The 142006-nt window shown below is 44.8% G+C and overlaps 23 non-coding genes and 3 pseudogenes across 23 annotated transcripts; 25 read left to right on the top strand and 1 right to left on the bottom strand.

Annotated features, from left to right (window-relative positions):
• The first annotated feature begins 4076 nt into the window (after positions 1-4076).
• Positions 4077-4271, top strand: LOC142729695 (U2 spliceosomal RNA). Its single transcript, XR_012878443.1, has one exon. It is a non-coding gene; the product is annotated as a U2 spliceosomal RNA (small nuclear RNA).
• Positions 4272-10545: 6274 nt separating this feature from the next.
• Positions 10546-10747, top strand: LOC142729700 (U2 spliceosomal RNA; annotated as a pseudogene).
• A 6072-nt stretch (positions 10748-16819) lies between these two features.
• Positions 16820-17004, top strand: LOC142729687 (U2 spliceosomal RNA). Its single transcript, XR_012878437.1, has one exon. It is a non-coding gene; the product is annotated as a U2 spliceosomal RNA (small nuclear RNA).
• Positions 17005-23232: 6228 nt separating this feature from the next.
• Positions 23233-23427, top strand: LOC142729692 (U2 spliceosomal RNA). The gene has a single exon (XR_012878441.1). It is a non-coding gene; the product is annotated as a U2 spliceosomal RNA (small nuclear RNA).
• Positions 23428-29657: 6230 nt separating this feature from the next.
• Positions 29658-29872, top strand: LOC142729698 (U2 spliceosomal RNA; annotated as a pseudogene).
• Positions 29873-52085: 22213 nt separating this feature from the next.
• On the top strand, positions 52086-52260 carry LOC142729676 (U2 spliceosomal RNA; annotated as a pseudogene).
• A 1238-nt stretch (positions 52261-53498) lies between these two features.
• LOC142729671 (U2 spliceosomal RNA) lies at positions 53499-53689 on the top strand. The gene has a single exon (XR_012878425.1). It is a non-coding gene; the product is annotated as a U2 spliceosomal RNA (small nuclear RNA).
• A 6782-nt stretch (positions 53690-60471) lies between these two features.
• Positions 60472-60663, top strand: LOC142729699 (U2 spliceosomal RNA). Its single transcript, XR_012878445.1, has one exon. It is a non-coding gene; the product is annotated as a U2 spliceosomal RNA (small nuclear RNA).
• Positions 60664-67391: 6728 nt separating this feature from the next.
• LOC142729681 (U2 spliceosomal RNA) lies at positions 67392-67576 on the top strand. The gene has a single exon (XR_012878432.1). It is a non-coding gene; the product is annotated as a U2 spliceosomal RNA (small nuclear RNA).
• A 6784-nt stretch (positions 67577-74360) lies between these two features.
• On the top strand, positions 74361-74552 carry LOC142729678 (U2 spliceosomal RNA). Its single transcript, XR_012878430.1, has one exon. It is a non-coding gene; the product is annotated as a U2 spliceosomal RNA (small nuclear RNA).
• A 1230-nt stretch (positions 74553-75782) lies between these two features.
• On the top strand, positions 75783-75973 carry LOC142729667 (U2 spliceosomal RNA). Its single transcript, XR_012878421.1, has one exon. It is a non-coding gene; the product is annotated as a U2 spliceosomal RNA (small nuclear RNA).
• Positions 75974-82243: 6270 nt separating this feature from the next.
• Positions 82244-82438, top strand: LOC142729696 (U2 spliceosomal RNA). The gene has a single exon (XR_012878444.1). It is a non-coding gene; the product is annotated as a U2 spliceosomal RNA (small nuclear RNA).
• Positions 82439-83672: 1234 nt separating this feature from the next.
• Positions 83673-83863, top strand: LOC142729677 (U2 spliceosomal RNA). The gene has a single exon (XR_012878429.1). It is a non-coding gene; the product is annotated as a U2 spliceosomal RNA (small nuclear RNA).
• A 1229-nt stretch (positions 83864-85092) lies between these two features.
• On the top strand, positions 85093-85283 carry LOC142729689 (U2 spliceosomal RNA). The gene has a single exon (XR_012878439.1). It is a non-coding gene; the product is annotated as a U2 spliceosomal RNA (small nuclear RNA).
• Positions 85284-92066: 6783 nt separating this feature from the next.
• LOC142729693 (U2 spliceosomal RNA) lies at positions 92067-92258 on the top strand. The gene has a single exon (XR_012878442.1). It is a non-coding gene; the product is annotated as a U2 spliceosomal RNA (small nuclear RNA).
• A 1246-nt stretch (positions 92259-93504) lies between these two features.
• LOC142729668 (U2 spliceosomal RNA) lies at positions 93505-93695 on the top strand. Its single transcript, XR_012878422.1, has one exon. It is a non-coding gene; the product is annotated as a U2 spliceosomal RNA (small nuclear RNA).
• A 1234-nt stretch (positions 93696-94929) lies between these two features.
• On the top strand, positions 94930-95120 carry LOC142729663 (U2 spliceosomal RNA). The gene has a single exon (XR_012878417.1). It is a non-coding gene; the product is annotated as a U2 spliceosomal RNA (small nuclear RNA).
• Positions 95121-96358: 1238 nt separating this feature from the next.
• Positions 96359-96549, top strand: LOC142729669 (U2 spliceosomal RNA). Its single transcript, XR_012878423.1, has one exon. It is a non-coding gene; the product is annotated as a U2 spliceosomal RNA (small nuclear RNA).
• A 1242-nt stretch (positions 96550-97791) lies between these two features.
• On the top strand, positions 97792-97982 carry LOC142729701 (U2 spliceosomal RNA). The gene has a single exon (XR_012878446.1). It is a non-coding gene; the product is annotated as a U2 spliceosomal RNA (small nuclear RNA).
• Positions 97983-99213: 1231 nt separating this feature from the next.
• Positions 99214-99404, top strand: LOC142729653 (U2 spliceosomal RNA). Its single transcript, XR_012878408.1, has one exon. It is a non-coding gene; the product is annotated as a U2 spliceosomal RNA (small nuclear RNA).
• Positions 99405-100634: 1230 nt separating this feature from the next.
• LOC142729664 (U2 spliceosomal RNA) lies at positions 100635-100825 on the top strand. Its single transcript, XR_012878418.1, has one exon. It is a non-coding gene; the product is annotated as a U2 spliceosomal RNA (small nuclear RNA).
• A 1238-nt stretch (positions 100826-102063) lies between these two features.
• On the top strand, positions 102064-102254 carry LOC142729654 (U2 spliceosomal RNA). Its single transcript, XR_012878409.1, has one exon. It is a non-coding gene; the product is annotated as a U2 spliceosomal RNA (small nuclear RNA).
• A 4903-nt stretch (positions 102255-107157) lies between these two features.
• LOC142729685 (U2 spliceosomal RNA) lies at positions 107158-107349 on the bottom strand. Its single transcript, XR_012878435.1, has one exon. It is a non-coding gene; the product is annotated as a U2 spliceosomal RNA (small nuclear RNA).
• Positions 107350-138069: 30720 nt separating this feature from the next.
• LOC142729673 (U2 spliceosomal RNA) lies at positions 138070-138261 on the top strand. Its single transcript, XR_012878426.1, has one exon. It is a non-coding gene; the product is annotated as a U2 spliceosomal RNA (small nuclear RNA).
• A 1242-nt stretch (positions 138262-139503) lies between these two features.
• Positions 139504-139694, top strand: LOC142729655 (U2 spliceosomal RNA). The gene has a single exon (XR_012878410.1). It is a non-coding gene; the product is annotated as a U2 spliceosomal RNA (small nuclear RNA).
• Positions 139695-140928: 1234 nt separating this feature from the next.
• Positions 140929-141119, top strand: LOC142729656 (U2 spliceosomal RNA). The gene has a single exon (XR_012878411.1). It is a non-coding gene; the product is annotated as a U2 spliceosomal RNA (small nuclear RNA).
• The last annotated feature ends 887 nt before the right edge of the window (positions 141120-142006 follow it).

The following is a 142006-nucleotide window of genomic DNA, read 5'->3' on the forward strand; positions in this document are numbered from 1 at the left end:
CGGTGCCGGGCCTGCTCCTAATCCTGGGTCTCTAGAGACCGACTCGGAAGGAGAAAACTGGGTACAGGTGGGTCCCCGTAAAAAGGGGAAGCAAGAACGTGCCAGTAGGAGGGAGACAGGGGAGGAGCAGATGGATACGTCCGTGCGGAAAGATGTGGCTCCTCCTGGGACCCCCTCCTCGCCTGCACTGGTGAGGAGGACGGGCACTGCTCCCTCCGTATTATCGGACACCCCGCCATGCGCACAACCTCCCCCTCTAGACCGGCCTTCACGGGCCCAGGGGGGAGAGGCGGGGCCCTTGGGGGACCCACCAGACATGGACCCAGTCGGTCAACCGAGAGAGACCCAGGTGAGGCTGTGCGAGTCTGGGCTCCCCGTGTACGAGGTGAGTGTTGCTGGCTCAGCTCTCAGCGACAGTAGTTCTTCTCCTGCCTCGTCCCTCTTTTCAGTTGAGTCGGATGAGGGCGGGGCCATGAGTTCAAGTGAGGTTTCGGGTATTGCTGGTGGAGGAGCAATCTGATTTTAAGTACGCCTATTATTTATTATTTGAAAATCAGAATTTTGCTTTAACTCTCCACGATGTCTGAGCTCATGGGAATCTCCCTCAACGTGAGGGGCGCCAAGTCAAAAGTGAGAAGGGTTGCTCTCTTCAATTTTTTATCTTGCCTGGCAGCCTCTGTATTTTTCCTGCAGGAGTGCGGCATTCCCCATACAATGAGATATGAAAATTACAAAAAGGATTGGAAGTATGGTCCATCCGTCTGGTCTGGATCCAACGAGTCCAGATCAGCAGGGGTCGCCATTCTTTTTAAGGGAAACGTTTTAATTGATTTTATTCAAGAAATCTTACCAGGACGTATTTTAATGGTTAAAGCTTTTATTGATGGTGTAAAGTGGCAGTTTTTAAATTTTTACGGATCACCAGAAAAGAACGAAAGAGCGAGGATGCTGGAGATTTTACCGCTTTTTATCAACACATCTGAGCCTTTTATCCTCGCAGGTGATTTTAATTGTATCCTGAGAGGAGAACGCCGGCTTACCAACAGTACGAGTAGGAACTATGACAAGACCTCTGGACTGCTCAAGGATATCGTGACTGATTTTAAATTAAAAGACATATACAAAGAATGTAACAGGAGCAGTCCAGAGGAAGCCGGCGTTACCTGGAGCAACGCCACCTGTAGCTCCAGGATTGATTTTATCTTTTGTTCTGAAAATTTACTGCCTTTTAATTGTGAAGTTTTAACCAATGTGTTTTCAGATCACAGGCTTTTATCTTTTAAAGTAAAGCATGATCTTAATAATATTGTATGTAAAAAGTCCTGGAAGATGAATGTTTCCCTTTTAGACGATCCACAGGTTTTAGCAGATTTTATTGAATTTTACCAAGAAAGCAGGCGGGTAAGAGACACACGTACTCCCATCAGTGCATGGTGGGAGAAAATGAAAAAGAAAATAAAAGATTTTTTTATTAAGAAAAGCGTGGCGAAAGCCAAAGAGAAATACGCTTTTTTTAAAATTCTCAATACCCGTCTGCAGACCCTGTACAAAATGCAAGATCATGACATAGCCGTTAAAGATGACATCACCAATTTGAAAAAGGAGATAGCCCAGTGCCTGGAGCAGAAAGGTAAAGAGATTATATTCCGTTCAAAAATACAACATGTGGAGGAGAACGAGACCTGCTCCAGGTACTTTTTTAAGAAAATAAATAACAAAAAGGCAATTATCAAAAATATAGAAGGGGTGTCAGATGTACAGGGTCTTTTAAGTAAAGTTCATGAGTTTTACACTGACCTTTTTAATGTTAAGACTGTGGATCATAATTTTATGCGTGACTCACTGAAGGAGATTACTACTGTTTTAGACCCTGTCTCCCAGAATTTTTTATTACAGGAGCTGACGGAGCAGGAGGTTTTAGAAACTGTTAAGAGTTTTAAAACAGGGAAAGTTCCCGGACCGGACGGTATACCCAGTGAGTTTTATGTAAAATTTTATGACATTTTAAAAGAGGATCTTTTTAACCTTTTTTCTGATGTTTTTAATTCCAAGATGCTGCCTAAGTCCTGGCGGAAGGGTGAGGTCTCCCTGCTGTATAAGACGGGTGACATCGCAGTTTTAAAGAATTGGAGACCAATAACCCTTCTAAATAGCGACTATAAAATTATGGCTAAAATATGTGCAAATAGATTAAAAGCCATAATACCCCACATTATACACTCTGACCAGGTGTGTGGGGTGCCAGGCCGCAGCATCTGGGATAATTTAAACCTAATAAAAGACGTGATTGAGGACACGAGGTCTAGAAAAGGTAAATTAGCCATTTTATCTATAGACTTTGAGAAGGCGTTCGACCGTGTCTCTCATTTTTATCTTTTTAAGGTTTTAGAACGTATGGGTATACCTGAAGGATTTTTATTATCTATTAAAGCCTTTTACAGAGAATGCACCAGCAAAATTTTAGTGAATGGTTTTAAGACACAGGACGTATTTTTAAACTCTGGGGTGAAGCAGGGGTGTCCCTTGTCCCCACTGCTTTTTATATGTGCATTGGAGCCTCTGTTATGCGCAATTCGCCGCGATAAGTGTATCCGTGGAGTCCCCCTGCCCGGGGGAGGCGGCGTAGAGGCCAAAGCAGTGGGGTACATGGATGATGTGGCGGTTTTATGTAGGGACGCCCTGTCGCTTCAGAGAACCCTTAGGCAAATCGAGTTTTACTGCTGTGCTTCCGGTTTTAAAGTAAACTTCAGCAAGAGTCATATTTTAAACATAGGAAGCATGGCTCTTAGAGATATACCGGTTCCTGTGTCTGATAATATTAAAATTTTAGGTGTCTCCTTCAGTGAGTACGACAATGGTTTTATCAGTTGGGACATGGTGGCGCAGAAGGTAAATCAAAAAATATGCATGTGGAACATGAGGAAGCTTACCATGGAGGGAAAAATTGTAATAATTAAAATGATAATTTTACCTTTGCTTTTATACTTAAGCATGGTTTTCCCTCCTCCCACGGTTTTATTAAGAAAAATTACTAAAGCTTGTTTTACCTTCTTTTGGAGTTCCAGAATGGAGAAACTTAAACGTGAGACGGTAATGAAAATCAAACCAAAGGGTGGCAAAGACTTTCCAGATTTTAATAGGTTTCTTTTAATCAAGTACTTTTGTTTCTGTCTTAATTCTCTTTTTAAACAACATCATTGGTCTTATTTTCTACGTTTTAATACTGGGTTTTTTATGCGAAGGATGGGGTGGTTTGAAATTGTTTTAACCTCACCTTATGCTTTTAATCTACCAGCAAATTACGTGATTTTAGAGAAAATAGTGGCCTTGCTTAATGTTAAAGGGAAAAATTTTAATGACATGATAAACAGTAAGAAACTTATAAAAGACATAAGAGGAAATGAAGTCGTCACTAATATTGAAAATTTTAATAATGAACGCTGTGCTTTTATCTTCAAAATGGTTAATGTGTTTTATCTTTTTAATACACAGATGGACCTGGCCTGGAGCTGCGTTCATCAATGTCTTCCATGCCGGGCATTCCAATTCAGGAGAGGATTCACGAGGTCTGCTGTCTGTCCGAGGGAAGGCTGCCAGGCTGAGGAGACAGTGCGTCATATTTTTTGGACTTGTGATTTTACAAAACATATTTGGATAAAGATATTACCTCTAATGAAGAAGATGGCAGACCTAAAGGACTTGAGTTACGAAATGATTTTATATGGACTCTTTGGATGCCCAACCGCGAACCAAAAGACTATTGCATGGAAGACGATGAACTGCGTAAAAGAAGCTCTGTGGAAGGCCAGGAACATCCTGATTTTTAAGCACGATGTTTTATCTGTTGACGATGTTTTAGGTCTTTGTTTTAGCGAGATGTACATTTATTATTTATTAGATAAAAAAAGAAATGCCACCCTTTCAAATAAATGGTTTGTAAAAGAATGGAACTCCAATATATAAGAATTTGCCACCATGTCCCCTTTTATGTGTTTTTATGTAAATTGATTTTATTACTGTAATTCATTGTAAAAAGCTGTAATTTATTGTAAATGGTTTTGAATTTTAAGTAATAAATCATTGACACCCCCGCGAGGGGGTAGCCAACTGAAAAAAAATCTGTTCTTATCAGTTTAATATCTGATACGTCCCCTATCTGGGGACCATATATTAAATGGATTTTTAGAACAGGGAGATGGAAATAGAGCTTGCTCTGTCCACTCCACGCATTGACCTGGTATTGCAGTATTTCCAGGACCGGTGCACCCTTTCCTTATGTGTTGACTAAAATCAGATTCCAAAAGTGTTTTTTGTGTTTGCCATTGTTTCTGTCTTTCTGAAGGGATCTCCCCTTTTAATCCCATTATTTCAACACCTGTTGGACAATGCATGAGTGATAATGAGCTAATTGATTAAATGCAATTAATGAATACATTGCCACCTCTTGTTTTGTGTCGTCTGTGTGTCTGTGTTTCCGGCATTTCACATTGGATCAGCTCATTCACCTTCCTTGTCTTCTCTCCGCCCTCCCTTTTAGGTAAGTTAAAGAGCTGCACCTGAGCCAGCCACTGATTGATGCAGCACCACAGTCAAATAGTGGAGTGGAGTAGGGGAACAGCAAACAGCCATTAAAGCCGCCCGCCCGCCACAATGGACCTACCTGTGTACACTAGATGGATGTGATGGAATGTACTGTCGTCCCTACATTTCAAGAAGGAGTAAGAATTGCAGTTGCAACAAAGCCTTGCTTGCCTACAAAGAGAGCAGCAATTTGGATTTGTTACTATGTTACCTAGAAGAATAACAAACTGTGCAAGGATGGAGGTTGTAGGAGCAAGGAGAAGTTGTCTGTAAAGTTGGTGGATGCTTATTTTCCATTTTGCAGTCCCTTGTCTCCCTCTTGTGGCCTCCTGGAGGCAACTAGCTGTGCAAAAAAAGACAGCCTGGCGGCCGGCTGTTGCAGTGTTGCCCTCTCAGGCAACACTGAGTGACTGACTGAGCCGCACCGTCTTATATAAAGTTCAGACGGAACTTTGCACGTGTCATAGTGGAGCCCTGAGGAGCCAGAGCCAGCTTTCTGACATCATAATGGGGCCTCAGAGATAAAAGCCTGGGCCCAGGCAGTGTTGGTCAGTGCTGCTCAGCAGGCAGCACTGGACTGGACTGGATTACAGCTGATACAAGGTGTGAAGGAACAAGGGGTGGCTGTGGGCATGCACTTGCTGCCGCTGCCAGTGTTTATCTGCATGGCAGCAGGGCATATGGGCGTTGCCAGGAAGGCGTTTTTATGTAGATTCCTCCTCTTTCAGCACTGCATTGTGGTGCAAGCAAAAGAAGCAAATCCTGTCTGGCTTCCTCTCCGGCCTTTATTCACCTCCCGTGTAGCTGTGAGTGTGTGAGCCTGCAGGGCCCCATGGAATTGCCTAGAAGTAGGCTGAATCGCTGCAAGGGCTGAACAGCAGTATCGGGCAGGCCCGGGCAACGCGCGGCCCGTTCGGGTTATCGCTTCTCGGCCTTTTGGCACGATCTCGTGTCATTAGGTGATCAGCATGTCATGCCCTTGGCCTTTTGGCATCGCCACCTCGGTGGCTTAAGCCATCTGCTGCTATTAGGGGGTAGGCTGGGTGATCATTAGTAGAGCGATCATGGGAGCTAGGCTCCGCTACGCTGGGATCGGGGAAACCCGGATCAAGAACGCTTTCGGTATCGACGTACCCTTGGATAAAAGAGATCTGTTTTCGTTGAAGCATCTGGTGCAAGACATCCTCTTCAAGACCCTCAATGTCAGCAGGAGCGACATTCTATGCCTTCAGGACCCTAGAGGTAACCGTTTTACTCTTGTTCTCAACAGTCTCAATGCTTGTTACAATTTGTATGCGACAATCAAGGCAAACCTGCAAAATACTGAGCTGGATGGACTTGTCTTCACTGTGCTGTATAACAATGATGTGCCATTGGTTGTGCTTATGTACAATCCTCATGTGTTGGTGGAGGACATTCTTTCTTTTCTAAGGAAGTACTGCTCCTATGCAAGTTATTCCCACCAGGTTCTAAACACTGAGTCTATATGGACTGGAAAACATAAGTTTTTTGTGCGCTTTGAAGAGGACCCTGCAGGACCATTGGGGGTTAAATACCCTCCCAGAAATTTTGCAATTGGCCGTGATAAAGGTTATTTATTTTTTCCCCAGCCTCCTGTGTTTTGCAGGAAGTGTAAAACGTATGGGCATACTTATGAAGACTGCACACAGGAAGGGGTTACATGCAACAAATGCAACCAGGATGGTCATCTGGCTAAAGACTGTAAGAATCCTATTGTGTGCAATATGTGTAGTACAGTGGGACATGCATTTAAAAACTGCCCAATGCGTGCAAAAAATAAGAGGGTGAGGACTATGGCGGAGGTAGTAGCAGGTGAAGCCAGTGGCAGTACATCTAATGTGGTTCTAAGCTCTGTTGTCCAGGGAATTCAGGAGCCGACGCCTAAGGAGCATGCTGAGCCGACGCCTCCCAGAGGGCCTGCTGGGCCATCACCTCCTGGGGAGCCTGCTGAATCTCTCACTGAGCTAACTCATGCTAGCAAAACGGTGGCTGAAGAAATGGAAGTGGCTTTGTTGGAAGGAGACCTGCCTCACCCCTCTGATGACTTGACTGGTTTGAGGGGGGATGGTGAGATAGATGCTTCTCTCTCCAGGACTCCGGTCTTGTCCTGGGAAGGAATTTACATAGAACAAGATGGCGGAGGTGGCCAAGGAGACTTTCCATCTTCTCTTGTGAGATCTGCTGAGGAGGAGGGAGAAGGGTCGTCTTCCAAAAGACTACGTACTATGCTGTCACCCTTGAGTGAGGATGGAGCCAGCCCAGACAGGGGAATTTACCCTATCTCTCATTTCTCTGAGGATTTTCCTTTTTTAGGGGAGGACGCAGAAAAAGCTGTCTTTGTGTCCGGTTGCCAGCCTCCAGGAGGCGTAGGCTGATCAGACAGTGGGGTATCGGTGGTTACGTTCGTAAAAAGATCAAGATATGGGCTCCAAAACTACATTTAATGTCATATCCATAAATGTCAGACAAATAGCATCTAAGTCTAGACGTGCTTTAGTTTTGGATCATGTCAGGAATCTTGGAGCAGAAATTTCTTGCCTGCAGGAATGTGGCATATCTGAACCACCGGGGGAGGGGGATTGGCCCTATGGGCAATGTGTTTGGTCAGGGTCTTCGTTTAATAAAAATGATGGTGTGGGGATACTACTGGGGAATAAGGGTATAAACTTGGAGAGTTACACAGTGGTTGAAATAGGTCGATGTTTGTTTGCTGTAGTGTGTTGTAGGGGATTTAGGGTCAGGGTGATAAATACGTATTGCCCTACAGACAGGGCGAGTAGGCTGGCTTTGTTAGAAAAGCTGAGCCTTTTCCTACCTGGGAGGATACCTACAATTTTTGTAGGAGATTTCAATTGCTCCTTTGATGGAGAGGGCCTGGATGTGACCGGGAAAAAGTTAAATCAATTAATGTCTGACTTTTCTTTTCTAGATACGGCAGAAATGCATTTGGGTAAGCCACCACCACCAACGTATAAATCAGACAGAGGAGGGGTTGAGTCTAGGATTGACCGTATATGTGTATCCAAGAATCTAGTTTGTAAGACTTTTGTTCAAAGTGAGGTACCATTTTCGGATCATGTATGTTTGCAAGTATGGATGGAAGGTAATTGTAAATTTAGTTTTGGGAGGGGTGTATGGAAGTTGAATAGTAGATTATTAGAGGATGTGGAAGTGATGGATGAGTTTCAGTGTAAGTATGCTGTGTGGAAAAGGGAGAAAAATAGTTTTAAAGATGTGCTTAAGTGGTGGGATTGGGTGAAAGTGCAGATTAAAATTTTTTTTGTAAAATGGGGACATAAACAAGCTACTAGACTACGTAACCAGTATAAAGATCTGAATGTTAGGATAGAATGGTTACGTAAGATGGGTGAAAATGGGATTGATATGAGTGATTTGTTGGAAGAAGCCAGAAAGGAGTTAAAGCAGGTTTTGGAAAGAAAAGGTAAAGAAATCATTTTTAGATCAAAAGTGGAATATCTAGATAAAAATGAAAAATGTACAAGATTTTTTTTCAAAAAAATGTGTGGTAAGAAAGAAGATATGAATGAAGTTGTTAATGAAAAAGGTGAGTGTATGGAGGGTGTAGATGTGGTAAAAGTGGTGGAATCATACTATTCAGAGTTGTATGGGAAAAAATGGATTGATAATGGTTTGATGAATGAGGTTTTGGGTGGTTTGGAAAGTGTCCTTGGTGAGGATGACTGCGTGGGGTTGAATGAAGAGATAACTCTTGAAGAAGTGAAGAATGTGATAATGAGTGCGGGGAAAAATAAAACTCCTGGTAAAGATGGAATTCCGGTGGAATTCTACGTAAAGATGTGGGAGGTAATTGGGGTAGACTTGCTGGAAGTGTGTAAGAATATATGGGATAAGGGGGTTTTGTGTGAGTCTATGAAAGAAGGTGTGATTGTTTTGATCTACAAGAAAGGAGACAAGAAGTGTTTGGGTAATTGGAGGCCAATTTCATTATTGAATGCAGATTATAAATGTTTTAGTAAAATCTTGGCTAATCGTATGCGTGAGGTGGTAGGTAAAATTGTAGGGGAGGAGCAAGTGTGTGCTGTGCCAGGTAGAAGTATGACTGATAATTTGGTTTTGTTGAGAGATTTGATTGGTGACTGTATGAGTAGGAAACAGAAGTGTATGATGCTTGCATTGGATTTTGAAAAGGCTTTCGATAGGGTGTCGCACGGGTTTATGTTTGCTGTACTTGCTAGGATGGGTTTTTCCACTAGGTTTTTGGACGGTGTGAAGTGTTTGTACAGGGATGTGTCAAGTGAAGTTTTGGTGAATGGTAATTTAAGTTCAAAAGTAAGTGTAGAATCTGGGGTTAGACAGGGGTGCCCTATGTCCCCTGTTTTGTTTATTTGTGTAATTGAAGTTTTGATGTGTTTAGTAAGAAGAGATAAGGTAATGAGAGGTTTTCTGATTCCAGGGAGTGGGGGTAAATGTGTTAAAATTTTGGGTTATATGGATGATGTGGTGGTTGTGAGTGATTGTATGGCTGGGCTGAATAGAGTTAAATTATGGTTGGATTTCTTCTGTGGTGCATCTGCTTTTAAAGTGAATTGGGGTAAGTGTGTATTCAAGTGTTTTGGAGACAGGGGAGTAAGAATGGGAGGGGTGAGAATTGAAGTGGGTGCAGTGAAAGTGTTGGGGATTCAGTTTAATGATGATTTAAGAGGGAATGAGAGTTGGGATGAATGTGGCTTGAGAATTGAGAGGAAGTTAAATTTTTGGAGGCTTAGGGACCTGACTCTATCGGGGAAGGTATTGATAATAAAATCAGTTATTCTGCCAATTTTGGTCTTTGTGGCTTGTGTTTTTCCAACTGCTAGTAGGAAGATTAAGAAGTTAGAGAAAATGGTTTTTACCTTTTTTTGGGGAAGCCGAATGGAGAAACTGAAGCGTGAATTTGTGTATAAGTCTTGTGAGAATGGGGGTTTGGGTTTTCCACATGTTGAGGTTTTTCTTGGGCTTAATTATATTAAAATGGTGGTGGTTCTTTTGGGGAAAGGCAGTAAGAGCGCGTATATGGTTAGGTATATGGCTGGTTGGATGCTTTATGGGTTAGATTGGGTTAAGAGAGATGCCACTGTGCCTGTTGCTTATGTATGTCCTGTATGGTATATTCTGATTGAAAAATTTATTAGGAAGCATGATTTGATTGCAGTTCCAATGGGTGAGTTTAAGAATAAGAAGGCTGTGTTAAAAAGGTTGTGTGTGAATGAGGTTGTGTGTAATATTGTGGGTTTGAGAGGACAGGATGTTGTGAATGTTTGGAAGAAGTTAAGTGTGACAGGTATGTCAAATAGGCAAAAAGACATAGTGTGGATGGCGATGCATGATATTTTGCCTGTTAGAGATGTGCAGAGGAGGAGGATGTTAGTTAGATTTGAGGTTTGTCCGAGGGTTGGGTGTGGTTCTTGTGAGACTGTAAGACATCTCTTTTGGGACTGTGATTATGCTTATGAGGTTTGGAGAAGAATGGGTGGTTTGTGTAAAGAATTGGCTGGGGTAAGTTTTATGGATTGGAAGGTTGCAATGTTTGCTATAGGTGCATGTAATAGGGCAAGTGATAGGGTATTATGGTTGATTATGGTGTGTATAATGGAGAGCTTGTGGGATGTGCGCAATTTAGGTATTTTCAAGCACAAGTGGGTACCAATTAATGATTGTGTAAGGATGATATTGTCGAGATTATATGTGGTTTATCGCTGGGATAGTCAGTGTGGTGGTGGCATAGACGCAGAGGGAGTTTGGAAATTTAAGAAATGGAGAAGGTTAGTGAAATACAGTTAATTGTTGTTTTCTATCTCTGTTTCAAATGTTGTCCCTTGTATTATTATGTTCCTTTTTTGATCGGAATAAAGTATTACCATGATGATGTATGACTAAGGCAACTTATGCCTTAAAGATGCAAAATGGTTCTTGCGTTGTACTGTTGCTTTAAGTTGAACTGAATGGTATAAAAAAAAAAAAAAAAAAAAAATATGTTCTTATCAGTTTAATATCTGATACGTCCCCTATCTGGGGACCATATATTAAATGGATTTTTAGAACAGGGAGACGGAAATAGAGCTTGCTCTGTCCACTCCACGCATTGACCTGGTATTGCAGTATTTCCAGGACCGGTGCACCCTTTCCTTATGTGTTGACTAAAATCAGATTCCAAAAGTGTTTTTTGTGTTTGCCATTGTTTCTGTCTTTCTGAAGGGATCTCCCCTTTTAATCCCATTATTTCAACACCTGTTGGACAATGCATGAGTGATAATGAGCTAATTGATTAAATGCAATTAATGAATACATTGCCACCTCTTGTTTTGTGTCGTCTGTGTGTCTGTGTTTCCGGCATTTCACATTGGATCAGCTCATTCACCTTCCTTGTCTTCTCTCCGCCCTCCCTTTTAGGTAAGTTAAAGAGCTGCACCTGAGCCAGCCACTGATTGATGCAGCACCACAGTCAAATAGTGGAGTGGAGTAGGGGAACAGCAAACAGCCATTAAAGCCGCCCGCCCGCCCGCCACAATGGACCTACCTGTGTACACTAGATGGATGTGATGGAATGTACTGTCGTCCCTACATTTCAAGAAGGAGTAAGAATTGCAGTTGCAACAAAGCCTTGCTTGCCTACAAAGAGAGCAGCAATTTGGATTTGTTACTATGTTACCTAGAAGAATAACAAACTGTGCAAGGATGGAGGTTGTAGGAGCAAGGAGAAGTTGTCTGTAAAGTTGGTGGATGCTTATTTTCCATTTTGCAGTCCCTTGTCTCCCTCTTGTGGCCTCCTGGAGGCAACTAGCTGTGCAAAAAAAGACAGCCTGGCGGCCGGCTGTTGCAGTGTTGCCCTCTCAGGCAACACTGAGTGACTGACTGAGCCGCACCGTCTTATATAAAGTTCAGACGGAACTTTGCACGTGTCATAGTGGAGCCCTGAGGAGCCAGAGCCAGCTTTCTGACATCATAATGGGGCCTCAGAGATAAAAGCCTGGGCCCAGGCAGTGTTGGTCAGTGCTGCTCAGCAGGCAGCACTGGACTGGACTGGATTACAGCTGATACAAGGTGTGAAGGAACAAGGGGTGGCTGTGGGCATGCACTTGCTGCCGCTGCCAGTGTTTATCTGCATGGCAGCAGGGCATTTGGGCGTTGCCAGGAAGGCGTTTTTATGTAGATTCCTCCTCTTTCAGCACTGCATTGTGGTGCAAGCAAAAGAAGCAAATCCTGTCTGGCTTCCTCTCCGGCCTTTATTCACCTCCCGTGTAGCTGTGAGTGTGTGAGCCTGCAGGGCCCCATGGAATTGCCTAGAAGTAGGCTGAATCACTGCAAGGGCTGAACAGCAGTATCGGGCAGGCCCGGGCAACGCGCGGCCCGTTCGGGTTATCGCTTCTCGGCCTTTTGGCTAATCTCAAGGGGTTAGTCACTAGGTCCGTCTGTGTGCTCGCCCTTGGCCTTGTGGCATCGCTGGTTTACCAGCTTAAGCCACCTGCTGCTTTAGGGGGTGAGCCAGGGGACAAAGAAGGCGACCAACCTTGCCCGGGGAGGTTATGGCGAATACGACTACCATGGCGGCTTCGGTGCGCTTCGCAGGCCCAGCTGATCAGAGGATAAAGAACACCTTCAAGTTCGAGTTCGGAGAGCAGGAGAAGGAGAAATTTTCGCTGAGGTTTTTCGTGAGGACAGTCCTGATTGACGTTCTGAAGGTGAAGAGGGAGAATATTCTTGCGCTTCAGGATGCCCCTGGACGCTACACCCTTACCTTGGAGAACGAGCAAGCTTGCCAAGAGCTATATGGAAGCATCCGGAAGAACTTGAGTCATGAAGATCTTAAAGGACTCCTCATTGTGGCCTTGTACTCAGAAGGTGAAACATCTCTTGTTGTTCATATGAGCAATCCGCATGTGCCCCTGGAGCACATAGCCCAATTTCTGCAGAGACATTTTGCTTCTGTCCGAGAACCTCGTAAAATCCTCAACGAAGAACAGCTGTGGACAGGGAAGTACAGAATTTCCGTCAAATTTAAAGAGGACAGTTCTGAACATGGCATTGAGGGATTCCATCATCCTCCCTCAACATTTAACATAGGCAACAACAGAGGTCGTTTGTTTTACCGGAATATGCCAAGGTACTGTCGCAAATGCATGGGGTTCGGACATGTCGCTGACATGTGCCCTGAAGAAATAGCGACCTGCAGGAAGTGCTTCCAAAAAGGGCACGCTACTGCCAGCTGCTCTAATCAGGTCACATGCAACATCTGCCTGGTGCCGGGGCACACCTTTAGAGACTGTCCCTTGAAGAAGATCAGCTCGTATGCTGAAGCAGTGAGGAGGCAGCCGGCTTCTGACAAACCTCCCTCAACAGCTGAGCAGAGGCCTAAAGCTGATCCTCCGTCGGAGGGAAAATTGCCTGTTGCTGGTGCTTCAACTGACTGGTCAGAGTGTCCTGTTGGTCCGGATGAAGCGGAGTCCATGGAAACTGCTGGATCTGGGGTGAAAGCGGTGAAAAAACCTTCCGCAGTGGCCCAGGATCCAAAATTGGATGAAGATGTTATGCATCTGGAAGTACAGAGGAAAAGGAAACCAGTTGATGATGACCCAGGTGTCTGTGTCAAAAGATCAGATTTCCCTCGCTACAGGCATAAGCCGGTGGAGCCAAATGCTGAACCGCCTCCGGCGAAACCGCCACCTTCTGATTCTGACCCAGCTAACATCGAGTTCTCGGATTCAGATGTCGCCACAACTCCCAGCCCACTAGTGGGATTTATGTCGGATTCTGAGAGTAGTTCGGCCTAAAAATATCTAAGGTTGATGACAAATAATATCCAAATCTCTTCACTGAATGTGAGGAGCTTGAAGGGCCCATCCAGAAGGGCTGCTTTATTTTCATACCTGTCTACAGTAAATTCGGACATTTTTTTTCTACAGGAATGTGGTATAGATCATGACCCCAACTATTCTGTCCTAAGACACGATTGGTCTCTGGGCAGCTCCATCTGGTCTGGAGATAATGAGGTAAGATCTACAGGAGTAGGGATTTTGTTCAAATCTATGGACTTTAAAATCACTTCGTTCAGAGAAGTCATACCGGGAAGAGCTTTATTTGTCAACGTGAGCTATCATGGTGTAGACTTAAGACTTTTGAACATATATGCCTCGCCCATCAAAGAGGAAAGATCACAGTTATTAGAGACCATACAGTACTACTTGCCTGGTTCTTCTCCGCTGATAGTAAGTGGAGACTTCAATTGTATTATATCTGGAGAAAGTCGAGAGGGGAGCTCTGGAGAACCTAGAAGGGATAAGACAGAGAAACAATTAAAAGATCTGATGACAGACTTCAGGTTAAAAGATGTTTGGAGAGACATACATAGAGATGACCCCGGATACACCTGGGAAAATGCTAACGTCAAATCCAGAATTGACTTTCTCTTCACTTCAGGTCAAATTGCACCGCAGTCTGTGTCACTAAACGCAAATATTTTTTCAGACCATAAAATGATCCAAGCACAATTGCAGATATCCAAACTTGTCAAAGCTAGAGGAGTTTGGAGACTCAACGTCACATTGCTACAAAACCCTGAAATAAGAGCAGATTTTAAGATTCTTTTCAACCAACTCAAAAATTTACAGAAAGATTTTTCTTCCATGTTAGAATGGTGGGAGCACAGCAAAGCCAAGATCAAAGCGTTTTTCATCCAAAAAAGCATCATCAGAGCCAGGGAAAAAACGAAATGGTTCAAAACGCTTAACACCAAGCTGCAGACATATTATAAACTCAGGAGTGCTGGTGTTGAAATGGAAGATTTAATCACCAACCTAAAGGAACAAATTGCAAAAGAAATCGAGAGTAAAGGTAAAGAAATAATATTCAACTCAAAAATTGAGATACTAGAAAAAAATGAAAAATGTTCTAGATTCTTCTTTAAAAAAAACGTCGAAGCTAAAGAAATGATTATAGAACTAGATGGCGAAACTTCATCTGACGGTATGCTATCCAAAGCTCAGACATTTTATCAAGACCTGTTTAACGAAAAGCCCATTGATGCTTCTTTTACTGAAGATGTTTTAAATTCACTTGATTGCACTTTATCAAAAACTGACCAAATGCTGCTATGTAGGGAAACTACTGTTGATGAACTCAATGCTGCTGTTAAAAGTTTTCTGTGTGGGAAAACCCCAGGAACCGATGGTTTACCGATCGAATTTTATAGGGAATTTTGGGACATTTTAAGTGCTGATTTTTATTGTGTCATCAAAGAAGCCTTTAAGTGTAGTCAGCTACCTGTATCCTGGAGAAGTGGCCTGGTATCCTTATTATATAAAAAAGGAGAAAGATCCAATTTAGAGAACTGGAGACCGATCACGCTTCTTAATGCAGACTACAAGATAATGTCCAAAATTTTAGTAAATCGTTTTAAGGGGGTTTTAAGTCAAGTCATACAGCCGGAACAAGTATGTGCAGTTCCTGGAAGAAGTGTCTCAGAGTGTCTTAATACCATCAGAGATGCAATATGGTATCAGAAGGAAAGGAAACAAAACCTAGCCATACTTTCACTGGACTTTCAAAAGGCATTCGACCGAGTGTCGCATAAGTTCTTATGGTCAGTTTTAAAGAAGATGTGTTTTCCTGACGTTTTTATTCAACAAATTGCACTTTTATACAGGAATGCTTTTAGTAAAATTTTGGTTAATGGCTCTTTAACAAAAGAAGTCTATTTGCACTCAGGAGTCAAGCAAGGGTGCCCCTTGTCACCAATTTTATTTATTTGCTCAATTGAACCTCTTTTAGCTATGATGAGAAAGGAGAAAATAGTTAGAGGCGTTCCTATACCTGGCGGCCGAGGAAATGAAGTCAAGGTCATGGGTTATATGGACGATATTTCCATTCTCTGCACGTCACAGGTGGCTCTTCAGAGAGCAATTAGGACCACGGAATTCTTCTGCCATGCATCAGCATTTAAACTCAATCTGGACAAGTGCAGTTGCTTTACAATTGGGAATTGGCCTGGCCTCTCTGTACCTGACCTTAGAACCCAGTCTGACAAAATCAAAATATTAGGAGTGATTTTTGACGAGCAAAATAATGGTGCGCAAAGCTGGGAAATAGTCAAAGAAAAGCTACAAAAGAGAATTGACTTCTGGAAACTTAGGCAACTTACCTTGAGCGGAAAAGTTCTTATTATTAAAGCGTTGTTACTTCCTGTTATGTTATACCTAAATTGTGTTTTCCCTCCAAGTGATCTCACTGCAAAAAGAATACAAAGATTGTTATTCGAGTTTGTGTGGAGTTCCAAGTTTGAGAAACTGAGCAGACAAATCATGCACAAGACACTTAATGTAGGCGGTAAGGATGTGCCAAACATCAAATTGTTTTTATATTCTGCATTTTTTAGCCTCTGTTTTAAGAATGTGTCACTGTCAAATAATTGGTCCTACTTTTTAAGATACGCCGCCGGGCATATTTTTAGAAGGCGAAAATGGATAACAACATCACTTTCCAGTCCAGTGTTAATTGTCCCCCCCAAACAATATGTGATTGTGGAAAAAACAATAAGAATGTACCAATTAGAGTCTTATGGGGTAGAGACTTTGAAAAACTCTAGAAAGCTCAGGTTCGAAATAAAAAAGAAGGACACTATGACACAAATTTCTAATTATACCTTTGACAGATGTGCTATGATATGGGAAAAAGTGAATGCACCTTATCTTACCAATCAGCATAAAGACATCGCCTGGATGATAGTTCATGATTGTGTTCCATCTAGGAGCTTCCAGTACAGAAGGGGCTTGTGCAATACACAGACTTGCCCTAGGAGACAATGCTGCTACGATGAGTCAACTTTGCATATATTTTGGAACTGCCAATTTGCACAAACAGTATGGAAAGAATGCGGGGAGATTTTAAAATTTTTTACGGGTCTTAACCATTTGAATCACGAAGTTGTCTTGTATGGAATCCATCGAACCCTACCAAAAGAAAAAGAGAAAGTATTATGGTGTACTATGAACTGTATTAAAAATGCACTGTGGAAAACAAGGAACATTCTACTCTTCAAAAAAGACTTTATTAGTGAACGAGAATGTATCAAACTGGCATTAAGTGAACTTTATTTGTACTACCTGTTGGACAAAAAGCATCTCGGAAAGAAGAAAGCACTGAGCATGTGGCACTTTAAAATGTGGAAGATGTTATTCTAGACTTTATCCTTGAAATATTAGTTTTGACTGAATCATATTAATTTAAACGTAAAAATCTGTTCTTATCAGTTTAATATCTGATACATCCCCTATCTGGGGACCATATATTAAATGGATTTTTAGAACAGGGAGATGGAAATAGAGCTTGCTCTGTCCACTCCACGCATTGACCTGGTATTGCAGTATTTCCAGGACCGGTGCACCCTTTCCTTATGTGTTGACTAAAATCAGATTCCAAAAGTGTTTTTTGTGTTTGCCATTGTTTCTGTCTTTCTGAAGGGATCTCCCCTTTTAATCCCATTATTTCAACACCTGTTGGACAATGCATGAGTGATAATGAGCTAATTGATTAAATGCAATTAATGAATACATTGCCACCTCTTGTTTTGTGTCGTCTGTGTGTCTGTGTTTCCGGCATTTCACATTGGATCAGCTCATTCACCTTCCTTGTCTTCTCTCCGCCCTCCCTTTTAGGTAAGTTAAAGAGCTGCACCTGAGCCAGCCACTGATTGATGCAGCACCACAGTCAAATAGTGGAGTGGAGTAGGGGAACAGCAAACAGCCATTAAAGCCGCCCGCCCACCCGCCACAATGGACCTACCTGTGTACACTAGATGGATGTGATGGAATGTACTGTCATCCCTACATTTCAAGAAGGAGTAAGAATTGCAGTTGCAACAAAGCCTTGCTTGCCTACAAAGAGAGCAGCAATTTGGATTTGTTACTATGTTACCTAGAAGAATAACAAACTGTGCAAGGATGGAGGTTGTAGGAGCAAGGAGAAGTTGTCTGTAAATTTGGTGGATGCTTATTTTCCATTTTGCAGTCCCTTTTCTCCCTCTTGTGGCCTCCTGGAGGCAACTAGCTGTGCAAAAAAAGACAGCCTGGCGGCCGGCTGTTGCAGTGTTGCCCTCTCAGGCAACACTGAGTGACTGACTGAGCCGCACCGTCTTATATAAAGTTCAGACGGAACTTTGCACGTGTCATAGTGGAGCCCTGAGGAGCCAGAGCCAGCTTTCTGACATCATAATGGGGCCTCAGAGATAAAAGCCTGGGCCCAGGCAGTGTTGGTCAGTGCTGCTCAGCAGGCAGCACTGGACTGGACTGGATTACAGCTGATACAAGGTGTGAAGGAACAAGGGGTGGCTGTGGGCATGCACTTGCTGCCGCTGCCAGTGTTTATCTGCATGGCAGCAGGGCATTTGGGCGTTGCCAGCAAGGCGTTTTTATGTAGATTCCTCCTCTTTCAGCACTGCATTGTGGTGCAAGCAAAAGAAGCAAATCCTGTCTGGCTTCCTCTCCGGCCTTTATTCACCTCCCGTGTAGCTGTGAGTGTGTGAGCCTGCAGGGCCCCATGGAATTGCCTAGAAGTAGGCTGAATCGCTGCAAGGGCTGAACAGCAGTATCGGGCAGGCTCGGGCAACGCGCGGCCCGTTCGGGTTATCGCTTCTCGGCCTTTTGGCTACGATCTGGTAGGGGAAACCTTATTGGATCAGGTCAGAAGGCTTCTTTGGGGTCCTCCTTGTGGGCGCCCCGGGTAAACGAGTTGGGATCTTGGAGGTGCGAAGGACGACGACATGGCGGTTCGAGGGGCGGAGGACACGATCCGTTTTCAGGTAAAGCCTGCTTTTCTAAAGAAAATTTCGTTAAAAGAAATCGTGGAGGAGATCATTTATGGCGTGTTGAAGCTTCGTGCATCGGATGTGGAGAGCCTGCAGGATTTTCCTAATCAAGGTACTTTTGATATGACTTTAACAAATGAATACATGTGCATGGATGCAATGGAGAAAATCAGACTAAGTACTGCAGAGATTTTGAAAAAAGTGGATATTGAACCTTTATTCAAGCAAGCAAGAAGGGTCCTGATTGTGCATATGTACAACACAAGATTTTCTGAGGAACTTTTAAAAGCATACTTGTGGCGGTTTTGTGAGGAAATTTCTGCTGGAGAGAGACTAAAAAACTCATATGGTATACCTAATGGTAAAAGGAGGTACTTGGTGGTGTTTAAAAAAGACAAGAATGCTTTGGAGGGATATTTATGTCCACCTGCTTCATTTTCTATAACTGGGGAGAGAGGGTTTTGTTTCTTTAGAGGACAGCCAGAGTTTTGCAGGAATTGCAGTAGATATGGTCATACTAAGGACAGGTGTGTGAAGGGGGAGGTGTGCAGGATTTGTGGGAGTTCTTCACATAAGGCTGCTAATTGTGGTAGTGCAAGAGTTTGTGACTTGTGTGGGTTGGCTGGACACATGGCTAGGAAATGCCCTGAGCATGGGGAGGTTTTTACTTATGCTCAAGCTGCCAGGAGAAATGTAAGACGCAGGGTGCCAAATGTGGAGGTGTCTGGTGCCAAACTGCGGCAAACTGATGCAGGGATTGGGGCATCATCGGCTGATTTTGCTGAGGCTGGAGAACCCCAATCGCTCGGAAATGTGGGTTTTGTGGATACCGCAGGAGTGGGGCTCCCTCCCGACAGTGGGGAGTGTGAGCTAGTCCACATGGAGACTGTTCCTACAGTGGAGCAGGCATTAGACCTTCCGCAGGAGGCACAATGTGCAATTGGTGATTTGGAGGTAATGATGGAGGAGTTTTCTCAGGTGGCAGCTGAAAGTGATTTGGGTGTGGTGAGCCCCGTTAGTCTCCCTGACCTGGATGAGGTTGATTCAGATGACTTGCTAACGCCTGGACAAAGGAGTACTAGGAGAGCCTCTGGTGAGGATGAAAGACCTGTGAGGGCAGTATTGAAAAAGCCAAGGTTTGATCATGCCAATAGGTATGCATGCTTATCTGTAGAGGCAATGCCTTCCTTCTCAGGGGACGGTGGAGGTTTTGAATCTCCAGGTTCGCCTGTTATTGAATATCTGGAAAAAGATGATGTTGAGAAGTTAAAAAAGACTAGTCAGTTTAAAAAGTAGTATAGATTAAAATTATAATGGCTAAGTATTGTATAAAACTTGCTTTTATCCTTATAATGGCATTGATAGTAGCTTCCCTTAATGTTAGGAGTATAGGATCTGAATTTAGAAGGGCAGCAATTCTTGACCAATTAAAAAATGTTAATGCTGACATAATTTGCATACAGGAGTGTGCTATTCAGATCGCTCCAGCTGAAGCTGAGTGGAATTGTGGGAAATCCTTTTGGTCGGTCGGTGGTGAAAATCGGAATGAAGGAGTGGGTATTCTCCTTAAGAATAATAATGTTACAGTGAGTGATTTTAGAATTATTGTACCAGGTCGTTTTATAATTTTAGACTGTGTTTTTTTAGGTCATAAAATTAGGGTTTTTAGTATTTATGCTCCTGCTGAGAAGCAGGCTAGAATTTCCTTTTTTGAGACACTTAAATTATATATGCCTGGTCGTGCTTTTACAATTGTTGCAGGGGATTTTAATTGTATCAGAGTAGTAGGGGATAGAGAAAGTGTTGCAGAGGTAAAATTGGACTTTTCTTCTAAAATTTTAAATCAGCTTATTTTAGATTTGAGATATCAGGATGCTGGAGTATCGATTGACGGAGAGGATAAATATACTTACCTGGCGGAAAGTGGAAGGGCCAAATCCAGAATTGATTTTATTTTTGCCTCTGAAGGTATAAAAACTAGGAATTGCAGACATCAGAGAAATAGTTTTTCAGACCATAAAATGGTTTCTGTTGAATTTTGTTTTAATGAATCTCTCAGGTTTGGAAGGGGGTTGTGGAAACTAAATACAAGCTTGTTGCAGGAGGTTGACGTATTGCAGGAATTAAAAAAGGTATTTCAATTTTGTGTTGAGAAACAATCTGATTACGCAGATTTGTTGGTTTGGTGGGATTGGGCAAAAGAACAGATGGTTTCCCTCCTTAAAAGAATAGGTATCAGGAAGGCAAAAGAGAGGAGGGAAGAGGAAGCCCGTTTGACGAGGAAGTTGGAGACTCTCCAGAAGTTTAAAAATGCAGGTTGTGATGTGGAGGAGGACTTAAAAATCATAAAGGATGAGATAAAGAAAGGTTTGATGGATTGAGGGAGGCAGATTGTGTTCCAATCAAAGATAAGGCATTTGGAGGAAAACGAACAGTGTTCGAGGTATTTTTTTAAAAAAACTTTTAATGCAAAAGGGATCATTTCCTCAGTTTTAACACCTACAGGAGAAGTTTGTGGCAAGGGAATGACTACTGAGGTTTGTAGGTTTTATCAATCATTGTTTGGAGTGGATGAGGCGGCATGTGATAATGAGATTTATGACTACTGCAAAAACGTGGAGAATAATATCTTGCTTGAAGATATAGAAAATATGTCTAGCGATATTAGTGAGTCAGAAATTAAAAAAAGTATGGACACCATGGCTAAAGATAAGACCCCAGGGTGTGATGGGCTCCCGGTTGAATTTTACCAAGAATGCTGGTCTTTTATCAAGGAACAGGTGGTGAAAGTTCTGAGATATGCATTTGATAGTGGGGGGCTTTCAACCTCAATGAGGCAGGGAGTGGTGACTTTGATTCATAAGAAGGGAGATAGGAGGGAAATGAAGAACTGGCGTCCTATCACCCTCTTGAATACTGACTATAAGTTATTAGCAAAGATCATTGCAGGAAGGATGAGTCAGGTGGTAAAATACATGGTTGGTATGCATCAAACTTGCGCTGTCCCTGGGCGTAGGATATCGGACAATTTGCTGTTATTGCGTGATCTGATATTTTATGCAAACGAGGTGGATATATCTTTGATATTGGAGTCAATTGACCTGGAAAAGGCGTTTGACAAAGTTTCTCATCGATTTATGTTCGCAGTATTGAAGAGGATGGGAATACCTGCAAAACTAATGACGATGATCCAAGGGCTGTATAATGGGGTAGAGAGCCAGGTATTAATTAATGGGAATGTGAGTCCCTCCATTAAGGTTAAATCCGGTGTGAGGCAAGGGTGCCCGCTCTCACCCATTTTATTTGTGTGTGTTATGGAGCCTTTGTTTATTAGTTTACAAAATGATAAAAAAATATCTGGTTGTTTTATTCCGGGAGGCGATGGGCATCAGGTCAAGTCACTAGGATACATGGATGACGCAGTATTTGTGTGTACCTCGGTGGCCGATCTTAATCGAGCCAACTTACATCTTAGGATCTTTTGTGCAATATCAGGGATGAAAGTCAACTGGGACAAATGTCAGTTGTGTAACTTTGGCAAGCAGGTACATGTGAAGGTGGACAGAGTGATGCAGACAGATAAGATTGAAGTCTTGGGAGTTACCTTTGAGAGAGATCTCAAGGGTAAACACAGTTTCTCTCTATTAGAGGCTAAAGTAGACCAGAAGCTTGCCTTCTGGAAATTGAGAAGCCTGTCCCTGAAAGGGAAAGTATTGGTAATTAAGTCGGTAATCCTTCCTTTACTGTTGTATGTTGCTGTAATTTTCCCTCCCAATAAGTTGTGGGTAAGAAGAATTACTAGGAAATTATTCGTATTTTTCTGGAACTCCAAAATGGAGAAACTAAGACGGGAGGTGGTCATGAGGAAAACGATTTTGGGAGGGTATGATTTTCCTAATATTGATGTGCTTTTAAATCTGCACTATTTATTGTTGATTCTTAAAACTGTGAAAGGGGAAAACAGAGCGGCAGATATGATACGTTACCTGGCGGGATGGTTGATGGTGAAATGGAAATGGTGCGTAAGAGATTTAAAACGGCCGATATCCTGGAAACTGCCTGTATTTTATGTCATCTTAAAATCCTTTTATGTACGTTTTAATCTGGGTACCGCAGGTGACCTTGACAAGAAGAAAATTATTGATTTAGTTAGAAATAACGAGGTTTTATGTGAGGTTCCTTTTGCAAATAATACACAATCCGCTAGAGTTTGGAAGCTCTTTAAGACACCTGGAGTATCTAATAGACAACATGATGTGGTTTGGTTGACTTTACATAACTGTCTTCCAACAAGGTCTCTCCTCGAGAGAAGAGGTGTGGGAGTATCAGAGGTCTGTCCCAGGAGTGGCTGCGGAGGTATTGAAGATGTAAAACATTTATTTTGGAGTTGTAATTTTACGAAGCAGGTTTTATCACTTTTAAACCGGCTCTTAATATTCTTATTGAAATCTAATGCTTTTAGCTATGAAAATATTTTGATTGGATGTGATTTTACAAAATTTGAAAATGTACGTATTTATTGGATTGTCTTTGCTATTTTCAAAGAAACTGTCTGGGATGCAAGAAATCTAATTATTTTTAGGAAGACTGTTTTAACCCCAAACGATGCTGTCAAACTGTTTTTATCCAGGCTGCATACTGTGTACCTCTATGACAAGAAAAGGTGAGGTGAGGTTAAGGCTGAAGGTATGTGGAATGTTAAAACATGGAACCTGTATTGTTAATGTATGTAAAGAAATACATTTTTGATATGACTCATATGATGTAAGGTCTAACCGCAGTATGAAGTAGCTTTTATGTGAAATAAGATGCGGATAGTATATCAACTGATGAGTTTAAAAACAAAAAAAAAAAAATCTGTTCTTATCAGTTTAATATCTGATACGTCCCCTATCTGGGGACCATATATTAAATGGATTTTTAGAACAGGGAGATGGAAATAGAGCTTGCTCTGTCCACTCCACGCATTGACCTGGTATTGCAGTATTTCCAGTACCGGTGCACCCTTTCCTTATGTGTTGACTAAAATCAGATTCCAAAAGTGTTTTTTGTGTTTGCCATTGTTTCTGTCTTTCTGAAGGGATCTCCCCTTTTAATCCCATTATTTCAACACCTGTTGGACAATGCATGAGTGATAATGAGCTAATTGATTAAATGCAATTAATGAATACATTGCCACCTCTTGTTTTGTGTCGTCTGTGTGTCTGTGTTTCCGGCATTTCACATTGGAACAGCTCATTCACCTTCCTTGTCTTCTCTCCGCCCTCCCTTTTAGGTAAGTTAAAGAGCTGCACCTGAGCCAGCCACTGATTGATGCAGCACCACAGTCAAATAGTGGAGTGGAGTAGGGGAACAGCAAACAGCCATTAAAGCCGCCCGCCCGCCACAATGGACCTACCTGTGTACACTAGATGGATGTGATGGAATGTACTGTCATCCCTACATTTCAAGAAGGAGTAAGAATTGCAGTTGCAACAAAGCCTTGCTTGCCTACAAAGAGAGCAGCAATTTGGATTTGTTACTATGTTACCTAGAAGAATAACAAACTGTGCAAGGATGGAGGTTGTAGGAGCAAGGAGAAGTTGTCTGTAAAGTTGGTGGATGCTTATTTTCCATTTTGCAGTCCCTTGTCTCCCTCTTGTGGCCTCCTGGAGGCAACTAGCTGTGCAAAAAAAGACAGCCTGGCGGCCGGCTGTTGCAGTGTTGCCCTCTCAGGGCCATAGTGGAGCCGCACCGTCTTATATAAAGTTCAGACGGAACTTTGCACGTGTCATAGTGGAGCCCTGAGGAGCCAGAGACAGCTTTCTGACATCATAATGGGGCCTCAGAGATAAAAGCCTGGGCCCAGGCAGTGTTGGTCAGTGCTGCTCAGCAGGCAGCACTGGACTGGACTGGATTACAGCTGATACAAGGTGTGAAGGAACAAGGGGTGGCTGTGGGCATGCACTTGCTGCCGCTGCCAGTGTTTATCTGCATGGCAGCAGGGCATTTGGGCGTTGCCAGGAAGGCGTTTTTATGTAGATTCCTCCTCTTTCAGCACTGCATTGTGGTGCAAGCAAAAGAAGCAAATCCTGTCTGGCTTCCTCTCCGGCCTTTATTCACCTCCCGTGTAGCTGTGAGTGTGTGAGCCTGCAGGGCCCCATGGAATTGCCTAGAAGTAGGCTGAATCGCTGCAAGGGCTGAACAGCAGTATCGGGCAGGCTCGGGCAACGCGCGGCCCGTTCGGGTTATCGCTTCTCGGCCTTTTGGCTCAGATCAGGTTTATTGCCTGGTCTGGGCCGGGGGTTCGGTCTTTCGTGGAGTCCTCTCCGACGTTTTTGGGAGCGATCACCGTGCCGTTGGGCATTCCATATCAAAGATGGCAGCTGTGCGCAATACTATTCGTTTTGTGGTGAATGAGCAGAGGAGAGACGAAGTGGATACAGGGCACATCATTGAGAACATCCTTCTGGACCTGGCTGGAGTCACATTGGTAGAGGTATTCTGTATCCAGGCATTCAGTAATATTGCTACGTATGACGTATCCTTTTTTGAGGCCGCCTACTGTCTAAATGTTTTTCAGTTGCTCAAGGAGAAACACATGCATGAGGCTTTAACATCTATTGAAGTGCAACCTCTTTTTTCAGCTGTGGAGAAATGTATTACAATTCACATGTATAACCCATTTCTGGATAGAAGGTTGGTCAGGGCCTTTTTAGCTCATTACTGTACTCATGTTAGAGGAGGTGTGGAGCAGAAGAATCTATGGGGAGTCTTTAACGGTGATATCAAGTACTGGGTCAGGCTGAAACCTGACTCCAGCTGTATTGGAGGAGTGATGAATCCTCCTGCTAATTTTTCCATTGGTGGGAATAAGGGATATCTGTACTACCAAGATATGCCATCATTTTGCAGATCATGTTTTTCCTACGGGCATACCAAGGATGCATGCAAAGGCAAAGTTTGCAGAAATTGCAAGGAAACAGGACATGAGGCTAGCGCATGTATTTCCCCATCCAGGTGTGACATTTGTGGTTTGCCTGGTCATACTTGTAGAAAATGTCCAAAGGTGTTTCCCTTTTTAGGGCAAGAGAGAAGAACATGGGGCAGACAGGTGAGAACAACAAGTTCCCTTGCTGCCACTTCTGATGCAATTTCAGAGCCAGCTGGCAGTGTTTCTGTGCCTGCTTCTCAGGACCCTGGGAAAGCTGTGTTAGGAGAGGTTTTAACCTCACATACTAACAGCATGGAGTTGGGTGTGGTCCCTCCTGCAGAACCGACTGTTGATAAGACACCTGTGGTGATACCTATGGAAGGTGAAGACACAGCGCCACCTATTGGGTGTGCTTCCCCTGATGATGGTGCAAGTATGCAAATTTTGTCCTTTTCTAGCCCAGAGTCAAAAATGGACGATTCAGCAAAAGTGGAGTGGTCAATATCGGAGGAGGACGAGAAGGAGGCCAGGATGCCTAGTGCCACTAGTGCAGAAATCTTCCATAAAGTTGTCTCAAAAAGGGGGAAGTCTGGAAAGGCGGTGAAGAGACTCAAGATAGGCTTATTGGAAGATTCTGCTCATGCAAATCCTTTTTCTTTGCTGGATAGTGACTCCAGTTCTAGCCCTAAGTCATCCGAGGTGGCCTCAGAAGTACCCAGCTCTCCTGAGGAAGGTTTCCTCAGTGAAGTCAATGTGGCAAATCTGGAAAGAGCGATGTATTTACCTGGGACGTGATAGGTTCTGGTTATTTCATGGCTTTACATTGCACTAACCATACTATGCCCGCATGTCTTTGAGATTAAAAATTGTCTCACAAAATGTACGGGTGTTCTCCTCTGCTCACAAGCGTGCTGCAGTCCTGGACTTTTTGGCCTCTAAGGGCAGTGACATTGTTTGCGTACAAGAATGTGGTTTGTCAAAAATGCCTAGGAAAGAAGAATGGAAGTTTGGGGAAGCAATTTGGTCTTTTTCTTCCACAAATAGGAATGATGGAATTGGTATTCTCTTTAAAAATAATGAGTTTGTCATCAAACAGACTCAAATTATACAAGAAGGAAGATGTGTCAGCGTGTTACTAGCCTATAAGGGGTGGCAGTTTAGGCTAATTAATATCTATGGCCATGCTGTGAAAACTGATAGGTTGGCACTTTTTGATTCTTTAAAATTTTTTCTTCATGGTAAAGTTCCTGTAATTATTGTTGGTGACATTAACTGTATCCTGGAGAAGCAGGCCCGAGCTGGGTCCACAGAGTCTAATGTGGATGTCACTGGAGTTTTGTGGAATAAAATTTTGCAGGACTTTGCTTTGCAGGACGCTGTCACCAGGAAACCAGGTCCATTTACCTATCATGCCGATGACGGAAGAACAGATTCTCGTCTGGACTTTTTCTTTTTTTCTACTTCAGCAATGAAATGTGTAGATTATGTGCAGGAGAGAGTGTGGTTTTCAGATCACGAGTGTTTGTTGGGGGTTTTTGTTATAAATAACTTATTTTATGGTAGAGGGGTATGGAAGATGAATGTCAGTTTTCTGTGTGATGAAAGGGTGAAAACTAGGTTTGGGAAAAAGTATGGTTTTTGGGCTAGAAAGAAAAGTTCTTTCTCTAATGTGTGTGAATGGTGGGTATGGGTGAAAAAAAAGATTGGTGGGTTTTTTAGACAGATAGGGTATAGAAGAGCGAGAAGGAAAAGATTGCAATATTCACGCTTTAACATGCGGATGACGTTCCTTCATCAATGTAAAAATTTGGGTATGGATGTAAGACACGATTTGGAAAAAACAAAAAAAGATATTAAGGAGTGGTTCCGAGAGAAAGGGAAAGAAATAATATTTAGGTCTAAGGTGGAGGTTAGAGATAATCATGAGAAATGCACTAGATTTTTCTTTAAAAAAATGTGTGGTGGAAAAAGTGGAATGAATGTGTTATTGGATAAGGATGATAAAGAGGTGTTTGGTAAGGATGTGTTTAATGTGGTGTCTGATTTTTATAAACAACTGTATGATGTGAAGAAATGTGATTTGGGTGATGATGAGGAGTTTTTGGATATTGTGTGTAATTTTGTTCCTGAAAGTGAATGTGAGTTTTTGCTTGGTGAGATTATGGATGGTGAAGTAAAGGATGTGGTGGGAAGTATGGCCAAAAATAAGTCTCCAGGGATCGATGGGATACCAGCTGAGTTCTATGGGAAATATTGGGACATAATTGGGAAGGATGTTATAGATGTTATGAGAGTGTTGTTTTCTGGGATGAATATGTGTGATGTGATGAAGAAGGGTATGGTAGTTCTGTTGCATAAAAAAGGAGATAAGAGGCGTTTAGGAAACTGGCGACCAATTACTTTGCTGAATACGGATTATAAAATTTTTGCCAAGCTGATTGCGAATCGTATGAGGAATGTGATTGGGTGTGTGATTGATGAGGATCAGGTATGTGCGGTACCGAAAAGGAAATTGCATGAGAATGTGGCATTGGTGCGGGACATGCTTGAGGATTGTAAGAGTCGGAATAAGAAGGTGATTGTGTGTGCGTTAGATTTTGAGAAAGCGTTTGATCGTGTGGCGCATGTGTTTTTGTTTAAAGTGTTAGAGAGAATGGGTTTTCCGGTTCAGTTTGTGAGTTTGTTGAAGAATTTATACACGAATGCAAAGAGTTGTGTGCAGGTGAATGGGTTTTTTTCAGAATCATTTAGTATTATGTCTGGTGTGCGACAGGGTTGTCCGTTGTCTCCCATCCTATTTATTTGTGCGATTGAACCATTGTTGCAAATGATTAGAAATGATAAGGTTGTGAAAGGTTTGGTGGTGCCCGGGTGTGATGGAAAACGTGTGAAAGCTTTGGGATATATGGATGTTATTTGTGTATTGTGTGATTCAGTGTATGATATGTCCAGAGTGAAGTTGATTGTAAATATGTTTTGTATTGCGTCTGCTTTTAAAATAAATTGGGGTAAGAGCAAATTTAAAATTTTTTTCAGTAATGAGCGAGTGAGTGATTCTGATATGGAACAGGTGGATGGTGTGAAAATTTTGGGTATTGTGTTTGATGATGAGTTGAAAGGGAAAGAAAGTTGGGATGAGTTAGGTGGTAGGATTGTGAGAAAGTTGGAAATGTGGAGAATGAGGGATCTTTCTTTTTCGGGGAAGGTTTTAATAGTCAAAAGCATTATTCTACCTATGATTTTATATGTTGCTCTGGTTTTTCCTCCTGCTGTTGCTATGTTAAAAAAAGTGAATAGAGTTTTGTTCCTTTTTTTATGGGGGAGCGGGATTGAGAAGGCAAAGAGAGAAATTCTAATGAAAAGCAGACGTAATGGAGGCCTTGACTTCCCAAATTTGGAGATTTTCATTGGAATTAATTGTGTACGTTTTTTTGTAGAGCTTTTATTTAAGGAATCCAAGGCTTCTAGAATGTCTAAGTATCTAGCTGGAACGGTGATTCAGCGTCTAAGGTGGGAAAAACGAAATTTATGTAAACCAATTGCTTTTCAGTGCACAGGGTGGTATTTGTATGTAGAAAAATGTATCAAAAAGTTCCAGCTAGAGGATGTAAGAATGGAGAGATTTTTGAGTGAAAAGAATGTTGTGAGAAGTATGTGTATGAATAATGTGATGTGTTCTGTAAATGGTTTGAATTCGATGGAGTCTAAGTCTGTGTGGAAGAAGATTGTTACGTATGATGTGTCAAATAAGCAGAAAGATTTGTTATGGATGTCGGTACATGGAGTGTTGCCTGTAAGGAGTGTTCAGAAAAGAAGAGGTTTGGTTGCATCTGAAAGGTGTCCGAGAGAAGGTTGTGGGGATGATGAGGATGTGAGTCATGCGTTTTGGTCGTGTAAGCATGCAAAGGATGTTTGGAAAAAGTTGAGTGGGTTGTGTGAAGAATTGACTGGTTTGAAGAGTTTGACGTATGAAATTGTCTTGTTTGGTTTGTGTAGTTTGGGTAGTGAAAAGGATAGAGTGTTGTGGATTTTTCTGACTTGTGTGAAAGAAGTATTGTGGAATACACGGAATTTGAATGTGTATAAAAGAGAAGTATTTGAGATGGAGGATGTGGTTAGTATGGTATTGGCTAAATTGTATTTTTATTATAAATGGGATCGAGAAAGAGGTATGGATGCGGAAGGGATATGGCGAATGTTAAAATGGAGGTATTTAGTCTGAGGAATTTTGTTTGATTTATCTTGTATTTGATGGAAAAATAAAATAATGAACCAGAGTGATGAGATTTTTTGAAAAATAGAGAGGTGGTTTGAACAACTACAGTTCTCGGTTTTATTCAAAAAAACCTGAATGGTTTAATAAAAAAAAAAAAAAAAAAAAAAAAAAATCTGTTCTTATCAGTTTTATATCTGATACGTCCCCTATCTGGGGACCATATATTAAATGGATTTTTAGAACAGGGAGATGGAAATAGAGCTTGCTCTGTCCACTCCACGCATTGACCTGGTATTGCAGTATTTCCAGGACCGGTGCACCCTTTCCTTATGTGTTGACTAAAATCAGATTCCAAAAGTGTTTTTTGTGTTTGCCATTGTTTCTGTCTTTCTGAAGGGATCTCCCCTTTTAATCCCATTATTTCAACACCTGTTGGACAATGCATGAGTGATAATGAGCTAATTGATTAAATGCAATTAATGAATACATTGCCACCTCTTGTTTTGTGTCGTCTGTGTGTCTGTGTTTCCGGCATTTCACATTGGATCAGCTCATTCACCTTCCTTGTCTTCTCTCCGCCCTCCCCTTTAGGTAAGTTAAAGAGCTGCACCTGAGCCAGCCACTGATTGATGCAGCACCACAGTCAAATAGTGGAGTGGAGTAGGGGAACAGCAAACAGCCATTAAAGCCGCCCGCCCGCCCGCCCGCCACAATGGACCTACCTGTGTACACTAGATGGATGTGATGGAATGTACTGTCATCCCTACATTTCAAGAAGGAGTAAGAATTGCAGTTGCAACAAAGCCTTGCTTGCCTACAAAGAGAGCAGCAATTTGGATTTGTTACTATGTTACCTAGAAGAATAACAAACTGTGCAAGGATGGAGGTTGTAGGAGCAAGGAGAAGTTGTCTGTAAAGTTGGTGGATGCTTATTTTCCATTTTGCAGTCCCTTGTCTCCCTCTTGTGGCCTCCTGGAGGCAACTAGCTGTGCAAAAAAAGACAGCCTGGCGGCCGGCTGTTGCAGTGTTGCCCTCTCAGGCAACACTGAGTGACTGACTGAGCCGCACCGTCTTATATAAAGTTCAGACGGAACTTTGCACGTGTCATAGTGGAGCCCTGAGGAGCCAGAGCCAGCTTTCTGACATCATAATGGGGCCTCAGAGATAAAAGCCTGGGCCCAGGCAGTGTTGGTCAGTGCTGCTCAGCAGGCAGCACTGGACTGGACTGGATTACAGCTGATACAAGGTGTGAAGGAACAAGGGGTGGCTGTGGGCATGCACTTGCTGCCGCTGCCAGTGTTTATCTGCATGGCAGCAGGGCATTTGGGCGTTGCCAGGAAGGCGTTTTTATGTAGATTCCTCCTCTTTCAGCACTGCATTGTGGTGCAAGCAAAAGAAGCAAATCCTGTCTGGCTTCCTCTCCGGCCTTTATTCACCTCCCGTGTAGCTGTGAGTGTGTGAGCCTGCAGGGCCCCATGGAATTGCCTAGAAGTAGGCTGAATCGCTGCAAGGGCTGAACAGCAGTATCGGGCAGGCTCGGGCAACGCGCGGCCCGTTCGGGTTATCGCTTCTCGGCCTTTTGGCTAAGATCAAGTGTATTTATACAGGAGGTTTTGTCAGAAGGTGCCTGGGGTACCCGGCTACTTGGCCTGGGGGGATCGTCACAGGTTTATCGCCTTGACTTCACCCCCCTGCAGCTATTGGGTAGTCGGACTAGTCCTCAGGCAACGAGAAGGGATCACTAGGCGGACGGCTTGTGCCGGACGGCCTAGAAGGGCGATTCCTTGTTGCGACAAGCTGTGTTGGGACAAGCTGTGATGCCGTTCACATACGGATTCGTGACTGGGGAGACCCAGTTGCGACAATCTATCCGGATTGAGGTCGAGGAGAAACATCGCCAGCGGAGGAACCTGAAGTTCATAGTAGGGGAAATCTTGCTTGGCTTCTTCGGCCTCAGACGGGAGAATATCCTGTGTCTTAATGACCAGGAAGGCCGCGGACGATATACCATCTCCTTTTGTACCGCGGCCTGCTGCGACACCATCTGTGCAGCCCTGTCTGGTGTGGACCAGACAGATGAGCGCCTGGACGGGCTCAATTTCTCGTTCCTCTACGGCGAGGAATCCATTCCACTCGTCGTGGTGATGCATAGCCCGTTTGTCCCTGCCAGGGACATCGAGATTTTCCTAGGGCGATATTGTAAAGAGATACACTTCAGCCATGAAGTAAAAAATGCAGAGGGCTTCTGGAATGGCAAACGGAAGTACTTCGTGAAGTTCTTCCAAGACCCAAGTGGCATACGAGGCTTTGTACATCCGCCAGCCAACTTTGCCATTGGGAGGAACCGGGGTTATCTCTTTTACCCCCAGATGCCCCGGTTCTGCTGGAACTGCCAGTCGTATGGACATACAAAAGACGCATGCAGTGAAGGTCATGTCATACGCTGTAACAAATGTGGAGGCCTTGGGCACGTGGCCTCCAAGTGCAGTTCCAGCACCATGTGTAACCTGTGCGGGGAGACAGGACACATGTACAAAGATTGTCCAAAGAGAACGCAGTCATTGAGGGGTGAACCCAAACCTGGGCCACCCCGACCGGGGCCAGGGCAGCAGCCTGCAACAGGTGTGGGCACTGCTGGTAATGCCCCGGGACCTACCGAAGGGTCAGGGCCAATACCCTCCACTCCACGTGTGGAGGGTGGTCCTAGGGATTCCAAGGGGGCCGAGCAGGGCTGTTCTAGCTCTGTAATGAAGGCCCCAAGCTCCAACCCGGAACCGGTCGGAAAAAAGTCTCGCCGGTCCTCGATACCCACAAAAGGGGACTGGGCAGAGATGGTGGCTGGTGAAGAGCCAAATAAGGAGTCCAGACGCAGGGGCTCCTTGCGGGATACCCCAAGCACCAGCCGCCACCGATCGGCTGGGGAGCTAGAGTCCGTCCCTCTTGTTACGCCAATAGAGGGTCGGATGCAGACGGCTTTAGATGCAGTAGGCGGAATGATGAGAAAGAAGGAAGGGACCTCACAGGCTCCTGAGCAACCTGAGATGACCAGCGATCCGGAGAGACCTGTAGCCGCACCTGAGGTAGCAGAGGCCGGAGATCGTGACGGAGATGACATCAGCCAGGAGACCGAGGAGACATCGAGTGAGGAGGACGAGGACGGAGCGCGTATGGATTTATCCAGTACGGGGAAGAGGACGAGAGAAGAGGACGTGTCCACAATTAAGAGGAAAACACTATGCCGCAGCTCGGATGAAAGCGAATTCAGGGGAAGAGTCGGGTCTAAACATCTATCCGGCTCTGACCCTGTGAACATCTTGGAGTTCGCGTCCCCGGATGCGGGGCAGCCTGACTCCCAGAGTATATCGGGGTCGGGCTCCTCAGAAGTGGACACTGACTCTCCATAAGCGATGCCTTCTAGTACCCTAAAATTCTCCTCACTGAATGTGAGGTCCCTAAAGAGCCCTGTTCGCAGGGCTGCTTTATTTTCTTTTCTTGAGACAATGGACTTTGATTTTTGCCTACTGCAGGAGTGTGGAATCCCTAACAGCATGGACTATATGGATTTAAAACAAGACTGGAAGCTGGGCCCTTCGGTGTGGTCTGGAGCCAATGACTGTCGTTCTTCCGGTGTGGGATTACTCTGCCGTGGCCGTTTTATTTCCATACAAAATGTGATTGAGATTATGCCCGGCAGAGCTGTTTTAACCCACCTACATATTAATGGACTTTTAATTCGTATTTTAAATGTGTATGCCCCTCCTGACAAACAGGAGCGGGCAGAACTTTTTAATATATTACCACTGTTTTGTATGACCAAAAAGCACAGCATGGATCTAGAATGGTTCAAAATAAAGTAAGAATGCGGCTGTCAGCAAGCATGTTAAATATGAACCAGATCCAGGGGTGTATACCCATAAGGCATCCAAAACATAATATATGACCGAAAAGAGAACAAATGCCAAAACACAAGAACATTTAGAAAAATGAGCAAAATATTTTATTCAAAATGACATATACATACAAAAATGATAAAAAGAATCCATGAACCAACAGGTTAAAAAGACCAAACCGCCATACAATGTATAAGGAAGGTAACGTCTGAAGTTGACGTATAATAATGACAACCAAAAGATATGATCTAATGATCAGGGTACATACATGCATAAGTATGAAATGAAACATTAATGAAAAAATGCAAGAAAATGTGTGAACATCAAGCACATACCCATTGATCAACCAGATGGAAGCACGGCGATGTGTCTGCCCCAACGCGCGTTTCGGCACAACTGCCTTCGTCTGGGGGTAGCGTTTTAAATGATGTGTATGCCACTATATATGGGGATGGACCAGCCGATCATGGAATGAAAAAGAGGGGGGAGAAGCCCAAGTATAAACATGTAATAATACATGTTTCGCTGCATGTTTACCGGTCGCTTACCTCGTGGTGAAGCCGGTGGCCGCACCTACCAGAACCGCCAATCACGAGAGGCCAGGGTCGGATGCACGCCATCGCGTCAGAGGACGCGGTCACGTGGATCCGAAACCCGGCGCATCATGAGGGCGGAACGGAGGCCGGGCACCCCTCTACCAATCAGAAGGAGCGACACAGCGAAAAGGTAAGTAACCCAGGATAGGACAGTATATACCAACTTGGACGTGAAGCCAAATTATACAAAACGTCAAAAACAAAGTATATTTCAGTATAACGCACATATAAACAGACAAATGTGAATGAAATATAACGTTATGACAAAAGACAACTTGAAGAAGCATGAATGCTGAATAGCACTACGGTGAAAAGATGATGAAATAATGTGATCCGTGAGATGATACTGAATAAATTTTAATAAATCGTGAGGAAGAAGACAAATGCACTGAAAAACGGTGCCTAAGTATTAGAAGCAAGAAAAAATAAATAATAAATAAATTCCTGCGTCAGTAGAATAATAAATGATGAATACATACAAAAATACGGGAAGAAAATGTATATAGATGAAAGTGAAAAATATATTAGGTGAGGGAATGTGTGTATGTGTCTGTGTATGTTGTGAGAAAGTAAGTGAAAGTGAGTAGAGTGAATGAAGCCCAATAAATGAGCAGTGCAGTAACAGAGAGAAGAGAAGAGTAATTGCGTTTATATGTGTGTGTTTATATGCACATAAATAAAGTAAATAAATAATGAAAAAGTGACAATATAAAATTAAGTTTAATCTAACATCTTTTGACAAAATAGGTTGGAGGTGCACAAAATATTACACTAGTGGTTGTATTGACGAAAAAACCAAGATGACACACAAGTGTAGATGAAAATTTGTATGAATAACTGGTCACTACGCATCATGAGTAAACGAAGTCGATGGAGAAATATGCTGGCATCCCAAGGAGTGGAAAACAAGGAATCCAAGTAATAAAAGGAAGAGAATCACATCAAAGATCTAATCTGTAAATGAATGAAAAAATGTTAAAATCATATAAACACATAGGATCCTGTATAAAAAGATGAACTCCAACACCATTAAAAGCTGCTGACAGTCAGAGAAACGATGAATATCCAGCGGTCTCATTGAGACCTGCGGGGTACATAGTTTGGAGTCTCCATATCCATTTGCACTCACGTTGCAATAAACATTTTTTGAGATCACCCCCACGCATCCCAAGATTAATATGGTCAATGCCCCTGATTTTAAGCATCTTGGAGTTACAGGCATGGTGTGATCGGAAGTGCCTAGGGATTGTCTTGAGCTGCTCGATATTATCAGCCGTTTTTGCATTCTCGATATCCCGTACGTGTTCCCTTACCCTCAACCGAAGCTCACGGGTAGTCATACCTACATATATTTTCGGACAGGGGCAGAGAGCATAGTATATGACACCCTTAGTACCACAAGATATGGGCCAACAGATTTTGAAATCTTGTTTACCACTAGAGTCCGTGAATTTTCCTATTCGTTCGATATTAGGACAACTGATGCAGTCACCGCAAGGTTTGCAGCCCCATTTTGGTCCCTTAGTCCCAAACACCTTACCAGGTTGAATAGGTGAAAGATAGCTACGTACCATGGCATCACGCAGATTGGGAGCTCTGCGGGGTGCCATGGCAGGATAAGGAGGAAGAACTTTCGATAAAGTGGGATCGGTCATCAATATAGGCCAGAATTTATACAGGACACTACGCATTTCTGTCCACCGAGAATTGAAGGTGGTAACAAATCTCACCTTAGGTTCTGTGCCCGACCTTTGGGTAACTTGCAACAATTGTTGTCGGTTGGTCTTAGACGCTCGATCCCGAGCTTTGCGTATACTGCGTTGACTGTAACCCCTTTGAGTAAATCTGTCGCCTAGTTCTTTGAAGCGAAATTTGAGATCTTCATTGGTAGAGCAAATTTTCTTTACACGTAAAAATTGACCCACTGGAATAGCATCGATGGTATGGCGAGGGTGCGATGAAGTGGCATGCAGAAGTGAGTTGGTTGAGGTTTCCTTACGGTATAAATCCGTCTGTAAGAAACCATTGCCATCTTTCTTGATTAGTATGTCCAAAAAATCGACCTTAGAGTAACTCCACTTATATGTGAGTTTGATGTTAAGTAGGTTACAATTCAGAACTTTAATGAAATCCGAAAGATCTTCAGGAGTGCCCTGCCAGATCATGAAAATGTCATCAATGAACCGTGCCCAAAAGGGGACACGACTCATTGACGGCCCATGATCTGACAGGAAGAGATCTCTCTCCCACAGCCCCAGGAAAAGATTGGCATATGAGGGTGCACAGGCTGCCCCCATCGCCGTCCCCTGGAGCTGTAGGAAAAACGATCCATTGAAGGTGAAAAAATTATGTTTGAGTGTGAAATCCAACAACAGCAATATGAGTTGAGAAATTTCACCTTCAATGTCACTCATGGATAGGAAGCTCTTGACTGCATGTAGACCATCGCCATGTTGAATGCTAGTGTAAAGGTATTCAACATCACATGTGACTAATAAGTGATCTGAATCAATGTGAATCCCCTCGACCTTCAATAAAAGATCGGCAGAGTCACGCAAATAGGATGGTAAACACTCAACAAGGGGTTTCAGATGAAAATCAATCCACCTACATGCTTTTTCCATAAGGCCTCCGGTGCCCGAAATAATAGGCCTACCTGGTGGGTTCTTGGCATCCTTGTGAATTTTGGGCAATAAGTACATCGTTGGTATAGTAGGGTCTGACACGAATAAAGACTCACTCAAAGGTTTTGTAATAGTGCCTTTTGCCACAGCATTTTGCAAAATTCCATAGTACTTTGATCTAAAGGAAGACAAGGGGTTGTAAGTAAGCTTTTGATAACACGTTATATTCCTTAGTTGGCGGTTAGCTTCATGAATGTATAATTGGCGGGGCCAAAGTACCACGTTACCCCCCTTATCCGCCGGTTTTATCAAAATATCGTCCCAAGCTTTCATTTTCTTGAGACTTGCTCGCTCAGACCGATTCAGATTGTCATGATCGATGCCACTAGGTATAATACCCCAATCCTTAGAAACAAGTTTGACGAATAGGTCAACTGCTGGACAAATGGACAAAGGGGGAAATTTGGTTGACTTATTCCTAATACATGATGGTATCTTACCTCGGGATGTACTCTCCTCTTGATCAAGTAACTCTTCTAAAATACGCAATGTCTCCTTTTCTTGTACTGTCGTGAAGATACTGTCCTCCTCTCTAAAGTACCATTTTTTAAAAATCAGAGATCTGCCGAAGAGTTGCAGATCCTTTACTGCTGAAAAATGATCAAAAGAAGAGGCGGGGGAAAAAGTTAACCCCCTTTCCAAAAGAGACATGTCACTTGATGTGAGTGAGTGTTGAGACAGGTTAATTACCTTAAGCTGTGGAGGACCCAAATTAGAAGCCGGAGTAAAAGTGGAATGCACTTGTCTAGAGTTATAATCAGTTTCTCTATTGACTCTTCTTTTTGGATAAACTGAATTAGTATAGTTGACTTTGCGTTTTTGTCTGGTATTGATACGTCCGGGGCCTGTATTGTGTGTAGTTATATCATAGTGATCACTAAGGGATGATGCGGATGAAACAGACGGAGAGCGACTAGTGTTCAAAGAAGGTCCACGGCGGTTCCATCTATACATCCGTTTCTGAGTGAAATCATCGTGATCACGAATCAGCTTTTTAGTTTTAATTGATTCGATTTCCTTCTCCCAGATGGTGCATTGTTGTTCCAAATGGATGTTAAAAGTCTCAAGACTTTCCCTAGGCATCTCCGATTTAAAGCGTGACTGGATCAATTCTAGCTCAACATCCATTGTATTAATGGATTTAGTGTTGAGGTCAATGAGCAACTCCATCATCTTATGGGAACAGGCGTTACAATTGTTTTCCCATGAGGATGTGAAGGACTCATCCTCAATGGGAAACGATGGGAACACCTGGACCCTAAGGCCCCTCGGTATAAGATTGTACTGCAAATAATTCTGAAGAAAAGCGCGATTCCACCATATCTTCATTCTTTTGTGCATAAGATTCTTGAAATAATTTTGAGACTCCCTGACATCTCTCTGACTGCCAGCACCTGTGGCCATGGATCCGTCTTTAAAAACATTAGAAATTTGAGAAAGCCAGGATTGTTCCCTGGCCCGAAAATCCATGGTTGGATTGCTGGAAATATCTGTAAAAAACAGAAACAAAGCAAATGATATGACCAAAAAGCACAGCATGGATCTAGAATGGTTCAAAATAAAGTAAGAATGCGGCTGTCAGCAAGCATGTTAAATATGAACCAGATCCAGGGGTGTATACCCATAAGGCATCCAAAACATAATATATGACCGAAAAGAGAACAAATGCCAAAACACAAGAACATTTAGAAAAATGAGCAAAATATTTTATTCAAAATGACATATACATACAAAAATGATAAAAAGAATCCATGAACCAACAGGTTAAAAAGACCAAACCGCCATACAATGTATAAGGAAGGTAACGTCTGAAGTTGACGTATAATAATGACAACCAAAAGATATGATCTAATGATCAGGGTACATACATGCATAAGTATGAAATGAAACATTAATGAAAAAATGCAAGAAAATGTGTGAACATCAAGCACATACCCATTGATCAACCAGATGGAAGCACTGCGATGTGTCTGCCCCAACGCGCGTTTCGGCGCAACTGCCTTCGTCTGGGGGTAGCGTTTTAAATGATGTGTATGCCACTATATATGGGGATGGACCAGCCGATCATGGAATGAAAAAGAGGGGGGAGAAGCCCAAGTATAAACATGTAATAATACATGTTTCGCTGCATGTTTACCGGTCGCTTACCTCGTGGTGAAGCCGGTGGCCGCACCTACCAGAACCGCCAATCACGAGAGGCCAGGGTCGGATGCACGCCATCGCGTCAGAGGACGCGGTCACGTGGATCCGAAACCCGGCGCATCATGAGGGCGGAACGGAGGCCGGGCACCCCTCTACCAATCAGAAGGAGCGACACAGCGAAAAGGTAAGTAACCCAGGATAGGACAGTATATACCAACTTGGACGTGAAGCCAAATTATACAAAACGTCAAAAACAAAGTATATTTCAGTATAACGCACATATAAACAGACAAATGTGAATGAAATATAACGTTATGACAAAAGACAACTTGAAGAAGCATGAATGCTGAATAGCACTACGGTGAAAAGATGATGAAATAATGTGATCCGTGAGATGATACTGAATAAATTTTAATAAATCGTGAGGAAGAAGACAAATGCACTGAAAAACGGTGCCTAAGTATTAGAAGCAAGAAAAAATAAATAATAAATAAATTCCTGCGTCAGTAGAATAATAAATGATGAATACATACAAAAATACGGGAAGAAAATGTATATAGATGAAAGTGAAAAATATATTAGGTGAGGGAATGTGTGTATGTGTCTGTGTATGTTGTGAGAAAGTAAGTGAAAGTGAGTAGAGTGAATGAAGCCCAATAAATGAGCAGTGCAGTAACAGAGAGAAGAGAAGAGTAATTGCGTTTATATGTGTGTGTTTATATGCACATAAATAAAGTAAATAAATAATGAAAAAGTGACAATATAAAATTAAGTTTAATCTAACATCTTTTGACAAAATAGGTTGGAGGTGCACAAAATATTACACTAGTGGTTGTATTGACGAAAAAACCAAGATGACACACAAGTGTAGATGAAAATTTGTATGAATAACTGGTCACTACGCATCATGAGTAAACGAAGTCGATGGAGAAATATGCTGGCATCCCAAGGAGTGGAAAACAAGGAATCCAAGTAATAAAAGGAAGAGAATCACATCAAAGATCTAATCTGTAAATGAATGAAAAAATGTTAAAATCATATAAACACATAGGATCCTGTATAAAAAGATGAACTCCAACACCATTAAAAGCTGCTGACAGTCAGAGAAACGATGAATATCCAGCGGTCTCATTGAGACCTGCGGGGTACATAGTTTGGAGTCTCCATATCCATTTGCACTCACGTTGCAATAAACATTTTTTGAGATCACCCCCACGCATCCCAAGATTAATATGGTCAATGCCCCTGATTTTAAGCATCTTGGAGTTACAGGCATGGTGTGATCGGAAGTGCCTAGGGATTGTCTTGAGCTGCTCGATATTATCAGCCGTTTTTGCATTCTCGATATCCCGTACGTGTTCCCTTACCCTCAACCGAAGCTCACGGGTAGTCATACCTACATATATTTTCGGACAGGGGCAGAGAGCATAGTATATGACACCCTTAGTACCACAAGATATGGGCCAACAGATTTTGAAATCTTGTTTACCACTAGAGTCCATGAATTTTCCTATTCGTTCGATATTAGGACAACTGATGCAGTCACCGCAAGGTTTGCAGCCCCATTTTGGTCCCTTAGTCCCAAACACCTTACCAGGTTGAATAGGTGAAAGATAGCTACGTACCATGGCATCACGCAGATTGGGAGCTCTGCGGGGTGCCATGGCAGGATAAGGAGGAAGAACTTTCGATAAAGTGGGATCGGTCATCAATATAGGCCAGAATTTATACAGGACACTACGCATTTCTGTCCACCGAGAATTGAAGGTGGTAACAAATCTCACCTTAGGTTCTGTGCCCGACCTTTGGGTAACTTGCAACAATTGTTGTCGGTTGGTCTTAGACGGGAACAGGCGTTACAATTGTTTTCCCATGAGGATGTGATGGACTCATCCTCAATGGGAAACGATGGGAACACCTGGACCCTCAGGCCCCTCGGTATAAGATTGTACTGCAAATAATTCTGAAGAAAAGCGCGATTCCACCAGCATTCAACATAGCGATGGTCTACATGCAGTCAAGAGCTTCCTATCCATGAGTGACATTGAAGGTGAAATTTCTCAACTCATATTGCTGTTGTTGGATTTCACACTCAAACATAATTTTTTCACCTTCAATGGATCGTTTTTCCTACAGCTCCAGGGGACGGCGATGGGGGCAGCCTGTGCACCCTCATATGCCAATCTTTTCCTGGGGCTGTGGGAGAGAGATCTCTTCCTGTCAGATCATGGGCCGTCAATGAGTCGTGTCCCCTTTTGGGCACGGTTCATTGATGACATTTTCATGATCTGGCAGGGCACTCCTGAAGATCTTTCGGATTTCATTAAAGTTCTGAATTGTAACCTACTTAACATCAAACTCACATATAAGTGGAGTTACTCTAAGGTCGATTTTTTGGACATACTAATCAAGAAAGATGGCAATGGTTTCTTACAGACGGATTTATACCGTAAGGAAACCTCAACCAACTCACTTCTGCATGCCACTTCATCGCACCCTCGCCATACCATCGATGCTATTCCAGTGGGTCAATTTTTACGTGTAAAGAAAATTTGCTCTACCAATGAAGATCTCAAATTTCGCTTCAAAGAACTAGGCGACAGATTTACTCAAAGGGGTTACAGTCAACGCAGTATACGCAAAGCTCGGGATCGAGCGTCTAAGACCAACCGACAACAATTGTTGCAAGTTACCCAAAGGTCGGGCACAGAACCTAAGGTGAGATTTGTTACCACCTTCAATTCTCGGTGGACAGAAATGCGTAGTGTCCTGTATAAATTCTGGCCTATATTGATGACCGATCCCACTTTATCGAAAGTTCTTCCTCCTTATCCTGCCATGGCACCCCGCAGAGCTCCCAATCTGCGTGATGCCATGGTACGTAGCTATCTTTCACCTATTCAACCTGGTAAGGTGTTTGGGACTAAGGGACCAAAATGGGGCTGCAAACCTTGCGGTGACTGCATCAGTTGTCCTAATATCGAACGAATAGGAAAATTCACGGACTCTAGTGGTAAACAAGATTTCAAAATCTGTTGGCCCATATCTTGTGGTACTAAGGGTGTCATATACTATGCTCTCTGCCCCTGTCCGAAAATATATGTAGGTATGACTACCCGTGAGCTTCGGTTGAGGGTAAGGGAACACGTACGGGATATCGAGAATGCAAAAACGGCTGATAATATCGAGCAGCTCAAGACAATCCCTAGGCACTTCCGATCACACCATGCCTGTAACTCCAAGATGCTTAAAATCAGGGGCATTGACCATATTAATCTTGGGATGCGTGGGGGTGATCTCAAAAAATGTTTATTGCAACGTGAGTGCAAATGGATATGGAGACTCCAAACTATGTACCCCGCAGGTCTCAATGAGACCGCTGGATATTCATCGTTTCTCTGACTGTCAGCAGCTTTTAATGGTGTTGGAGTTCATCTTTTTATACAGGATCCTATGTGTTTATATGATTTTAACATTTTTTCATTCATTTACAGATTAGATCTTTGATGTGATTCTCTTCCTTTTATTACTTGGATTCCTTGTTTTCCACTCCTTGGGATGCCAGCATATTTCTCCATCGACTTCGTTTACTCATGATGCGTAGTGACCAGTTATTCATACAAATTTTCATCTACACTTGTGTGTCATCTTGGTTTTTTCGTCAATACAACCACTAGTGTAATATTTTGTGCACCTCCAACCTATTTTGTCAAAAGATGTTAGATTAAACTTAATTTTATATTGTCACTTTTTCATTATTTATTTACTTTAATTATGTGCATATAAACACACACATATAAACGCAATTACTCTTCTCTTCTCTCTGTTACTGCACTGCTCATTTATTGGGCTTCATTCACTCTACTCACTTTCACTTACTTTCTCACAACATACACAGACACATACACACATTCCCTCACCTAATATATTTTTCACTTTCATCTATATACATTTTCTTCCCGTATTTTTGTATGTATTCATCATTTATTATTCTACTGACGCAGGAATTTATTTATTATTTATTTTTTCTTGCTTCTAATACTTAGGCACCGTTTTTCAGTGCATTTGTCTTCTTCCTCACGATTTATTAAAATTTATTCAGTATCATCTCACGGATCACATTATTTCATCATCTTTTCACCGTAGTGCTATTCAGCATTCATGCTTCTTCAAGTTGTCTTTTGTCATAACGTTATATTTCATTCACATTTGTCTGTTTATATGTGCGTTATACTGAAATATACTTTGTTTTTGACGTTTTGTATAATTTGGCTTCACGTCCAAGTTGGTATATACTGTCCTATCCTGGGTTACTTACCTTTTCGCTGTGTCGCTCCTTCTGATTGGTAGAGGGGTGCCCGGCCTCCGTTCCGCCCTCATGATGCGCCGGGTTTCGGATCCACGTGACCGCGTCCTCTGACGCGATGGCGTGCATCCGACCCTGGCCTCTCGTGATTGGCGGTTCTGGTCGGTGCGGCCACCGGCTTCACCACGAGGTAAGCGACCGGTAAACATGCAGCGAAACATGTATTATTACATGTTTATACTTGGGCTTCTCCCCCCTCTTTTTCATTCCATGATCGGCTGGTCCATCCCCATATATAGTGGCATACACATCATTTAAAACGCTACCCCCAGACGAAGGCAGTTGCGCCGAAACGCGCGTTGGGGCAGACACATCGCCGTGCTTCCATCTGGTTGATCAATGGGTATGTGCTTGATGTTCACACATTTTCTTGCATTTTTTCATTAATGTTTCATTTCATACTTATGCATGTATGTACCCTGATCATTAGATCATATCTTTTGGTTGTCATTATTATACGTCAACTTCAGACGTTACCTTCCTTATACATTGTATGGCGGTTTGGTCTTTTTAACCTGTTGGTTCATGGATTCTTTTTATCATTTTTGTATGTATATGTCATTTTGAATAAAATATTTTGCTCATTTTTCTAAATGTTCTTGTGTTTTGGCATTTGTTCTCTTTTCGGTCATATATTATGTTTTGGATGCCTTATGGGTATACACCCCTGGATCTGGTTCATATTTAACATGCTTGCTGACAGCCGCATTCTTACTTTATTTTGAACCATTCTAGATCCATGCTGTGCTTTTTGGTCATATCATTTGCTTTGTTTCTGTTTTTTACAGATATTTCCAGCAATCCAACCATGGATTTTCGGGCCAGGGAACAATCCTGGCTTTCTCAAATTTCTAATGTTTTTAAAGACGGATCCATGGCCACAGGTGCTGGCAGTCAGAGAGATGTCAGGGAGTCTCAAAATTATTTCAAGAATCTTATGCACAAAAGAATGAAGATATGGTGGAATCGCGCTTTTCTTCAGAATTATTTGCAGTACAATCTTATACCGAGGGGCCTGAGGGTCCAGGTGTTCCCATCGTTTCCCATTGAGGATGAGTCCTTCACATCCTCATGGGAAAACAATTGTAACGCCTGTTCCCATAAGATGATGGAGTTGCTCATTGACCTCAACACTAAATCCATTAATACAATGGATGTTGAGCTAGAATTGATCCAGTCACGCTTTAAATCGGAGATGCCTAGGGAAAGTCTTGAGACTTTTAACATCCATTTGGAACAACAATGCACCATCTGGGAGAAGGAAATCGAATCAATTAAAACTAAAAAGCTGATTCGTGATCACGATGATTTCACTCAGAAACGGATGTATAGATGGAACCGCCGTGGACCTTCTTTGAACACTAGTCGCTCTCCGTCTGTTTCATCCGCATCATCCCTTAGTGATCACTATGATATAACTACACACAATACAGGCCCCGGACGTATCAATACCAGACAAAAACGCAAAGTCAACTATACTAATTCAGTTTATCCAAAAAGAAGAGTCAATAGAGAAACTGATTATAACTCTAGACAAGTGCATTCCACTTTTACTCCGGCTTCTAATTTGGGTCCTCCACAGCTTAAGGTAATTAACCTGTCTCAACACTCACTCACATCAAGTGACATGTCTCTTTTGGAAAGGGGGTTAACTTTTTCCCCCGCCTCTTCTTTTGATCATTTTTCAGCAGTAAAGGATCTGCAACTCTTCGGCAGATCTCTGATTTTTAAAAAATGGTACTTTAGAGAGGAGGACAGTATCTTCACGACAGTACAAGAAAAGGAGACATTGCGTATTTTAGAAGAGTTACTTGATCAAGAGGAGAGTACATCCCGAGGTAAGATACCATCATGTATTAGGAATAAGTCAACCAAATTTCCCCCTTTGTCCATTTGTCCAGCAGTTGACCTATTCGTCAAACTTGTTTCTAAGGATTGGGGTATTATACCTGGTGGCATCGATCATGACAATCTGAATCGGTCTGAGCGAGCAAGTCTCAAGAAAATGAAAGCTTGGGACGATATTTTGATAAAACCGGCGGATAAGGGGGGTAACGTGGTACTTTGGCCCCGCCAATTATACATTCATGAAGCTAACCGCCAACTAAGGAATATAACGTGTTATCAAAAGCTTACTTACAACCCCTTGTCTTCCTTTAGATCAAAGTACTATGGAATTTTGCAAAATGCTGTGGCAAAAGGCACTATTACAAAACCTTTGAGTGAGTCTTTATTCGTGTCAGACCCTACTATACCAACGATGTACTTATTGCCCAAAATTCACAAGGATGCCAAGAACCCACCAGGTAGGCCTATTATTTCGGGCACCGGAGGCCTTATGGAAAAAGCATGTAGGTGGATTGATTTTCATCTGAAACCCCTTGTTGAGTGTTTACCATCCTATTTGCGTGACTCTGCCGATCTTTTATTGAAGGTCGAGGGGATTCACATTGATTCAGATCACTTATTAGTCACATGTGATGTTGAATCCCTTTACACTAGCATTCAACATAGCGATGGTCTACATGCAGTCAAGAGCTTCCTATCCATGAGTGACATTGAAGGTGAAATTTCTTAACTCATATTGCTGTTGTTGGATTTCACACTCAAACATAATTTTTTCACCTTCAATGGATCGTTTTTCCTACAGCTCCAGGGGACGGCGATGGGGGCAGCCTGTGCACCCTCATATGCCAATCTTTTCCTGGGGCTGTGGGAGAGAGATCTCTTCCTGTCAGATCATGGGCCGTCAATGAGTCGTGTCCCCTTTTGGGCACGGTTCATTGATGACATTTTCATGATCTGGCAGGGCACTCCTGAAGATCTTTCGGATTTCATTAAAGTTCTGAATTGTAACCTACTTAACATCAAACTCACATATAAGTGGAGTTACTCTAAGGTCGATTTTTTGGACATACTAATCAAGAAAGATGGCAATGGTTTCTTACAGACGGATTTATACCGTAAGGAAACCTCAACCAACTCACTTCTGCATGCCACTTCATCGCACCCTCGCCATACCATCGATGCTATTCCAGTGGGTCAATTTTTACGTGTAAAGAAAATTTGCTCTACCAATGAAGATCTCAAATTTCGCTTCAAAGAACTAGGCGACAGATTTACTCAAAGGGGTTACAGTCAACGCAGTATACGCAAAGCTCGGGATCGAGCGTCTAAGACCAACCGACAACAATTGTTGCAAGTTACCCAAAGGTCGGGCACAGAACCTAAGGTGAGATTTGTTACCACCTTCAATTCTCGGTGGACAGAAATGCGTAGTGTCCTGTATAAATTCTGGCCTATATTGATGACCGATCCCACTTTATCGAAAGTTCTTCCTCCTTATCCTGCCATGGCACCCCGCAGAGCTCCCAATCTGCGTGATGCCATGGTACGTAGCTATCTTTCACCTATTCAACCTGGTAAGGTGTTTGGGACTAAGGGACCAAAATGGGGCTGCAAACCTTGCGGTGACTGCATCAGTTGTCCTAATATCGAACGAATAGGAAAATTCATGGACTCTAGTGGTAAACAAGATTTCAAAATCTGTTGGCCCATATCTTGTGGTACTAAGGGTGTCATATACTATGCTCTCTGCCCCTGTCCGAAAATATATGTAGGTATGACTACCCGTGAGCTTCGGTTGAGGGTAAGGGAACACGTACGGGATATCGAGAATGCAAAAACGGCTGATAATATCGAGCAGCTCAAGACAATCCCTAGGCACTTCCGATCACACCATGCCTGTAACTCCAAGATGCTTAAAATCAGGGGCATTGACCATATTAATCTTGGGATGCGTGGGGGTGATCTCAAAAAATGTTTATTGCAACGTGAGTGCAAATGGATATGGAGACTCCAAACTATGTACCCCGCAGGTCTCAATGAGACCGCTGGATATTCATCGTTTCTCTGACTGTCAGCAGCTTTTAATGGTGTTGGAGTTCATCTTTTTATACAGGATCCTATGTGTTTATATGATTTTAACATTTTTTCATTCATTTACAGATTAGATCTTTGATGTGATTCTCTTCCTTTTATTACTTGGATTCCTTGTTTTCCACTCCTTGGGATGCCAGCATATTTCTCCATCGACTTCGTTTACTCATGATGCGTAGTGACCAGTTATTCATACAAATTTTCATCTACACTTGTGTGTCATCTTGGTTTTTTCGTCAATACAACCACTAGTGTAATATTTTGTGCACCTCCAACCTATTTTGTCAAAAGATGTTAGATTAAACTTAATTTTATATTGTCACTTTTTCATTATTTATTTACTTTATTTATGTGCATATAAACACACACATATAAACGCAATTACTCTTCTCTTCTCTCTGTTACTGCACTGCTCATTTATTGGGCTTCATTCACTCTACTCACTTTCACTTACTTTCTCACAACATACACAGACACATACACACATTCCCTCACCTAATATATTTTTCACTTTCATCTATATACATTTTCTTCCCGTATTTTTGTATGTATTCATCATTTATTATTCTACTGACGCAGGAATTTATTTATTATTTATTTTTTCTTGCTTCTAATACTTAGGCACCGTTTTTCAGTGCATTTGTCTTCTTCCTCACGATTTATTAAAATTTATTCAGTATCATCTCACGGATCACATTATTTCATCATCTTTTCACCGTAGTGCTATTCAGCATTCATGCTTCTTCAAGTTGTCTTTTGTCATAACGTTATATTTCATTCACATTTGTCTGTTTATATGTGCGTTATACTGAAATATACTTTGTTTTTGACGTTTTGTATAATTTGGCTTCACGTCCAAGTTGGTATATACTGTCCTATCCTGGGTTACTTACCTTTTCGCTGTGTCGCTCCTTCTGATTGGTAGAGGGGTGCCCGGCCTCCGTTCCGCCCTCATGATGCGCCGGGTTTCGGATCCACGTGACCGCGTCCTCTGACGCGATGGCGTGCATCCGACCCTGGCCTCTCGTGATTGGCGGTTCTGGTAGGTGCGGCCACCGGCTTCACCACGAGGTAAGCGACCGGTAAACATGCAGCGAAACATGTATTATTACATGTTTATACTTGGGCTTCTCCCCCCTCTTTTTCATTCCATGATCGGCTGGTCCATCCCCATATATAGTGGCATACACATCATTTAAAACGCTACCCCCAGACGAAGGCAGTTGCGCCGAAACGCGCGTTGGGGCAGACACATCGCCGTGCTTCCATCTGGTTGATCAATGGGTATGTGCTTGATGTTCACACATTTTCTTGCATTTTTTCATTAATGTTTCATTTCATACTTATGCATGTATGTACCCTGATCATTAGATCATATCTTTTGGTTGTCATTATTATACGTCAACTTCAGACGTTACCTTCCTTATACATTGTATGGCGGTTTGGTCTTTTTAACCTGTTGGTTCATGGATTCTTTTTATCATTTTTGTATGTATATGTCATTTTGAATAAAATATTTTGCTCATTTTTCTAAATGTTCTTGTGTTTTGGCATTTGTTCTCTTTTCGGTCATATACCACTGTTTTGTGTTGGGTCTACCCCCCTGCTGGTAGGGGGTGATTTTAACTGCATAAGAGAAGGAGAGTGCCGACAGGGGGGTGATGCAAATAGAAAAGACCTAACTACCTACCTGCTCAAAAATTTTATTGATGATTTTAAATTACGCGATTGCTGGAAGGATCTCTTGCCAGGAGACCCAGGCGCCACATGGTCGAATGGAAGAGTGAGCTCCAGAATCGATTTTATCTTTGCCTCTCATGATTTTACCCCTCAAAAATGCATGCTTTTAAATAATATCTTTTCAGATCACAAACTCCTAAATGTGTCTCTGGAGCTCGAGGGAGAGCAAAAAGTAAGTAAGGGCCTCTGGAGGTTGAACGCCACACTCCTGGAGGACCCCGAAATTAAAAATGAGTTTGTGCGGACCTACCAGTGCTGGCAATTACAGAGAAAACCCCACGAGACCATGCTGCACTGGTGGGAGGGCATTAAACCAAAAATTAAATTATTTTTTATCCGAGCAGGTAGGAAGAAAGCTAGAGAAAAGAAACAGTGGTTTTATGTTCTTAATAAGCGTCTACATGTGCTTTTTAAATTGAAGGATGTTGGGTTTGATGTGGATTCTGATATTTTAAACTTAAAAGCTGAAATAAAAAAATGTCTTGATGATAAAGGTAAACAAATAATTTTTAACTCCCACGTGAAGCATCTAGAAGACGAGAAGTGCTCCCGATTCTTTTTTAAAAAGGTAAATGACAAAAGAGACGCTATTTTAAACCTAGAAGGGGAGACTTCCGTGGGAGGAATGTTAAATGCAGCTTTTAATTTTTACCAACTCCTTTTTAGCAAAAAAAGCTATTGATGAATCCTTTTTAAATCATGCTCTTAACTCCCTTGATTTTAAGTTAGATACTTTGGACCAGGAGGTTTTATCCCGGGATCTTAATTTAGAGGAACTTTTATTTGTTTTTAAAAGTTTTTCAGCGGGAAAGGCCCCTGGGGAGGATGGGTTGCCTATTGAATTTTATCTAACTTTTTGGGATGTTTTAAAAGAGGATATGATTTTACTATATAAAGAGGCTTTTATTGTAAAAGAGCTGCCCCCTTCTTGGAGAAGGGGGATTGTGTCCCTAATTTTTAAAAAGAAGGGTGGAAAGGACCAGCTCAAAAATTGGCGCCCGATTACGCTTTTAAATGTAGATTATAAAATTTTAGCCAAACAGATAGCGGTCCGTTTTAAACCTTTTATCAGTAAATTAATCCACCCAAATCAGGTCTGTGGGGTACCTGGTAGATCTATCACTGAGTCCCTTAATATTTTAAGAGATGTTATTTGGTATTTTAAAGATCGAGGCCAAAACCTTGCTATTTTATCCCTTGACTTTGAAAAGGCCTTTGATAGAGTGTCCCATGAGTTCCTTTTTATGGTTCTTAAAAAAATGGCGGTGCCTGATTTTATTATAAGTCGTGTGATGCTTTTATATCGGTCCTGTTTTAGTGAGATTTCTATAAATGGATTTTTAACTAGTGGTGTTCCTCTTTTATCTGGAGTCAAGCAAGGGTGCCCATTGTCTCCCCTACTATTTATTTGCGCAATGGAGCCCCTTTTAGCCATGCTCAGGAACGATAAAGTTATTAGAGGCGCCCCAATACCTGGTGGGAGGGGCAACCAAGTAAAGGTATTAAGCTACATGGATGATGTGACAATTCTGTGCCCCGATTCATCATCCATGAGGAGGGCGCTGAGGAACACCACCTTTTTCTGCGAGGCTTCTGGTTTTAAACTTAACATTGATAAATGTGACTGTTTTAATATAGGAGGCTGGGATTCCTCCCTGACCCCAGGAGTCAGAATGCAGAAGGACCAGATTAAAATTTTAGGGATTGTTTTTAATCAGGCGAACAATGGGACCTCTAACTGGGACTCAGTGATAGCAAAAATAGAGAAGAAGGTTTTAATGTGGGATCTTAGGAGCCTCACGATGGAGGGGAAAATTTTATCATAAAAATGATTTTAATCCCAATAATGCTCTATGTGGCCATGGTTTTCCCTCCATCCATTTTATATATTAAAAAGCTAACACGCATTTGTTTTATGTTTCTGTGGGGCTCCAAGATGGAAAAATTAAAACGTGATTTTATGTATAAAGGTAAAGACAATGGCGGGAGAAATGTTCCTAACCTTTTTACTTTTTTTTATATAAAATATTTCTGCTTCTGTTTTAAAATGTTTAAATCCGATGGCATTTTTAGCTGCTTTTTAAAATACGCAGCGGGCATGGTTTTTAAACGTTGGGCTCGTATCTCCTTAAATTCTCCTGTGCTTCTGTGTCCCCCAAAACACTATGTGGTGCTAGAAAAGACTGTTAGGCTCCTGAGCCTCCAAGAATTGGAGCCTGACATATTGGGGGACCAGAGGAAGGTGTCAGTGGCGTGCAGACACGGAGAAGAGACAGTGGCAGTGTCCAATTTCTCGCAGGCAAGGTCCAAGCAAGTGTGGCGAAATGTGTATGGAAAATATCTTGCAAATGTGCATAAGGACCTTGCCTGGGCAATCGTCCACCAGTGCCTCCCTACACGTACATTCCAACATAGGAGAGGACTGGTGGCGAGAGCCAAGTGCCCACGAGATAGGTGCGGGAATGACGAAACAGTAATGCACTTGTTCTGGAACTGCCACTATGCACAGGAGGTATGGAGAAAAGCAGGCCTTTTACTAAAATGGATCTGTGGTCTTAAAGATTTTAAGTACGAATACGTTTTTTATGGCCTTTTTACCTGCCCATCATTCAGACAGCAGATGATCTGCTGGATGATTATTAATTGTTTTAAAAATGCCATCTGGAAGGTTAGGAACATTCTTCTTTTTAAACGTGATTTTATTGACATTACAGACTGTGTCAAGATTGCGCTAAGTGAGCTGTATGTCTACTACCTCAGAGACAAAAAAAATCTAGGAGCAAAAGAGGCGGCATCCATGTGGTGTCTGTCTCTGTGGAACACGATTACCATGTAAATAATTTATGTATTTGTAATTGTGATTTTACTGCTTGTTTTATCCTGCCATTGTCATATTTTTAAAGAAACCTTCTTCTCGTTAAAAATGTATTGCTTTTATCATTTTAATGAAATGTATTAAAAATAAACATTTTATTACTGAATTTAATTTTACAAAAAGGTTTTAATGAAATGAATTATAAAAACTTTTTGTTACTGAATTTTATTAAAGAAAAATGTACAAACAAATAATTTATTACAGAATTGTATTACACCAAAAATTATTTTATGAAATGTACAACAAGCATTTTATTACTGAATTTTATTCTATGAAAATGTATTCTCTGTATATATATATGTGCCAATAAAATTTTGTTGAAACCTTATCTGTTCTTATCAGTTTAATATCTGATACGTCCCCTATCTGGGGACCATATATTAAATGGATTTTTAGAACAGGGAGATGGAAATAGAGCTTGCTCTGTCCACTCCACGCATTGACCTGGTATTGCAGTATTTCCAGGACCGGTGCACCCTTTCCTTATGTGTTGACTAAAATCAGATTCCAAAAGTGTTTTTTGTGTTTGCCATTGTTTCTGTCTTTCTGAAGGGATCTCCCCTTTTAATCCCATTATTTCAACACCTGTTGGACAATGCATGAGTGATAATGAGCTAATTGATTAAATGCAATTAATGAATACATTGCCATCTCTTGTTTTGTGTCGTCTGTGTGTCTGTGTTTCCGGCATTTCACATTGGATCAGCTCATTCACCTTCCTTGTCTTCTCTCCGCCCTCCCTTTTAGGTAAGTTAAAGAGCTGCACCTGAGCCAGCCACTGATTGATGCAGCACCACAGTCAAATAGTGGAGTGGAGTAGGGGAACAGCAAACAGCCATTAAAGCCGCCCGCCCGCCCGCCCGCCACAATGGACCTACCTGTGTACACTAGATGGATGTGATGGAATGTACTGTCGTCCCTACATTTCAAGAAGGAGTAAGAATTGCAGTTGCAACAAAGCCTTGCTTGCCTACAAAGAGAGCAGCAATTTGGATTTGTTACTATGTTACCTAGAAGAATAACAAACTGTGCAAGGATGGAGGTTGTAGGAGCAAGGAGAAGTTGTCTGTAAAGTTGGTGGATGCTTATTTTCCATTTTGCAGTCCCTTGTCTCCCTCTTGTGGCCTCCTGGAGGCAACTAGCTGTGCAAAAAAAGACAGCCTGGCGGCCGGCTGTTGCAGTGTTGCCCTCTCAGGCAACACTGAGTGACTGACTGAGCCGCACCGTCTTATATAAAGTTCAGACGGAACTTTGCACGTGTCATAGTGGAGCCCTGAGGAGCCAGAGCCAGCTTTCTGACATCATAATGGGGCCTCAGAGATAAAAGCCTGGGCCCAGGCAGTGTTGGTCAGTGCTGCTCAGCAGGCAGCACTGGACTGGACTGGATTACAGCTGATACAAGGTGTGAAGGAACAAGGGGTGGCTGTGGGCATGCACTTGCTGCCGCTGCCAGTGTTTATCTGCATGGCAGCAGGGCATTTGGGCGTTGCCAGGAAGGCGTTTTTATGTAGATTCCTCCTCTTTCAGCACTGCATTGTGGTGCAAGCAAAAGAAGCAAATCCTGTCTGGCTTCCTCTCCGGCCTTTATTCACCTCCCGTGTAGCTGTGAGTGTGTGAGCCTGCAGGGCCCCATGGAATTGCCTAGAAGTAGACTGAATCACTGCAAGGGCTGAACAGCAGTATCGGGCAGGCTCGGGCAACGCGCGGCCCGTTCGGGTTATCGCTTCTCGGCCTTTTGGCTAAGATCAAGTGTAGTATCTGTTCTTATCAGTTTAATATCTCATACGTCCCCTATCTGGGGACCATATATTAAATGGATTTTTAGAACAGGGAGATGGAAATAGAGCTTGCTCTGTCCGCTCCACGCATTGACCTGGTATTGCAGTATTTCCAGGACCGGTGCACCCTTTCCTTATGTGTTGACTAAAATCAGATTCCAAAAGTGTTTTTTGTGTTTGCCATTGTTTCTGTCTTTCTGAAGGGATCTCCCCTTTTAATCCCATTATTTCAACACCTGTTGGACAATGCATGAGTGATAATGAGCTAATTGATTAAATGCAATTAATGAATACATTGCCACCTCTTGTTTTGTGTCGTCTGTGTGTCTGTGTTTCTGGCATTTCACATTGGAACAGCTCATTCACCTTCCTTGTCTTCTCTCCGCCCTCCCTTTTAGGTAAGTTAAAGAGCTGCACCTGAGCCAGCCACTGATTGATGCAGCACCACAGTCAAATAGTGGAGTGGAGTAGGGGAACAGCAAACAGCCATTAAAGCCGCCCGCCCGCCACAATGGACCTACCTGTGTACACTAGATGGATGTGATGGAATGTACTGTCGTCCCTACATTTCAAGAAGGAGTAAGAATTGCAGTTGCAACAAAGCCTTGCTTGCCTACAAAGAGAGCAGCAATTTGGATTTGTTACTATGTTACCTAGAAGAATAACAAACTGTGCAAGGATGGAGGTTGTAGGAGCAAGGAGAAGTTGTCTGTAAAGTTGGTGGATGCTTATTTTCCATTTTGCAGTCCCTTGTCTCCCTCTTGTGGCCTCCTGGAGGCAACTAGCTGTGCAAAAAAAGACAGCCTGGCGGCCGGCTGTTGCAGTGTTGCCCTCTCAGGCAACACTGAGTGACTGACTGAGCCGCACCGTCTTATATAAAGTTCAGACGGAACTTTGCACGTGTCATAGTGGAGCCCTGAGGAGCCAGAGCCAGCTTTCTGACATCATAATGGGGCCTCAGAGATAAAAGCCTGGGCCCAGGCAGTGTTGGTCAGTGCTGCTCAGCAGGCAGCACTGGACTGGACTGGATTACAGCTGATACAAGGTGTGAAGGAACAAGGGGTGGCTGTGGGCATGCACTTGCTGCCGCTGCCAGTGTTTATCTGCATGGCAGCAGGGCATTTGGGCGTTGCCAGGAAGGCGTTTTTATGTAGATTCCTCCTCTTTCAGCACTGCATTGTGGTGCAAGCAAAAGAAGCAAATCCTGTCTGGCTTCCTCTCCGGCCTTTATTCACCTCCCGTGTAGCTGTGAGTGTGTGAGCCTGCAGGGCCCCATGGAATTGCCTAGAAGTAGACTGAATCACTGCAAGGGCTGAACAGCAGTATCGGGCAGGCTCGGGCAACGCGCGGCCCGTTCGGGTTATCGCTTCTCGGCCTTTTGGCAAGATCAGGTGTAGTATTTCTGCATCTGGTTTTGTTGGGAGGTGTCCGGGGTACCCTGCTCCTTGGCCTTGGGGGATCGTCTCTTTTCACAGAGAGACTTCACCCCCTTGCTGCTATTTGGGGAGTGGGCTTAGCCCCCGGACAACGAGTTGCGATCGCGCCTTACCCAAAAGGTCAACCGACCTTGAGGCGTTTTCCTAAGAGCGTTCCGAGGGCGTTTATCGGGCTTCGTAGGTGTCTGGGGTACCCTAATCCTTGGCCTTGGGGGAGGGTTCCACTTAATTGTGGAATCTGAGCCCTTGCTGCTATAAGGGACAGGCTTAGCCCCCAGGCACTGAAAATGCCATTCACATTTGGTTTCGCATCCGGGGACACCCGGTTGCGCCAGTCCGTCCGCATTGAGGTGGAAGAAGGCCATCGTCAGCGGAAGAACCTTCGCTTCATTGTGGAGGTGATTCTGCTGGACTTCCTGGGGCTCAAGCGGGCGGACATCCTGTGTCTCAATGACCAGGAAAGCCGCGGTCGGTACACCATCTCCTTTACGGCCGCGGCATGCTGCGAGAATATGCACAAGAGACTATCTGATGCGGACCAGAGTGAGGAGCGGCTAAATGGACTGAACTTTTTATTCCTCTACGGGGAGGAAGAAGTCCCGCTCGTGATGTGCATGTTCAGTCCATTTGTCTCAGAGTGTGACATTGAAACCTTCCTCAGTCGTTACTGCAGGGAGGTCCGCTTCTCACACAAAATCTTGAACACCCAGAGCTTCTGGAATGGCAAAAGGAAATATTGGGTGAAGTTCCGCCAGGATCCCAATGGCATTGGAGGCTTACATCACCCACCCCAGAACTTTGCCATTGGGAAGAATCGAGGATTCTTATTTTACCCCCAGATGCCAATAGCCTGCCGGAACTGCTTGAGATATGGCCACACCAGAGAACATTGTGACCGGCCCCATGTGGTGCAGTGTAATAGGTGTGGCCAGGTTGGACACGTGGCGGCAAAATGCAGTTCCGAGGTGTTGTGCAATCTGTGCGGCATGACTGGGCATGCTTTTAAAGACTGCCCCCGCAGAGCGAAATCTGGGCCACCCAGACCAGGGCCAGAGCGGCAGTTTGCAACATGTGCAGACGCTGCTGGTAATGCCCCAAAACGAGCATTGACGACTGAGGGGTCCAGGCCAAAGTCCTTCACAGCTCCATCGGGGGGCCCACCGATGTCAGCCTCGAGGGACGGCCATAGGGATTCCACCGGGTCCAGGCAGAGCAGGAGGAATTCTGACTCTGCTGGACATAAGTTGACCGGCACCTCTGCAAACAGGTCCTCTGCTCCGCCTGCAGTGGACCCTGTTGAGGCAGTGGTTAGCGACAGGCGTCGTGCCTCCGTAGGTTCTGCAGTAGGACCCGACGCCTGTCCCAAGAGTGTGGGTATGGAGCGGAGACACTCTGTGTCAAACGAGGGCTCCATTAAGAAAACCCCAAAACATGCTGGATTGGAGCCTCGTTTTGACCATTTCCGGTCAACGGGGGGGTCGGAGCAAAGTTCCTCCACTGCGGTTGTGGAGGGGCTTGCGATGAAGGCTCCCCGTAAGCAGGCAAAGGTTGCCAAAAGTGATGGGACCTCACAGGCCCCTGTGCAGCTGCCAAGTAAAGACATCAGCAATATCTTCAGCCAGGGGCCAGAGATGGGTGAGAGCGACTTCGAGGAGATGGATAGGAGCCATTCTGCAAAGAGACAGCGAGAGGAAGAGGAGTCCGGAGTTCGGAGGAAAGCTGCCTATCGGAGTTCGGATGAGAGCAGTGTGGGGGTTGGAGCCGCCCACGTATCTGGCTCTGACCCTACCAACATTCAAGATTTATTGACCCCTCAAAAAGGGGGTCCAGATTCGCAGCTGATCTCCGAGTACGACTCTTCTGGTTCGGACCCTGACCTCAACTAAGACTATGTTGGTTCCTATCAAAGTCGCCTCACTAAATGTGAGGTCCCTAAAGAGCCCTGTCCGCAGGACTGCTTTATTTTCATTTTTAGAGACTGTGGACTTTGACCTTTGCCTGCTTCAAGAATGTGGAATCCCTAATGACTTGGAATATCAAGATCTAAAGATGGACTGGAAACTAGGCCCCTCAGTCTGGTCTGGTGGAAATGACTGTCGCTCTGCGGGGGTTGGATTGCTCTGCCGAGGTCGTTTTATCTCCATCCAAACAGTGACTGAAATCATGCCCGGCAGAGCTATTTTAATACATTTGCTTTTTAATGGAATTTTAATTCGTGTTTTAAACGTTTATGCCCCTCCTACCAAACAGGAGAGGGCAGAACTATTAGAGATTTTACCATTGTTTTGTGTTGGGTCTACCCCCCTGCTGGTGGGTGGTGATTTTAACTGTGTACGAGATGGAGAACACCGGCAGGGTGGGGATTTTAATCGAAAAATTGACCGTACTTCTTACCTGCTCAAGAATTTTATTGGTGATTTTAAATTGAAAGATTGCTGGAGGGAACTCTTGCCTGCGGACCCAGGCCCCACCTGGTCCAATGGAAGAGTGAGCTCCAGAATTGATTTTATTTTCACTTCTAATAGTTTTATTCCCAAAAAATGTTTGCTTTTAACAAATATTTTATCTGATCACAAGCTCCTTTCGGTGCACCTGGAGCTAGAGGGAGAGCAAAAAGCTTGTAGGGGTCCCTGGAGACTAAACACTACACTCCTGGAGGACCCCATCATTAAAGAGGAGTTTGTGCGGACCTACCAGTGTTGGCAGTCCCATAGAGCGCCCAGTCAGCCTATGCTACACTGGTGGGAGGGCATTAAACCCAAAATCAGAGCTTTTTTTATTCGAGCAGGTAAGAAGAAAGCAAAAGAGAAAAAACAATGGTTTTATGTTCTTAATAAACGTTTACATGTACTTTTTAAATTGAAGGAGATTGGTATGGATGTTGATGATGATATCTTAAATCTTAAAGCTGAAATAAAACATGCCATAGAAGAGAAAGGGAAACAAATAATTTTTAATTCACATGTAAAGCACCTCGAGGATGGCGAGAAGTGTTCCCGGTTCTTCTTCAAAAAGGTAATGGATAAACGAGATGTCATTTTAAACCTTGAAGGAGAAACCACTATGGTCGGCATTTTAAATTCTGCTTTTAATTTCTACCAATCTCTTTTTAACAAGAAAAATATTGATCCTTCCTTTTTAGAACATGTTCTTAATTCCCTTGATGCCAAGCTAGATATTTTAGACCAGGAAGTTTTATCCCGTAATATTACCTTGGAGGAACTTTTATTTGCTTTTAAAAGTTTTTCTAATGGGAAAGCTCCTGGGGAAGATGGTCTGCCCATCGAATTTTATCATGCTTTTTGGGAAATTTTAAAGAATGACATGTTTTTATTGTATAAGGAAGTTTTTATTATTGAAGAGCTGCCCCCTTCCTGGAGGAGGGGGATTGTGTCCTTAATTTTTAAAAAAGGTGAGAAGGACCAGTTAAAAAACTGGCGTCCTATTACTCTTTTAAACGTTGATTGTAAAATTTTAGCTAAACTAATAGCAATCCGTTTTAAACCTTTTATTCATAAATTAATCCATCCAAACCAGGTATGTGGGGTACCTGGGAGGTCAATTACTGAGTCCCTGAATATTTTACGTGACATCATTTGGTATTTTAAAGAAAGGGGTCAAAGCCTTGCTATTTTATCCTTAGATTTCGAGAAGGCTTTTGACCGGGTCTCCCATGAATATCTTTTTATGGTTCTTAAAAAGATGGCTGTTCCTGAAATTATTTTAACACGTATTAAGCTTTTATATCGATCCTGTTTTAGCCAAATTTCTATCAACGGATTTTTAACTAAAGGTGTTCCTCTTTTATCAGGGGTGAAACAGGGGTGCCCGTTGTCTCCGCTCCTTTTTATTTGTGCCATAGAACCTCTGTTCACCCTAATAAGAGATGATAAAGTCATCAGAGGCGTGCCCATACCTGGAGGAAGGGGGAACCAGGTAAAAATCCTAGGCTATATGGATGACGCCACCGTCCTATGCCCAGACGCCGCTTCTATGAGACGGGCATTGAGGAACACCGGCTTTTTTTGTGAAGCCTCTGGTTTTAAATTAAACGTTGATAAGTGTGACTGTTTTTATACTGGTGTATGGGATTCCTCTGTGACACCAGGAGTTAACATGCAGCAGGATCAGATAAAAATTTTAGGAATTGTTTTTAATCAAGAAAACGATGGGAGACCCAATTGGGATTCAGTAATTGCCAAAATGGAAAAAAAGGTTTTAATGTGGAATTTGAGAAATCTCACCATGGAGGGAAAAGTTTTAATAATTAAATCTGTTTTATTACCCATAATGCTTTATGTAGCTATGGTTTTCCCTCCAACAATTTTATATATTAAAAAAGTGACCAGGATCTGTTTTATGTTTTTATGGGGTTCCAAAATGGAAAAACTAAAACGTGATTTTATGTACAGATGTAAGGACAATGGCGGGAGAGATGTTCCTAACCTTTTTAACTTCTTTTACATTAAATACTTTTGCTTCTGTTTTAAAATGTATAATTCTGATGGTATTTTTAGCTACTTTTTAAAGTACGCTACGGGCATGATTTTTAAACGATGGTTTCGTGTCCCTTTGAATTCTCCTGTGCTTCTGTGTCCCCCAAAACAATATGCGGTGCTCGAAAAAACTGTCAGGCTCCTAGGTCTCCAAGAATTGGAGCCTGACATATTGGGGGACCAGAAAAAAGTGTCACTCTCCTGTAGGCGGCAGGAGGATACACTGGCAGTTTCAAATTTCTCACAGGCAAGGTCCAAGGTGGTGTGGCGGAACGTTTTCGGGAAATTTATGGCAAATGTGCACAAGGACCTTGCCTGGGCAATCGTTCACCAGTGCCTCCCTACTCGTGAATTCCAGCATAGGCGAGGACTGGTGGCGAGAGCCAAGTGCCCGAGAGACAGGTGTGGTGACGACGAGACGGTAATGCACCTGTTTTGGAACTGCCCATATGCACAGGAGGTTTGGAGGAAGGTAGGCCCATTGCTGAAATGGGCCTGCGGTCTTAAAGATCTTAAATTTGAATACGTGTTTTATGGTCTTTTTAACTGCCCAAGTTTTAAACAGCAAATGGTCTGTTGGATCATTTTAAACTGTTTTAAGAATGCCATCTGGAAGGTTAGGAACATTCTGCTTTTTAAACATGATTTTATTGACGTTAAAAATTGTGTGAAATATGCCCTAAGTGAAATGTATATTTATTATCTTAGGGACAAAAAGCAGCTAGGGGTAAAAGAAGCAACATCCATGTGGTGTTTGCAAATGTGGAATACCATAACATTGTAAATAAAAATGGTTTTATTCTTTTATGTCTTTTATGCCCTGTATAAATTTTATCCTGCTATTGTTCTGTACTTTTATTATAACATCTGTATTACTGGTCTTATTATTATTACTTTTGTATTCATTTAAATGTATGAATATTCATGTATTATGCTGTTGATTTTATCTTGTGGTTTCAATTTTAAAAAAAGTCTGTAAAATATATTATTTTTGCCAATAAAAAACTTTGTTGAAACCTTATCTGTTCTTATCAGTTTAATATCTCATACGTCCCCTATCTGGGGACCATATATTAAATGGATTTTTAGAACAGGGAGATGGAAATAGAGCTTGCTCTGTCCGCTCCACGCATTGACCTGGTATTGCAGTATTTCCAGGACCGGTGCACCCTTTCCTTATGTGTTGACTAAAATCAGATTCCAAAAGTGTTTTTTGTGTTTGCCATTGTTTCTGTCTTTCTGAAGGGATCTCCCCTTTTAATCCCATTATTTCAACACCTGTTGGACAATGCATGAGTGATAATGAGCTAATTGATTAAATGCAATTAATGAATACATTGCCACCTCTTGTTTTGTGTCGTCTGTGTGTCTGTGTTTCTGGCATTTCACATTGGAACAGCTCATTCACCTTCCTTGTCTTCTCTCCGCCCTCCCTTTTAGGTAAGTTAAAGAGCTGCACCTGAGCCAGCCACTGATTGATGCAGCACCACAGTCAAATAGTGGAGTGGAGTAGGGGAACAGCAAACAGCCATTAAAGCCGCCCGCCCGCCACAATGGACCTACCTGTGTACACTAGATGGATGTGATGGAATGTACTGTCGTCCCTACATTTCAAGAAGGAGTAAGAATTGCAGTTGCAACAAAGCCTTGCTTGCCTACAAAGAGAGCAGCAATTTGGATTTGTTACTATGTTACCTAGAAGAATAACAAACTGTGCAAGGATGGAGGTTGTAGGAGCAAGGAGAAGTTGTCTGTAAAGTTGGTGGATGCTTATTTTCCATTTTGCAGTCCCTTGTCTCCCTCTTGTGGCCTCCTGGAGGCAACTAGCTGTGCAAAAAAAGACAGCCTGGCGGCCGGCTGTTGCAGTGTTGCCCTCTCAGGCAACACTGAGTGACTGACTGAGCCGCACCGTCTTATGTAAAGTTCAGACGGAACTTTGCACGTGTCATAGTGGAGCCCTGAGGAGCCAGAGCCAGCTTTCTGACATCATAATGGGGCCTCAGAGATAAAAGCCTGGGCCCAGGCAGTGTTGGTCAGTGCTGCTCAGCAGGCAGCACTGGACTGGACTGGATTACAGCTGATACAAGGTGTGAAGGAACAAGGGGTGGCTGTGGGCATGCACTTGCTGCCGCTGCCAGTGTTTATCTGCATGGCAGCAGGGCATTTGGGCGTTGCCAGGAAGGCGTTTTTATGTAGATTCCTCCTCTTTCAGCACTGCATTGTGGTGCAAGCAAAAGAAGCAAATCCTGTCTGGCTTCCTCTCCGGCCTTTATTCACCTCCCGTGTAGCTGTGAGTGTGTGAGCCTGCAGGGCCCCATGGAATTGCCTAGAAGTAGGCTGAATCGCTGCAAGGGCTGAACAGCAGTATCGGGCAGGCTCGGGCAACGCGCGGCCCGTTCGGGTTATCGCTTCTCGGCCTTTTGGCTGCGACCAAGTGTATTCGTACAGGAGGTTTCAGTCAGAAGGTGCCTGGGGGGATCGTCACTGGTTTATCGCCTTGACTTCACCCCCCTGCAGCTATTGGGTAGTCGGACTAGTCCTCAGGCAACGGGAAGGGATCGCTAGGCGGACAGCTTGCGCTGGACGGCCTAGAAGGGCGGAAAAACTTGTTGGGACAAGCAGGAATGCCGTTCACCTATGGGTTTGTAACTGGGGAGACCCAGTTACGCCAAACCATCCGGATCGAGGTCGGAGAGGAACATCGCCAGCGGAAGAACCTGAAATTCATAGTAGGGGAAATCCTGCTTGGCTCCTTCGGCCTCAGACGGGAAAATATCCTGTGTCTGAATGACCAGGAAGGCCGCGGTCGGTATACCATCTCCTTCTGCACCGCGGCCTGCTGCGATACGATCTGTGCAGCCCTGTCTGGTTCCGACCAGACAGATGAGCGCCTAGATGGGCTTCATTTTTCTCTCCTCTACGGAGAAGAGTCTATTCCACTGGTCGTGGTAATGCATAGCCCCTTTGTCCCCGCCAAGGACATTGACACATTCCTAGGGCGCTATTGCAAGGAAATTCACTTCTCGCATGAAGTAAAAAATGCTGAGGGATTTTGGAACGGAAAGAGAAAGTACTTTGTCAAGTTCTTTCAAGACCCCAATGGCATACGTGGCTTTGTGCACCCTCCAGCGAATTTTGCCATTGGGAAGAACCGGGGATACCTGTTTTACCCCCAGATGCCCCGGTTTTGCTGGAATTGCCAAAAATATGGGCACACAAAAGAGTCATGCAGTGAAAACCGTGTTGTTCGCTGTAACAAATGTGGAGGCCTGGGGCACGTGGCCGCCAAGTGCAGTTCCAGAGCAACATGTAACCTGTGCGGGGAGGCAGGTCACATGTATAAAGACTGTCCTAAAAGAACGCAGTCATTGAGGGGTGGGCCTAGGCCTGGTCCATCCCGTCCAGGGCCAGGGCAGCAGTCCACAACAGGTGCGGACTCTGCTGGTAATGCCCCGGAAACGGCACCCGCCGAAGGGCCAGGACCAAGACCCTCCAAGTCACGAGTGGAGGGTGGTCCTGGGGATTCCAAAGGGCCGGAGCAGGGCTGTTCTGGTTCTGCGATGAAGGCCCCGAGCTCCATACCTGAGTCGGTGCCGTCAAAGGAGGACTGGGCAGAGGTGGTGGCTGGTGATGATCCAATTAAGGGATCTAGAAGGAGGGGCTCCACGCTGGACCTCCCTGCCACCAGCTGCCTCCGACCGACTGAGAAGCCCGAGTCTGACCCTCTTATTACGCCAACAGGGGGTCGGGCATTGACGGCTTCAGGTGCAGTAGGCAAGATGACGAGAGTGAAGGAGGGGACCTCACAGGCTCCTGAGCGCCCTGAGCAGATGAGTGACCCGGAGATACCTGCAGCCGTACCGGAGGTAGCAGCGGCCGGAGTTCGCAATGGTGATGACAACAGCCAGGAGTCGGAGGTGACATCCAGTGACGGGGAGGAGGAATCAAGGATGGACCTGACGAGTACGGGGAAAAGGCTAAGAGAAGAAGATGTGCCCACCATAAAGAGGAAGACAATATGCCGCAGCTCGGATGAGAGTGAGTTCAGGGGAAGAGTCGGGTCGATTCATATATCTGGCTCTGACCCTGGGAAAATCCTGGAGTTTGCATCCCCTGATACAGGGGAGTCTGGCTCCCAATTTATATCGGAGTCGGATTCCTCGGAGGTGGACACTGACGCCTAACAATAACTATGCCTTGTATTCCTCTGAAAGTTGCCTCGCTAAATGTGAGGTCCCTAAAGAGCCCTGTTCGCAGGGCTGCTTTATTCTCTTTTCTACAGACTATGGACTTTGATTTTTGCCTACTGCAGGAGTGTGGAATCCCTAACAGCATGGACTATATGGACTTGAAAAAAGACTGGAAGCTGGGCCCTTCGGTGTGGTCGGGTGCTAATGACTGTCGTTCTTCAGGTGTGGGATTGCTCTGCCGTGGCCATTCTATTTCGATACAAACCGTCACTGAGATTATGCCTGGCAGAGCTATTTTAACCCACCTGCACATTAATGGACTTTTAATACGTATTTTAAATGTCTATGCCCCTCCTGATAAACAGGAGCGGGCAGAGCTTTTTAATATTTTACCACTGTTTTGTGTTGGGTCTACCCCCCTGCTGGTAGGAGGTGATTTTAACTGCACAAGAGAAGGAGAAGGCCGGCAGGGTGGGGATGCAAATAGAAAAGACCGCACTACCTACCTGCTCAAAAATTTTATTGAAGATTTTAAATTGCGCGATTGCTGGAGGGAACTCTTGCCAGGAGACGCAGGTGCCACATGGTCTAATGGAAGAGTGAGCTCCAGAATCGATTTTATTTTTGCTTCCCATGATTTTATCTCTCAAAAATGTATGATTTTAACAAATATATTTTCAGACCATAAGCTCCTTAGTGTGTCCCTGGAGCTGGAGGGAGAGCAAAAAGTGAGTAAGGGCCTCTGGAGGTTAAACACCACGCTCCTAGAGGACCCTGAAAACAAAAGTGAGTTTGTGCGGACCTACCAGTGCTGGCAATCACAGAAAAAGCCCCACGAGACCATGCTGCACTGGTGGGAGGGCATTAAACCCAGAATTAAATTATTTTTTATCCGAGCAGGTAGGAAGAGAGCTAGAGAAAAGAAACAGTGGTTTTATGTTCTTAATAAGCGTTTGCATGTGCTTTTTAAACTAAAGGATGTTGGGTTTGAGGTGGATTCGGATATTTTAAATTTAAAAGCTGAAATAAAAAAATGTTTAGATGATAAAGGCAAACAAATCATTTTTAACTCCCATGTAAAACACCTTGAAGAAGATGAGAAGTGCTCCCGATTCTTTTTTAAAAAGGTAAATGGTAGGCGAGATGCTATTTTAAACCTAGAAGGGGAGACTTCTATGGGAGGAATGTTGAATGCAGCTTTTAACTTTTACCAACTCCTTTTTAGTAAAAAAGCTATTGATAAATCCTTTTTAAATCATGCTCTTAACTCCCTTGATTTTAAGTTAGATATTTTAGACCAGGAGGTTTTATCCCGAGATCTTAATTTAGAGGAACTTTTATCTGTTTTTAAAAGTTTTTCAGCGGGAAAGGCCCCTGGGGAGGATGGGTTGCCTATTGAATTTTATCTAACTTTTTGGGATGTTTTAAAAGAGGATATGATTTTACTGTACAAAGAGGTTTTTATCACTGAAGAGCTGCCCCCTTCCTGGAGAAGGGGGATCGTGTCTTTAATTTTTAAAAAAGGTGAAAAGGACCAACTGAAAAATTGGCGTCCCATTACACTTTTAAATGTAGACTACAAGATTTTAGCCAAATTGATAGCGGTCCGTTTTAAACCTTTTATCAGTAAGCTAATCCACCCAAACCAGGTCTGTGGGGTACCTGGTAGATCTATCACTGAGTCCCTTAATATTTTAAGAGATGTTATTTGGTATTTTAAAGATCGAGGCCAAAATCTTGCTATTTTATCACTAGACTTTGAAAAGGCCTTTGATAGAGTGTCCCATGAGTTCCTTTTTATGGTTCTTAAAAAGATGGCGGTGCCTGATTTTATGATAAGTCGTGTTATGCTTTTATATCGGTCCTGTTTTAGTGAAATTTCTGTAAATGGATTTTTAACTAAAGGTGTTCCTCTTTTATCTGGAGTCAAGCAAGGGTGCCCATTGTCTCCCCTACTATTTATATGCGCAATGGAGCCCCTGTTAGCTATGCTCAGAAGTGACAAAGTAGTCAGAGGCGCCCCGATACCTGGTGGGAGGGGTAACCAAATAAAGGTATTGGGCTACATGGATGACGTAACAATTTTATGCCCTGATTCAACATCCATGAGGAGGGCGCTGAGGAACACCACCTTTTTCTGCGAGGCTTCTGGTTTTAAACTAAACATTGATAAATGTGATTGTTTTAATATAGGAGGCTGGGATTCCTCCCTGACCCCAGGAGTCAGAATGCAGAAGGACCAGATTAAAATTTTAGGCATTGTTTTTAATCAGGCGAACAATGGGACCTCTAACTGGGACTCAGTGATAGCAAAAATAGAGAAGAAGGTTTTAATGTGGAATCTTAGGAGCCTCACGATGGAGGGGAAAATTTTAATTATAAAAATGGTTTTAATCCCAATAATGCTTTATGTTGCCATGGTTTTCCCTCCGTCCATTTTATATATTAAAAAGCTAACACGCATTTGTTTTATGTTTCTGTGGGGCTCCAAGATGGAAAAATTAAAACGTGATTTTATGTATAAATGTAAGGACAATGGCGGGAGAGATGTTCCTATCCTTTTTACATTTTTTTATATCAAATATTTCTGCTTCTGTTTTAAAATGTTTAAATCCGATGGCATTTTTAGCTGCTTTTTAAAATATGCAGCGGGCATGGTTTTTAAGCGTTGGTCTCGTATCTCCCTAAATTCTCCTGTGCTCCTGTGTCCCCCAGAACACTACGTGGTGCTGGAGAAGACTGTCAGGCTCCTGAGCCTCCATGAGTTGGAGCCTGATATATTGGGGGACCAGAGGAAGGTGTCAGTGGCGTGTAGACACAGAGAAGAAATGGTGGCAGTTTCCAATCTCTCACAGGCAAGGTCCAAGCAAGTGTGGCGGAATGTTTTTGGGAAATACCTTGCAAATGTGCATAAGGACCTTGCCTGGGCGATCGTGCACCAGTGCCTCCCTACACGTGAGTTCCAACACAGGCGAGGACTGGTGGCGAGAGCCAAGTGCCCGAGAGATATGTGCAGAAATGATGAGACGGTAATGCACTTATTCTGGAACTGCCACTATGCACAGGAGATTTGGAGGAAGGCTGGCCTTTTATTAAAATGGATTTGCGGTCTTAACGATTTTAAATACGAGTACGTTTTTTATGGCCTTTTTACCTGCCCATCATTCAGACAGCAGATGATCTGCTGGATGATTATTAATTGTTTTAAAAATGCCATCTGGAAGGTTAGGAACATTCTTCTTTTTAAACGTGATTTTATTGATATTAAAGATTGTGTTAAAATCGCGTTGAGTGAATTATATGTATATTATCTAAGAGACAAAAAACATCTCGGAGCAAAAGAGGCGGCATCCATGTGGTGTCTGTCTCTATGGAACACAATTATTATGTAAATTATCCATGTATTTATAATTGTGATTTTATTGCTTGTTTTATGATGTTTTATCCTGCCATTGTCATACTTTTAAAGAAACCTTCTTCTCATTGAAAATATATTGCCTTTATCGTTTTAATGAAATGTATTAAAAATAAACATTTTTAGTACCGAATTTTATGCTATAAAAAGGTTTTTTAATGAAATGTATTAAAAACGTTTTATTACTAATCTTATTGGACAATTGAATGTATAAACAAATTTATTATTACGGAATTTTATTTAACAGCATTTTATTACTGAATTTTATTTTGTAAAAATTGCATTCTATGTATGTGAATATTTGTCAATAAAATTTTGTTGAAACCTTATCTGTTCTTATCAGTTTAATGTCTGATACGTCCCCTATCTGGGGACCATATATTAAATGGATTTTTAGAACAGGGAGATGGAAATAGAGCTTGCTCTGTCCGCTCCACGCATTGACCTGGTATTGCAGTATTTCCAGGACCGGTGCACCCTTTCCTTATGTGTTGACTAAAATCAGATTCCAAAAGTGTTTTTTGTGTTTGCCATTGTTTCTGTCTTTCTGAAGGGATCTCCCCTTTTAATCCCATTATTTCAACACCTGTTGGACAATGCATGAGTGATAATGAGCTAATTGATTAAATGCAATTAATGAATACATTGCCACCTCTTGTTTTGTGTCGTCTGTGTGTCTGTGTTTCCGGCATTTCACATTGGAACAGCTCATTCACCTTCCTTGTCTTCTCTCCGCCCTCCCTTTTAGGTAAGTTAAAGAGCTGCACCTGAGCCAGCCACTGATTGATGCAGCACCACAGTCAAATAGTGGAGTGGAGTAGGGGAACAGCAAACAGCCATTAAAGCCGCCCGCCCGCCCGCCCGCCACAATGGACCTACCTGTGTACACTAGATGGATGTGATGGAATGTACTGTCGTCCCTACATTTCAAGAAGGAGTAAGAATTGCAGTTGCAACAAAGCCTTGCTTGCTTACAAAGAGAGCAGCAATTTGGATTTGTTACTATGTTACCTAGAAGAATAACAAACTGTGCAAGGATGGAGGTTGTAGGAGCAAGGAGAAGTTGTCTGTAAAGTTGGTGGATGCTTATTTTCCATTTTGCAGTCCCTTGTCTCCCTCTTGTGGCCTCCTGGAGGCAACTAGCTGTGCAAAAAAAGACAGCCTGGCGGCCGGCTGTTGCAGTGTTGCCCTCTCAGGCAACACTGAGTGACTGACTGAGCCGCACCGTCTTATATAAAGTTCAGACGGAACTTTGCACGTGTCATAGTGGAGCCCTGAGGAGCCAGAGCCAGCTTTCTGACATCATAATGGGGCCTCAGAGATAAAAGCCTGGGCCCAGGCAGTGTTGGTCAGTGCTGCTCAGCAGGCAGCACTGGACTGGACTGGATTACAGCTGATACAAGGTGTGAAGGAACAAGGGGTGGCTGTGGGCATGCACTTGCTGCCGCTGCCAGTGTTTATCTGCATGGCAGCAGGGCATTTGGGCGTTGCCAGGAAGGCGTTTTTATGTAGATTCCTCCTCTTTCAGCACTGCATTGTGGTGCAAGCAAAAGAAGCAAATCCTGTCTGGCTTCCTCTCCGGCCTTTATTCACCTCCCGTGTAGCTGTGAGTGTGTGAGCCTGCAGGGCCCCATGGAATTGCCTAGAAGTAGGCTGAATCGCTGCAAGGGCTGAACAGCAGTATCGGGCAGGCTCGGGCAACGCGCGGCCCGTTCGGGTTATCGCTTCTCGGCCTTTTGGCAAGATCGGGTGTAGTATTTCTGCATCTGGTTTTGTTGGGAGGTGTCCGGGGTACCCTGCTCCTTGGCCTTGGGGGATCGTCTCTTTTAACAGAGAGACTTCACCCCCTTGCTGCTATTTGGGGAGTGGGCTTAGTCCCCGGACAACGAGCGGCGATCGCGCCTTATCCAAGAGGTCAACCGGCCTTGAGGCGTTATAAGAGCATTCCAAGGGCGTTTATCGGGCTTCGTAGGTGTCTGGGGTACCCTAATCCTTGGCCTTGGGGGAGGGTTTCACTTAATTGTGGAATCTGAGCCCTTGCTGCTATAAGGGACAGGCTTAGCCCCCAGGCACTGAAAATGCCATTTACGTTTGGTTTCGCATCCGGGGACACCCGGTTGCGCCAGTCCGTCCGCATAGAGGTGGAAGAAGGCCATCGTCAGCGGAAGAACCTTCGCTTCATTGTGGAGGTGATTCTGCTGGACTTCCTGGGGCTGAAGCGGGCGGACATCCTGTGTCTCAACGACCAGGAAAGCCGCGGTCGGTACATATCCTTTACGGCCGCGGCATGTTGCGATAACATGCACAAGAGACTGTCTGATGCGGACCAGAGTGAGGAGCGGCTAAATGGACTGAACTTTTTATTCCTCTACGGGGAGGAAGAAGTCCCGCTCGTGATGTGCATGTTCAGTCCATTTGTCTCAGAGTGTGACATTGAAACCTTCCTCAGTCGTTACTGCAGGGAGGTCCGCTTCTCACACAAAATCTTGAACACCCAGAGCTTCTGGAATGGCAAAAGGAAATATTGGGTGAAGTTCCGCCAGGATCCCAGTGGCATTGGAGGCTTACATCACCCACCCCAGAACTTTGCCATTGGGAAGAATCGAGGATTCTTATTTTACCCCCAGATGCCAATAGCCTGCCGGAACTGCTTGAGATATGGCCACACCAGAGAACATTGTGACCGGCCCCATGTGGTGCAGTGTAATAGGTGTGGCCAGGTTGGACACGTAGCGGCAAAATGCAGTTCCGAGGTATTGTGCAATCTGTGCGGCATGACTGGGCATGCTTTTAAAGACTGCCCCCGCAGAGCGAAATCTGGGCCACCCAGACCAGGGCCAGAGCGACGGTTTGCAACATGTGCAGATGCTGCTGGTAATGCCCAAAAACGAGCATTGACGACTGAGGGGTCCAGGCCAAAGTCCTTCACAGCTCCATCGGGGGGCCCACCGATGTCAGCCTCGAGGGACGGCCATAGGGATTCCACCGGGTCCAGGCAGAGCAGGAGGAATTCTGACTCTGCTGGACATAAGATGACCGGCACCTCTGCAGACGGGTCCTTTGCTCCGCCTGCAGTGGACCCTGTTGAGGCAGTGGTTAGCGACAGGCGTCGTGCTTCCGTAGGTTCTGCGGTAAGACCTGACGCCTGTCCCAAGAGTGTGGGCATGGAGCGGAGACACTCTGTGTCAAACGAGGGCTCTATTAAGAAAACCCCCAAACATGCTGGATTGGAGCCTCGTTTTGACCATTGCCGGTCAACGGGGGGGCCAGAGCAAAGTTCCTCCACTGCGGTTGTGGAGGGGCTTGCGATGAAGGCTCCCCATAAGCAGGCAAAGGTTGCCAAAAGTGATGGGACCTCACAGGCCCCTGTGCAGCTGCCCAGTAGAGACATCAGCGATATCTTCAGCCAGGGGCCAGAGATGGGTGAGAGCGACTTCGAGGAGATGGATAGGAGCCATTCTGCGAAGAGACAACGAGAGGAAGAGGAGTCCGGAGTTCGGAGGAAAGCTGCCTACCGGAGTTCAGACGAAAGCAGTGTGGGGGTTGGAGCCGCCCACGTATCTGGCTCTGACCCTGCCTACATTAAAGATTTATTGACCCCTCAAAAAGGGGGTCCAGATTCGCAGCTGATCTCCGAGTACGACTCTTCTGGTTCGGACTCTGACCTCAACTAAGATTATGTTGGTTCCTATCAAAGTCGCCTCACTAAATGTGAGGTCCCTAAAGAGACCTGTTCGCAGGACTGCTTTATTTTCATTTTTAGAGACTGTGGACTTTGACCTTTGCCTGCTTCAAGAATGTGGAATCCCTAATGACTTGGAATATCAAGATTTAAAGATGGACTGGAAACTAGGCCCCTCAGTCTGGTCTGGTGGAAATGACTGTCGCTCTGCGGGGGTTGGATTGCTCTGCCGAGGTCGTTTTATCTCCATCCAAACAGTGACTGAAATCATGCCCGGCAGAGCTATTTTAATACATTTGCTTTTTAATGGAATTTTAATTCGTGTTTTAAACGTTTATGCCCCTCCTACCAAACAGGAGAGGGCAGAACTATTAGAGATTTTACCATTGTTTTGTGTTGGGTCTACCCCCCTGCTGGTGGGTGGTGATTTTAACTGTGTACGAGATGGAGAACACCGGCAGGGTGGGGATTTTAATCGAAAAATTGACCGTACTTCTTACCTGCTCAAGAATTTTATTGGTGATTTTAAACTGAAAGATTGCTGGAGGGAACTCTTGCCTGCGGACCCAGGCCCCACCTGGTCCAATGGAAGAGTGAGCTCCAGAATTGATTTTATTTTCACTTCTAATAGTTTTATTCCCAAAAAATGTTTGCTTTTAACAAATATTTTATCTGATCACAAGCTCCTTTCGGTGCACCTGGAGCTAGAGGGAGAGCAAAAAGCTTGTAGGGGTCCCTGGAGACTAAACACCACACTCCTGGAGGACCCCATCATTAAAGAGGAGTTTGTGCGGACCTACCAGTGTTGGCAGTCCCATAGAGCGCCCAGTCAGCCTATGCTACACTGGTGTGATGGCATTAAACCCAAAATCAGAGCTTTTTTTATTCGAGCAGGTAAGAAGAAAGCAAAAGAGAAAAAACAATGGTTTTATGTTCTTAATAAACGTTTACATGTACTTTTTAAATTGAAGGAGATTGGTATGGATGTTGATGATGATATCTTAAATCTTAAAGCTGAAATAAAACATGCCATAGAAGAGAAAGGGAAACAAATAATTTTTAATTCACATGTAAAGCACCTCGAGGATGGCGAGAAGTGTTCCCGGTTCTTCTTCAAAAAGGTAATGGATAAACGAGATGTCATTTTAAACCTTGAAGGAGAAACCACTATGGTCGGCATTTTAAATTCTGCTTTTAATTTCTACCAATCTCTTTTTAATAAGAAAAATATTGACCCTTCCTTTTTAGAACATGTTCTTAATTCCCTTGATGTCAAGCTAGATATTTTAGACCAGGAAGTTTTATCCCGTAATATTACTTTGGAGGAACTTTTATTTGCTTTTAAAAGTTTTTCTAATGGGAAAGCTCCTGGGGAAGATGGTCTGCCCATCGAATTTTATCATGCTTTTTGGGAAATTTTAAAGAATGACATGTTTTTATTGTATAAGGAAGTTTTTATTACTGAAGAGCTGCCCCCTTCCTGGAGGAGGGGGATTGTGTCCTTAATTTTTAAAAAAGGTGAGAAGGACCAGTTAAAAAACTGGCGTCCTATTACTCTTTTAAACGTTGATTGTAAAATTTTAGCTAAACTAATAACAATCCGTTTTAAACCTTTTATTCATAAATTAATCCATCCAAACCAGGTATGTGGGGTACCTGGGAGGTCAATTACTGAGTCCCTGAATATTTTACGTGACATCATTTGGTATTTTAAAGAAAGGGGTCAAAGTCTTGCTATTTTATCCTTAGATTTCGAGAAGGCTTTTGACCGGGTCTCCCATGAATATCTTTTTATGGTTCTTAAAAAGATGGCTGTTCCTGAAATTATTTTAACACGTATTAAGCTTTTATATCGATCCTGTTTTAGCCAAATTTCTATCAACGGATTTTTAACTAAAGGTGTTCCTCTTTTATCAGGGGTGAAACAGGGGTGCCCGTTGTCTCCGCTCCTTTTTATTTGTGCCATAGAACCTCTGTTCACCCTAATAAGAGATGATAAAGTCATCAGAGGCGTGCCCATACCTGGAGGAAGGGGGAACCAGGTAAAAATCCTAGGCTATATGGATGACGCCACCATCCTATGCCCAGACGCCGCTTCCATGAGAAGGGCATTGAGGAACACCGGCTTTTTTTGTGAAGCCTCTGGTTTTAAATTAAACGTTGATAAATGTGACTGTTTTTATACTGGTGTATGGGATTCCTCTGTGACACCAGGAGTTAACATGCAGCAGGATCAGATAAAAATTTTAGGAATTGTTTTTAATCAAGAAAACGATGGGAGACCCAATTGGGATTCAGTAATTGCCAAAATGGAAAAAAAGGTTTTAATGTGGAATTTGAGAAATCTCACCATGGAGGGAAAAGTTTTAATAATTAAATCTGTTTTATTACCCATAATGCTTTATGTAGCTATGGTTTTCCCTCCAACAATTTTATATATTAAAAAAGTGACCAGGATCTGTTTTATGTTTTTATGGGGTTCCAAAATGGAAAAACTAAAACGTGATTTTATGTACAGATGTAAGTACAATGGCGGGAGAGATGTTCCTAACCTTTTTAACTTCTTTTACATGAAATACTTTTGCTTCTGTTTTAAAATGTATAATTCTGATGGTATTTTTAGCTACTTTTTAAAGTACGCTACGGGCATGATTTTTAAACGATGGTTTCGTGTCCCTTTGAATTCTCCTGTGCTTCTGTGTCCCCCAAAACAATATGCGGTGCTCGAAAAGACTGTCAGGCTCCTAGGTCTCCAAGAATTGGAGCCTGACATATTGGGGGACCAGAAAAAAGTGTCACTCTCCTGTAGGCGGCAGGAGGATACACTGGCAGTTTCAAACTTCTCACAGGCAAGGTCCAAGGTGGTGTGGCGAAACGTTTTCGGAAAATTTATGGCAAATGTGCACAAGGACCTTGCCTGGGCAATCGTTCACCAGTGCCTCCCTACCCGTGAATTCCAGCATAGGCGAGGACTGGTGGCGAGAGCCAAGTGCCCGAGAGACAGGTGTGGTGACGACGAGACGGTAATGCACCTGTTTTGGAACTGCCCATATGCACAGGAGGTTTGGAGGAAGGTAGGCCCATTGCTGAAATGGGCCTGCGGTCTTAAAGATCTTAAATTTGAATACGTGTTTTATGGTCTTTTTAACTGCCCAAGTTTTAAACAGCAAATGGTCTGTTGGATCATTTTAAACTGTTTTAAGAATGCCATCTGGAAGGTTAGGAACATTCTGCTTTTTAAACATGATTTTATTGACGTTAAAAATTGTGTGAAATATGCCCTAAGTGAAATGTACATTTATTATCTTAGGGACAAAAAGCAGCTAGGGGTAAAAGAAGCAACATCCATGTGGTGTTTGCAAATGTGGAATACCATAACATTGTAAATAAAAATGGTTTTATTCTTTTATGTCTTTTATGCCCTGTATAAATTTTATCCTGCTATTGTTCTGTACTTTTATTATAACATCTGTATTACTGGTCTTATTATTATTACTTTTGTATTCATTTAAATGTATGAATATTTATGTATTATGCCATTGATTTTATCTTGTGGTTTCAATTTTAAAAAAAGTCTGTAAAATATAATATTTTTGCCAATAAAAAACTTTGTTGAAACCTTATCTGTTCTTATCAGTTTAATATCTGATACGTCCCCTATCTGGGGACCATATATTAAATGGATTTTTAGAACAGGGAGATGGAAATAGAGCTTGCTCTGTCCACTCCACGCATTGACCTGGTATTGCAGTATTTCCAGGACCGGTGCACCCTTTCCTTATGTGTTGACTAAAATCAGATTCCAAAAGTGTTTTTTGTGTTTGCCATTGTTTCTGTCTTTCTGAAGGGATCTCCCCTTTTAATCCCATTATTTCAACACCTGTTGGACAATGCATGAGTGATAATGAGCTAATTGATTAAATGCAATTAATGAATACATTGCCACCTCTTGTTTTGTGTCGTCTGTGTGTCTGTGTTTCCGGCATTTCACATTGGAACAGCTCATTCACCTTCCTTGTCTTCTCTCCGCCCTCCCTTTTAGGTAAGTTAAAGAGCTGCACCTGAGCCAGCCACTGATTGATGCAGCACCACAGTCAAATAGTGGAGTGGAGTAGGGGAACAGCAAACAGCCATTAAAGCCGCCCGCCCGCCACAATGGACCTACCTGTGTACACTAGATGGATGTGATGGAATGTACTGTCGTCACTACATTTCAAGAAGGAGTAAGAATTGCAGTTGCAACAAAGCCTTGCTTGCCTACAAAGAGAGCAGCAATTTGGATTTGTTACTATGTTACCTAGAAGAATAACAAACTGTGCAAGGATGGAGGTTGTAGGAGCAAGGAGAAGTTGTCTGTAAAGTTGGTGGATGCTTATTTTCCATTTTGCAGTCCCTTGTCTCCCTCTTGTGGCCTCCTGGAGGCAACTAGCTGTGCAAAAAAAGACAGCCTGGCGGCCGGCTGTTGCAGTGTTGCCCTCTCAGGCAACACTGAGTGACTGACTGAGCCGCACCGTCTTATATAAAGTTCAGACGGAACTTTGCACGTGTCATAGTGGAGCCCTGAGGAGCCAGAGCCAGCTTTCTGACATCATAATGGGGCCTCAGAGATAAAAGCCTGGGCCCAGGCAGTGTTGGTCAGTGCTGCTCAGCAGGCAGCACTGGACTGGACTGGATTACAGCTGATACAAGGTGTGAAGGAACAAGGGGTGGCTGTGGGCATGCACTTGCTGCCGCTGCCAGTGTTTATCTGCATGGCAGCAGGGCATTTGGGCGTTGCCAGGAAGGCGTTTTTATGTAGATTCCTCCTCTTTCAGCACTGCATTGTGGTGCAAGCAAAAGAAGCAAATCCTGTCTGGCTTCCTCTCCGGCCTTTATTCACCTCCCGTGTAGCTGTGAGTGTGTGAGCCTGCAGGGCCCCATGGAATTGCCTAGAAGTAGGCTGAATCGCTGCAAGGGCTGAACAGCAGTATCGGGCAGGCTCGGGCAACGCGCGGCCCGTTCGGGTTATCGCTTCTCGGCCTTTTGGCTAAGATCAAGTGTAGTATCTGTTCTTATCAGTTTAATATCTGATACGTCCCCTATCTGGGGACCATATATTAAATGGATTTTTAGAACAGGGAGATGGAAATAGAGCTTGCTCTGTCCGCTCCACGCATTGACCTGGTATTGCAGTATTTCCAGGACCGGTGCACCCTTTCCTTATGTGTTGACTAAAATCAGATTCCAAAAGTGTTTTTTGTGTTTGCCATTGTTTCTGTCTTTCTGAAGGGATCTCCCCTTTTAATCCCATTATTTCAACACCTGTTGGACAATGCATGAGTGATAATGAGCTAATTGATTAAATGCAATTAATGAATACATTGCCACCTCTTGTTTTGTGTCGTCTGTGTGTCTGTGTTTCCGGCATTTCACATTGGAACAGCTCATTCACCTTCCTTGTCTTCTCTCCGCCCTCCCTTTTAGGTAAGTTAAAGAGCTGCACCTGAGCCAGCCACTGATTGATGCAGCACCACAGTCAAATAGTGGAGTGGAGTAGGGGAACAGCAAACAGCCATTAAAGCCGCCCGCCCGCCCGCCCGCCACAATGGACCTACCTGTGTACACTAGATGGATGTGATGGAATGTACTGTCGTCCCTACATTTCAAGAAGGAGTAAGAATTGCAGTTGCAACAAAGCCTTGCTTGCCTACAAAGAGAGCAGCAATTTGGATTTGTTACTATGTTACCTAGAAGAATAACAAACTGTGCAAGGATGGAGGTTGTAGGAGCAAGGAGAAGTTGTCTGTAAAGTTGGTGGATGCTTATTTTCCATTTTGCAGTCCCTTGTCTCCCTCTTGTGGCCTCCTGGAGGCAACTAGCTGTGCAAAAAAAGACAGCCTGGCGGCCGGCTGTTGCAGTGTTGCCCTCTCAGGCAACACTGAGTGACTGACTGAGCCGCACCGTCTTATATAAAGTTCAGACGGAACTTTGCACGTGTCATAGTGGAGCCCTGAGGAGCCAGAGCCAGCTTTCTGACATCATAATGGGGCCTCAGAGATAAAAGCCTGGGCCCAGGCAGTGTTGGTCAGTGCTGCTCAGCAGGCAGCACTGGACTGGACTGGATTACAGCTGATACAAGGTGTGAAGGAACAAGGGGTGGCTGTGGGCATGCACTTGCTGCCGCTGCCAGTGTTTATCTGCATGGCAGCAGGGCATTTGGGCGTTGCCAGGAAGGCGTTTTTATGTAGATTCCTCCTCTTTCAGCACTGCATTGTGGTGCAAGCAAAAGAAGCAAATCCTGTCTGGCTTCCTCTCCGGCCTTTATTCACCTCCCGTGTAGCTGTGAGTGTGTGAGCCTGCAGGGCCCCATGGAATTGCCTAGAAGTAGGCTGAATCGCTGCAAGGGCTGAACAGCAGTATCGGGCAGGCTCGGGCAACGCGCGGCCCGTTCGGGTTATCGCTTCTCGGCCTTTTGGCTCAGATCAGGTTTATTGCCTGGTCTGGGCCGGGGGTTCGGTCTTTCGTGGAGTCCTCTCCGACGTTTTTGGGAGCGATCACCGTGCCGTTGGGCATTCCATATCAAGATGGCAGCAGTGCGGAATACTATTCGTTTTGTGGTAAATGAGCAGAGGAGAGACGAAGTGGATACTGGGCACATCATTGAGAACATCCTTCTGGACCTGGCTGGAGTTAAGTTGGTAGAGGTATTCTGTATCCAAGCTTTCAGCAATATTGCTACGTATGATGTATCCTTTTTTGAGGCCGCCTACTGTCTAAATGTTTTTCAGTTGCTCAAGGAGAAACACATGCATGAGGCTTTAACATCTATTGAAGTGCAACCTCTTTTTTCAGCAGTGGAGAAATGTATTACCATCCACATGTATAACCCATTTCTGGATAGAAGGCTGGTCAGGGCCTTCTTAGCTCACTACTGTACCCATGTTAGAGGAGGTGTGGAGCAGAAGAACCTATGGGGAGTTTTCAATGGGGATATTAAGTACTGGGTCAGGCTGAAACCTGACTCCAGCTGTATTGGAGGAGTGATGAATCCTCCTGCTAATTTTTCAATTGGTGGTAATAAGGGGTATCTGTATTACCAAGATATGCCATGCTTTTGCAGATCATGTTTTTCCTACGGGCATACCAAAGATGCATGTAAAGGCAAGGTTTGCAGAAATTGCAAGGAAACCGGACATGAGGCTAGTGCATGTATTTCCCCATCCAGGTGTGATATTTGTGGTTTGCCTGGCCATACCTGTAGGAAATGTCCAAAGGTGTTTCCTTTCTTAGGACAAGAGAGAAGAACATGGGGCAGACAGGTGAGAACAACAAGTTCCCTTGCTGCCTCTTCTGAGGAAATTTCAGAGCCTGCTGGCAGTGTTTCTGTGTCTGCTTGTCAGGACCCAGGGAAAGCTGTATTAGGAGAGGTTCTAACCTCACATACTAACAGCATGGAGTTGGGTGTGGTCCCTCCTGCAGAGCAAAGTGTTGATGAAGCACATGGGGTTATACCTATGGAAGGTGAAGACACAGCGCCACCTATTGGGTGTGCTTCCCCTGATGATGGTGCAAGTATGCAAATTTTGTCTTTTTCTAGCCCAGAGTCAAAAATGGAAGACTCAGCTAAAGTGGAGTGGTCAATATCGGAGGAGGACGAGAAGGAGGCCAGGATGCCTAGTGCCACTAGTGCGGAAATCTTCCATAAAGTTGTCTCAAAAAGGGGGAAGTCTGGAAAAGCGGTGAAGAGACTGAAGATAGGCTTGTTGGAAGATTCGGCTCATGCAAATCCTTTCTCATTGTTGGACAGTGACTCTAGTTCTAGCCCTAAGTCATCTGAGGTGGCCTCAGAAGTACCCAGCTCTCCTGGGGAAGGTTTCCTCAGTGAAGTCAATGTGGCGAATCTGGAAAGAGCGATGTATTTCCCTGGGACGTGATATGTTCTGGTTTTTCATGGCTTTCCATTGCACTAACCATACTATGCCCGCATGTCTTTGAGATTAAAAATCGTCTCACAAAATGTACGGGTGTTCTCCTCTGCTCACAAGCGTGCTGCAGTCCTGGACTTTTTGGCCTCTAAGGGCAGTGACATTGTTTGCGTACAAGAATGTGGTTTATCAAAAATGCCTAGGAAAGAAGAATGGAAGTTTGGGGAAGCAATTTGGTCTTTTTCTTCCACAAATAGGAATGATGGAATTGGTATCCTCTTCAAAAATAATGAGTTTGTCATCAAACAGACTCAAATTATACAGGAAGGAAGATGTGTCTGCGTGTTACTAGCCTATAAGGGGTGGCAGTTTAGGCTAATCAATATCTATGGCCATGCTGTGAAAACTGATAGGTTGGCACTTTTTGATAGTTTAAAATTTTTTCTACACGGTAAAGTTCCTGTAATTATTGTTGGTGACATTAACTGTATCCTGGAGAAGCAGGCCCGAGCTGGGTCCACAGAGTCTAATGTGGATGTCACTGGAGTTTTGTGGAATAAAATTTTGCAGGACTTTGCTTTGCAGGACGCTGTCACCAGGAAACCAGGTCCATTTACCTATCATGCCGATGACGGAAGAACGGATTCTCGTCTGGATTTTTTCTTTTTTTCTACCTCTGCAATGAAATGTGTAGATTATGCGCAGGAGAGAGTGTGGTTTTCAGATCACGAGTGTTTGTTGGGGGTTTTTGTTATAAATAATTTCTTTTATGGTAGAGGGGTATGGAAGATGAATGTCAGTTTTCTGTGTGATGAAAGGGTAAAAACTAGGTTTGGGAAAAAATATGGTTTTTGGGCTAGAAAGAAAAGTTCTTTCTCTAATGTGTGTGAATGGTGGGTATGGGTGAAAAAAAAGATTGGTGGGTTTTTTAGACAGATAGGGTATAGAAGAGCGAGAAGGAAAAGATTGCAATATTTACGCTTTAACATGCGGATGACGTTCCTTCATCAATGTAAAAATTTGGGTATGGATGTAAGACACGATTTGGAAAAAACAAAAAAAGATATTAAGGAGTGGTTCCGAGAGAAAGGGAAAGAAATAATATTTAGGTCTAAGGTGGAGGTTAGAGATAATCACGAGAAATGTACTAGATTTTTCTTTAAAAAAATGTGTGGTGGAAAAAGTGGAATGAATGTGTTATTGGATAAGGATGATAAAGAGGTGTTTGGTAAGGATGTGATTGATGTGGTGTCTGATTTTTATAAACAACTGTATGATGTGAAGAAGTGTGATTTGGGTGATGATGAGGAGTTTCTGGATATTGTGTGTAATTTTGTTCCTGAAAGTGAATGTGAGTCTTTGCTTGGTGAGATTATGGATGGTGAAATAAAGGATGTGGTGGGAAGTATGGCTAAAAATAAGTCTCCAGGGATCGATGGAATACCAGCTGAGTTCTATGGGAAATATTGGGACATAATTGGGAAGGATGTTATAGATGTTATGAGAGTGTTGTTTTCTGGGACGAATATGTGTGATGTGATGAAGAAGGGTATGGTAGTTTTGTTGCATAAAAAAGGAGATAAGAGGCGTTTAGAAAACTGGCGACCAATTACTTTGCTGAATACGGATTATAAAATTTTTGCCAAGCTGATTGCGAATCGTATGAGAAATGTGATTGGGTGTGTGATTGATGAGGATCAGGTATGTGCGGTACCAAAAAGGAAATTGCATGAGAATATGGCGTTGGTGCGGGATATGCTTGAGGATTGTAAGGGTCGGAATAAGAAGGTGATTGTGTGTGCGTTAGATTTTGAGAAAGCGTTTGATCGTGTGGCGCATGTGTTTTTGTTTAAAGTGTTAGAGAGAATGGGTTTTCCGGTTCAGTTTGTGAGTTTGTTGAAGAATTTATACGCGAATGCAAAGAGTTGTGTGCAGGTGAATGGGTTTTTTTCCGAATCATTTAGTATTATGTCTGGTGTGCGACAGGGTTGTCCGTTGTCTCCCATCCTATTTATTTGTGCGATTGAACCATTGTTGCAAATGATTAGAAATGATAAGGTTGTGAAAGGTTTGGTGGTGCCCGGGTGTGATGGAAAACGTGTGAAAGCTTTGGGATATATGGATGATATTTGTGTATTGTGTGATTCAGTGTATGATATGTCCAGAGTGAAGTTGATTGTAAACATGTTTTGTATTGCGTCTGCTTTTAAAATAAATTGGGGTAAGAGCAAATTTAAATTTTTTTTCAGTAATGAGCGAGTGAGTGATTCTGATATGGAACAGGTGGATGGTGTGAAAATTTTGGGTATTGTGTTTGATGATGAGTTGAAAGGGAGAGAAAGTTGGGATGAGTTAGGTGGTAGGATTGTGAGAAAGTTGGAAATGTGGAGAATGAGGGATCTTTCTTTTTCGGGGAAGGTTTTAATTGTCAAAAGTATTATTCTACCTATGATTTTATATGTTGCTCTAGTTTTTCCTCCTGCTGTTGATATGTTAAAAAAAGTGAATAGAGTTTTGTTCCTTTTTTTATGGGGGAGCGGGATTGAGAAGGCAAAGAGAGAAATTCTAATGAAAAGCAGACGAAATGGAGGCCTTGATTTCCCAAATTTGGAGATCTTCATTGGAATTAATTGTGTACGGTTTTTTGTAGAGTTTTTATTTAAAGAATCCAAGGCTTCCAGAATGTCGAAGTATCTAGCTGGAACGGTGATTCAGCGTCTAAGGTGGGAAAAACGTAATTTATGTAAACCAATTTCTTTTCAGTGCACAGGGTGGTATTTGTATGTTGAAAAATTTATTAAAAAGTTCCAGCTAGAGGATGTAAGAATGGAGAGATTTTTGAGCGAAAAGAATGTTGTGAGAAGTATGTGTATGAATAATGTGATGTGTTCTGTAAATGGTTTGAATTCGATGGAGTCTAAGTCTGTGTGGAAGAAGATTGTTACGTATGATGTGTCAAATAAGCAGAAAGATTTGTTATGGATGTCGGTACATGGAGTGTTGCCTGTAAGGAGTGTGCAGAAAAGAAGAGGTTTGGTTGCATCTGAAAGGTGTCCGAGAGAAGGTTGTGGGGATGATGAGGATGTGAGTCATGTGTTTTGGTCGTGTAAGCATGCAAAGGATGTTTGGAAAAAGTTGAGTGGGTTGTGCGAAGAATTGACTGGTTTGAAGAGTTTGACGTATGAAATTGTCTTGTTTGGTTTGTGTAGTTTGGGTAGTGAAAAGGATAGAGTGTTGTGGATTTTTTTGACTTGTGTGAAAGAGGTATTGTGGAATACGAGGAATTTGAATGTGTATAAAAGAGAAGTATTTGAGATGGAGGATGTGGTTAGTATGGTATTGGCTAAGTTGTATTTTTATTATAAATGGGATCTAGAAAAAGGTATGGATGCGGAAGGGATATGGCGAATGTTAAAATGGAGGTATTTAGTTTGAGGAATTTGTTTGACTTATCTTGTATTTGATGGAAAAATAAAATAATGAACCAGAGTGATGAGATTTTTTGAAAAATAGAGAGGTGGTTTGAACAACTACAGTTCTCGGTTTTATTCAAAAAAACCTGAATGGTTTAATAAATAAAAAAAAAAAAAAAAAAAAAAAAAAAATCTGTTCTTATCAGTTTAATATCTGATACGTCCCCTATCTGGGGACCATATATTAAATGGATTTTTAGAACAGGGAGATGGAAATAGAGCTTGCTCTGTCCACTCCACGCATTGACCTGGTATTGCAGTATTTCCAGGACCGGTGCACCCTTTCCTTATGTGTTGACTAAAATCAGATTCCAAAAGTGTTTTTTGTGTTTGCCATTGTTTCTGTCTTTCTGAAGGGATCTCCCCTTTTAATCCCATTATTTCAACACCTGTTGGACAATGCATGAGTGATAATGAGCTAATTGATTAAATGCAATTAATGAATACATTGCCACCTCTTGTTTTGTGTCGTCTGTGTGTCTGTGTTTCCGGCATTTCACATTGGAACAGCTCATTCACCTTCCTTGTCTTCTCTCCGCCCTCCCTTTTAGGTAAGTTAAAGAGCTGCACCTGAGCCAGCCACTGATTGATGCAGCACCACAGTCAAATAGTGGAGTGGAGTAGGGGAACAGCAAACAGCCATTAAAGCCGCCCGCCCGCCCGCCACAATGGACCTACCTGTGTACACTAGATGGATGTGATGGAATGTACTGTCGTCCCTACATTTCAAGAAGGAGTAAGAATTGCAGTTGCAACAAAGCCTTGCTTGCCTACAAAGAGAGCAGCAATTTGGATTTGTTACTATGTTACCTAGAAGAATAACAAACTGTGCAAGGATGGAGGTTGTAGGAGCAAGGAGAAGTTGTCTGTAAAGTTGGTGGATGCTTATTTTCCATTTTGCAGTCCCTTGTCTCCCTCTTGTGGCCTCCTGGAGGCAACTAGCTGTGCAAAAAAAGACAGCCTGGCGGCCGGCTGTTGCAGTGTTGCCCTCTCAGGCAACACTGAGTGACTGACTGAGCCGCACCGTCTTATATAAAGTTCAGACGGAACTTTGCACGTGTCATAGTGGAGCCCTGAGGAGCCAGAGCCAGCTTTCTGACATCATAATGGGGCCTCAGAGATAAAAGCCTGGGCCCAGGCAGTGTTGGTCAGTGCTGCTCAGCAGGCAGCACTGGACTGGACTGGATTACAGCTGATACAAGGTGTGAAGGAACAAGGGGTGGCTGTGGGCATGCACTTGCTGCCGCTGCCAGTGTTTATCTGCATGGCAGCAGGGCATTTGGGCGTTGCCAGGAAGGCGTTTTTATGTAGATTCCTCCTCTTTCAGCACTGCATTGTGGTGCAAGCAAAAGAAGCAAATCCTGTCTGGCTTCCTCTCCGGCCTTTATTCACCTCCCGTGTAGCTGTGAGTGTGTGAGCCTGCAGGGCCCCATGGAATTGCCTAGAAGTAGGCTGAATCGCTGCAAGGGCTGAACAGCAGTATCGGGCAGGCTCGGGCAACGCGTGGCCCGTTCGGGTTATCGCTTCTCGGCCTTTTGGCTAAGATCAAGTGTAGTATCTGTTCTTATCAGTTTAATATCTGATACGTCCCCTATCTGGGGACCATATATTAAATGGATTTTTAGAACAGGGAGATGGAAATAGAGCTTGCTCTGTCCACTCCACGCATTGACCTGGTATTGCAGTATTTCCAGGACCGGTGCACCCTTTCCTTATGTGTTGACTAAAATCAGATTCCAAAAGTGTTTTTTGTGTTTGCCATTGTTTCTGTCTTTCTGAAGGGATCTCCCCTTTTAATCCCATTATTTCAACACCTGTTGGACAATGCATGAGTGATAATGAGCTAATTGATTAAATGCAATTAATGAATACATTGCCACCTCTTGTTTTGTGTCGTCTGTGTGTCTGTGTTTCCGGCATTTCACATTGGAACAGCTCATTCACCTTCCTTGTCTTCTCTCCGCCCTCCCTTTTAGGTAAGTTAAAGAGCTGCACCTGAGCCAGCCACTGATTGATGCAGCACCACAGTCAAATAGTGGAGTGGAGTAGGGGAACAGCAAACAGCCATTAAAGCCGCCCGCCCGCCCGCCACAATGGACCTACCTGTGTACACTAGATGGATGTGATGGAATGTACTGTCGTCCCTACATTTCAAGAAGGAGTAAGAATTGCAGTTGCAACAAAGCCTTGCTTGCCTACAAAGAGAGCAGCAATTTGGATTTGTTACTATGTTACCTAGAAGAATAACAAACTGTGCAAGGATGGAGGTTGTAGGAGCAAGGAGAAGTTGTCTGTAAAGTTGGTGGATGCTTATTTTCCATTTTGCAGTCCCTTGTCTCCCTCTTGTGGCCTCCTGGAGGCAACTAGCTGTGCAAAAAAAGACAGCCTGGCGGCCGGCTGTTGCAGTGTTGCCCTCTCAGGCAACACTGAGTGACTGACTGAGCCGCACCGTCTTATATAAAGTTCAGACGGAACTTTGCACGTGTCATAGTGGAGCCCTGAGGAGCCAGAGCCAGATTTCTGACATCATAATGGGGCCTCAGAGATAAAAGCCTGGGCCCAGGCAGTGTTGGTCAGTGCTGCTCAGCAGGCAGCACTGGACTGGATTACAGCTGATACAAGGTGTGAAGGAACAAGGGGTGGCTGTGGGCATGCACTTGCTGCCGCTGCCAGTGTTTATCTGCATGGCAGCAGGGCATTTGGGCGTTGCCAGGAAGGCGTTTTTATGTAGATTCCTCCTCTTTCAGCACTGCATTGTGGTGCAAGCAAAAGAAGCAAATCCTGTCTGGCTTCCTCTCCGGCCTTTATTCACCTCCCGTGTAGCTGTGAGTGTGTGAGCCTGCAGGGCCCCATGGAATTGCCTAGAAGTAGGCTGAATCGCTGCAAGGGCTGAACAGCAGTATCGGGCAGGCTCGGGCAACGCGCGGCCCGTTCGGGTTATCGCTTCTCGGCCTTTTGGCTAAGATCAAGTGTAGTATCTGTTCTTATCAGTTTAATATCTGATACGTCCCCTATCTGGGGACCATATATTAAATGGATTTTTAGAACAGGGAGATGGAAATAGAGCTTGCTCTGTCCACTCCACGCATTGACCTGGTATTGCAGTATTTCCAGGACCGGTGCACCCTTTCCTTATGTGTTGACTAAAATCAGATTCCAAAAGTGTTTTTTGTGTTTGCCATTGTTTCTGTCTTTCTGAAGGGATCTCCCCTTTTAATCCCATTATTTCAACACCTGTTGGACAATGCATGAGTGATAATGAGCTAATTGATTAAATGCAATTAATGAATACATTGCCACCTCTTGTTTTGTGTCGTCTGTGTGTCTGTGTTTCCGGCATTTCACATTGGAACAGCTCATTCACCTTCCTTGTCTTCTCTCCGCCCTCCCTTTTAGGTAAGTTAAAGAGCTGCACCTGAGCCAGCCACTGATTGATGCAGCACCACAGTCAAATAGTGGAGTGGAGTAGGGGAACAGCAAACAGCCATTAAAGCCGCCCGCCCGCCACAATGGACCTACCTGTGTACACTAGATGGATGTGATGGAATGTACTGTCGTCCCTACATTTCAAGAAGGAGTAAGAATTGCAGTTGCAACAAAGCCTTGCTTGCCTACAAAGAGAGCAGCAATTTGGATTTGTTACTATGTTACCTAGAAGAATAACAAACTGTGCAAGGATGGAGGTTGTAGGAGCAAGGAGAAGTTGTCTGTAAAGTTGGTGGATGCTTATTTTCCATTTTGCAGTCCCTTGTCTCCCTCTTGTGGCCTCCTGGAGGCAACTAGCTGTGCAAAAAAAGACAGCCTGGCGGCCGGCTGTTGCAGTGTTGCCCTCTCAGGCAACACTGAGTGACTGACTGAGCCGCACCGTCTTATATAAAGTTCAGACGGAACTTTGCACGTGTCATAGTGGAGCCCTGAGGAGCCAGAGCCAGATTTCTGACATCATAATGGGGCCTCAGAGATAAAAGCCTGGGCCCAGGCAGTGTTGGTCAGTGCTGCTCAGCAGGCAGCACTGGACTGGACTGGATTACAGCTGATACAAGGTGTGAAGGAACAAGGGGCGGCTGTGGGCATGCACTGGCTGCCGCTGCCAGTGTTTATCTGCATGGCAGCAGGGCATTTGGGCGTTGCCAGGAAGGCGTTTTTATGTAGATTCCTCCTCTTTCAGCACTGCATTGTGGTGCAAGCAAAAGAAGCAAATCCTGTCTGGCTTCCTCTCCGGCCTTTATTCACCTCCCGTGTAGCTGTGAGTGTGTGAGCCTGCAGGGCCCCATGGAATTGCCTAGAAGTAGGCTGAATCGCTGCAAGGGCTGAACAGCAGTATCGGGCAGGCTCGGGCAACGCGCGGCCCGTTCGGGTTATCGCTTCTCGGCCTTTTGGCAAGATCAGGTGTAGTATTTCTGCATCTGGTTTTGTTGGGAGGTGTCCGGGGTACCCTGCTCCTTGGCCTTGGGGGATCGTCTCTTTTCACAGAGAGACTTCACCCCCTTGCTGCTATTTGGGGAGTGGGCTTAGCCCCCGGACAACGAGTTGCGATCGCGCCTTACCCAAGAGGTCAACCGGCCTTGAGGCGTTTTTCTAAGAGCGTTCCGAGGGCGTTTATCGGGCTTCGTAGGTGTCTGGGGTACCCTAATCCTTGGCCTTGGGGGAGGGTTCCACTTAATTGTGGAATCTGAGCCCTTGCTGCTATAAGGGACAGGCTTAGCCCCCAGGCACTGAAAATGCCATTTACATTTGGATTTGCATCCGGGGACACCCGGTTGCGCCAGTCCGTCCGCATCGAGGTGGAAGAAGGCCATCGCCAGCGGAAGAACCTTCGCTTCATTGTGGAGGTGATTCTGCTGGACTTCCTGGGGCTCAAGCGGGCGGACATCCTGTGTCTCAACGACCAGGAAAGCCGCGGTCGGTACACCGTATCCTTTACGGCCGCGGCATGTTGCGACAACATGCACAAAAGATTGTCTGATGCGGACCAGAGTGAGGAGCGGCTAAATGGACTGAACTTTTTATTCCTCTACGGGGAGGAAGAAGTCCCGCTCGTGATGTGCATGTTCAGTCCATTTGTCTCAGAGTGTGACATTGAAACCTTCCTCAGTCGTTACTGCAGGGAGGTCCGCTTCTCACATAAAATCTTGAACACCCAGAGCTTCTGGAATGGCAAAAGAAAATATTGGGTGAAGTTCCGCCAGGATCCCAATGGCATTGGAGGCTTACATCACCCACCCCAGAACTTTGCCATTGGGAAGAATCGAGGATTCCTATTTTACCCCCAGATGCCAATAGCCTGCCGGAACTGCTTGAGATATGGCCACACCAGAGAACATTGTGACCGGCCCCATGTGGTGCAGTGTAACAGGTGTGGCCAGGTTGGACACGTAGCGGCAAAATGCAGTTCCGAGGTGTTGTGCAATCTGTGCGGCATGACTGGGCATGCTTTTAAAGATTGCCCCCGCAGAGCGAAATCTGGGCAACCCAGACCAGGGCCAGAGCGGCAGTTTGCAACATGTGCAGACGCCGCTGGTAATGCCCCAAAACGAGCATTGACGACTGAGGGGTCCAGGCCAAAGTCCTTCACAGCTCCATCGGGGGGCCCACCGATGTCAGCCTCGAGGGACGGCCATAGGGATTCCACCGGGTCCAGGCAGAGCAGGAGGAATTCTGACTCTGCTGGACATAAGTTGACCGGCACCTCTGCAAACAGGTCCTCTGCTCCGCCTGCAGTGGACCCTGTTGAGGCAGTGGTTAGCGACAGGCGTCGTGGCTCCGTAGGTTCTGCAGTAGGACCTGACGCCTGTCCCAAGAGTGTGGGCATGGAGCGGAAACACTCTGTGTCAGACGAGGGCTCCATTAAGAAAACCCTAAAATATGCTGGATTGGAGCCTCGTTTTGACCATTTCCGGTCAACGGGGGGGTCGGAGCAAAGTTCCTCCACTGCGGTTGTGGAGGGGCTTGCGATGAAGGCTCCCCGTAAGCAGGCAAAGGTTGCCAAGAGTGATGGGACCTCACAGGCCCCTGTGCAGCTGCCCAGGAAGGACATCAGCGATATCTTCAGCCAGGGGCCAGAGATGGGTGAGAGCGACTTCGAGGAGATGGATAGGAGCCATTCTGCAAAGAGACAGCGAGAGGAAGAGGAGTCCGGAGTTCGGAGGAAAGCTGCCTATCGGAGTTCGGATGAGAGCAGTGTGGGGGTTGGAGCCGCCCACGTATCTGGCTCTGACCCTACCAACATCCAAGATTTATTGACCCCTCAAAAAGGGGGTCCAGACTCGCAGCTGATCTCCGAGTACGACTCTTCTGGTTCGGACCCTGACCTCAACTAAGACTATGTTGGTTCCTATCAAAGTCGCCTCACTAAATGTGAGGTCCCTAAAGAGCCCTGTCCGCAGGACTGCTTTATTTTCATTTTTAGAGACTGTGGACTTTGACCTTTGCCTGCTTCAAGAATGTGGAATCCCTAATGACTTGGAATATCAAGATTTAAAGATGGACTGGAAACTAGGCCCCTCAGTCTGGTCTGGTGGAAATGACTGTCGCTCTGCGGGGGTTGGATTGCTCTGCCGAGGTCGTTTTATCTCCATCCAAACAGTGACTGAAATCATGCCCGGCAGAGCTATTTTAATACATTTGCTTTTTAATGGAATTTTAATTCGTGTTTTAAACGTTTATGCCCCTCCTACCAAACAGGAGAGGGCAGAACTATTAGAGATTTTACCATTGTTTTGTGTTGGGTCTACCCCCCTGCTGGTGGGTGGTGATTTTAACTGTGTGCGAGATGGAGAACACCGGCAGGGTGGGGATTTTAATCGAAAAATTGACCGTACTTCTTACCTGCTCAAGAATTTTATTGGTGATTTTAAATTGAAAGATTGCTGGAGGGAACTCTTGCCTGCGGACCCAGGCCCCACCTGGTCCAATGGAAGAGTGAGCTCCAGAATTGATTTTATTTTCACTTCTAATAGTTTTATTCCCAAAAAATGTTTGCTTTTAGCAAATATTTTATCTGATCACAAGCTCCTTTCAGTGCACCTGGAGCTAGAGGGAGAGCAAAAAGCTTGTAGGGGTCCCTGGAGACTAAACACCACACTCCTGGAGGACCCCATCATTAAAGAGGAGTTTGTGCGGACCTACCAGTGTTGGCAGTCCCATAGAGCGCCCAGTCAGCCTATGCTACACTGGTGGGATGGCATTAAACCCAAAATCAGAGCTTTTTTTATTCGAGCAGGTAAGAAGAAAGCAAAAGAGAAAAAACAATGGTTTTATGTTCTTAATAAACGTTTACATGTACTTTTTAAATTGAAGGAGATTGGTATGGATGTTGATGATGATATCTTAAATCTTAAAGCTGAAATAAAACATGCCATAGAAGAGAAAGGGAAACAAATAATTTTTAATTCACATGTAAAGCACCTCGAGGATGGCGAGAAGTGTTCCCGGTTCTTCTTCAAAAAGGTAATGGATAAACGAGATGTCATTTTAAACCTTGAAGGAGAAACCACTATGGTCGGCATTTTAAATTCTGCTTTTAATTTCTACCAATCTCTTTTTAACAAGAAAAATATTGATCCTTCCTTTTTAGAACATGTTCTTAATTCCCTTGATGCCAAGCTAGATATTTTAGACCAGGAAGTTTTATCCCGTAATATTACCTTGGAGGAACTTTTATTTGCTTTTAAAAGTTTTTCTAATGGGAAAGCTCCTGGGGAAGATGGTCTGCCCATCGAATTTTATCATGCTTTTTGGGAAATTTTAAAGAATGACATGTTTTTATTGTATAAGGAAGTTTTTATTACTGAAGAGCTGCCCCCTTCCTGGAGGAGGGGGATTGTGTCCTTAATTTTTAAAAAAGGTGAGAGGGACCAGTTAAAAAACTGGCGCCCTATTACTCTTTTAAACGTTGATTGTAAAATTTTAGCTAAACTAATAACAATCCGTTTTAAACCTTTTATTCATAAATTAATCCATCCAAACCAGGTATGTGGGGTACCTGGGAGGTCAATTACTGAGTCCCTGAATATTTTACGTGACATCATTTGGTATTTTAAAGAAAGGGGTCAAAGCCTTGCTATTTTATCCTTAGATTTCGAGAAGGCTTTTGACCGGGTCTCCCATGAATATCTTTTTATGGTTCTTAAAAAGATGGCTGTTCCTGAAATTATTTTAACACGTATTAAGCTTTTATATCGATCCTGTTTTAGCCAAATTTCTATCAACGGATTTTTAACTAAAGGTGTTCCTCTTTTATCAGGGGTGAAACAGGGGTGCCCGTTGTCTCCGCTCCTTTTTATTTGTGCCATAGAACCTCTGTTCACCCTAATAAGAGATGATAAAGTCATCAGAGGCGTGCCCATACCTGGAGGAAGGGGGAACCAGGTAAAAATCCTAGGCTATATGGATGACGCCACCGTCCTATGCCCAGACGCCGCTTCTATGAGACGGGCATTGAGGAACACCGGCTTTTTTTGTGAAGCCTCTGGTTTTAAATTAAACGTTGATAAGTGTGACTGTTTTTATACTGGTGTATGGGATTCCTCTGTGACACCAGGAGTTAACATGCAGCAGGATCAGATAAAAATTTTAGGAATTATTTTTAATCAAGAAAACGATGGGAGACCCAATTGGGATTCAGTAATTGCCAAAATGGAAAAAAAGGTTTTAATGTGGAATTTGAGAAATTTCACCATGGAGGGAAAAGTTTTAATAATTAAATCTGTTTTATTACCCATAATGCTTTATGTAGCTATGGTTTTCCCTCCAACAATTTTATATATTAAAAAAGTGACCAGGATCTGTTTTATGTTTTTATGGGGTTCCAAAATGGAAAAACTAAAACGTGATTTTATGTACAGATGTAAGGACAATGGCGGGAGAGATGTTCCTAACCTTTTTAACTTCTTTTACATTAAATACTTTTGCTTCTGTTTTAAAATGTATAATTCTGATGGTATTTTTAGCTACTTTTTAAAGTACGCTACGGGCATGATTTTTAAACGATGGTTTCGTGTCCCTTTGAATTCTCCTGTGCTTCTGTGTCCCCCAAAACAATATGCGGTGCTCGAAAAAACTGTCAGGCTCCTAGGTCTCCAAGAATTGGAGCCTGACATATTGGGGGACCAGAAAAAAGTGTCACTCTCCTGTAGGCGGCAGGAGGATACACTGGCAGTTTCAAATTTCTCACAGGCAAGGTCCAAGGTGGTGTGGCGGAACGTTTTCGGGAAATTTATGGCAAATGTGCACAAGGACCTTGCCTGGGCAATCGTTCACCAGTGCCTCCCTACTCGTGAATTCCAGCATAGGCGAGGACTGGTGGCGAGAGCCAAGTGCCCGAGAGACAGGTGTGGTGACGACGAGACGGTAATGCACCTGTTTTGGAACTGCCCATATGCACAGGAGGTTTGGAGGAAGGTAGGCCCATTGCTGAAATGGGCCTGCGGTCTTAAAGATCTTAAATTTGAATACGTGTTTTATGGTCTTTTTAACTGCCCAAGTTTTAAACAGCAAATGGTCTGTTGGATCATTTTAAACTGTTTTAAGAATGCCATCTGGAAGGTTAGGAACATTCTGCTTTTTAAACATGATTTTATTGACGTTAAAAATTGTGTGAAATATGCCCTAAGTGAAATGTATATTTATTATCTTAGGGACAAAAAGCAGCTAGGGGTAAAAGAAGCAACATCCATGTGGTGTTTGCAAATGTGGAATACCATAACATTGTAAATAAAAATGGTTTTATTCTTTTATGTCTTTTATGCCCTGTATAAATTTTATCCTGCTATTGTTCTGTACTTTTATTATAACATCTGTATTACTGGTCTTATTATTATTACTTTTGTATTCATTTAAATGTATGAATATTCATGTATTATGCTGTTGATTTTATCTTGTGGTTTCAATTTTAAAAAAAAGTCTGTAAAATATATTATTTTTGCCAATAAAAAACTTTGTTGAAACCTTATCTGTTCTTATCAGTTTAATATCTGATACGTCCCCTATCTGGGGACCATATATTAAATGGATTTTTAGAACAGGGAGATGGAAATAGAGCTTGCTCTGTCCACTCCACGCATTGACCTGGTATTGCAGTATTTCCAGGACCGGTTCACCCTTTCCTTATGTGTTGACTAAAATCAGATTCCAAAAGTGTTTTTTGTGTTTGCCATTGTTTCTGTCTTTCTGAAGGGTTCTCCCCTTTTAATCCCATTATTTCAACACCTGTTGGACAATGCATGAGTGATAATGAGCTAATTGATTAAATGCAATTAATGAATACATTGCCACCTCTTGTTTTGTGTCGTCTGTGTGTCTGTGTTTCCGGCATTTCACATTGGAACAGCTCATTCACCTTCCTTGTCTTCTCTCCGCCCTCCCTTTTAGGTAAGTTAAAGAGCTGCACCTGAGCCAGCCACTGATTGATGCAGCACCACAGTCAAATAGTGGAGTGGAGTAGGGGAACAGCAAACAGCCATTAAAGCCGCCCGCCCGCCCGCCCGCCCGCCCGCCACAATGGACCTACCTGTGTACACTAGATGGATGTGATGGAATGTACTGTCGTCCCTACATTTCAAGAAGGAGTAAGAATTGCAGTTGCAACAAAGCCTTGCTTGCCTACAAAGAGAGCAGCAATTTGGATTTGTTACTATGTTACCTAGAAGAATAACAAACTGTGCAAGGATGGAGGTTGTAGGAGCAAGGAGAAGTTGTCTGTAAAGTTGGTGGATGCTTATTTTCCATTTTGCAGTCCCTTGTCTCCCTCTTGTGGCCTCCTGGAGGCAACTAGCTGTGCAAAAAAAGACAGCCTGGCGGCCGGCTGTTGCAGTGTTGCCCTCTCAGGCAACACTGAGTGACTGACTGAGGCGCACCGTCTTATATAAAGTTCAGACGGAACTTTGCACGTGTCATAGTGGAGCCCTGAGGAGCCAGAGCCAGCTTTCTGACATCATAATGGGGCCTCAGAGATAAAAGCCTGGGCCCAGGCAGTGTTGGTCAGTGCTGCTCAGCAGGCAGCACTGGACTGGACTGGATTACAGCTGATACAAGGTGTGAAGGAACAAGGGGTGGCTGTGGGCATGCACTTGCTGCCGCTGCCAGTGTTTATCTGCATGGCAGCAGGGCATTTGGGCGTTGCCAGGAAGGCGTTTTTATGTAGATTCCTCCTCTTTCAGCACTGCATTGTGGTGCAAGCAAAAGAAGCAAATCCAGTCTGGCTTCCTCTCCGGCTTTTATTCACCTCCCGTGTAGCTGTGAGTGTGTGAGCCTGCAGGGCCCCATGGAATTGCCTAGAAGTAGGCTGAATCGCTGCAAGGGCTGAACAGCAGTATCGGGCAGGCTCGGGCAACGCGCGGCCCGTTCGGGTTATCGCTTCTCGGCCTTTTGGCTAAGATCAAGTATAGTATCTGTTCTTATCAGTTTAATATCTGATACGTCCCCTATCTGGGGACCATATATTAAATGGATTTTTAGAACAGGGAGATGGAAATAGAGCTTGCTCTGTCCACTCCACGCATTGACCTGGTATTGCAGTATTTCCAGGACCGGTGCACCCTTTCCTTATGTGTTGACTAAAATCAGATTCCAAAAGTGTTTTTTGTGTTTGCCATTGTTTCTGTCTTTCTGAAGGGATCTCCCCTTTTAATCCCATTATTTCAACACCTGTTGGACAATGCATGAGTGATAATGAGCTAATTGATTAAATGCAATTAATGAATACATTGCCACCTCTTGTTTTGTGTCGTCTGTGTGTCTGTGTTTCCGGCATTTCACATTGGAACAGCTCATTCACCTTCCTTGTCTTCTCTCCGCCCTCCCTTTTAGGTAAGTTAAAGAGCTGCACCTGAGCCAGCCACTGATTGATGCAGCACCACAGTCAAATAGTGGAGTGGAGTAGGGGAACAGCAAACAGCCATTAAAGCCGCCCGCCCGCCCGCCACAATGGACCTACCTGTGTACACTAGATGGATGTGATGGAATGTACTGTCGTCCCTACATTTCAAGAAGGAGTAAGAATTGCAGTTGCAACAAAGCCTTGCTTGCCTACAAAGAGAGCAGCAATTTGGATTTGTTACTATGTTACCTAGAAGAATAACAAACTGTGCAAGGATGGAGGTTGTAGGAGCAAGGAGAAGTTGTCTGTAAAGTTGGTGGATGCTTATTTTCCATTTTGCAGTCCCTTGTCTCCCTCTTGTGGCCTCCTGGAGGCAACTAGCTGTGCAAAAAAAGACAGCCTGGCGGCCGGCTGTTGCAGTGTTGCCCTCTCAGGCAACACTGAGTGACTGACTGAGCCGCACCGTCTTATATAAAGTTCAGACGGAACTTTGCACGTGTCATAGTGGAGCCCTGAGGAGCCAGAGCCAGCTTTCTGACATCATAATGGGGCCTCAGAGATAAAAGCCTGGGCCCAGGCAGTGTTGGTCAGTGCTGCTCAGCAGGCAGCACTGGACTGGACTGGATTACAGCTGATACAAGGTGTGAAGGAACAAGGGGTGGCTGTGGGCATGCACTTGCTGCCGCTGCCAGTGTTTATCTGCATGGCAGCAGGGCATTTGGGCGTTGCCAGGAAGGCGTTTTTATGTAGATTCCTCCTCTTTCAGCACTGCATTGTGGTGCAAGCAAAAGAAGCAAATCCTGTCTGGCTTCCTCTCCGGCCTTTATTCACCTCCCGTGTAGCTGTGAGTGTGTGAGCCTGCAGGGCCCCATGGAATTGCCTAGAAGTAGGCTGAATCGCTGCAAGGGCTGAACAGCAGTATCGGGCAGGCTCGGGCAACGCGCGGCCCGTTCGGGTTATCGCTTCTCGGCCTTTTGGCTAAGATCAAGTGTAGTATCTGTTCTTATCAGTTTAATATCTGATACGTCCCCTATCTGGGGACCATATATTAAATGGATTTTTAGAACAGGGAGATGGAAATAGAGCTTGCTCTGTCCACTCCATGCATTGACCTGGTATTGCAGTATTTCCAGGACCGGTGCACCCTTTCCTTATGTGTTGACTAAAATCAGATTCCAAAAGTGTTTTTTGTGTTTGCAATTGTTTCTGTCTTTCTGGAGGGATCTCCCCTTTTAATCCCATTATTTCAACACCTGTTGGACAATGCATGAGTGATAATGAGCTAATTGATTAAATGCAATTAATGAATACATTGCCACCTCTTGTTTTGTGTCGTCTGTGTGTCTGTGTTTCCGGCATTTCACATTGGAACAGCTCATTCACCTTCCTTGTCTTCTCTCCGCCCTCCCTTTTAGGTAAGTTAAAGAGCTGCACCTGAGCCAGCCACTGATTGATGCAGCACCACAGTCAAATAGTGGAGTGGAGTAGGGGAACAGCAAACAGCCATTAAAGCCGCCCGCCCGCCCGCCCGCCACAATGGTCCTACCTGTGTACACTAGATGGATGTGATGGAATGTACTGTCGTCCCTACATTTCAAGAAGGAGTAAGAATTGCAGTTGCAACAAAGCCTTGCTTGCCTACAAAGAGAGCAGCAATTTGGATTTGTTACTATGTTACCTAGAAGAATAACAAACTGTGCAAGGATGGAGGTTGTAGGAGCAAGGAGAAGTTGTCTGTAAAGTTGGTGGATGCTTATTTTCCATTTTGCAGTCCCTTGTCTCCCTCTTGTGGCCTCCTGGAGGCAACTAGCTGTGCAAAAAAAGACAGCCTGGCGGCCGGCTGTTGCAGTGTTGCCCTCTCAGGCAACACTGAGTGACTGACTGAGCCGCACCGTCTTATATAAAGTTCAGACGGAACTTTGCACGTGTCAAAGTGGAGCCCTGAGGAGCCAGAGCCAGCTTTCTGACATCATAATGGGGCCTCAGAGATAAAAGCCTGGGCCCAGGCAGTGTTGGTCAGTGCTGCTCAGCAGGCAGCACTGGACTGGACTGGATTACAGCTGATACAAGGTGTGAAGGAACAAGGGGTGGCTGTGGACATGCACTTGCTGCCGCTGCCAGTGTTTATCTGCATGGCAGCAGGGCATTTGGGCGTTGCCAGGAAGGCGTTTTTATGTAGATTCCTCCTCTTTCAGCACTGCATTGTGGTGCAAGCAAAAGAAGCAAATCCTGTCTGGCTTCCTCTCCGGCCTTTATTCACCTCCCGTGTAGCTGTGAGTGTGTGAGCCTGCAGGGCCCCATGGAATTGCCTAGAAGTAGGCTGAATCGCTGCAAGGGCTGAACAGCAGTATCGGGCAGGCTCGGGCAACGCGCGGCCCGTTCGGGTTATCGCTTCTCGGCCTTTTGGCTAAGATCAAGTGTAGTATCTGTTCCTATCAGTTTAATATCTGATACGTCCCCTATCTGGGGACCATATATTAAATGGATTTTTAGAACAGGGAGATGGAAATAGAGCTTGCTCTGTCCATTCCACGCATTGACCTGGTATTACAGTATTTCCAGGACCGGTGCACCCTTTCCTTATGTGTTGACTAAAATCAGATTCCAAAAGTGTTTTTTGTGTTTGCCATTGTTTCTGTCTTTCTGAATGGATCTCCCCTTTTAATCCCATTATTTCAACACCTGTTGGACAATGCATGAGTGATAATGAGCTAATTGATTAAATGCAATTAATGAATACATTGCCACCTCTTGTTTTGTGTCGTCTGTGTGTCTGTGTTTCCGGCATTTCACATTGGAACAGCTCACTCACCTTCCTTGTCTTCTCTCCGCCCTCCCTTTTAGGTAAGTTAAAGAGCTGCACCTGAGCCAGCCACTGATTGATGCAGCACCACAGTCAAATAGTGGAGTGGAGTAGGGGAACAGCAAACAGCCATTAAAGCCGCCCGCCCGCCCGCCCGCCCGCCACAATGGACCTACCTGTGTACACTAGATGGATGTGATGGAATGTACTGTCGTCCCTACATTTCAAGAAGGAGTAAGAATTGCAGTTGCAACAAAGCCTTGCTTGCCTACAAAGAGAGCAGCAATTTGGATTTGTTACTATGTTACCTAGAAGAATAACAAACTGTGCAAGGATGGAGGTTGTAGGAGCAAGGAGAAGTTGTCTGTAAAGTTGGTGGATGCTTATTTTCCATTTTGCAGTCCCTTGTCTCCCTCTTGTGGCCTCCTGGAGGCAACTAGCTGTGCAAAAAAAGACAGCCTGGCGGCCGGCTGTTGCAGTGTTGCCCTCTCAGGCAACACTGAGTGACTGACTGAGCCGCACCGTCTTATATAAAGTTCAGACGGAACTTTGTACGTGTCATAGTGGAGCCCTGAGGAGCCAGAGCCAGCTTTCTGACATCATAATGGGGCCTCAGAGATAAAAGCCTGGGCCCAGGCAGTGTTGGTCAGTGCTGCTCAGCAGGCAGCACTGGACTGGACTGGATTACAGCTGATACAAGGTGTGAAGGAACAAGGGGTGGCTGTGGGCATGCACTTGCTGCCGCTGCCAGTGTTTATCTGCATGGCAGCAGGGCATTTGGGCGTTGCCAGGAAGGCGTTTTTATGTAGATTCCTCCTCTTTCAGCACTGCATTGTGGTGCAAGCAAAAGAAGCAAATCCTGTCTGGCTTCCTCTCCGGCCTTTATTCACCTCCCGTGTAGCTGTGAGTGTGTGAGCCTGCAGGGCCCCATGGAATTGCCTAGAAGTAGGCTGAATCGCTGCAAGGGCTGAACAGCAGTATCGGGCAGGCTCGGGCAACGCGCGGCCCGTTCGGGTTATCGCTTCTCGGCCTTTTGGCTAAGATCAAGTGTAGTATCTGTTCTTATCAGTTTAATATCTGATACGTCCCCTATCTGGGGACCATATATTAAATGGATTTTTAGAACAGGGAGATGGAAATAGAGCTTGCTCTGTCCACTCCACGCATTGACCTGGTATTGCAGTATTTCCAGGACCGGTGCACCCTTTCCTTATGTGTTGACTAAAATCAGATTCCAAAAGTATTTTTTGTGTTTGCCATTGTTTCTGTCTTTCTGAAGGGATCTCCCCTTTTAATCCCATTATTTCAACACCTATTGGACAATGCATGAGTGATAATGAGCTAATTGATTAAATGCAATTAATGAATACATTGCCACCTCTTGTTTTGTGTCGTCTGTGTGTCTGTGTTTCCGGCATTTCAGATTGGAACAGCTCATTCACCTTCCTTGTCTTCTCTCCGCCCTCCCTTTTAGGTAAGTTAAAGAGCTGCACCTGAGCCAGCCACTGATTGATGCAGCACCACAGTCAAATAGTGGAGTGGAGTAGGGGAACAGCAAACAGCCATTAAAGCCGCCCGCCCGCCCGCCCGCCATAATGGACCTACCTGTGTACACTAGATGGATGTGATGGAATGTACTGTCGTCCCTACATTTCAAGAAGGAGTAAGAATTGCAGTTGCAACAAAGCCTTGCTTGCCTTCAAAGAGAGCAGCAATTTGGATTTGTTACTATGTTACCTAGAAGAATAACAAACTGTGCAAGGATGGAGGTTGTAGGAGCAAGGAGAAGTTGTCTGTAAAGTTGGTGGATGCTTATTTTCCATTTTGCAGTCCCTTGTCTCCCTCTTGTGGCCTCCTGGAGGCAACTAGCTGTGCAAAAAAAGACAGCCTGGCGGCCGGCTGTTGCAGTGTTGCCCTCTCAGGCAACACTGAGTGACTGACTGAGCCGCACCGTTTTATATAAAGTTCAGACGGAACTTTGCACGTGTCATAGTGGAGCCCTGAGGAGCCAGAGCCAGCTTTCTGACATCATAATGGGGCCTCAGAGATAAAAGCCTGGGCCCAGGCAGTGTTGGTCAGTGCTGCTCAGCAGGCAGCACTGGACTGGACTGGATTACAGCTGATACAAGGTGTGAAGGAACAAGGGGTGGCTTGTGGGCATGCACTTGCTGCCGCTGCCAGTGTTTATCTGCAGGGCATTTGGACGTTGCCAGGAAGGCGTTTTTATGTAGATTCCTCCTCTTTCAGCACTGCATTGTGATGCAAGCAAAAGAAGCAAATCCTGTCTGGCTTCCTCTCCGGCCTTTATTCACCTCCCGTGTAGCTGTGAGTGTGTGAGCCTGCAGGGCCCCATGGAATTGCCTAGAAGTAGGCTGAATCGCTGCAAGGGCTGAACAGCAGTATCGGGCAGGCTCGGGCAACGCGCAGCCCGTTCGGGTTATCGCTTCTCGGCCTTTTGGCTAAGATCAAGTGTAGTATCTGTTCTTATCAGTTTAATATCTGATATGTCCCCTATCTGGGGACCATATATTAAATGGATTTTTAGAACAGGGAGATGGAAATAGAGCTTGCTCTGTCCACTCCACGCATTGACCTGGTATTGCAGTATTTCCAGGACCGGTGCACCCTTTCCTTATGTGTTGACTAAAATCAGATTCCAAAAGTGTTTTTTGTGTTTGCCATTGTTTCTGTCTTTCTGAAGGGATCTCCCCTTTTAATCCCATTATTTCAACACCTGTTGGACAATCCATGAGTGATAATGAGCTAATTGATTAAATGCAATTAATGAATACATTGCCACCTCTTGTTTTGTGTCGTCTGTGTGTCTGTGTTTCCGGCATTTCACATTGGAACAGCTCATTCACCTTCCTTGTCTTCTCTCCGCCCTCCCTTTTAGGTAAGTTAAAGAGCTGCACCTGAGCCAGCCACTGATTGATGCAGCACCACAGTCAAATAGTGGAGTGGAGTAGGGGAACAGCAAACAGCCATTAAAGCCGCCCGCCCGCCACAATGGACCTACCTGTGTACACTAGATGGATGTGATGGAATGTACTGTCGTCCCTACATTTCAAGAAGGAGTAAGAATTGCAGTTGCAACAAAGCCTTGCTTGCCTACAAAGAGAGCAGCAATTTGGATTTGTTACTATGTTACCTAGAAGAATAACAAACTGTGCAAGGATGGAGGTTGTAGGAGCAAGGAGAAGTTGTCTGTAAAGTTGGTGGATGCTTATTTTCCATTTTGCAGTCCCTTGTCTCCCTCTTGTGGCCTCCTGGAGGCAACTAGCTGTGCAAAAAAAGACAGCCTGGCGGCCGGCTGTTGCAGTGTTGCCCTCTCAGGCAACACTGAGTGACTGACTGAGCCGCACCGTCTTATATAAAGTTCAGACGGAACTTTGCACGTGTCATAGTGGAGCCCTGAGGAGCCAGAGCCAGCTTTCTGACATCATAATGGGGCCTCAGAGATAAAAGCCTGGGCCCAGGCAGTGTTGGTCAGTGCTGCTCAGCAGGCAGCACTGGACTGGACTGGATTACAGCTGATACAAGGTGTGAAGGAACAAGGGGTGGCTGTGGGCATGCACTTGCTGCCGCTGCCAGTGTTTATCTGCATGGCAGCAGGGCATTTGGGCGTTGCCAGGAAGGCGTTTTTATGTAGATTCCTCCTCTTTCAGCACTGCATTGTGGTGCAAGCAAAAGAAGCAAATCCTGTCTGGCTTCCTCTCCGGCCTTTATTCACCTCCCGTGTAGCTGTGAGTGTGTGAGCCTGCAGGGCCCCATGGAATTGCCTAGAAGTAGGCTGAATCGCTGCAAGGGCTGAACAGCAGTATCGGGCAGGCTCGGGCAACGCGCGGCCCGTTCGGGTTATCGCTTCTCGGCCTTTTGGCTAAGATCAAGTGTAGTATCTGTTCTTATCAGTTTAATATCTGATACGTCCCCTACCTGGGGACCATATATTAAATGGATTTTTAGAACAGGGAGATGGAAATAGAGCTTGCTCTGTCCACTCCACGCATTGACCTGGTATTGCAGTATTTCCAGGACCGGTGCACCCTTTCCTTATGTGTTGACTAAAATCAGATTCCAAAAGTGTTTTTTGTGTTTGACATTGTTTCTGTCTTTCTGAAGGGATCTCCCCTTTTAATCCCATTATTTCAACACCTGTTGGACAATGCATGAGTGATAATGAGCTAATTGATTAAATGCAATTAATGAATACATTGCCACCTCTTGTTTTGTGTCGTCTGTGTGTCTGTGTTTCCGGCATTTCACATTGGAACAGCTCATTCACCTTCCTTGTCTTCTCTCCGCCCTCCCTTTTAGGTAAGTTAAAGAGCTGCACCTGAGCCAGCCACTGATTGATGCAGCACCACAGTCAAATAGTGGAGTGGAGTAGGGGAACAGCAAACAGCCATTAAAGCCGCCCGCCCGCCCGCCCGCCACAATGGACCTACCTGTGTACACTAGATGGATGTGATGGAATGTACTGTCGTCCCTACATTTCAAGAAGGAGTAAGAATTGCAGTTGCAACAAAGCCTTGCTTGCCTACAAAGAGAGCAGCAATTTGGATTTGTTACTATGTTACCTAGAAGAATAACAAACTGTGCAAGGATGGAGGTTGTAGGAGCAAGGAGAAGTTGTCTGTAAAGTTGGTGGATGCTTATTTTCCATTTTGCAGTCCCTTGTCTCCCTCTTGTGGCCTCCTGGAGGCAACTAGCTGTGCAAAAAAAGACAGCCTGGCGGCCGGCTGTTGCAGTGTTGCCCTCTCAGGCAACACTGAGTGACTGACTGAGCCGCACCGTCTTATATAAAGTTCAGACGGAACTTTGCACGTGTCATAGTGGAGCCCTGAGGAGCCAGAGCCAGCTTTCTGACATCATAATGGGGCCTCAGAGATAAAAGCCTGGGCCCAGGCAGTGTTGGTCAGTGCTGCTCAGCAGGCAGCACTGGACTGGACTGGATTACAGCTGATACAAGGTGTGAAGGAACAAGGGGTGGCTGTGGGCATGCACTTGCTGCCGCTGCCAGTGTTTATCTGCATGGCAGCAGGGCATTTGGGCGTTGCCAGGAAGGCGTTTTTATGTAGATTCCTCCTCTTTCAGCACTGCATTGTGGTGCAAGCAAAAGAAGCAAATCCTGTCTGGCTTCCTCTCCGGCCTTTATTCACCTCCCGTGTAGCTGTGAGTGTGTGAGCCTGCAGGGCCCCATGGAATTGCCTAGAAGTAGGCTGAATCGCTGCAAGGGCTGAACAGCAGTATCGGGCAGGCTCGGGCAACACGCGGCCCGTTCGGGTTATCGCTTCTCGGCCTTTTGGCTAAGATCAAGTGTAGTATCTGTTCTTATCAGTTTAATATCTGATACGTCCCCTATCTGGGGACCATATATTAAATGGATTTTTAGAACAGGGAGATGGAAATAGAGCTTGCTCTGTCCACTCCACGCATTGACCTGGTATTGCAGTATTTCCAGGACCGGTGCACCCTTTCCTTATGTGTTGACTAAAATCAGATTCCAAAAGTGTTTTTTGTGTTTGCCATTGTTTCTGTCTTTCTGAAGGGATCTCCCCTTTTAATCCCATTATTTCAACACCTGTTGGACAATGCATGAGTGATAATGAGCTAATTGATTAAATGCAATTAATGAATACATTGCCACCTCTTGTTTTGTGTCGTCTGTGTGTCTGTGTTTCCGGCATTTCACATTGGAACAGCTCATTCACCTTCCTTGTCTTCTCTCTGCCCTCCTGTAAAGGATCTGCCAGGCACTGCGGGGTTAACTCCCAGAACTAATCAGTCAGCACCTGAGAATACATCCCTGAGACTGACTCCTGCTTCCACCATTCAGGCTGGCAGGCTTAGGAGTGGGAGAGCCTATCGTAACCTGGCCAGACTCAGCTAGCTCCCGCCCTCGGTCTATTTAAGCCTGCACTTCCTGTCCCTCGGTGCTTGTTATTGCTTTTGTTTCCTTCCTTGTGGTTCCTGGCCCAGCTACATCTCCTGCTATTTTTGATCCTGCTCCATACCGACCCTGGCTTACCGACTACTCTTCTGCTTTTCGTTTTGTACCTCGCACACTCCTGGCTTGACTCGGCTCGTTCACCACTCTGGTTGCTCACGGTGTTGCCGTGGGCAACGGCCCCTTTTCCTTGCTTGTGTTCCTTGTATGTTTGTCGTGTTTGTCGTGCACTTACTGAGCGCAGGGACCGCCGCCCAGTTGTACCCCGTCGCCTAGGGCGGGTCGTTGCAAGTAGGCAGGGACAGAGTGGCGGGTAGATTAGGGCTCACTTGTCCGTCTCCCTACCCCCTGCCGTTACATAATAACAAGCCCATACCTAGTCTACCCCTGGTCCCTGACACCACTATGGATCCCCGTGAGACCCTGGCTCAGCAAATGCAGGGTCTCTCCCTACAGGTCCAGGCCCTGGCTCAGAGGGTCAACCAGCCTGATGCTACCCTGGTAGTTCCCCGCACCGCACCTCTTGAACCCCACCTCAAGTTGCCCGACCGGTTCTCAGGGGACCGGAGGACTTTTCTCTCCTTTCGGGAGAGTTGTAGGCTTTACTTTCGTTTAAAGCCTCATTCCTCAGGTTCTGAGAGCCAGCGGGTGGGTATAATTATGTCCCGGCTCCAGGAAGGGCCCCAAGAGTGGGCCTTCTCCTTGGCTCCTGACGCCCCTGAACTTTCCTCCGTTGATTGTTTATTTTCTGCTCTCGGACTTATTTATGACGAGACTGACAGGACTGCCTTTGCCGAGAGTCAGCTGGTGACCTTAAGTCAGGGTAAGAGACCTGTTGAGGAGTATTGCTCTGACTTTCGGAAGTGGTGCGTAGCTTCTCGGTGGAATGACCCTGCCTTAAGGTGCCAGTTTAGGTTGGGTCTGTCGAATGCCCTGAAAGACCTGCTAGTTAGCTATCCCTCTTCTGACTCCCTAGACCAGGTTTTGGCTTTAGCGATACGACTTGACCGACGTCTCAGGGAACGACAACGTGAACGTTTATGTGTTTTCTCCTCCGACTCCCCCATGATGCCTCCCGAAGCTCCGTTGCTTCGTTCCTCCCCGAAAGATTCAGAGATACCTATGCAACTCGGGGCCTCAGTGTCCCCCCAACAACGTAGAGAATTCCGCAGGAAGAATGGTCTCTGCTTCTACTGTGGGGACGACAAGCATCAAGTGAACAACTGTCCTAAGCGTAAGGTTGCAGCCAGAGAACTTCCGCGTCTAAGTGATCATCGGGGAGGTCACTTGGGCGCACAGGTATTTCCCGTAAATATGAAACGTACTAAGATCTTGCTTCCCTTTCAGGTCTCTTTTGGTGGTAGGTCTGCTACCGGCAGTGCTTTCGTGGATTCAGGGTCCTCTACTAATATCATGTCTGTGGAATTTGCTATGTCCCTTGCTATGCCTCTTATTGATTTGCCTAAACCTGTCCCGGTAGTGGGTATCGACGCCACTCCTCTTGCTAATGGTTATTTTACACAGCATACCCCTGTTTTTGAACTCCTTGTTGGCTCCATACATTTGGAGCAATGCTCTGTACTGTTGATGCAGGGATTATCGTACGATTTGGTGCTAGGTCTTCCCTGGTTGCAGTTGCATAATCCTACGTTTGACTGGAATACTGGGGAGCTAACCAAATGGGGTAATGAATGTTGTACGTCATGTTTTTCTGTTAATTCTATTTCTCCCCCTAAGGAGGCGAATACGCTACCCGAGTTTGTTCAGGACTTCGCTGATGTTTTCTCTAGGGAGGCCTCCGAAGTGTTACCTCCTCATAGAGAATACGATTGCGCTATCGAATTGGTACCAGGAGCTAAGCTTCCTAAGGGTAGGATATTTAATCTTTCTTGTCCCGAACGTGAAGCTATGAGAGTGTATATCCAGGAATCCCTGGCCAAGGGTTACATTCGTCCCTCTTCTTCTCCGGTAGGTGCTGGCTTCTTCTTCGTGGGGAAGAAGGATGGTGGTCTTAGGCCATGCATTGACTACCGTAGCCTGAATAAGGTCACGGTAAGGAACCAGTATCCCCTTCCTTTGATTCCTGATCTCTTTAATCAGGTTCAGGGGGCCCAATGGTTTTCTAAATTGGATCTACGGGGGGCGTATAACCTTATTCGCATCAAAGAGGTGGATGAGTGGAAGACTGCGTTTAACACGCCCGAAGGCCATTTTGAATACCTCGTCATGCCCTTTGGATTGTGTAATGCCCCTGCGGTCTTCCAGAATTTCATAAATGAGATTTTGAGAAATTACCTGGGGATTTTTCTGGTAGTGTACCTTGATGACATACTGGTGTTTTCAAAGGACTGGTCCTCCCACGTGGAGCATGTCAGGAAGGTGCTCCAGGTCCTTCGGGAAAATAAACTGTTTGCCAAAACCGAAAAATGTGTGTTTGGGGTACAGGAGATTCCATTTTTGGGTCAAATCCTCACTCCTCATGAATTCCGCATGGACCCAGCCAAGGTTCAGGCTGTGGCGGAATGGGTCCAACCTGCCTCCCTGAAGGCGTTACAGTGTTTTTTGGGGTTTGCTAATTATTACAGGAGATTTATTGCTAACTTCTCGCTCATCGCTAAGCCCCTTACGGACCTCACTCGCAAAGGTGCTGATCTCCTCCACTGGCCTCCTGAGGCTGTCCAGGCTTTTGAGGTCCTTAAGAAGTGCTTTGTCTCGGCCCCGGTGCTGGTTCAGCCCAACCAAATGGAGCCATTTATCGTGGAAGTTGACGCATCTGAGGTGGGAGTGGGGGCTCTCTTGTCCCAGGGTACCAGGTCCCTCACCCATCTCCGCCCCTGTGCCTACTTCTCCAGGAAGTTTTCGCCAACTGAAAGTAACTATGATATTGGCAACCGCGAACTCTTAGCCATTAAATGGGCATTTGAAGAGTGGCGCCACTTCCTGGAGGGGGCTAGGCACCAGGTAACGGTCCTTACCGACCACAAGAATCTGGTGTTCCTAGAATCTGCCCGGAGGCTAAACCCGAGACAAGCTCGATGGGCGTTATTTTTTACCAGATTCAATTTTTTGGTTACCTATAGGGCTGGGTCTAAAAATATTAAGGCTGATGCACTGTCGCGTAGCTTCATGGCCAGCCCTCCTTCGGAGGAAGATCCTGCTTGTATTTTGCCTCCAGGTATAATCATTTCCTCGATCGATTCTGATTTAGTCTCTGAAATTGCTGCTGATCAAGGTGCAGCTCCCGGGAACCTTCCTGAGAACAAGCTGTTTGTTCCCCTGCAATTCCGGCTAAGGGTACTTAGGGAAAATCATGACTGCGCACTATCTGGCCATCCAGGCATCCTGGGTACCAAACACCTCATTACCAGAAATTATTGGTGGCCTGGGTTGCCTAAAGACGTTAAGGCCTACGTCACTACATAAAAACGCCTTCCTGGCAACGTCCAAATGCCCTGCAGATAAACACTGGCAGCGGCAGCAAGTGCATGCCCACAGCCACCCCTTGTTCCTTCACACCTTGTATCAGCTGTAATCCAGTCCAGTCCAGTGCTGCCTGCTGAGCAGCACTGACCAACACTGCCTGGGCCCAGGCTTTTATCTCTGAGGCCCCATTATGATGTCAGAAAGCTGGCTCTGGCTCCTCAGGGCTCCACTATGACACATGCAAAGTTCCGTCTGAACTTTATATAAGACGGTGCGGCTCAGTCAGTCACTCAGTGTTGCCTGAGAGGGCAACACTGCAACAGCCGGCCGCCAGGCTGTCTTTTTTTGCACAGCTAGTTGCCTCCAGGAGGCCACAAGAGGGAGACAAGGGACTGCAAAATGGAAAATAAGCATCCACCAACTTTACAGACAACTTCTCCTTGCTCCTACAACCTCCATCCTTGCACAGTTTGTTATTCTTCTAGGTAACATAGTAACAAATCCAAATTGCTGCTCTCTTTGAAGGCAAGCAAGGCTTTGTTGCAACTGCAATTCTTACTCCTTCTTGAAATGTAGGGACGACAGTACATTCCATCACATCCATCTAGTGTACACAGGTAGGTCCATTATGGCGGGCGGGCGGGCGGCTTTAATGGCTGTTTGCTGTTCCCCTACTCCACTCCACTATTTGACTGTGGTGCTGCATCAATCAGTGGCTGGCTCAGGTGCAGCTCTTTAACTTACCTAAAAGGGAGGGCGGAGAGAAGACAAGGAAGGTGAATGAGCTGTTCCAATGTGAAATGCCGGAAACACAGACACACAGACGACACAAAACAAGAGGTGGCAATGTATTCATTAATTGCATTTAATCAATTAGCTCATTATCACTCATGCATTGTCCAACAGGTGTTGAAATAATGGGATTAAAAGGGGAGATCCCTTCAGAAAGACAGAAACAATGGCAAACACAAAAAACACTTTTGGAATCTGATTTTAGTCAACACATAAGGAAAGGGTGCACCGGTCCTGGAAATACTGCAATACCAGGTCAATGCGTGGAGTGGACAGAGCAAGCTCTATTTCCATCTCCCTGTTCTAAAAATCCATTTAATATATGGTCCCCAGATAGGGGACGTATCAGATATTAAACTGATAAGAACAGATTTTTTTTTTTTTTTTTTTTTTTTTTTTTTTAAAACCATCAGGTCTGGTGGTAAAGGCCTAAATAACTTGACAAAAAGCAAACTCATCAAGATTTCAAGCCATAACCAGGTCATCATGTGGTTCTTATTCATTTATTTTTTATTTGACAAAAGGTGTGCAGGTAAAATTTAACAGGATAAATACAATTTTAAGTGTATGTTTTTATTTTAAACTAGGTGTTTCCATTTTTTGAACTTCCAAACACCTTCAGCGTCAAACTTGTCTCCTTTCCGTTTATCCCAAAGGTAACATAAGTACAGTCGGCTTAAAATCAATTTGACACAATCAGAGTCCTCCCACACTTCCCGTTTATATACATAAATGTTTCTGGCGTCCCATAAGACTTCTTTGACACATAACATGAGCAACCATAACACTCGGCTCTTGTGTTTGTCTGTCAACCCTATTCCAAAAAGAACATAGGCAAATGTGAGGTATTGAATCCCTGTCAGTTCTTTGACTACGTTTTTTAATTGGTCTAAAACCCGTTGCGCAAAATCACAATTCCAGAAGAGGTGCAGAATGCTTTTTTATTGCATAGGTCCGTTGTACTTAAGTCACACAGTTCATGTTTAATAACAAAAATTTCTATACATTTATACCAGGATGGACAAGGAAAGGCCACGGGTTGTCGCAGGTTACGGCTACACCATCCCATTCTACACCATATCCATCCTCCCGAGTATCGAATCATGTGGGCTACTTTTGTGTTACCTTTAAACAGTCTCAATACAGTAACTATAAGGTTAATGGCTAGAAAAAGGTGAACATCAGGGAAACCCAATCCTCCGTTTTTCCTAGATTTCACTACTGTACTCCGTTTAACTCTTTCCATTTTACAACCCCATAGGAAGAGGAAGATAACCCTATTAATTTTTCTGAGTTCCATGTAACTGGGTGGGAAAATGTTCGCCACATACAGCAACATGGGCAAAATTACACATTTGACCATCAACACCTTTCCAGTGTAAGTTAAATCCCTCAATTCCCAGAAATCCAGTTTTCTCGCTATTTTCTCCCTCACCGTTCCCCAGCTCTGCTGACCATTTAATCTTTCATCAAACTGAAGACCCAGAACTTTTATACTGTCAACAATTTTAACCCCCACATCAGACATGTCACATGCACCTCCAAAACATTTGACTTCACATTTGTCCCAATTTATTCTGAAAGCCGATGCTCCACAATATATGTTGGCTAATAGTTTAGCTCTTAACAATTCAGCTTTATTTTCACTCACCACACACACATCATCCATATAACCTAAGACTTTCACACACTGGCCCCCACTCCCAGGTATTTTTACCCCTCCCATAAACTTGTCACTCCGTATCATGCAGAATAAAGATTCCATAGCACAAATAAAAACTAGCGGTGATAGCGGGCAGCCTTGTCTGACTCCCGAGGAAACACTAAATCTATTGCTTAGAAAGCCATTAACTAGAATCCAACTCCCTATTTCTTCATACAGGCTCCTAATGGCCTTAACGAAAATTGGCGGAAAGCCCATCCTCTCTATAACCTGAAACAAAAAGGAGTGCGAGAGCCTATCAAAGGCTTTCTCGAAATCCAGTGAAAGCACGTTTACACTCCTATTTCTCTGAGTGCAATCCCATATCACATCCCTCAGGAGACTAAGATTCCCTGCAATATACCTCTCAGGCACCCCACATACCTGGTCATCTTGTACCACTTGACCTACCACCCGGCATTCGTCTCAGCGCCTGGCAATTAGTATAGAAGCACTGTTTCCCACTGTTTCTGAGGCTAATTCTTGAACCATAAGTCTTAGGCGCTTGATCTTGGCGGCATAAGTCTCAGCGCCTGGCAATTAGTATAGAAGCACTGTCTTTGACTTATCTGAAAGTTTCCCAGGCGAGCTATTCACAAGTAAATCCTAGACGCTCGATCTTGGTTACTTTCGCTTTCGCGGCTGGCAGCAAAGTTCCGAACTATGTTTATGTGAATAACTCTTGAACCGTAGGTCACAGACGCTCGCTCTTGGCTGCATTTGTTTCAGCTCGTGGCAGCCAGTCTAAAAAACACTATCTTGGACTTCTCTGGATGTTTCCCAGGCGAGCTATTGGCAGCATGTTTTGAACCACTGTTTCTGAGGCTAATTCTTGAACCGTAAGTCATAGACGCTCGATCTTGGCGGCATTCGTCTCAGCGCCTGGCAATTAGTATAGAAGCACTGTTTCCCACTGTTTCTGAGGCTAATTCTTGAACCGTAAGTCTTAGACGCTTGATCTTGGCGGCATTCGTCTCAGCGCCTGGCAATTAGTATAGAAGCACTGTCTTTGACTTCTCTGGATGTTTCCCAGGCGAGCTATTCACAAGTAAATCCTAGACGCTCGATCTTGGTTACTTTCGCTTTCGCGGCTGGCAGCAAAGTTCAGAACCATGTTTCTGTGAATAACTCTTGAACCGTAAGTCACAGACGCTCGCTCTTGGCTGCATTCGTTTCAGCTCGTGGCAGCCAGTCTAAAAAAACACTATCTTGGACTTCTCTGGATGTTTCCCAGGCGAGCTATTGGCAGCATGTTCAAAACCACTGTTTCTGAGGCTAATTCTTGAACCGTAAGTCATAGACGCTCGATCTTGGCGGCATTCGTCTCAGCGCCTGGCAATTAGTATAGAAGCACTGTTTCCCACTGTTTCTGAGGCTAATTCTTGAACCGTAAGTCATAGACGCTCGATCTTGGCGGCATTCGTCTCAGCGCCTGGCAATTAGTATAGAAGCACTGTTTCCCACTGTTTCTGAGGCTAATTCTTGAACCGTAAGTCTTAGACGCTTGATCTTGGCGGCATTCGTCTCAGCGCCTGGCAATTAGTATAGAAGCACTGTCTTTGACTTCTCTGGATGTTTCCCAGGCGAGCTATTCACAAGTAAATCCTAGACGCTCGATCTTGGTTACTTTCGCTTTCGCGGCTGGCAGCAAAGTTCAGAACCATGTTTCTGTGAATAACTCTTGAATCGTAAGTCACAGACGCTCGCTCTTGGTTGCATTCGTTTCAGCTCGTGGCAGCCAGTCTAAAAAACACTATATTGGACTTCTCTGGATGTTTCCCAGGCGAGCTATTAGCAGCATGTTCAGAACCACTGTTTCTGAGGCTAATTCTTGAACCGTAAGTCATAGACGCTCGATCTTGGCGGCATTCGTCTCAGCGCCTGGCAATTAGTATAGAAGCACTGTTTCCCACTGTTTCTGAGGCTAATTCTTGAACCGTAAGTCTTAGACGCTTGATCTTGGCGGCATTCGTCTCAGCGCCTGGCAATTAGTATAGCTGCACTGTCTTTTTTAGACTGGCTGCCACGAGCTGAAACGAATGCAGCCAAGAGCGAGCGTCTGTGACTTACGGTTCAAGAGTTATTCACAGAAACATGGTTCTGAACTTTGCTGCCAGCCGCGAAAGCGAAAGTAACCAAGATCGAGCGTCTAGGATTTACTTGTGAATAGCTCGCCTGGGAAACATCCAGAGAAGTCAAAGACAGTGCTTCTATACTAATTGCCAGGCGCTGAGACGAATGCCGCCAAGATCAAGCATCTAAGACTTACGGTTCAAGAATTAGCCTCAGAAACAGTGGGAAACAGTGCTTCTATACTAATTGCCAGGCGCTGAGACGAATGCCGCCAAGATCGAGCGTCTATGACTTACGGTTCAAGAATTAGCCTCAGAAACAGTGGTTCAAAACATGCTGCCAATAGCTCGCCTGGGAAACATCCAGAGAAGTCCAAGATAGTGTTTTTTAGACTGGCTGCCACGAGCTGAAACGAATGCAGCCAAGAGCGAGCGTCTGTGACCTACGGTTCAAGAGTTATTCACATAAACATAGTTCGGAACTTTGCTGCCAGCCGCGAAAGCGAAAATAACCAAGATCGAGCGTCTAGGATTTACTTGTGAATAGCTCGCCTGGGAAACTTTCAGATAAGTCAAAAACAGTGCTTCTATACTAATTGCCAGGCGCTGAGACTTATGCCGCCAAGATCAAGCGTCTAAGACTTACGGTTCAAGAATTAGCCTCAGAAACAGTGGGAAACAGTGCTTCTATACTAATTGCCAGGCGCTGAGACGAATGCCGCCAAGATCGAGCGTCTATGACTTACGGTTCAAGAATTAGCCTCAGAAACAGTGGGAAACAGTGCTTCTATACTAATTGCCAGGCGCTGAGACGAATGCCGCCAAGATCGAGCGTCTATGACTTACGGTTCAAGAATTAGCCTCAGAAACAGTGGTTCTGAACATGCTGCTAATAGCTCGCCTGGGAAACATCCAGAGAAGTCCAATATAGTGTTTTTTAGACTGGCTGCCACGAGCTGAAACGAATGCAACCAAGAGCGAGCGTCTGTGACTTACGATTCAAGAGTTATTCACAGAAACATGGTTCTGAACTTTGCTGCCAGCCGCGAAAGCGAAAGTAACCAAGATCGAGCGTCTAGGATTTACTTGTGAATAGCTCGCCTGGGAAACATCCAGAAAAGTCAAAGACAGTGCTTCTATACTAATTGCCAGGCGCTGAGACGAATGCCGCCAAGATCAAGCGTCTAAGACTTACGGTTCAAGAATTAGCCTCAGAAACAGTGGGAAACAGTGCTTCTATACTAATTGCCAGGCGCTGAGACGAATGCCGCCAAGATCGAGCGTCTATGACTTACGGTTCAAGAATTAGCCTCAGAAACAGTGGTTCTGAACATGCTGCCAATAGCTCGCCTGGGAAACATCCAGAGAAGTCCAAGATAGTGTTTTTTTTAGACTGGCTGCCACGAGCTGAAACGAATGCAGCCAAGAGCGAGCGTCTGTGACTTACGGTTCAAAAGTTATTCACATAAACATGGTTCTGAACTTTGCTGCCAGCCGCGAAAGCGAAAGCAACCAAGATCGAGCGTCTAGGATTTACTTGTGAATAGCTCGCCTGGAAAACATCCAGAGAAGTCAAAGACAGTGCAGCTATACTAATTGCCAGGCGCTGAGACGAATGCCGCCAAGATCAAGCGTCTAAGACTTACGGTTCAAGAATTAGCCTCAGAAACAGTGGGAAACAGTGCTTCTATACTAATTGCCAGGCGCTGAGACGAATGCCGCCAAGATCGAGCGTCTATGACTTACGGTTCAAGAATTAGCCTCAGAAACAGTGGTTCTGAACATGCTGCCAATAGCTCGCCTGGGAAACATCCAGAGAAGTCCAAGATAGTGTTTTTTAGACTGGCTGCCACGAGCTGAAACGAAAGCAGCCAAGAGCGAGCGTCTGTCACTTACGGTTCAAGAGTTATTCACAGAAACATGGTTCTGAACTTTGCTGCCAGCCGCGAAAGCGAAATTAACCAAGATCGAGCGTCTAGGATTTACTTGTCAATAGCTCGCCTGGGAAACATCCAGTGAAGTCAAAGACAGTGCTTCTATACTAATTGCCAGGCGCTGAGACGAATGCCGCCAAGATCAAGCGTCTAAGACTTACGGTTCAAGAATTAGCCTCAGAAACAGTGGGAAACAGTGCTTCTATACTAATTGCCAGGCGCTGAGACGAAAGCCGCCAAGATCGAGCGTCTATGACTTACGGTTCAAGAATTAGCCTCAGAAACAGTGGTTCTGAACATGCTGCTAATAGCTCGCCTGGGAAACATCCAGAGAAGTCCAATATAGTGTTTTTTAGACTGGCTGCCACGAGCTGAAACGAATGCAACCAAGAGCAAGCGTCTGTGACTTACGATTCAAGAGTTATTCACAGAAACATGGTTCTGAACTTTGCTGCCAGCCGCGAAAGCGAAAGTAACCAAGATCGAGCGTCTAGGATTTACTTGTGAATAGCTCGCCTGGGAAACATCCAGAAAAGTCAAAGACAGTGCTTCTATACTAATTGCCAGGCGCTGAGACGAATGCCGCCAAGATCAAGCGTCTAAGACTTACGGTTCAAGAATTAGCCTCAGAAACAGTGGGAAACAGTGCTTCTATACTAATTGCCAGGCGCTGAGACGAATGCCGCCGAGATCGAGCGTCTATGACTTACGGTTCAAGAATTAGCCTCAGAAACAGTGGTTCAAAACATGCTGCCAATAGCTCGCCTGGGAAACATCTAGAGAAGTCCAAGATAGTGTTTTTTAGACTGGCTGCCACGAGCTGAAACGAATGCAGCCAAGAGCGAGCGTCTGTGACTTACGGTTCAAGAGTTATTCACAGAAACATGGTTCGGAACTTTGCTGCCAGCCGCGAAAGCGAAAATAACCAAGATCGAGCGTCTAGGATTTACTTGTCAATAGCTCGCCTGGGAAACATCCAGAGAAGTCCAATATAGTGTTTTTTAGACTGGCTGCCACGAGCTGAAATGAATGCAACCAAGAGCGAGCGTCTGTGACTTACGATTCAAGAGTTATTCACAGAAACATGGTTCTGAACTTTGCTGCCAGCCGCGAAAGCGAAAGTAACCAAGATCGAGCGTCTAGGATTTACTTGTGAATAGCTCGCCTGGGAAACATCCAGAAAAGTCAAAGACAGTGCTTCTATACTAATTGCCAGGCGCTGAGACGAATGCCGCCAAGATCAAGCGTCTAAGACTTACGGTTCAAGAATTAGCCTCAGAAACAGTGGGAAACAGTGCTTCTATACTAATTGCCAGGCGCTGAGACGAATGCCGCCAAGATCGAGCGTCTATGACTTACGGTTCAAGAATTAGCCTCAGAAACAGTGGTTCAAAACATGCTGCCAATAGCTCGCCTGGGAAACATCCAGAGAAGTCCAAGATAGTGTTTTTTAGACTGGCTGCCACGAGCTGAAACGAATGCAGCCAAGAGCGAGCGTCTGTGACTTACGGTTCAAGAGTTATTCACAGAAACATGGTTCGGAACTTTGCTGCCAGCCGCGAAAGCGAAAATAACCAAGATCGAGCGTCTAGGATTTACTTGTCAATAGCTCGCCTGGGAAACATCCAGAGAAGTCAAAGATAGTGCTTCCATACTAATTGCCAGGCGCTGAGACGAATGCCGCCAAGATCAAGCGTCTAAGACTTACGGTTCAATAATTAGCCTCAGAAACAGTGGGAAACAGTGCTTCTATACTAATTGCCAGGCGCTGAGACGAATGCCGCCAAGATCGAGCGTCTATGACTTACGGTTCAAGAATTAGCCTCAGAAACAGTGGTTTTGAACATGCTGCCAATAGCTCGCCGGGGAAACATCCAGAGAAGTCCAAGATAGTGTTTTTTAGACTGGCTGCCACGAGCTGAAACGAATGCAGCCAAGAGCGAGCGTCTGTGACTTACGGTTCAAAAGTTATTCACATAAACATGGTTCTGAACTTTGCTGCCAGCCGCGAAAGCGAAAGTAACCAAGATCGAGCGTCTAGGATTTACTTGTGAATAGCTCGCCTGGGAAACATCCAGAGAAGTCAAAGACAGTGCTTCTATACTAATTGCCAGGCGCTGAGACGAATGCCGCCAAGATCAAGCGTCTAAGACTTACGGTTCAAGAATTAGCCTCAGAAACAGTGGGAAACAGTGCTTCTATACTAATTGCCAGGCGCTGAGACGAATGCCGCCAAGATCGAGCGTCTATGACTTACGGTTCAAGAATTAGCCTCAGAAACAGTGGGAAACAGTGCTTCTATACTAATTGCCAGGCGCTGAGACGAATGCCGCCAAGATCGAGCGTCTATGACTTACGGTTCAAGAATTAGCCTCAGAAACAGTGGTTTTGAACATGCTGCCAATAGCTCGCCTGGGAAACATCCAGAGAAGTCCAAGATAGTGTTTTTTTAGACTGGCTGCCACGAGCTGAAACGAATGCAGCCAAGAGCGAGCGTCTGTGACTTACGGTTCAAGAGTTATTCACAGAAACATGGTTCTGAACTTTGCTGCCAGCCGCGAAAGCGAAAGTAACCAAGATCGAGCGTCTAGGATTTACTTGTGAATAGCTCGCCTGGGAAACATCCAGAGAAGTCAAAGACAGTGCTTCTATACTAATTGCCAGGCGCTGAGACGAATGCCGCCAAGATCAAGCGTCTAAGACTTACGGTTCAAGAATTAGCCTCAGAAACAGTGGGAAACAGTGCTTCTATACTAATTACCAGGCGCTGAGACGAATGCCGCCAAGATCGAGTGTCTATGACTTACGGTTCAAGAATTAGCCTCAGAAACAGTGGTTCAAAACATGCTGCCAATAGCTCGCCGGGGAAACATCCAGAGAAGTCCAAGATAGTGTTTTTTAGACTGGCTGCCACGAGCTGAAACGAATGCAGCCAAGAGCGAGCGTCTGTGACTTACGGTTCAAAAGTTATTCACATAAACATGGTTCTGAACTTTGCTGCCAGCCGCGAAAGCGAAAGTAACCAAGATCGAGCGTCTAGGATTTACTTGTGAATAGCTCGCCTGGGAAACATCCAGAGAAGTCAAAGACAGTGCTTCTATACTAATTGCCAGGCGCTGAGACGAATGCCGCCAAGATCAAGCGTCTAAGACTTACGGTTCAAGAATTAGCCTCAGAAACAGTGGGAAACAGTGCTTCTATACTAATTGCCAGGCGCTGAGACGAATGCCGCCAAGATCGAGCGTCTATGACTTACGGTTCAAGAATTAGCCTCAGAAACAGTGGGAAACAGTGCTTCTATACTAATTGCCAGGCGCTGAGACGAATGCCGCCAAGATCGAGCGTCTATGACTTACGGTTCAAGAATTAGCCTCAGAAACAGTGGTTTTGAACATGCTGCCAATAGCTCGCCTGGGAAACATCCAGAGAAGTCCAAGATAGTGTTTTTTTAGACTGGCTGCCACGAGCTGAAACGAATGCAGCCAAGAGCGAGCGTCTGTGACTTACGGTTCAAGAGTTATTCACAGAAACATGGTTCTGAACTTTGCTGCCAGCCGCGAAAGCGAAAGTAACCAAGATCGAGCGTCTAGGATTTACTTGTGAATAGCTCGCCTGGGAAACATCCAGAGAAGTCAAAGACAGTGCTTCTATACTAATTGCCAGGCGCTGAGACGAATGCCGCCAAGATCAAGCGTCTAAGACTTACGGTTCAAGAATTAGCCTCAGAAACAGTGGGAAACAGTGCTTCTATACTAATTGCCAGGCGCTGAGACGAATGCCGCCAAGATCGAGTGTCTATGACTTACGGTTCAAGAATTAGCCTCAGAAACAGTGGTTCAAAACATGCTGCCAATAGCTCGCCTGGGAAACATCCAGAGAAGTCCAAGATAGTGTTTTTTAGACTGGCTGCCACGAGCTGAAACGAATGCAGCCAAGAGCGAGCGTCTGTGACTTACGGTTCAAAAGTTATTCACATAAACATGGTTCTGAACTTTGCTGCCAGCCGCGAAAGCGAAAGTAACCAAGATCGAGCGTCTAGGATTTACTTGTGAATAGCTCGCCTGGGAAACATCCAGAGAAGTCAAAGACAGTGCTTCTATACTAATTGCCAGGCGCTGAGACGAATGCCGCCAAGATCAAGCGTCTAAGACTTACGGTTCAAGAATTAGCCTCAGAAACAGTGGGAAACAGTGCTTCTATACTAATTGCCAGGCGCTGAGACGAATGCCGCCAAGATCGAGCGTCTATGACTTACGGTTCAAGAATTAGCCTCAGAAACAGTGGGAAACAGTGCTTCTATACTAATTGCCAGGCGCTGAGACGAATGCCGCCAAGATCGAGCGTCTATGACTTACGGTTCAAGAATTAGCCTCAGAAACAGTGGTTTTGAACATGCTGCCAATAGCTCGCCTGGGAAACATCCAGAGAAGTCCAAGATAGTGTTTTTTTAGACTGGCTGCCACGAGCTGAAACGAATGCAGCCAAGAGCGAGCGTCTGTGACTTACGGTTCAAGAGTTATTCACAGAAACATGGTTCTGAACTTTGCTGCCAGCCGCGAAAGCGAAAGTAACCAAGATCGAGCGTCTAGGATTTACTTGTGAATAGCTCGCCTGGGAAACATCCAGAGAAGTCAAAGACAGTGCTTCTATACTAATTGCCAGGCGCTGAGACGAATGCCGCCAAGATCAAGCGTCTAAGACTTACGGTTCAAGAATTAGCCTCAGAAACAGTGGGAAACAGTGCTTCTATACTAATTGCCAGGCGCTGAGACGAATGCCGCCAAGATCGAGTGTCTATGACTTACGGTTCAAGAATTAGCCTCAGAAACAGTGGTTCAAAACATGCTGCCAATAGCTCGCCTGGGAAACATCCAGAGAAGTCCAAGATAGTGTTTTTTAGACTGGCTGCCACGAGCTGAAACGAATGCAGCCAAGAGCGAGCGTCTGTGACCTACGGTTCAAGAGTTATTCACATAAACATAGTTCGGAACTTTGCTGCCAGCCGCGAAAGCGAAAATAACCAAGATCGAGCGTCTAGGATTTACTTGTGAATAGCTCGCCTGGGAAACTTTCAGATAAGTCAAAGACAGTGCTTCTATACTAATTGCCAGGCGCTGAGACTTATGCCGCCTAGATCAAGCGTCTAAGACTTACGGTTCAAGAATTAGCCTCAGAGGGGCGTGGCTTGCACTGCAGACCGGATGGTCGCATAAGTTCGGAGCTCCGGTGTAACGAGGCTACTCTAGCGGCAAAACACATCTAACAAGCGGCCACAACACTCACCCTGAATAGGGGAATGATACCGACAGAGATGGGCAGGAAGAAGCCCCAAAAAGCGGTGTCAGAGAGATCCTTGGACAGCTTCTTCTTCCCCGACGGAGGGATCAAAGATGGCGCCGCCGACTCACAGGCATCAGCAACACGTGAATGGGACCGCCCTGTCTCATCACGGAGAAGCGAGACAGAGCAAGAAGGTACGTCGGCTGATACCCCGGGAGCTCTACATACCAGCCAGTTCTCTTTAAATGATGACTGGTGCTCGCCAGTAACACACCCGGGGATAGTGACACCTCTACCCCAGAGAAGGGACTCGAGCCCTGGGATACACTTACCTGCAGCCATGAGGGAAAGCACTTCACCCTCCTCTCCCCCTGGTAGATCTCAGTCACCAATACGCAGCCCAGCAAAACACCGTCAGCGACTATCAAGCCCGGGAGAAGAGGGGAATAATCCACCGATTGTGGAATTAACAGACACCTTCACCTCATTCCAAACTTCTGATAAAATGGTGTCAGAGTCTACGCTCAAAGCCATGCTGCTGGCACTGCGCAGCTCTTTGCATCAGGACTTTACTAAAGTCATACTACCATTTCAAAGTACCATAACTGACCTGGGAGACAGGATCTCCACGGTGGAAAGTAAAATGGATTCCTATGCAGCGGCTCACAATGAAGTGGTAGATTCCCACAGCTCCATGGAAGATAAATTATCCAAACTACAAGCTAAAATGGTGGACTATGAAGATAGGAACCGAAGAAATAACATAAAATTCCGGGGGATACCGGAAAATGTTACCTCTGCAGAGTTACAGCCCTATCTGAAGAAGTTCACACAACGTTTATTGCCGTCATGCGTTGAATACGAGCTTAGCATCGACAGGGCGCATAGAATCCCTAAGCCTAAGAATCTTCCGGACTCCGTACCCAGAGATGTACTGGCCAGATATACATTTTTCACGACCAAAGACCGGCTAATGGAAAAGGCCAGAAGGCAACAACCACTTCCACCGCCATACACAAATATTAAGCTATTCGCTGATCTCTCAGCGGCGACTCTCCAGGCCAGGAGGGACTTGACAGACATCACAAATCCTCTTCGCAAGCATGAAATTCCTTACAGGTGGGGGTTCCCTACGAAACTTATAATAAACCGAGCTGGGGCTATCCACGTTGTTTCATCCCTCAGAGAGGGTATTGCCCTCCTAAAAAATTGGAACATTCAGGTGACACAAGCAACATCTACCCCAAAGGTTGGTCCCCCTTTGCGGCGATTGACAGAAGAATGGACTGTAGTTGGTAGTACCTAACTTTTAGCTGAGCCGTTTAAATAGTATTCAAGAGTGGCTCGAACACCGAGCATTGTCGTGTTTAAATAGTTCTTACTCCCCAGAACTATTGGTTCATCATGATACCAAGGCACTATGGTGCGGTAATGTATGTGCATTGTTTTTCTGTTTTTGTTTTATATGTTTGCTTTCAGTCTTCAATGTTTAACCTGATATGCGCATCATATTGTTCGATCAAGCAAAAGGTGCGATTTTTGACCACAACCTATATGTCTAGTATGCCTGGCCCATATATACTCCACCGAGTATGCACATATTTGCAACACTCAGTCTCTAATAGACTCAATGGCTCTTAAGATTCTGTCTCTGAATGTGAAGGGCTTGAATAGCCCCTTCAAAAGATCTATGGTATGGAGGGAGCTTACTAAGCAAAAATGCGATGTTGCATGTATACAGGAGACCCATATATCTAACAGAGGGCCATCGCGAATGTGCCATAAGGCCTTTCCCACTATATTGTATTCATCATTCCCTGAAAAAAAGAGAGGAGTCCTTATTGCTTTCAGCAGTTCTAGTACTGTACAAATTCACCAGTCAGTGGTGGACCCGCTTAGCAGATACATAATAGTACATTGTTCTATTAACGCGGTAGAATACACTATAGTGAACCTGTATGCCCCCAACTGCAACCAATATAGATTTTTGAATAAATTACTGAAAAAAGTGAATGCCATTAAAAAAGGCCTATTACTTGTGTGCGGGGACTTCAATGCTATCTGCGATCCTTTACTGGATACCTCGTCTTCTCAGGTGCCGAGGAGAAATAAGATTGGCTCATTGAAACAGAGAGAGAACCTACATGATATTTGGCGAGTGCTTCATGACAGTGAAAAGGATTATACATTTTACTCAGCTAGACATAAATCCTATTCTAGGATAGATATGTTCTGGATAGACCAAAGATTGATAGACCACATTCCCTCGGCTGATATAGGGGTGATACACTGGTCCGACCATGCCCCCATATCAATTACAATAGCGACACAATATCCCCAAGTATCAGATTATGTATGGCGGGCTAACTCATTCATAATCTCACACACAAAGCTATCACAAGAACTACGAGAGTCACTAGCAGAATATTTCAAATTTAATGCCACTCCGGATATTAATGCATTTACACTATGGAACGCACATAAGGCGTGCATTAGGGGGACTTTTATACGTCTGGGTAGCAGGTTAAAAAAACAAAGGGATAGGGATATACAGGTGGCCATGGATGATATCCAAAAACTAGAATTACAAAACAAAAAGCAACAATCACTCCATGTCACCACTTCTTTGGCGAATGCTCGCCTACATCTGAAACGCCTGCTTCTCCAGAAACACGATAAGGCTCTCAACATAATGCGTACACGCTATTACTCTCAAGACAATAAATCCGGGGCATTACTTGCAAAACGGCTGAAAACAATAGCTCTCAAATCACGAATACCAGTAATTAAACACCCCGATAACTCTCAGCCTGTCCACACACCTAGGGGTATCGCTAATGCTTTCCAAGCATATTACAAATCTCTATATAACCTCAGAGATGATAGCACAACACCTCAACCTACTAGAGAGGGAATCAATTCCTTTCTTTCTAAAATAAAACTGCCCTCTGTATCACAGGAACAACTAAATGCACTGAATCTCCCAATGACCAGGGAAGAAATAAGCAAAGCTATCAAGAATCTTCCCCTGCATAAAGCTCCAGGCCCAGATGGCTTTTCAAATGACTATTACAAGACCTTTGAGGCCATTCTGACAGAACACATGCTACCAATGTTTAACCTGGCAATATCAACTGGATCATTTCCTAAAGAGATGTTGACAGCTCTTATTGTCACGTTACCTAAACCTGGGAAACCGACTGATTCCACCGCAAATTACAGACCTATTTCATTATTAAATGGAGATGTAAAAATCTATGCTAAAATACTAGCCAATAGATTACTATCCATAATACCAGTGTTAGTTAAAAATGACCAAACGGGATTTGTTACGGGAAGGCAGGCTCCAGACAATACTAGAAGACTGTTATCACTGTTACAAATAGTAGAGAAATCTATTTCCCCCGCGGTTTTTCTATCACTAGATGCAGAAAAAGCATTTGATAGGGTAAATTGGGAATACGCATTTTCGGTCTTGGAAAAATTTGGCTTGGTGGGCACAATACACTCAGCAATTCGGGCTCTATACTCTAATCCCGCAGCCAAGGTATATGTGAACAATACCCTATCGTCCCCGTTTGACATCACCAATGGCACTAGACAGGGATGCCCGCTCTCCCCGATTTTTTTTATTTTGTCTATTGAACCCCTGGCGGAAACTATTCGGAACTCCACAGATATAACTGGGGTAGTAGTAGGCGGGTCTACACACAAAGTGGCATTATTTGCCGATGACGTTATGCTAGTGGGTACAAACCCCATAACCTCTCTTAGGGCGACATTCGAAATTCTGGAGGAGTATGGTCGGGTCTCATACTATAAATTGAACAGGGAAAAGTCGCAAATCCTTCCTATTCACATACCCCTACCCCTGCTCCTGACTTTAAAAAGAGAATTTACACTAGACTGGCGCAATACGGATATTTCTTATTTGGGCGTTCACCTGACCTTTCCTTCTAACAAAATGTATCAAACTAATTTTCCCCCTATACTGTCAACTATAAAAGAGGACATTACCAAATATTCAAAATGTATCGTTTCGTGGTTTGGGAGAGTGGCGGCATACAAAATGCTGATTCTCCCCAAGCTCCTATACCTGTTTCGAACTCTACCGATTCATATTCCGCAGTCCTTCTTCTCACAAGCACATAATATACTTCTAAAATTTATATGGAACAATAAACGTCCCCGAATAGCGGCTAAAATCCTGACTAAACATAGGAGGGTTGGAGGACTGGGCTTACCTAGTCTCAAAGATTATTACAAAGCCTGCATTTTGGATCAGACAACATTCTGGTGGAATAACACAGGGGATAAAAGATGGGTGGAGATTGAGACTTCTATTAGCGGTTGCAAGTCACTACAATCTCTTCTAATTAACACTCTATGGCAACGACCTAATGGCCCTGCATTTCTCACACCCATCATAGTCACAAACAGCATCTGGCTTCAATTTATATCCACAATGGGACGGGACTCACAACTCCCATTAACTCAGATTCCTATATCTTTTTTGGAGGATCAGATCCCGGATCTGGATCTGAACACCTGGAAAGAATGGGGGATTGGGTCGATACATGACCTCTATGATCAGCATAACACTCTCCACTTCCAAAACCTCAGAGATAGATTCGACCTGCCACATAAAGAATTCTATAGGTTTCTCCAGGTGAGAGATTTTCTTCAAAGAGTAGTCCCCAAGACCGAATATGTTGCGGGAAATATTGTTAGACACCTGATACACTCGGGAGGGAAGAGCAAGGGGATCTCGTTCTATTACAACCTTCTGGGGGGGAAAAATATACTTGTGAAAACTGTGGCCATGCTGAAATGGGAAAGGGATTTGAGAATATCCGTCTCTGAGGAGCAGTGGGAAAGAACATTTCACTGTATATATAAAATATTTCGATGCACCTCATTTCAGGAGGCCATTATCAAAACCAACATGAGGTGGTACTATACTCCCTCCAGACTTCATTTAATGTTCCCAACCACTTCGATCTTTTGTTGGAGAAAATGTGGAGAGCCGGGAACCCTCTTACATACTCTGTGGTCCTGCCCAGTTGTCCAATCATTATGGATAGCTGCACATCAAATAGCACAATCTGTGGCTAACCTGTGCTTTCCTCTGACGCCGGAGTTGGCGTTGCTACTAATAGGTATAGGAGACATCCCGACTACCACACGGACAGTTGTAGCCCATATTTATATGGCTACCAAACTAACCATAACCCGACATTGGAAATCCCAAACACAGCCTCATGTGTTGGAAATCACAAATATAATAAACTCAACTTATATGTATGAGAAAATGATAGCGTCACAACAGCTCCAGTATGCCAAATTCCAAAGGTCTTGGGAAAGTTGGGCGCAGAGTTCTTACTACAGGGGATAGGAGGTGAGGGAGGGGAGGAGATTGGCTGAGTTGGCACGAACTGAAATCTGAATCTAATTCAGCTTACTATGCACATAACAAAAGGATAGTCAGGTTTGGAAAAGGGATCAATGGCTGTAATGTGATGTGATATAAAACAATGAATATTGATATGTCATCAGGTAACTTTGTTTGCTTTGTTTATATGTTATCCTTGTTTTTTGGATGTGAGAATATCGTTTTCAATGTAATGTTATGCAAAATTGGGAAAATAAAAACTTTTTTGATTTAAAGAATTAGCCTCAGAAACAGTGGGAAACAGTGCTTCTATACTAATTGCCAGGCGCTGAGACGAATGCCGCCAAGATCGAGCGTCTATGACTTACGGTTCAAGAATTAGCCTCAGAAACAGTGGGAAACAGTGCTTCTGTACTAATTGCCAGGCGCTGAGACGAATGCCGCCAAGATCGAGCGTCTATGACTTACGGTTCAAGAATTAGCCTCAGAAACAGTGGTTCTGAACATGCTGCCAATAGCTCGCCTGGGAAACATCCAGAGAAGTCCAAGATAGTGATTTTTTAGACTGGCTGCCACGAGCTGAAACGCATGCAGCCAAGAGCGAGCGTCTGTGACTTACGGTTCAAGAGTTATTCACAGAAACATGGTTCTGAACTTTGCTGCCAGCCGCGAAAGCGAAAGTAACCAAGATCGAGCGTCTAGGATTTACTTGTGAATAGCTCGCCTGGGAAACTTTCAGATAAGTCAAAGACAGTGCTTCTATACTAATTGCCAGGCGCTGAGACGAATGCCGCCAAGATCAAGCGTCTAAGACTTACGGTTCAAGAATTAGCCTCAGAAACAGTGGGAAACAGTGCTTCTATACTAATTTCCAGGCGCTGAGACGAATGCCGCCAAGATCGAGCGTCTATGACTTACGGTTCAAGAATTAGCCTCAGAAACAGTGGTTCTGAACATGCTGCTAATAGCTCGCCTGGGAAACATCCAGAGAAGTCCAATATAGTGTTTTTTAGACTGGCTGCCACGAGCTGAAACGAATGCAACCAAGAGCGAGCGTCTGTGACTTACGATTCAAGAGTTATTCACAGAAACATGGTTCTGAACTTTGCTGCCAGCCGCGAAAGCGAAAGTAACCAAGATCGAGCGTCTAGGATTTACTTGTGAATAGCTCGCCTGGGAAACATCCAGAAAAGTCAAAGACAGTGCTTCTATACTAATTGCCAGGCGCTGAGACGAATGCCGCCAAGATCAAGCGTCTAAGACTTACGGTTCAAGAATTAGCCTCAGAAACAGTGGGAAACAGTGCTTCTATACTAATTGCCAGGCGCTGAGACGAATGCCGCCAAGATCGAGCGTCTATGACTTACGGTTCAAGAATTAGCCTCAGAAACAGTGGTTCAAAACATGCTGCCAATAGCTCGCCTGGGAAACATCCAGAGAAGTCCAAGATAGTGTTTTTTAGACTGGCTGCCACGAGCTGAAACGAATGCAGCCAAGAGCGAGCGTCTGTGACTTACGGTTCAAGAGTTATTCACAGAAACATGGTTCGGAACTTTGCTGCCAGCCGCGAAAGCGAAAATAACCAAGATCGAGCGTCTAGGATTTACTAGTCAATAGTTCGCCTGGGAAACATCCAGAGAAGTCAAAGACAGTGCTTCTATACTAATTGCCAGGCGCTGAGACGAATGCCGCCAAGATCGAGCGTCTATGACTTACGGTTCAAGAAATAGCCTCAGAAACAGTGGTTCTGAACATGCTGCCAATAGCTCGCCTGGGAAACATCCAGAGAAGTCCAAGATAGTGTTTTTTTTAGACTGGCTGCCACGAGCTGAAACGAATGCAGCCAAGAGCGAGCGTCTGTGACTTACGGTTCAAAAGTTATTCACATAAACATGGTTCTGAACTTTGCTGCCAGCCGCGAAAGCGAAAGCAACCAAGATCGAGCGTCTAGGATTTACTTGTGAATAGCTCGCCTGGAAAACATCCAGAGAAGTCAAAGACAGTGCAGCTATACTAATTGCCAGGCGCTGAGACGAATGCCGCCAAGATCAAGCGTCTAAGACTTACGGTTCAAGAATTAGCCTCAGAAACAGTGGGAAACAGTGCTTCTATACTAATTGCCAGGCGCTGAGACGAATGCCGCCAAGATCGAGCGTCTATGACTTACGGTTCAAGAATTAGCCTCAGAAACAGTGGTTCTGAACATGCTGCTAATAGCTCGCCTGGGAAACATCCAGAGAAGTCCAATATAGTGTTTTTTAGACTGGCTGCCACGAGCTGAAACGAATGCAACCAAGAGCGAGCGTCTGTGACTTACGATTCAAGAGTTATTCACAGAAACATGGTTCTGAACTTTTCTGCCAGCCGCGAAAGCGAAAGTAACCAAGATCGAGCGTCTAGGATTTACTTGTGAATAGCTCGCCTGGGAAACATCCAGAGAAGTCAAAGACAGTGCTTCTATACTAATTGCCAGGCGCTGAGACGAATGCCGCCAAGATCAAGCGTCTAAGACTTACGGTTCAAGAATTAGCCTCAGAAACAGTGGGAAACAGTGCTTCTATACTAATTGCCAGGCGCTGAGACGAATGCCGCCAAGATCGAGCGTCTATGACTTACGGTTCAAGAATTAGCCTCAGAAACAGTGGGAAACAGTGCTTCTATACTAATTGCCAGGCGCTGAGACGAATGCCGCCAAGATCGAGCGTCTATGACTTACGGTTCAAGAATTAGCCTCAGAAACAGTGGTTCAAAACATGCTGCCAATAGCTCGCCTGGGAAACATCCAGAGAAGTCCAAGATAGTGTTTTTTAGACTGGCTGCCACGAGCTGAAACGAATGCAGCCAAGAGCGAGCGTCTGTGACCTACGGTTCAAGAGTTATTCACATAAACATGGTTCGGAACTTTGCTGCCAGCCGCGAAAGCGAAAATAACCAAGATCGAGCGTCTAGGATTTACTTGTGAATAGCTCGCCTGGGAAACTTTCAGATAAGTCAAAGACAGTGCTTCTATACTAATTGCCAGGCGCTGAGACTTATGCCGCCAAGATCAAGCGTCTAAGACTTACGGTTCAAGAATTAGCCTCAGAAACAGTGGGAAACAGTGCTTTTATACTAATTGCCAGGCGCTGAGACGAATGCCGCCAAGATCGAGCGTCTATGACTTACGGTTCAAGAATTAGCCTCAGAAACAGTGGTTCTGAACATGCTGCTAATAGCTCGCCTGGGAAACATCCAGAGAAGTCCAATATAGTGTTTTTTAGACTGGCTGCCACTAGCTGAAACGAATGCAACCAAGAGCGAGCGTCTGTGACTTACAATTCAAGAGTTATTCACAGAAACATGGTTCTGAACTTTGCTGCCAGCCGCGAAAGCGAAAGTAACCAAGATCGAGCGTCTAGGATTTACTTGTGAATAGCTCGCCTGGGAAACATCCAGAAAAGTCAAAGACAGTGCTTCTATACTAATTGCCAGGCGCTGAGACGAATGCCGCCAAGATCAAGCGTCTAAGACTTACGGTTCAAGAATTAGCCTCAGAAACAGTGGGAAACAGTGCTTCTATACTAATTGCCAGGCGCTGAGACGAATGCCGCCAAGATCGAGCGTCTATGACTTACGGTTCAAGAATTAGCCTCAGAAACAGTGGTTCAAAACATGCTGCCAATAGCTCGCCTGGGAAACATCCAGAGAAGTCCAAGATAGTGTTTTTTAGACTGGCTGCCACGAGCTGAAACGAATGCAGCCAAGAGCGAGCGTCTGTGACCTACGGTTCAAGAGTTATTCACAGAAACATGGTTCGGAACTTTGCTGCCAGCCGCGAAAGCGAAAATAACCAAGATCGAGCGTCTAGGATTTACTAGTCAATAGTTCGCCTGGGAAACATCCAGAGAAGTCAAAGACAGTGCTTCTATACTAATTGCCAGGCGCTGAGACGAATGCCGCCAAGATCGAGCGTCTATGACTTACGGTTCAAGAATTAGCCTCAGAAACAGTGGTTCTGAACATGCTGCCAATAGCTCGCCTGGGAAACATCCAGAGAAGTCCAAGATAGTGTTTTTTTTAGACTGGCTGCCACGAGCTGAAACGAATGCAGCCAAGAGCGAGCGTCTGTGACTTACGGTTCAAAAGTTATTCACATAAACATGGTTCTGAACTTTGCTGCCAGCCGCGAAAGCGAAAGCAACCAAGATCGAGCGTCTAGGATTTACTTGTGAATAGCTCGCCTGGAAAACATCCAGAGAAGTCAAAGACAGTGCAGCTATACTAATTGGCAGGCGCTGAGACGAATGCCGCCAAGATCAAGCGTCTAAGACTTACGGTTCAAGAATTAGCCTCAGAAACAGTGGGAAACAGTGCTTCTATACTAATTGCCAGGCGCTGAGACGAATGCCGCCAAGATCGAGCGTCTATGACTTACGGTTCAAGAATTAGCCTCAGAAACAGTGGGAAACAGTGCTTCTATACTAATTTCCAGGTGCTGAGACGAATGCCGCCAAGATCGAGCGTCTATGACTTACGGTTCAAGAATTAGCCTCAGAAACAGTGGTTCTAAACATGCTGCCAATAGCTCGACTGGGAAACATCCAGAGAAGTCCAAGATAGTGTTTTTTAGACTGACTGCCACGAGCTGAAACGAATGCAGCCAAGAGCGAGCGTCTGTCACTTGCGGTTCAAGAGTTATTCACAGAAACATGGTTCTGAACTTTGCTGCCAGCCGCGAAAGCGAAAATAACCAAGATCGAGCGTCTAGGATTTACTTGTCAATAGCTCGCCTGGGAAACATCCAGAGAAGTCAAAGATAGTGCTTCCATACTAATTGCCAGGCGCTGAGACGAATGCCGCCAAGATCAAGCGTCTAAGACTTACGGTTCAATAATTAGCCTCAGAAACAGTGGGAAACAGTGCTTCTTTACTAATTGCCAGGCGCTGAGACGAATGCCGCCAAGATCGAGCGTCTATGACTTACGGTTCAAGAATTAGCCTCAGAAACAGTGGTTTTGAACATGCTGCCAATAGCTCGCCGGGGAAACATCCAGAGAAGTCCAAGATAGTGTTTTTTAGACTGGCTGCCACGAGCTGAAACGAATGCAGCCAAGAGCGAGCGTCTGTGACTTACGGTTCAAAAGTTATTCACATAAACATGGTTCTGAACTTTGCTGCCAGCCGCGAAAGCGAAAGCAACCAAGATCGAGCGTCTAGGATTTACTTGTGAATAGCTCGCCTGGAAAACATCCAGAGAAGTCAAAGACAGTGCAGCTATACTAATTGCCAGGCGCTGAGACGAATGCCGCCAAGATCGAGCGTCTATGACTTACGGTTCAAGAATTAGCCTCAGAAACAGTGGGAAACAGTGCTTCTATACTAATTGCTAGGCGCTGAGACGAATGCCGCCAAGATCGAGCGTCTATGACTTACGGTTCAAGAATTAGCCTCAGGAACAGTGGTTTTGAACATGCTGCCAATAGCTCGCCTGGGAAACATCCAGAGAAGTCCAAGATAGTGTTTTTTTAGACTGGCTGCCACGAGCTGAAACGAATGCAGCCAAGAGCGAGCGTCTGTGACTTACGGTTCAAGAGTTATTCACAGAAACATGGTTCTGAACTTTGCTGCCAGCCGCGAAAGCGAAAGTAACCAAGATCGAGCGTCTAGGATTTACTTGTGAATAGCTCGCCTGGGAAACATCCAGAGAAGTCAAAGACAGTGCTTCTATACTAATTGCCAGGCGCTGAGACGAATGCCGCCAAGATCAAGCGTCTAAGACTTACGGTTCAAGAATTAGCCTCAGAAACAGTGGGAAACAGTGCTTCTATACTAATTGCCAGGCGCTGAGACGAATGCCGCCAAGATCGAGCGTCTATGACTTACGGTTCAAGAATTAGCCTCAGAAACAGTGGTTCTGAACATGCTGCCAATAGCTCGCCTGGGAAACATCCAGAGAAGTCCAAGATAGTGTTTTTTAGACTGGCTGCCACGAGCTGAAACGAATGCAGCCAAGAGCGAGCGTCTGTGACTTACGGTAAATCCTAGACGCTCGATCTTGGTTACTTTCGCTTTCGCGGCTGGCAGCAAAGTTCAGAACCATGTTTCTGTGAATAACTCTTGAACCGTAAGTCACAGACGCTCGCTCTTGGCTGCATTCGTTTCAGCTCGTGGCAGCCAGTCTAAAAAACACTATATTGGACTTCTCTGGATGTTTCCCAGACGAGCTATTAGCAGCATGTTCAGAACCACTGTTTCTGAGGCTAATTCTTGAACCGTAAGTCATAGACGCTCGATCTTGGCGGCATTCGTCTCAGCGCCTGGCAATTAGTATAGAAGCACTGTTTCTGAGGCTAATTCTTGAACCGTAAGTCTTAGACGCTTGATCTTGGCGGCATTCGTCTCAGCGCCTGGCAATTAGTATAGAAGCACTGTCTTTGACTTCTCTGGATTTTTCCCAGGCGAGCTATTCACAAGTAAATCCTAGACGCTCGATCTTGGTTACTTTCGCTTTCGCGGCTGGCAGCAAAGTTCAGAACCATGTTTCTGTGAATAACTCTTGAACCGTAAGTCACAGACGCTCGCTCTTGGCTGCATTCGTTTCAGCTCGTGGCAGCCAGTCTAAAAAAACACTATCTTGGACTTCTCTGGATGTTTTCCAGGCGAGCTATTGGCAGCATGTTCAAAACCACTGTTTCTGAGGCTAATTCTTGAACCGTAAGTCATAGACGCTCGATCTTGGCGGCATTCGTCTCAGCGCCTGGCAATTAGTATAGAAGCACTGTTTCCCACTGTTTCTGAGGCTAATTCTTGAACCGTAAGTCTTAGACGCTTGATCTTGGCGGCATTCGTCTCAGCGCCTGGCAATTAGTATAGAAGCAGTCTTTGACTTATCTGAAAGTTTCCCAGGCGAGCTATTGACAAGTAAATCCTAGACGCTCGATCTTGGTTATTTTCGCTTTCGCGGCTGGCAGCAAAGTTCAGAACCATGTTTCTGTGAATAACTCTTGAACCGTAAGTGACAGACGCTCGCTCTTGGCTGCATTCGTTTCAGCTCGTGGCAGCCAGTCTAAAAAACACTATCTTGGACTTCTCTGGATGTTTCCCAGGCGAGCTATTGGCAGCATGTTCAGAACCACTGTTTCTGAGGCTAATTCTTGAACCGTAAGTCTTAGACGCTTGATCTTGGCGGCATTCGTCTCAGCGCCTGGCAATTAGTATAGAAGCACTGTCTTTGACTTCTCTGGATGTTTCCCAGGCGAGCTATTGGCAGCATGTTCAGAACCACTGTTTCTGAGGCTAATTCTTGAACCGTAAGTCATAGAGGCTCGATCTTGGCGGCATTCGTCTCAGCGCCTGGCAATTAGTATAGAAGCACTGTTTCCCACTGTTTCTGAGGCTAATTCTTGAACCGTAAGTCTTAGACGCTTGATCCTTGCGGCATTCGTCTCAGCGCCTGGCAATTAGTATAGCTGCACTGTCTTTGACTTCTCTGGATGTTTTCTAGGCGAGCTATTCACAAGTAAATCCTAGACGCTCGATCTTGGTTGCTTTCGCTTTCGCGGCTGGCAGCAAAGTTCAGAACCATGTTTATGTGAATAACTTTTGAACCGTAAGTCACAGACGCTCGCTCTTGGCTGCATTCGTTTCAGCTCGTGGCAGCCAGTCTAAAAAAAAACACTATCTTGGACTTCTCTGGATGTTTCCCAGGCGAGCTATTGGCAGCATGTTCAGAACCACTGTTTCTGAGGCTAATTCTTGAACCGTAAGTCTTAGACGCTTGATCTTGGCGGCATTCGTCTCAGCGCCTGGCAATTAGTATAGAAGCACTGTCTTTGACTTCTCTGGATGTTTCCCAGGCGAGCTATTCACAAGTAAATCCTAGACGCTCGATCTTGGTTACTTTCGCTTTCACGGCTGGCAGCAAAGTTCAGAACCATGTTTCTGTGAATAACTCTTGAACCGTAAGTCACAGACGCTCGCTCTTGGCTGCATTCGTTTCAGCTCGTGGCAGCCAGTCTAAAAAACACTATCTTGGACTTCTCTGGATGTTTCCCAGGCGAGCTATTGGCAGCATGTTCAGAACCACTGGTTCTGAGGCTAATTCTTGAACCGTAAGTCATAGACGCTCGATCTTGGCGGCATTCGTCTCAGCGCCTGGCAATTAGTATAGAAGCACTGTTTCCCACTGTTTCTGAGGCTAATTCTTGAACCGTAAGTCGTAGACGCTCGATCTTGGCGGCATTCGTCTCAGCGCCTGGCAATTAGTATAGAAGCACTGTCTTTGACTTCTCTGGATGTTTCCCAGGCGAGCTATTGACAAGTAAATCCTAGACGCTCGATCTTGGTTACTTTCGCTTTCGCGGCTGGCAGCAAAGTTCAGAACCATGTTTCTGTGAATAACTCTTGAACCGTAAGTCACAGACGCTCGCTCTTGGCTGCATGCGTTTCAGCTCGTGGCAGCCAGTCTAAAAAAACACTATCTTGGACTTCTCTGGATGTTTCCCAGGCGAGCTATTGGCAGCATGTTCAGAACCACTGTTTCTGAGGCTAATTCTTGAACCGTAAGTCATAGACGCTCGATCTTGGCGGCATTCGTCTCAGCGCCTGGCAATTAGTATAGAAGCACTGTTTCCCACTGTTTCTGAGGCTAATTCTTGAACCGTAAGTCATAGACGCTCGATCTTGGCGGCATTCGTCTCAGCGCCTGGCAATTAGTATAGAAGCACTGTCTTTGACTTCTCTGGATGTTTCCCAGGCGAGCTATTGACAAGTAAATCCTAGACGCTCGATCTTGGTTATTTTCGCTTTCGCGGCTGGCAGCAAAGTTCAGAACCATGTTTCTGTGAATAACTCTTGAACCGTAAGTGACAGACGCTCGCTCTTGGCTGCATTCGTTTCAGCTCGTGGCAGCCAGTCTAAAAAACACTATCTTGGACTTCTCTGGATGTTTCCCAGGCGAGCTATTGGCAGCATGTTCAGAACCACTGTTTCTGAGGCTAATTCTTGAACCGTAAGTCATAGACGCTCGATCTTGGCGGCATTCGTCTCAGCGCCTGGCAATTAGTATAGAAGCACTGTTTCCCACTGTTTCTGAGGCTAATTCTTGAACCGTAAGTCTTAGACGCTTGATCTTGGCGGCATTCGTCTCAGCGCCTGGCAATTAGTATAGAAGCACTGTCTTTGACTTCTCTGGATGTTTCCCAGGCGAGCTATTCACAAGTAAATCCTAGACGCTCGATCTTGGTTACTTTCGCTTTCGCGGCTGGCAGCAAAGTTCAGAACCATGCTTCTGTGAATAACTCTTGAACCGTAAGTCACAGACGCTCGCTCTTGGCTGCATTCGTTTCAGCTTGTGGCAGCCAGTCTAAAAAAACACTATCTTGGACTTCTCTGGATGTTTCCCAGGCGAGCTATTGGCAGCATGTTCAAAACCACTGTTTCTGAGGCTAATTCTTGAACCGTAAGTCATAGACGCTCGATCTTGGCGGCATTCGTCTCAGCGCCTGGCAATTAGTATAGAAGCACTGTTTCCCACTGTTTCTGAGGCTAATTCTTGAACCGTAAGTCTTAGACGCTTGATCTTGGCGGCATTCGTCTCAGCGCCTGGCAATTAGTATAGCTGCACTGTCTTTGACTTCTCTGGATGTTTTCCAGGCGAGCTATTCACAAGTAAATCCTAGACGCTCGATCTTGGTTGCTTTGGCTTTCGCGGCTGGCAGCAAAGTTCAGAACCATGTTTATGTGAATAACTTTTGAACCGTAAGTCACAGACGCTCGCTCTTGGCTGCATTCGTTTCAGCTCGTGGCAGCCAGTCTAAAAAAAACACTATCTTGGACTTCTCTGGATGTTTCCCAGGCGAGCTATTGGCAGCATGTTCAGAACCACTGTTTCTGAGGCTAATTCTTGAACCGTAAGTCATAGACGCTCGATCTTGGCGGCATTCGTCTCAGCGCCTGGCAATTAGTATAGAAGCACTGTTTCCCACTGTTTCTGAGGCTAATTCTTGAACCGTAAGTCTTAGACGCTTGATCTTGGCGGCATTCGTCTCAGCGCCTGGCAATTAGTATAGAAGCACTGTCTTTGACTTCTCTGGATGTTTCCCAGGCGAGCTATTGACAAGTAAATCCTAGATGCTCGATCTTGGTTACTTTCGCTTTCGCGGCTGGCAGCAAAGTTCAGAACCATGTTTCTGTGAATAACTCTTGAACCGTAAGTGACAGACGCTCGCTCTTGGCTGCATTCGTTTCAGCTCGTGGCAGTCAGTCTAAAAAATACTATCTTGGACTTCTCTGGATGTTTCCCAGTCGAGCTATTGGCAGCATGTTTAGAACCACTGTTTCTGAGGCTAATTCTTGAACCGTAAGTCATAGACGCTCGATCTTGGCGGCATTCGTCTCAGCGCCTAGCAATTAGTATAGAAGCACTGTTTCCCACTGTTTCTGAGGCTAATTCTTGAACCGTAAGTCATAGACGCTCGATCTTGGCGGCATTCGTCTCAGCGCCTGGCAATTAGTATAGAAGCATTGTTTCCCACTGTTTCTGAGGCTAATTCTTAACCGTAAGTCTTAGACGCTTGATCTTGGCGGCATTCGTCTCAGCGCCTGGCAATTAGTATAGCTGCACTGTCTTTGACTTCTCTGGATGTTTTCCAGGCGAGCTATTCACAAGTAAATCCTAGACGCTCGATCTTGGTTGCTTTCGCTTTCGCGGCTGGCAGCAAAGTTCAGAACCATGTTTATGTGAATAACTTTTGAACCGTAAGTCACAGACGCTCGCTCTTGGCTGCATTCGTTTCAGCTCGTGGCAGCCAGTCTAAAAAACACTATCTTGGACTTCTCTGGATGTTTCCCCGGCGAGCTATTGGCAGCATGTTCAAAACCACTGTTTCTGAGGCTAATTCTTGAACCGTAAGTCATAGACGCTCGATCTTGGCGGCATTCGTCTCAGCGCCTGGCAATTAGTATAGAAGCACTGTTTCCCACTGTTTCTGAGGCTAATTATTGAACCGTAAGTCTTAGACGCTTGATCTTGGCGGCATTCGTCTCAGCGCCTGGCAATTCGTATGGAAGCACTATCTTTGACTTCTCTGGATGTTTCCCAGGCGAGCTATTGACAAGTAAATCCTAGACGCTCGATCTTGGTTATTTTCGCTTTCGCGGCTGGCAGCAAAGTTCAGAACCATGTTTCTGTGAATAACTCTTGAACCGTAAGTGACAGACGCTCGCTCTTGGCTGCATTCGTTTCAGCTCGTGGCAGTCAGTCTAAAAAACACTATCTTGGACTTCTCTGGATGTTTCCCAGTCGAGCTATTGGCAGCATGTTTAGAACCACTGTTTCTGAGGCTAATTCTTGAACCGTAAGTCATAGACGCTCGATCTTGGCGGCATTCGTCTCAGCACCTGGAAATTAGTATAGAAGCACTGTTTCCCACTGTTTCTGAGGCTAATTCTTGAACCGTAAGTCATAGATGCTCGATCTTGGCGGCATTCGTCTCAGCGCCTGGCAATTAGTATAGAAGCACTGTCTTTGACTTCACTGGATGTTTCCCAGGCGAGCTATTGACAAGTAAATCCTAGACGCTCGATCTTGGTTATTTTCGCTTTCGCGGCTGGCAGCAAAGTTCAGCACCATGTTTCTGTGAATAACTCTTGAACCGTAAGTGACAGACGCTCGCTCTTGGCTGCTTTCGTTTCAGCTCGTGGCAGCCAGTCTAAAAAACACTATCTTGGACTTCTCTGGATGTTTCCCAGGCGAGCTATTGGCAGCATGTTCAGAACCACTGGTTCTGAGGCTAATTCTTGAACCGTAAGTCATAGACGCTCGATCTTGGCGGCATTCGTCTCAGCGCCTGGCAATTAGTATAGAAGCACTGTTTCCCACTGTTTCTGAGGCTAATTCTTGAACCGTAAGTCATAGACGCTCGATCTTGGCGGCATTCGTCTCAGCGCCTGGCAATTAGTATAGCTGCACTGTCTTTGACTTCTCTGGATGTTTTCCAGGCGAGCTATTCACAAGTAAATCCTAGACGCTCGATCTTGGTTGCTTTCGCTTTCGCGGCTGGCAGCAAAGTTCAGAACCATGTTTATGTGAATAACTTTTGAACCGTAAGTCACAGACGCTCGCTCTTGGCTGCATTCGTTTCAGCTCGTGGCAGCCAGTCTAAAAAACACTATCTTGGACTTCTCTGGATGTTTCCCCGGCGAGCTATTGGCAGCATGTTCAAAACCACTGTTTCTGAGGCTAATTCTTGAACCGTAAGTCATAGACGCTCGATCTTGGCGGCATTCGTCTCAGCGCCTGGCAATTAGTATAGAAGCACTGTTTCCCACTGTTTCTGAGGCTAATTATTGAACCGTAAGTCTTAGACGCTTGATCTTGGCGGCATTCGTCTCAGCGCCTGGCAATTCGTATGGAAGCACTATCTTTGACTTCTCTGGATGTTTCCCAGGCGAGCTATTGACAAGTAAATCCTAGACGCTCGATCTTGGTTATTTTCGCTTTCGCGGCTGGCAGCAAAGTTCAGAACCATGTTTCTGTGAATAACTCTTGAACCGTAAGTGACAGACGCTCGCTCTTGGCTGCATTCGTTTCAGCTCGTGGCAGTCAGTCTAAAAAACACTATCTTGGACTTCTCTGGATGTTTCCCAGTCGAGCTATTGGCAGCATGTTTAGAACCACTGTTTCTGAGGCTAATTCTTGAACCGTAAGTCATAGACGCTCGATCTTGGCGGCATTCGTCTCAGCACCTGGAAATTAGTATAGAAGCACTGTTTCCCACTGTTTCTGAGGCTAATTCTTGAACCGTAAGTCATAGACGCTCGATCTTGGCGGCATTCGTCTCAGCGCCTGGCAATTAGTATAGAAGCACTGTCTTTGACTTCACTGGATGTTTCCCAGGCGAGCTATTGACAAGTAAATCCTAGACGCTCGATCTTGGTTATTTTCGCTTTCGCGGCTGGCAGCAAAGTTCAGCACCATGTTTCTGTGAATAACTCTTGAACCGTAAGTGACAGACGCTCGCTCTTGGCTGCTTTCGTTTCAGCTCGTGGCAGCCAGTCTAAAAAACACTATCTTGGACTTCTCTGGATGTTTCCCAGGCGAGCTATTGGCAGCATGTTCAGAACCACTGGTTCTGAGGCTAATTCTTGAACCGTAAGTCATAGACGCTCGATCTTGGCGGCATTCGTCTCAGCGCCTGGCAATTAGTATAGAAGCACTGTTTCCCACTGTTTCTGAGGCTAATTCTTGAACCGTAAGTCATAGACGCTCGATCTTGGCGGCATTCGTCTCAGCGCCTGGCAATTAGTATAGAAGCACTGTCTTTGACTTCACTGGATGTTTCCCAGGCGAGCTATTGACAAGTAAATCCTAGACGCTCGATCTTGGTTACTTTCGCTTTCGCGGCTGGCAGCAAAGTTCAGAACCATGTTTCTGTGAATAACTCTTGAACCGTAAGTCACAGACGCTCGCTCTTGGCTGCATGCGTTTCAGCTCGTGGCAGCCAGTCTAAAAAAACACTATCTTGGACTTCTCTGGATGTTTCCCAGGCGAGCTATTGGCAGCATGTTCAGAACCACTGTTTCTGAGGCTAATTCTTGAACCGTAAGTCATAGACGCTCGATCTTGGCGGCATTCGTCTCAGCGCCTGGCAATTAGTATAGAAGCACTGTTTCCCACTGTTTCTGAGGCTAATTCTTGAACCGTAAGTCATAGACGCTCGATCTTGGCGGCATTCGTCTCAGCGCCTGGCAATTAGTATAGAAGCACTGTCTTTGACTTCTCTGGATGTTTCCCAGGCGAGCTATTGACAAGTAAATCCTAGACGCTCGATCTTGGTTATTTTCGCTTTTGCGGCTGGCAGCAAAGTTCAGAACCATGTTTCTGTGAATAACTCTTGAACCGTAAGTGACAGACGCTCGCTCTTGGCTGCATTCGTTTCAGCTCGTGGCAGCCAGTCTAAAAAACACTATCTTGGACTTCTCTGGATGTTTCCCAGGCGAGCTATTGGCAGCATGTTCAGAACCACTGTTTCTGAGGCTAATTCTTGAACCGTAAGTCATAGACGCTCGATCTTGGCGGCATTCGTCTCAGCGCCTGGCAATTAGTATAGAAGCACTGTTTCCCACTGTTTCTGAGGCTAATTCTTGAACCGTAAGTCTTAGACGCTTGATCTTGGCGGCATTCGTCTCAGCAACTGGCAATTAGTATAGAAGCACTGTCTTTGACTTCTCTGGATGTTTCCCAGGCGAGCTATTCACAAGTAAATCCTAGACGCTCGATCTTGGTTACTTTCGCTTTCGCGGCTGGCAGCAAAGTTCAGAACCATGTTTCTGTGAATAACTCTTGAACCGTAAGTCACAGACGCTCGCTCTTGGCTGCATTCGTTTCAGCTCGTGGCAGCCAGTCTAAAAAAACACTATCTTGGACTTCTCTGGATGTTTCCCAGGCGAGCTATTGGCAGCATGTTCAAAACCACTGTTTCTGAGGCTAATTCTTGAACCGTAAGTCATAGACGCTCGATCTTGGCGGCATTCGTCTCAGCGCCTGGCAATTAGTATAAAAGCACTGTTTCCCACTGTTTCTGAGGCTAATTCTTGAACCGTAAGTCTTAGACGCTTGATCTTGGCGGCATTCGTCTCAGCGCCTGGCAATTAGTATAGCTGCACTGTCTTTGACTTCTCTGGATGTTTTCCAGGCGAGCTATTCACAAGTAAATCCTAGACGCTCGATCTTGGTTGCTTTGGCTTTCGCGGCTGGCAGCAAAGTTCAGAACCATGTTTATGTGAATTGGCTAAGATCAAGTGTAGTATCTGTTCTTATCAGTTTAATATCTGATACGTCCCCTATCTGGGGACCATATATTAAATGGATTTTTAGAACAGGGAGATGGAAATAGAGCTTGCTCTGTCCACTCCACGCATTGACCTGGTATTGCAGTATTTCCAGGACCGGTGCACCCTTTCCTTATGTGTTGACTAAAATCAGATTCCAAAAGTGTTTTTTGTGTTTGCCATTGTTTCTGTCTTTCTGAAGGGATCTCCCCTTTTAATCCCATTATTTCAACACCTGTTGGACAATGCATGAGTGATAATGAGCTAATTGATTAAATGCAATTAATGAATACATTGCCACCTCTTGTTTTGTGTCGTCTGTGTGTCTGTGTTTCCGGCATTTCACATTGGAACAGCTCATTCACCTTCCTTGTCTTCTCTCCGCCCTCCCTTTTAGGTAAGTTAAAGAGCTGCACCTGAGCCAGCCACTGATTGATGCAGCACCACAGTCAAATAGTGGAGTGGAGTAGGGGAACAGCAAACAGCCATTAAAGCCGCCCGCCCGCCCGCCCGCCCGCCACAATGGACCTACCTGTGTACACTAGATGGATGTGATGGAATGTACTGTCATCCCTACATTTCAAGAAGGAGTAAGAATTGCAGTTGCAACAAAGCCTTGCTTGCCTACAAAGAGAGCAGCAATTTGGATTTGTTACTATGTTACCTAGAAGAATAACAAACTGTGCAAGGATGGAGGTTGTAGGAGCAAGGAGAAGTTGTCTGTAAAGTTGGTGGATGCTTATTTTCCATTTTGCAGTCCCTTGTCTCCCTCTTGTGGCCTCCTGGAGGCAACTAGCTGTGCAAAAAAAGACAACCTGGCAGCCGGCTGTTGCAGTGTTGCCCTCTCAGGCAACACTGAGTGACTGACTGAGCCGCACCGTCTTATATAAAGTTCAGACGGAACTTTGCACGTGTCATAGTGGAGCCCTGAGGAGCCAGAGCCAGCTTTCTGACATCATAATGGGGCCTCAGAGATAAAAGCCTGGGCCCAGGCAGTGTTGGTCAGTGCTGCTCAGCAGGCAGCACTGGACTGGACTGGATTACAGCTGATACAAGGTGTGAAGGAACAAGGGGTGGCTGTGGGCATGCACTTGCTGCCGCTGCCAGTGTTTATCTGCATGGCAGCAGGGCATTTGGGCGTTGCCAGGAAGGCGTTTTTATGTAGATTCCTCCTCTTTCAGCACTGCATTGTGGTGCAAGCAAAAGAAGCAAATCCTGTCTGGCTTCCTCTCCGGCCTTTATTCACCTCCCGTGTAGCTGTGAGTGTGTGAGCCTGCAGGGCCCCATGGAATTGCCTAGAAGTAGGCTGAATCGCTGCAAGGGCTGAACAGCAGTATCGGGCAGGCTCGGGCAACGCGCGGCCCGTTCGGGTTATCGCTTCTCGGCCTTTTGGCTAAGATCAAGTGTAGTATCTGTTCTTATCAGTTTAATATCTGATACGTCCCCTATCTGGGGACCATATATTAAATGGATTTTTAGAACAGGGAGATGGAAATAGAGCTTGCTCTGTCCACTCCACGCATTGACCTGGTATTGCAGTATTTCCAGGACCGGTGCACCCTTTCCTTATGTGTTGACTAAAATCAGATTCCAAAAGTGTTTTTTGTGTTTGCCATTGTTTCTGTCTTTCTGAAGGGATCTCCCCTTTTAATCCCATTATTTCAACACCTGTTGGACAATGCATGAGTGATAATGAGCTAATTGATTAAATGCAATTAATGAATACATTGCCACCTCTTGTTTTGTGTCGTCTGTGTGTCTGTGTTTCCGGCATTTCACATTGGAACAGCTCATTCACCTTCCTTGTCTTCTCTCCGCCCTCCCTTTTAGGTAAGTTAAAGAGCTGCACCTGAGCCAGCCACTGATTGATGCAGCACCACAGTCAAATAGTGGAGTGGAGTAGGGGAACAGCAAACAGCCATTAAAGCCGCCCGCCCGCCCGCCACAATGGACCTACCTGTGTACACTAGATGGATGTGATGGAATGTACTGTCGTCCCTACATTTCAAGAAGGAGTAAGAATTGCAGTTGCAACAAAGCCTTGCTTGCCTACAAAGAGAGCAGCAATTTGGATTTGTTACTATGTTACCTAGAAGAATAACAAACTGTGCAAGGATGGAGGTTGTAGGAGCAAGGAGAAGTTGTCTGTAAAGTTGGTGGATGCTTATTTTCCATTTTGCAGTCCCTTGTCTCCCTCTTGTGGCCTCCTGGAGGCAACTAGCTGTGCAAAAAAAGACAGCCTGGCGGCCGGCTGTTGCAGTGTTGCCCTCTCAGGCAACACTGAGTGACTGACTGAGCCGCACCGTCTTATATAAAGTTCAGACGGAACTTTGCACGTGTCATAGTGGAGCCCTGAGGAGCCAGAGCCAGCTTTCTGACATCATAATGGGGCCTCAGAGATAAAAGCCTGGGCCCAGGCAGTGTTGGTCAGTGCTGCTTAGCAGGCAGCACTGGACTGGACTGGATTACAGCTGATACAAGGTGTGAAGGAACAAGGGGTGGCTGTGGGCATGCACTTGCTGCCGCTGCCAGTGTTTATCTGCATGGCAGCAGGGCATTTGGGCGTTGCCAGGAAGGCGTTTTTATGTAGATTCCTCCTCTTTCAGCACTGCATTGTGGTGCAAGCAAAAGAAGCAAATCCTGTCTGGCTTCCTCTCCGGCCTTTATTCACCTCCCGTGTAGCTGTGAGTGTGTGAGCCTGCAGGGCCCCATGGAATTGCCTAGAAGTAGGCTGAATCGCTGCAAGGGCTGAACAGCAGTATCGGGCAGGCTCGGGCAACGCGCGGCCCGTTCGGGTTATCGCTTCTCGGCCTTTTGGCTAAGATCAAGTGTAGTATCTGTTCTTATCAGTTTAATATCTGATACGTCCCCTATCTGGGGACCATATATTAAATGGATTTTTAGAACAGGGAGATGGAAATAGAGCTTGCTCTGTCCACTCCACGCATTGACCTGGTATTGCAGTATTTCCAGGACCGGTGCACCCTTTCCTTATGTGTTGACTAAAATCAGATTCCAAAAGTGTTTTTTGTGTTTGCCATTGTTTCTGTCTTTCTGAAGGGATCTCCCCTTTTAATCCCATTATTTCAACACCTGTTGGACAATGCATGAGTGATAATGAGCTAATTGATTAAATGCAATTAATGAATACATTGCCACCTCTTGTTTTGTGTCGTCTGTGTGTCTGTGTTTCCGGCATTTCACATTGGAACAGCTCATTCACCTTCCTTGTCTTCTCTCCGCCCTCCCTTTTAGGTAAGTTAAAGAGCTGCACCTGAGCCAGCCACTGATTGATGCAGCACCACAGTCAAATAGTGGAGTGGAGTAGGGGAACAGCAAACAGCCATTAAAGCCGCCCGCCCGCCCGCCCGCCCGCCACAATGGACCTACCTGTGTACACTAGATGGATGTGATGGAATGTACTGTCATCCCTACATTTCAAGAAGGAGTAAGAATTGCAGTTGCAACAAAGCCTTGCTTGCCTACAAAGAGAGCAGCAATTTGGATTTGTTACTATGTTACCTAGAAGAATAACAAACTGTGCAAGGATGGAGGTTGTAGGAGCAAGGAGAAGTTGTCTGTAAAGTTGATGGATGCTTATTTTCCATTTTGCAGTCCCTTGTCTCCCTCTTGTGGCCTCCTGGAGGCAACTAGCTGTGCAAAAAAAGACAGCCTAGCGGCCGGCTGTTGCAGTGTTGCCCTCTCAGGCAACACTGAGTGACTGACTGAGCCGCACCGTCTTATATAAAGTTCAGACGGAACTTTGCACGTGTCATAGTGGAGCCCTGAGGAGCCAGAGCCAGCTTTCTGACATCATAATGGGGCCTCAGAGATAAAAGCCTGGGCCCAGGCAGTGTTGGTCAGTGCTGCTCAGCA

The sequence above is a fragment of the Rhinoderma darwinii genome, unplaced genomic scaffold (assembly GCF_050947455.1).
Source record: "Rhinoderma darwinii isolate aRhiDar2 unplaced genomic scaffold, aRhiDar2.hap1 Scaffold_731, whole genome shotgun sequence".
Lineage (NCBI taxonomy): Eukaryota > Metazoa > Chordata > Amphibia > Anura > Rhinodermatidae > Rhinoderma > Rhinoderma darwinii.